The sequence below is a fragment of the Pelodiscus sinensis genome, chromosome 19 (genome assembly GCF_049634645.1).
Source record: "Pelodiscus sinensis isolate JC-2024 chromosome 19, ASM4963464v1, whole genome shotgun sequence".
Lineage (NCBI taxonomy): Eukaryota > Metazoa > Chordata > Testudines > Trionychidae > Pelodiscus > Pelodiscus sinensis.
In genome coordinates this window covers 2278313-2415647 of record NC_134729.1, presented here as the reverse complement: position 1 = coordinate 2415647, position 137335 = coordinate 2278313, and the positions used below count along the sequence as shown (strand labels likewise).

General features: G+C 57.0%; 5 protein-coding genes across 16 annotated transcripts; 1 reads left to right on the top strand and 4 right to left on the bottom strand.

The window, feature by feature from the left end:
* Window positions 1–4395: 4395 nt before the first annotated feature.
* CYP27B1 (cytochrome P450 family 27 subfamily B member 1) lies at window positions 4396–12655 on the bottom strand. The gene is made up of 9 exons (XM_075901726.1): window positions 12418–12655; window positions 9688–9878; window positions 8262–8458; window positions 7937–8137; window positions 6998–7161; window positions 6450–6616; window positions 6159–6240; window positions 5767–5964; window positions 4396–5280 (listed from the first exon to the last, which is right to left on the bottom strand). Exons 1-9 carry the CDS (start codon window positions 12619–12621, stop codon window positions 5167–5169), a joined length of 1518 nt encoding a protein of 505 aa, XP_075757841.1. The 5' UTR covers window positions 12622–12655; the 3' UTR covers window positions 4396–5166.
* A 6730-nt stretch (window positions 12656–19385) lies between these two features.
* Window positions 19386–25217, bottom strand: METTL1 (methyltransferase 1, tRNA methylguanosine). Of its 2 annotated transcripts, XM_075901724.1 has the most exons (6): window positions 25021–25215; window positions 23944–24110; window positions 22749–22933; window positions 21775–21888; window positions 20543–20644; window positions 19386–19816 (listed from the first exon to the last, which is right to left on the bottom strand). In XM_075901724.1, the coding sequence occupies exons 1-6, from the start codon at window positions 25098–25100 to the stop codon at window positions 19652–19654; spliced, it is 813 nt and encodes a 270-aa protein (XP_075757839.1). In that variant the 5' UTR covers window positions 25101–25215; the 3' UTR covers window positions 19386–19651. The 2 variants fall into 2 exon arrangements, with proteins under 2 accessions (XP_075757839.1, XP_075757840.1); XM_075901725.1 differs by lacking the exon at window positions 20543–20644 and having other exon boundaries at window positions 25021–25217.
* An 11134-nt stretch (window positions 25218–36351) lies between these two features.
* Window positions 36352–47019, top strand: EEF1AKMT3 (EEF1A lysine methyltransferase 3). Of its 3 annotated transcripts, none has more exons than XM_075901723.1 (6): window positions 36359–36607; window positions 40948–41100; window positions 43913–44041; window positions 44456–44578; window positions 45331–45415; window positions 46390–47019. In XM_075901723.1, exons 1-6 carry the CDS (start codon window positions 36374–36376, stop codon window positions 46830–46832), a joined length of 1167 nt encoding a protein of 388 aa, XP_075757838.1. In that variant the 5' UTR covers window positions 36359–36373; the 3' UTR covers window positions 46833–47019. The 3 variants fall into 3 exon arrangements, with proteins under 3 accessions (XP_075757837.1, XP_075757838.1, XP_075757836.1); XM_075901721.1 differs by lacking the exon at window positions 36359–36607 and adding an exon at window positions 40325–40480; XM_075901722.1 differs by lacking the exons at window positions 40948–41100; window positions 43913–44041; window positions 44456–44578; window positions 45331–45415; window positions 46390–47019 and adding exons at window positions 37238–37349; window positions 38759–39651 and having other exon boundaries at window positions 36352–36607.
* A 1827-nt stretch (window positions 47020–48846) lies between these two features.
* Window positions 48847–63024, bottom strand: LOC102444793 (advillin). 2 transcript variants are annotated; one of them, XM_075901720.1, is made up of 20 exons: window positions 62779–63024; window positions 60890–60969; window positions 60178–60252; window positions 59333–59529; window positions 58965–59073; window positions 58007–58117; window positions 57523–57728; window positions 57121–57199; window positions 56520–56618; window positions 56246–56399; window positions 55973–56073; window positions 54834–54971; window positions 54567–54725; window positions 53788–53967; window positions 53554–53699; window positions 53334–53478; window positions 52639–52827; window positions 50851–50919; window positions 49985–50116; window positions 48847–49620 (listed from the first exon to the last, which is right to left on the bottom strand). In XM_075901720.1, exons 2-20 carry the CDS (start codon window positions 60953–60955, stop codon window positions 49507–49509), a joined length of 2469 nt encoding a protein of 822 aa, XP_075757835.1. In that variant the 5' UTR covers window positions 60956–60969; window positions 62779–63024; the 3' UTR covers window positions 48847–49506. The 2 variants fall into 2 exon arrangements, with proteins under 2 accessions (XP_075757835.1, XP_075757834.1); XM_075901719.1 differs by lacking the exon at window positions 62779–63024 and adding an exon at window positions 62180–62344.
* Window positions 63025–66845: 3821 nt separating this feature from the next.
* On the bottom strand, window positions 66846–136953 carry CTDSP2 (CTD small phosphatase 2). 8 transcript variants are annotated; one of them, XM_075901716.1, is made up of 11 exons: window positions 136680–136953; window positions 112068–112205; window positions 111290–111459; window positions 95338–95535; window positions 73314–73462; window positions 72206–72244; window positions 71425–71526; window positions 70352–70408; window positions 69794–69886; window positions 69389–69574; window positions 66846–68272 (listed from the first exon to the last, which is right to left on the bottom strand). In XM_075901716.1, the coding sequence occupies exons 4-11, from the start codon at window positions 95348–95350 to the stop codon at window positions 68147–68149; spliced, it is 765 nt and encodes a 254-aa protein (XP_075757831.1). In that variant the 5' UTR covers window positions 95351–95535; window positions 111290–111459; window positions 112068–112205; window positions 136680–136953; the 3' UTR covers window positions 66846–68146. The 8 variants fall into 8 exon arrangements, with proteins under 8 accessions (XP_075757831.1, XP_075757832.1, XP_075757833.1 ...); XM_075901717.1 differs by lacking the exon at window positions 112068–112205; XM_075901718.1 differs by lacking the exons at window positions 112068–112205; window positions 136680–136953 and having other exon boundaries at window positions 111290–111570.
* Window positions 136954–137335: the final 382 nt, after the last annotated feature.

The following is a 137335-nucleotide window of genomic DNA, read 5'->3' as shown; positions in this document are numbered from 1 at the left end:
AAGGGGGACGGGGCCTTTCTCCACTAGGGGGTGCTGCTGGGGCCTGCGATATGGGGCCCTCTGGGAGGAGGGGGGTGTTGCTAGGTCTGATCCAGCTGTCGGTTGGCCCTGGGGCGCTTAGGGCCTTTCCCTCCCCTCTGGGCCAGGTTGTGGAGCTGGCTGGCTTGTGGGGAGGGCTTAGTCTGACTTGTCGGGGCACCTTGAAACCCCCACAGCCCCTTCCCCCCCCCCTTGCCCTGCACTGGGATGGCTGCTGAAGCCGCAGCGCCATCTAGTGGCCATGGGTGGAACTTCCCCTCCAGGCCCTGTTATGATGGGCTGCTAGCCGAGGGGTGGGAGCAGGGTGGGTGGAGGGATTAAGGCCCCACCCTTGGGTGCTTGCCATTCACCAGGGTTAGTCTGGAAGCTCAGGGCGGCACCTGGGGAGCTCGGCCCTCAAAGGCACCGGCCCCGACCTCACGCTTGGCAATTACAGCCCACCCCCTGTCGCCAAGGGGGGCTCCCGTCTCTGCACCCAGCACCCTGCAAGGGGGCTCAGCAAGCGGAGGGAGCAGCCAAGGGCCCCTGCACGCCCATGGTCTGTGTCTGTCACTCAATAGCCAGGACCCAGGCCCAGCATGGTCTCTGGCTTCGCAGCGGGGGAGGGTGTAGGGCTGCCCCCCACACTGCCACAGTCACGGGGCCTTTCCCCACCCGGGGGGCTGGCTCTGGTCTGGCCCCAGGGCAAGGGAGCAGCAGGGGGGAGGAATTTCTCTTCTATGGGGCGCTGGTTTCAATCTGGACCCAGGCAGGGAACTGGCTAGCAGGGGGAGGGGCAGTAAGGGCGGCTGCTGCCAAGGGACCCTGGCCTGATCGCGGCCCCAGCGGGGAGCCAAGTCCACCCGCTTCGCCTCGCACGGCTGGGCCGGCGTCACGGGGGCCCTACTGGGCCCGGGCCCTGCCCATGAGCGTGCCCTGGCCGGTCCAGAGTCCCAAGCATTGACGTCGGTCGTGTCCCCCCAGGGCGGCGTTCGCAGGGGCCCCACTCGGGCGGAAGAGCAGCCCAGGGTGCATGAATGTTTTACCAGGAAAAACATCCCTGCCGGGCCTGTGGGGGGCTTGCGGCAGGGCCTGGCGTACGCACACAAGCGCCGCCGTGTCGTGTGTGGTGCATAAAGCCGCGGGCTCCAGGAGTCATGTGACGGGGGCGGGAATCTACCCACCTTGCTGCTGGGCCGAGCAGGCGGGACGGGTGCTTGTGGCACACCTGGTGCGACGGGTTAATTAGCCTCGTTAGGGTTCAAGGGGCCCTGTTGTGGGGGGGGGGGGGGTTACGCCGCTGCCCCCCTGTGGCTGGCAGAGGGCAGTGCTTGTGAGCGAGGCCACATGGGGCCAGGGAACCCCCCCCGCCCCATTCCGGACCCTCCAGTGGGGGGGGGGTTAGGGTGAGAGCCAGGGTGACAGTGCAGCACACTCAGCAGGCTTGGCCTCCTACTCAGGCGCAATGGGCAGGCCTGGCCGGGCAGGGCCGGAGCTCCGGGCTGACAGCCGGGTTGGCATGGAGGAGCGGCCGCAGGGCTGTGGGAGCCCGGGGCTGGCTCCGATAGTCTTGCTCTAGGGGGGAGCTCACCAAGCTGAGCGAGGGGGCTGTGGCTGGGGGGGGGGGGGTGCTCAGGGCCTGGCTAGGGGGCTGCACTGAGAGATTAGGCAGCTGGTGGGGGCTCTGCTGCCGTCATCGCCCTGGGATAAAACCTGCCCCTGCTGCTCCCAGGGGGTCGAGCCAAGAACCCGGCTGCCTGGGAGGTGCCTGCGCCTGGCTCCTTAATGCCAGGCCCCCCCGGGATGGGGCAGAAAGCGCCGCGTCACAAACCCAGCTGAGCTCCGCCGTTCCTGGCCCTGTGCTGAGGGGGCCCATGGAGCCTGACCCCCGCGGGGCTGCGGCCCGAGGGCTCCCAGCCAAGACCTGTCCTTCCCGAGCTGCCCACGCAAGGGGCCCTGTAGGGAACAGCGGGCAGGCGCCAGCCGGGGGTCCCAGCTCGCTGAGCCGGCTCCTGGCAGTGCCCAGGGACCTGCCCCCGCCCTCCTGGGACACACAGGGCAGCTGGGCCCTTCTTTTGCCTGCAGCTGAAATTGCCTCTCTGCTGGCTCACCCCTCTGCAATGGGAGGGGGCCCAGCTGCGCGGGACCTGGCTGCATCCCCTCAGCCTCAGCAGAGCCCAGGGCCCTGGCCTGCCCACCCTGGAGCGGGGCAGGGCTGGGCCCCCGTAGCCATGGGAATCAATGGGGTCACACCAGGGGGCACGCTGGCCCGGAGAACGGCTCCTTCCCCACTGCCCCCGCCCCCCGCAGTGGTGGGTGCCCAATCACACCTGCCCGGGCGCTCTGTTTGGTCAGGTGGCTTCTCCCTGCACGGCAGAGCTGGGCGCCCACCTGCTGAGGGCACCCCAGGGAGGTGGGCCGGCTGCCAAGGGACAGGGTGCGCGGCGGCTGGCCCCTGGGGCAAAGGCATGGGCATGGACGGAGCCCAGGGTGTAGGACTTAGGGGCTGGCAACAGGGAGGCGTTGAGACCAGCCCTTCCTCCAGGACAGATACACTGGAGGAGCTGCCCAGCCCCACTGGCTGGGGAGGCCACACACGCCCAGGACTGCCTGACCTGTGCTGCCCCCCCACCCCTGCATTATGTGTGAGCAGCCTGGCTTCTGCACCACCTCCCCCAGGGCACCGGGCCGAGGGGCTGCCCTGGCTCTGATGCTGCATGGTTGTTGAGTGCCGAGACGATCTGGGGGGAAGAGGAGCCACGCCCAGGGGTCCTGCACTGGAGCGCCGCCCAGGGCTGGTCCAGCCTGGAGGGTTTCTTCACTCTCGCACGCTGCTGGCAGGCTGGCACGAGGCTGGGTGACGCCATGTGCCGCGGTGCAGAGCAGCTAAGGAATGGCGCGGCCCCTTGTAGGCACACCTCCCCCCTCCCGGGCACAGCACAGGAACAGCGGCGCCCGGATGCCACGTGGCACGCCCCCCGTTGGTGCTGGCCTCGCCCTGCCAGCAGCCGTGTTGCACGCCAGCCTCGTGCACCAGACTCAGTGCCCCAGCTGCCAACACGCCCGTGTGCCTGCACTGTGCCCAGCCTGCGCGCTGCACCCCTCCCACTCCGCACAGCCCATGGAGGGTGGGTGGGGAGAAAGTTAGCACCTGACTTGGCGGGGGGGGGGGTTGCAGAGAGAGCCCCTCTGGGCTGGGCAGGACTGGTTGAAGGGGGGGGTGACTTGCAGTGAACCCCTCCCCCGCCACCATGTGCCCCCCAGTCCACCCCTCCCTCCCACCAGCTTTCAGCCAGGGGCAGGAACTGCCCCACTGGGCGAGTTATTCCAGAACCGTCCACTAGGGGGAGGCGTCTTGCCCTTCCTGCGAGCCAGCCCGCCCCCTGGAGCCTTGGAGGCTGAGGCCTGACCCTGCCTCGCCCTCCCTCAATCTGGCAGGAGTGTCTTTGCTGCTCAGAGCTGGTCACTGCACTGCGGCCAGGGCCAGGATCCAGGGGCCCTTCCTTCCTGCACGCCTCCAAAGGCTTGGCGGCCTCTCTGGGAGAGGGGCCCGAGGTGGTGGGGCCTGGGCAGCGTGGCCGAAGCGGGTGCTCCTTTTACATGCCCACTTTGGGCGAAGGGGGACGCACCGGCCCTGGAGGCAGCCCCGCAGCACTGGGGTCCAGCTGCAGCGGCTTGCTTGGGGCCTGACCCTTCACTGGATGGAAGGCGTCTTGAGTGTGTCTCTCCCCCAGGGAGCAAACCGGCACCATCCATCACCCAAGACGGGCACGGGGAAAAGAGAGGCAGCATGAGCCAGAGAGCAGGGCACTGGAATGGCAGTCGATTACCAAGTCTACTCCCCCCTTCCCTCCATCTGTGCCTCGTTTCCCCCTCCTGTGCCTCAGTTTCCCCTCCTCCTCACGGTACCTGCAGCACCTGGCATAAGGGGGCCTGGCACAGCGTGTAGTTAACCTGTGGAACTCCTTGCCAGAGGAGGCTGTGAAGGCTAGGACTATAACAGAGTTTAAAGAGAAGCTGGATAATTTCATGGAGGTTAGGTCCATAAAAGGCTATTAGCCAGGGGATAGAAATGGTGTCCCTGGCCTCTGTTTGTCAGAGGCTGGAGAGGGATGGCAGGAGACAAATCGCTTGATCATTGTCTTCGGTCCACCCTCTTTGGAGCACTTGGTGCTGGCCACTATTGGGAGACAGGATACTAGGCTAGAAGGACCTTTGGTCTGACCCAGTACGGCCGTTCGTATGGCTCCGATGTGGTCCCAGCTGGGAACGCGAAGCGTTACTTTATCGTTTCGCCATGCACATACGTCAGTTTCAGTGTCGTTTACCTGTAATCCACCTCTCCCACCCACACCTGCACCAAACTCAGACTGTGGGTTTTTTTTTTATAAAAAAGTCATATTTATTGACAAGGAATAATATTAATAAATAACCATTAAATATCAAAGCACCAGCACCGGCTGCAGCCAGACTGCCCTATGCCTGACGGCAGGCGAGGGGCATTCATGCTGCCGCCCTAGATACCAGCCGCCTCGCGGCCAGCGTGGGAAAAGCCCCAACGCTCCGTGCCCCGAGCAAGAGCAATAAGTTACAGGCAATAAATACAAGTCCACGTGTTCAAGGAACAACAACCCTGAGCTCATCTGGGCACACTCCTCAGCTCGTTGCAGGACCCCGCGGGGAAGAGGCGATGCTCCGTGGGGGCAGACCCGAGTCAGCCTCCGAGCCACCCGTGGGATCCAGGTTTGCTCCCGCTGTGCCCACTGCTGCTGGCGTGCCCGGGACGGAGTCCTGCCGCCGCCCTGGGCGCTCGGACTGGGAGCGGGGCAGTTTGGCTCAGCGCTCTGAAGGGCCGCGGCCAGTTGGGCTGAGCCGTGCGCGTTGCAGTGCCCGATGCTGCCTGCAGGGGGCGCTGCCTCTGGGAAAGTCACTCCCATCACGGGAAGGCCAAGTCCAGGGTGCGGGACAGTCCAGGTGGGGGCAGGGCCCCAGGGCCCCCCCGATTCGTGACACGGCTCTCTGCCCGTGCTCCGTGGCATGGCACCTCCTTCCCTTGGCTTCGATCCGGGGCCAGCCCGCTCGGACGCGGCCAGTCACCCCGTGGGGGGCTCAGCCGCCTCCAGCACCGGAGGCTCCTCTCTGCTGGCATTAGCGGCTCAGGAATTGCAGGTTGATGTCCGTCTCGGGCACCAGCAGGGTGCGGGTCATGGGCCTGACCGGGCCCCCCTCCGGCTCCGGCTTCACCTCAAAGTGCATCAGGATCTGCAAGGGGAGGGGAGGGTAGGTTAGCACCAGCTGGGCCCAGGCTGTGGGCCCTGATAGGAGGGGAGTGGAGCATGCAGAGGGCGTGGTAGGAGTGCACGGGGTTGGGGGGCTATGGGGCTGGTACCGATGCCATGATGCAGGGATCAATGGGGCTGGTACCGATGCTGAGATGCAGGGATCTATGGGGCTGGTACCGATGCTGAGATGCAGGGATCTATGGGGCTGGTACCGATGCTGAGGTGCAGGGATCTATGGGGCTGGTACCGATGCTGAGGTGCAGGGATCTATGGGGCAGGCGCTAATGCAGGGGAAGGCCGTAGGCACACAGAGGGGGAGGGGGCTATAGGGCTGGTACTAATGTGGGGGGGGGCCATTGGTCCGATACCAATGCAATGGGGGGGGGGGCGCCGTTGAACCAGAATCAGCCCCCCCATCCCTGGAAGCCCCGTGTTGCCCCCAGACCCCCCGGCTGGCGACACTTACCCGGGACAGCGCCAGGTGCAGCTCCAGTTCAGCGATGCGCCGGCCGATGCAGCTGCGCTTGCCCGCGCCGAAGGGCACGGAGGCGTAGGCATGGTGCCCGGCGCCCTTCTGCAGCCAGCGCTCCGGCCAGAAGGCGTCCGGCTCGGGGAAGCAGCGGGCGTCCCGGGAGGTGGCGTAGTGGCACAGCGTGATCAGGGTCTGGGGGGGGGGGGGCAGAGAGAAAGGCTGGGGAGTGAGTCGTGCCACACGAGCGGGGCGGGGGGAGACACCCCCTCGCCGGAGAAATCCCCTCGCCTACCAAGCTGCCCCCCCCACCGCTGGGGAGACGCCTCCTTTCCATCCCAGCCCACCCCCTCCTCACCCCGTTAGCCAGGCAGAGGTCGGCCGCTCACCTTCCTGGGGATGAGGTACTCGCCCACTTGGATGTCTCGGTCCGAGATGACGCGGGCGTTGCCGGGGATCACGGGGTACAGCCTGCCGGGGGAGAAGGGGGCAGTGGTGAGTCACAGAAGTCATCGAGCTCCGCCCCCAGCCGGGTGGCTCCGTCCCCTTCCGGGGGGACGCTGGACAGTGGCTGTTAGCCTCCCAGCTGAACTCCAGGGGAACGGATGAACCCCAAGATCCCAGCCCCCCCGGCTCCCAGCAGATGCCCCCCTGTCCCGCCACGGCCCAGCCACACTCACCTCAGCACTTCCTTCACCACCGCCTTCAGCAGCGGCATCTGGGCCACGTCCGCGGCCGACGGGACGGCCCCGCCTTTCATCACCCCGGTGATTTCCTCGTGCAGAGCCGCCTGCACCCGGGGGTGCCGGGACAGCTCGTACAGGCTCCAGGACAGCGTGCTGGAAATCTGCAAGAGCGGAGGAGCGAGGGAGGGGTAAGCAAGAGGCTGGAGGGGCGCTGAAGGGGAACGGGGCGGCCCCATCTGTGACCCAGCCCGCGTTCCTTGTGAGGGTGGCGTAGCCGCCTGGGAGCAAGTCAGATGCTCCTGGCTGATCAGCAGAGCGCCCTCAGCTAGCAGGATGGTGCACATCCCTTGGTGCACCAAACAAAATTGATTCTGCACACAAACGGTACCCATTAGAGGTAACGTTAAAACCAGCCATCCTCTGGGTGCCGGAACCCCTTCCATGCAGCCTCCACCCCGGTTCCATTAAGGATTCAATCCCTGAGGAGCACGGCTGATAAGGAGAAGCTCTCGCAGCAGCCCCGGCACTGTCGTGGTGCTCACCGTGTCCACCCCAGCCAGCAGCAGCTCGGTCACGTTGCCGTAGATGGATTTCATGGACAGCTTCTCCTGGGCGAGGTAGTAAGTGAGGTATTTGCCGTCCACCGTCTCCCCCCGCGAGACTTTCTCGGCCACCTCCGCCATCCGCTTGTCGATGTGGCCCTTGGCTGGAAGAGACAGGACCCAGCTCAGCCCCACTGCCTGGGCTCCAGAGCCCCCCACTGCTTTCCCACGGGACCAGCTCTTCCCTTCCTCACGGGAACCCAAGGGCTTTCGGTGCCTGGAGCCCATCAAAATTCAGTGGCAGGCCTCTCATTCCCAGAGGCGCCTCTGCAAGTCCCCCCGTGAAACCGCAGGCCTCTCATTCCCAGAGGCGCCTCTGCAAGTCCCCCCATGAAACCGCAGGCCTCTCATTCCCAGAGGCGCCTCTGCAAGTCCCCCCGTGAAACCGCAGGCCTCTCATTCCCAGAGGCGCCTCTGCAAGTCCCCCACGTGAAACCGCAGGCCTCTCATTCCCAGAGGCGCCTCTGCAAGTCCCCCACGTGAAACCGCAGGCCTCTCATTCCCAGAGGCGCCTCTGCAAGACCCCCCATGAAACCGCAGGCCTCTCATTCCCAGAGGCGCCTCTGCAAGACCCCCCATGAAACCGCAGGCCTCTCATTCCCAGAGGCGCCTCTGCAAGACCCCCCATGAAACCGCAGGCCTCTCATTCCCAGAGGCGCCTCTGCAAGTCCGGGTGAAACCGCGGTTTGAGGGTTGCCGCAGGAATCCTGCTTTCATTCCTATTCAACACCCTGACCGACACCGGAGCCCCCCCGCCAGGATCGGGGCCGTGCGAGCCACTGCCCGGATCCCTGCCCCCTGGCAAATCGCTGCCGTTGCCGTGGGGAGCTGGGCCCGGCCCCCCCCAGCCGCCCGCGCCGCCAACCCCGGGGCGCTCACCGAAGGCGAACATGTCGTCCCAGGACTCGCAGAAGATCCTCCAGGGCGTGGGGAAGAGGCGGTGGAGGAACTTCGGCATGGCCATGGTGAGCAGGGTCATGGCGAACATGCGGTTGATGGAGCGGATGAAGTTCTCCGTCTCCTTGGGGAGCTCCGGCTCCAGGCAGCCGATGCGGGACTCGAAGAGCACCGAGGAGATGCCTACGGGACGGAGCCCGGCGAGAGTCAGAGACACACGCTCCCAGGGGGGGGGGGGCTTGGAGGCAGACCCCTCTCCGCACAGAGGGTGCCCCTCCCTTCCCAGCCGCCCCGCCCCGCCACGCACCTTCCAGGCCGAACTTGTAGAACTCGCCCGCCACGTCCTTCACCACCTGCTGCTCGTGGCGGCTCCGCTGGTCCTGCAGCCTGCGGATGAGGTCGCTGACCACGCTGTTCAGGGTCCCCGTGTACGACTCCACCTCCTTAGGCTTCAGCATGTGTTTGCCCAGGATGCTGCGGATCTTCTGCCATTCCTCTCCTTCCCTGCAAGGGCACGCGAGACCCGGTTACCCCTCCAGGGAGACAGGCTGCAAGCCCCGGGTGTGGGGAGCCAGGCAGGGCAGGATCTGGGGGAGCCCTGCACAGAACCTGCCTCCAGGCCAGCCCTCGAGTCCCAGCCAGCCACGGAAGCTGCCCTCAGGCATAGCTTTCCCAGGAGACTCTGGCACCCAAAGAGTTCCCATGCCACCTCTGGGCCAACGTTCCCTCTAATTTTTTCTACCCATGTGCAGAATAATTTTTTCATGTGCACCAAGGCATGTGCAGATGTGCACCACCCACATAAACACATGCTGCTGGCTGCTACCAGCTGTGCAACTGTCCCGGGTGGCCACGCACTCAGCTTACAAGGAACCCTGCTCTGGGCTAATCTATGCTACTGGTGGTGCCCAACCTCTCCCGTGCCGACACCTCACCCCCGCCTTGCTGCAGGAGGCGCAGATGGGGAGGGGTTAAGCTCACTCCAATGGGGTGCATCAAGCCAGCACCAAGCCCACCGGCAGGGGCTCAGGCGTGCTGGGAACGCAGCTCCCAGCTAGCCCCCAGGCCTGCACGCCTCTGCCGGTTACTCACACCGGGCGCCTGAGTCACCCCGCTGATTCAGACACGTCAGGGCCCTCTCGCCCGACTCATGCCTCCGGCTGGCCTTGCGCAAAACCTTAGCACATGAGCAACATGCTTCCGGACCAGGACTTGCTGGGTCCCGCCAAGACAGCACCAGCCCGTGCCGATGAGCCGCGGGGATCGGGGAACCGGATCCCTCTTGGCACTGAACCACAGAGGGAAGAGTCGGGCAGTGTGCCAGGAGCACCCCACAAGGAGGGAAGACCCCACAATCTCCCCATTTTGGGCCTCGGCTCTTTCTTAGCTCCTTTCCACACTGGTAAGAAAAATCTCGGCTTTTCTGCTCAATGCCGCTTTGTTCGGTTCCTGTACCCCCCCCCCCCCCCCCGGCCTTGTCGGGCATCTGCTACTTCTCTGGATGGCCCCGATCCTGGCGTGGGGCTCCCCCAGAACCCAGAGACTACGATTCGCAGAGTCTGGTGACAGTCAACGGCGTTTGCGCCCCTGACCCCCTTGGGCACAGCCTCAGCCCGAAACGCCCGTGCGTTTGCAGCGGATCGTCCGTAGCCTGCGGAGCCCAGCGGGTGCTAGAGATGTCTGGCAGCCTCCCCACCCAGCGTGGCGCTCGCCTAGGAGAGCAGCCGACTTACGCGGTGAGCAGCCCGAACGCGTGGCCGCGGCACACCCGGTAGTCCTTCCAGGAGGACAGGTCGGAGCGGATGGGGTGTTTGCCCTCCTGCCTCAGCACCTGCTCGATCAGGCTGGGTTCCGCGACGTGAACGGTCAGGATCGGCCCAAAGCTGGCTTTCCACACCGGCCCGTACTTGGCTTTTCCTTCCATCTAGGAGAGGAGACAATTCGTCAATGCCCAGAAACTCGGGACGTGCTAGAAAAGCTGCTCCAGGAGGCCAGCAACATCCCCCCCGTCTCATTTCTCTGGACCCCAAGGAGTTGGCTCCTTGGCTGGGCTTTCGCCACCAGCTGCCTGGAACTGACCAGGAGACAACGATGCATTATAGGAATCCAGCCCCCTGACAGCCGCAACCTACACACGGCTCCATCCACCAGTCCTGCTAGCCTGCGGCAGCGACAAATCGCAACTGATCAATGAAATTCAAACTCCACCGAGCTCCCCGCTAAGGATCTCCGCAGCCAGCAGCAGCCCCTCCTGGAGCTTTCAGGCACCGGAGCCTTCCAGGACCATCTGGGCAGGCGTGCTCAGAAATCGAGCACAGAGAAACCGGTCCGGGATCTGTTGGCCAGACTCAGCCTGCAGGGGCTTGGTTACTCAGCGCTCTCCTTCCCCTGTAGCCTCTGTTACTAGACCCTGCCAGGGATTCACTCCTCGCGGCCCGCAGGAGAGAGCGAGAAAGTCGAGAGGGATTTGGCTAATCCAAATCCTCGTTTACTTGGAACGTAATTAGGGCTGGATGCAGTCATGTCATCGAGGCTATTCAGGGCTCCACTCAGGCAGGGGAGTGCATGACACGAGGTCAGAAAAATAACCCACTTCCCACACACACAGTTTCTATTGCTGTCAAGCTTCCTCGTGCCACGCACCGCAAGACGGCTTGGCAAACCGGGAGGGGCAGTGATGCCAGCGCCTTTAAATATGTGGATTTGCCTCTCAAGGCAGCTGGACTATCTGCTTAAGTGATGCTCCACTGAAGCCAGTTGTGCTCTGTTCTAAACCTCAGCTTTCCGCTGGTAAATTTCACTTCCAGGCTGAAGCCTTACATGAGTTTTTCTGCTCGACCCACTCCCAGTCCTTTTCAGGTTCTGAGCCAGGGCGAAAGGAAGACTAAATATAAATATACCCAGGCATGAAAAGAAACGGGTGTTGTTTGCTATGGCACACGGATAACTCCATGCTTTCCTGGGGGCCATTTGGCACCTGGCTCATCCCCAGAGAGGAAAAGTCATCGAGCGAAGTTTGAAAGTGGTTAAAAGTTAGCCACAGCGGGGATCCGATGCCCGCTACTTTTTAAACCCCGTAGCAAGCTGCATGAGGGTTTACCGCGCTACACAAGCCGATGTGCAGTTGAAAGAGGTGAAATCCTAGCAACCATTTGCTTGGTCAATTCAAAGGTGATTCCCATAGCAGGGCTTTTTCCCAAGTTAGGGCAACTTTATGAATGACTCCCACCAATTTCTACAGGGATTTTATTCAGACACTCTGGGGCCAGACAGAACACCTGGAGTCATTTCCCGCATTTTTCTTTTCTTTCCTTTTGTATAAAAAGGAGCGAAATTAAAAAAAAAAATCCTCCGTCAACCCGGAGAACGGAACACACGCATGGGTCTAATGGATCTCAGCGTTAGCCCTGCCACACTGCTTCCCTGTGGGTCTTTCCAAAAGCACGGAAAATAAAGTGTGCAGAACGCATGCGCCCAAACGAGCAAAACGAGATCCAGTTCTCTCCTTGATCTAGCAAAGCCCTCATTAAAGAGTGCGATTCATTTATGCTGCAAATGCATTTCACTGTTTCCCACCCCCCATAGGAGTTCTGGGGCCTCCTAAACACGTTTTTGGTTAGAAAAACGTATTTACAAAACCTTAGAAGGCTTTAGTTGCAGACCAACACAGCTGCCGCTCTGAGACTTATTAAGCATTGGGTAGAATGAGACTAACCAGTGAATGCGTTGATTACAAATATATCAGATCATGAACTTTCAGGGGTAACATCCACTTCATCATCATTTACCCACGAAAGCTCATGATCCTAGCTATGTAGCTGGTAGTCTCTCCGGTGCCACAGAACTACTCCTGGGTTTTGAAGTTACAGACTAACACAGCGACCCCTCTGTGTCTTCGATTACAGTTAACCTACCTGATACCCACAGAGTTTTGCAAGCCTCTTTGGACACATATGGTGTCCTTAGTTGATGTACCCCCCGTATACCTATTTGTTCCTCCCATGGAAACAACATAGACAAGTAACCAAAAACACAATTGTACATATTTATGGGGGCGGCCACCTTTGACTGCCCTGCCTTTCGAATGTTCAGGCTGGGATTTATAAACAGGGCTTGAATGGCACTGGGTTTTGAGCCTCGGGCACTGCATCCACTTAGTCGAAACTCCTAGTTAGAACCTTTCATTAATTATTATTATTATTATTAAATATCCAGCAGTTTCTATTGTTGCAATGATGGGAAATTCTCCAGTGCGAGTGGGGAGACTTTAGGTCCCTTGGACAACCTGGTCCTCGATCCTAACCGCTATGTGACAATGTTGGCTAAAGACAGGAGCTACTTTTAAGGCGCAGAAGTTCCCCCAAGGGGACTCCATCCAGCAGCGGACACTAAGCAGCCTGGTGTGGAGGGGAGGCATGGTGCACCCAGCAGCAGGGGAGTAGCCAAAGAGGCAAGCTTCTTACCTGGAGCTCGTGCAGCCGGGCCAGCCCCCGTTTGCAGAAGAGGTCCCGGAAGAAGCTCAGGGCGCTGGGTCCTGGCATGTCCTCCAGGGTCTTGTGGGTCTTGATGACTCTCACGGGCGCCTTGAAGCCCAGCTCGGCCAGGATCTCCGGGAAGGCCCTGGAGAGCAGGGAGGCCCGGCTGGCCAGCTTGAGGGTCTGAGGCATCCTGGCTGGGAAGGAGGCTGGCAGGAGAAGGTGAGGAGCAGATGAAGTCCTGCAGCATCTTCCTAGGCTTATTTATAAGGGGACCGGCACATGGAGCCAGGGAGGCCACGCCCCCCTGGAGCCTCTTTGCCAAGCCCCGCCCTCCCGTAGTGCGTCAGACTTTTTACATAGAAGCCCAGGCTGCCCAATCAGAACGCGAGGTGGGCTCCGCTCTTTTTTGGCGGGGGAGGGGGAATCGAAGCAAGTCCTCTGCTGCCACGTGGGTTTCCAGCCGAAGGGGCAGAAGTATCTGGAGGGGAGGGGGAAGATGGGCTAAGGGGTGGTAAGGGAGGGCAGGGAGGGGCACTTGGGGGGGCAGAGAGGGACACCTGGGGGGCAGAGAGGGGCACTTGGGAGGGGCAGAGAGGGGCACTTGGGGGGGCAGAGAGGGACACCTGGGGGGCAGAGAGGGGCACTTGGGAGGGGCAGAGAGGGACACCTGGGGGGCAGAGAGGGGCACTTGGGAGGGGCAGAGAGGGACACCTGGGGGCAGAGAGGGGCACTTGGGAGGGGCAGAGAGGGACACCTGGGGGGCAGAGAGGGACACCTGGGGGGCAGAGAGGGGCACTTGGGAGGGGCAGAGAGGGACACCTGGGGGGCAGAGAGGGACACCTGTGGGGCAGAGGGGCACTTGGGGGGCAGAGAGGGACACCTGTGGGGCAGAGGGGCACTTGGGGGGCAGAGAAGGACACCTGGGGGGCAAAGAGGGGCACTTGGGAGGGGCAGAGAGGAGCACCTGGGGGGCAGAGAGGGACATGTGGCAGTAATAGGTACATTAAGGAGTGCTCTGGACAACTGGGGGAAGGCGATGGGCACCCAGCGTGGGGAAGGAGGTGGGTCTAGCGAGGGAAGGGGCAGAGATGGGCGTGGGGGGGGAACTGGGCACCAGAGTGCATCTCCATAGCCCCCCCTTGCAGCCGGGCCCCGGGCTCTTCCCACGCGCCCTATCCCCTAGGCTACGCGGGTCCCATCCCGACCCGGGGGAAGCGGGACTCGAACCGTCCCCTACCAGTGAGAGAAAGTTGCGACAGGCGCACGTTGCTCAGGGGGGTGGACTCGGCCGAGGAATTCTGGGGCAGGGTCTGGCCCGTCGGGCCTTGGACGCTGGGCAGGGCGGAATGAAAGCAGCCCCGCGAGCGGATGACGCACAAAGCTGCGTGTGCCGGGGGCGCCGCAGGGCAGGGGGTTAGGAGGCCGATTCATTCACTTTGGTTCAGTGACTGGCGGGGGGGGGGGGGGAGACAGCTTTCATAACAGGGCAGAGGGAAACACCCCCCCCCGGGCTCAGAGCAGTGAACCGAGCACATGAATGAGCTCAAAGCACTGAGAGGACGGGGAGTGAGTTACCTTTGTTACAGTTGTGCAGCTCCACTCGCTCCCAGCTCCCCGGGGAGGGGCGAGATCGGCGGCTCCTCCAGCCGAGAGCCCGCAAGAAAAGTGGGTACAAAACCCACTTTGTACCCACTGCAAGGGGAATTCATTCACAATGCAAGGGGAATTCATTCACATCTGCTCCCACCGCACGTCCCGCCGAGGCCAGCCAGGTGTGTGAACAGCCGTGCAAGCGCACGTGCGTGTGTGCGCACGCACGCACGTGTGTGTGCACTCACACTTTCCCGAGATGCACCTTGCCAGCAGGCCTGCTCCGCAGGCTGGACACTCGGGGGCAGAACGCATCTTTTCGGTCTGTCTGGGGTACAGCGCCTGACACAATGCAATTCTGGTTCATGAATGAGGCGCGGGTGGGGGCGGAAGTCAGTCACGCAGTGCGGGAACGGGCCCAGCCGTCTCAGGACACCACGGTGGCTTATGGAGGACAGCCCGTCGGAGAATGGGTGGTCTTGGCCCCTTGGTTGTTCTGTGCCAGCGGACAAATCGAGATTTCGCCCTGGCTCCAGCTGTCTCTCCCTACGGCTACCAAAATCAGAGGGGGTGTCGCCCACGCGGAGGACTTGTAACCATGGTAGAGCCCTGGGGGGTTGGAGATCTGGAGGGGCATTTGCAACCCCAGCCTGGGTCAGGCCCGCATAACGAGCATGCCCGTGAACAGAGGCAGGGGGCCAGATTCAGTCGCCCACTTGGCGGGAGTTCGGTTGTCATCCTCCGGCCTGCGCTGGTGTGAGAGCAGAGTCCGGCTCCGAACGGGATCTCGAGGAGAACCCAGTGCAGCTGGACCTTGTCCGAGGGGTGCAGCTGCGCATCACCCAGGGCAGATCGTGGGCCCTGCCACGCTCGGAGGCCCTGACAGGCGCTCGCCGGCTGTGCCCTCTCCCCGCCGTGCGGCGCACAGCGGAAGCCGGACACTGCGGCAACCGCAGCGCATTCTAGAACGCTCGCCGCAGCTGGGAGCCTGGCTCGGCTGAGGACTCACATCTGGCGTGGGATGGGACCGGACAGCCAGGCTGGAATGACGGCCGAGGTGGCGTAATCCTGGGATCAGGCGCTCAGCTCATGCCGGAAAAGAAAAATCAGGTTTTTAGCCCTGGAGCCAGAGGAAAACCCACAAATCTCATCCTAGAGCGACGGGCGTCTGCCTGAGAAATCGGTTTCCCACTCGGAACGTTCCACCGGCAAACCACCTCCCTGCCACGGGAGAGCGAGGCTGGCGGGAGAATCCTTCCATCCGCCTAGCGCTGCCTGCACAGGGGCCTGCCTTACGTTAACCGAGAGGGTGTGAATCTTTCACGCCCCTGCGGGACCTGGGAACGCCTCCCTCGTGTTCTAGCATGGCCCAGGCCCCACAAACAGGTATCGGCTGCCTGCCCGAGCCTGAAACAAGAGTCCGAGAAGCACAAGTGGCTCCACTCGATACTGAACGCCACGGTCATAAAGAGGGGGAGAGTCACAGCTTGGGAGGGGGGCTGCAGGGGCTCCCCCGCCCCCCAAAGGATGCAGCAAGGACCTAGAGCACTTTAATTTGACCCCGAGAGCCGGTCCCTGGCCCGAGGCAATTGGGCCCAAAGCCACGCCTGCCAGAAGGCCAGTAAACGTCACTCCTGGGGCGCGGGGAAAGAGTCAAGAATGGAAGTTACTGGCGAACAGCCAGCGAGAGGGGGACGCGCGTTGCTTTGGGACCAGGGCAGCGAGCAGCCAACCCCAGCGCTGTGGACACCGAGGGAAACCCCCACCGAGTGAGGAGCCAACCCCCTGGGGCCAGATTCTCCTCTGGGGCTGACATCTCCATCGGGGCAGCGTGGGGCGCAGGGCTTGTCCGCCCAGGAACACACTACGGTGCATTCAAGCCACCCCTCGCCTCACTGGAGTTCCAGGGAGACACGGCTAAACCCAGGGCTGGCCCTACCATGAGGCAAACTGAGGCCAGACTGGGGGGGCGGCGGGAGGTAGAGGGCCACGAGGACCCAGAGTGTAGAAAACTGTGTCTGCTGCTGGTGCCGGTGTCGGTAGCGGAGAAGTCCCGAGGGGAGTGGAACGGGACGGAGGCAGAACTGAGACTTTTCAAAGTTCTGGCCCAAGCGACGGGGTGTCCTTTGAGCTCCCCACCTCAGCTGCCAAAACGCTGTGGGCCGGTCCTGGCGAAACCAGAGCGAGGCGACCCCGACTCCCCTTTCGCACGGGGGTGAGAGCTGCCGAGCGGCAGCGGAGAACGTGGTTACAGGCTGCGTCTCTGCGCCGGGCCTGGCCCATCTCCTCTCAGGCTGCATTCCCCACCTCTGCGCCGCTCCCGCCATCTCCCCCAGAGAGTGTTTCTCCCAGCTGGGCCCACGCCAGCGCCTGCCTTCCGTTAACCTTCCTGGTTGCCTGCTGCCAGCACAGCCCCAGAGAACAGCAGACCCGCCAGACGGGGTCAGACCAACGGCCCACCCAGCCCAACGTACGGTTCGCCCATAGCGGCCAACGCCAGGTGTCCCCGAGGGTGTGAACAGAACAGGGAATCCTCATGCCGACCTCCCAGCTTCTGACAAATAAGCTAGGCCACCATTCCCATCCATCCTGGCTAATAAGTATTGATGGACCTCACCTCCATGAACCTATCTAGCTCTTTTTTGAACCCTGTTAAAGTCTTAGTCTTCACAACATCCTCCGGCGAGGAGTTCCACAGGTTGACAGTGCGCTGCCTGAAGAAAACCTTCCTTTGGTTTGTTTTAAACCTGCTGCCTATTTGTTTCGTATGGCGACCCCCCCCTAGTTCTTCTGTGACGGGAACATGAAAATAACCTTTCCTTAGTCACTTTCTCCACACTAGTCATGATTTTATAGACCTCAACCATATCCCCCCTTCTTCGACTCTTTTCTGAGCTAAAAAGTCCCAGTCTTTGTAATCTCTCCTCACGTGGCAGCCGGTCCAAACCCCTCAATACTCTTGTTGCCCTTTTCCAATGCCAAGACCTTTTTGGAGAGGAGGCAACTCCATCTGCCAGCAGCGTTCCAGATGTGGGCACACCCTGGATTTATACCGGGGCAATAAGATATTCTCTGTCCCTTTCATAAGGATCGCGAAGGCAGGAATCTGCCCCTTAGCACCGCAACACACCCCTTGGCGTCTGCCTCAGTAAGGCGGCTGATGCTGGGGAGGGTGCCCGAGGGCGTGGCCCACAGGGACAGCTTTGGGGAGCCCCAGGCCAGGCACCACCAACACGGCACCAACTCTGCCTTTCACCCCCTTGGCAGCTAATCCCCCCCCGCTCAGCAGAGCCAAGTGGGCCCCAGTGCTTCCCCCACAGGGTTAGCCGGGAGCAAGACGGCTGTGTTGCTCGTCCCCCGCCGATCCAGCCCTGCCCCATGAGAGCAGCCGGGTAGGAGTGGCCGCTCACATGCCGGAAGCTCCGGTGTTGGTGCGGCCCCAGGTGGAGCGGAAGGGCCCACGAGGCGGCGTTCAGCCCCACACTTGGCCTCCCCGGCTGGGAAGAGCCGCTCCCATAGGCCGTGACTCTGGCGAAACCCTCAGGATAATCCATCGCACGTGCGCGGCAGACTGGTCCCAGCTGGCCAGGCTGCTGAGGGGGCTGAGGGCGGATGGGGGGGGCCAACCCCTCCCCTCGGCTGGGCGCCACAGCGCGAGGCCGAGGGGAAACTGCAGCCGTGACTCAGGCGTGGGGCAGATGGGGCTGGCGGCCTCCCCCACTCGCCAAACACTTCATGCCGATTCCCAGTCAGCCCCACAGAAGCGGGAGGGGGGGAATTTCCAGCCCATGTCCCCTCCCCCTACAATCCGGGGGAGGGGACTGTCTGGAAAAGGGCGGGTCCAGCCCCCTCGGGAGGGCAGTTCCCCGTCTGCAGGGCCGGGCTCCCACCGCTTCCCAGCCGGGGCCTGGGGTGCACGGCCGGGGATTGCACAGCGTCTCCTACACTCTGGGGAGATGCTGGCAACCCCCCAGCCTGCACCAGCGAGCGCCCTCCTCCCTCGGCCCCACGCTGCAAGCAGGAAGCCGGGGGGGCCCATCCTCAGCTGGAGGGGGGGGGAGGACCAGCCTGTGGCCAGACCGGCCCCTCTGTCAGAGCCCACCAAGGCAGCTCCGGGGGATGCTGCTCCCCCCTTCCAGGAGGCCGGGACCGCACGGGAGGAGGAACGCGCCTTCGCCTGCCTGTCTGGGATTCTGGATCCATCAGGCTGCTTGTTGGAAGGCGCCTGCTGGGAAATTCCTGGCACCGGCCCCAACCTTCACAGCCAGCTCCTGGGGAATTACCCAGCTTGCAAGACAGGAAGCCACGCTCAGCTGTGGAATTCACCCCCCGAGGGAGCGCGCGCCCCGCGGCGGGACACCGACCTGCCAGCCCACGCTGGGCTCAGGCCTGGCACCCAGGGCGGACACTGGGCCATGCAGCAGGGACCCTGCCTGCAGCAGGCACCCACGGCAGGGAGGAAGCACCCAGAGGATCCCCGCTATGGGAGCTGGATTGTCACAGGGTTTAATGGCTCGGCGAAGGAGGTGAATTCAACCCCCCGCAGGCCACGTCAGCCCTGCACTGGGGTCACCTCCCCAGGATCCCTCTGCAGTAGCAGGACTTCCCCTGCCACCAGCAAGGACAAACCTGGGGGGAAGGGTTCCCTGGGGAGCAGCTCCTCCCCCCCCAGGGACGTCCCGCTTGCTGGAAGTGTGTCGCTTTACCCTCCGGTGAGCCTGGACCCATCAGACCTGCCCGGGCATGTGGGACCGTTTGAGAACCCCCGGAGTGTGGAAACTGAGGCAGGGCCCGGTGAGGTCAGGTCTCGTTGCAGGCTCAGCAGAGCCGAGACGCCCCTCGCACGTGTCGGCCCCGGGCTGGGTGCTGCACCCACAGACAGGCCTTGCCCCCCAGAACCGGCTCCCAGCAAGAGGAGGCTCAAAAGGGCTTCTCCTTCGCTGGGGCAGTTGGCAGAGGTAGGATCCCCCCATGGGGCAAGCTAGTGTCTCCCCCTCCCCTAGCAGGGAGCATCATCGCGCAGGCAATCGCCCCCCCGTTCCCGGCAGAGCTCAGGGGGCACCGCAGGGCGCCACCAGGCCCTCCCCCGGCCGGAGATCGAAGGCGGCCAGGCACCGTCAGCCCTTGGCTGGGGCCCGCCGGCAGGGGCTGGAGAGAGGCCCGGTGCCCAGGCCGTGCGGCAGACACAGGCCTGGCTGGGCACAGGCACATCCGGGCGGCTGGCAAGGCCGGGCCGAGCCCCAGGGCCGCTGCCGAGGCAGGGTGGGCGCCCGGCCTGACACCCCGAGGGCCCAGGCGGGAACGAGGCCCACGCCAGGGTACCAGGCAGGCGCGCCGCAGCCCCCCGCGAGACCAGGCAGGCCTGTGAGTTCACGTTTTATTCCGCACGCGAGCGGGAGTGGAGGCTGCCGCCCTGAGAATTCCCCACAGTCCCCCCCCTCGGCACAGCCAGGCAGGCTCAGCGGCGGCAGCGACAGCTCCTGGCAGCGGCAGGCAACGCTGGGGCGCTTCTGACTGGGAGAGGCGCTGCCCTCGCCGCAGGCCCCACGCCAGGCGACCAGCCCGGCTCCTGCAAGCGAAGGGAAGAGGCTTCCCTGGAACGCAGCACGCCGCGGTCCGTGGCCGTCCGTCATGTGTCCGCAGCCGCCGGCTGCTGCTCTGGGCCCGGCGCTCCCTGCAGGGTGTGGTCCGCGCAGCGCCGGAAGACGGCAGGAAATGTCTTCCCGCCGTTGCGTTGGACTTTCTTCCCCTCCTCTGTGCAGGTCCCCAGGCGCCCCAGGATGGGGTCACTGGCCTGTGGGGAGAAAGGGCGGTTACTGCCTGTGCCACCCCCTTGTGCGGGGGCGGGACTCCCTCAGCCTGGTTTATCTCCCACTCAATGGGCACACGGTGCGGCCGTTTCCATCACACGCGGCCCGAGAGCCCCGCGGAGAGATTAGACCCAAGGAGGCATCAACGGGCGTGAGCCAACGGCCACTAGCCACAGAGCTCCGACAGTCCATCCTCTGCCGAGAGGCCAACGGTCCCGCTGAGGTTTTCGGAACGTGCGGAATCAACTGTGTTCCATGCACCAACACATCTGCCAAGGCGCACCACCTGTAGAAACCCACGCTGCCGGCGACAGGCGCCTGGCTTATCCGCTGGGTGGCGTTCGACGCGCTCGCGCGCAGCCGCCCAATTGCTCAGCTTACGGGGACCGCGGCAGAGCCCAGCCGGACGGCCGCAGGGGGTTCTGGCTGGGGCCCGAAACCGAGCAAACTCGCCCCTCCCCCCAGTTCCCGCACTGCCCTGCAATACGCCGCCAGCGTGGGCCCGTGCAAAGAGAGAAGAGGTTGTGGTGCGGGACCAGGTTTCACTTTCCAGCTTTGTGTGAGCTTCTTGTAAAGCCCGGGTCCGGGGAAGAAACGCAGGCGGACTGAGTCAGCCCAGGGTGGGTGCAGGGGCCCTGCACGGCATAAACCTTCCCCTTTCCGGGCTCCTGCCCCTCCCCGGGCCTGGAAGCTGCCTCCCTCCCTCTTACCAAGTCCTCCACGGGCACCTGGACGAAGAGCGGGTGTTCGCTGAAGTGCCCAACCATCCACTCGTGCACCTCGGCCACGTCGGTGATGGTGTAAATCAAGCCCTGCACGAGACGCCCTCCCATCAGTGCGAGGATCCCAGGGGATCAGCACCCCCCGCAGGGCCGCTGGAGTGTCAGGACCCCTCCGCTGGCTTGGGGGGGGTGAGACGCCTCACTCCGGGCAGGCAGCAGTAAGACCCCAGAGGGCAAATGTTAACGAGGATTTTAACATCCCTGCCTTGGAGACACAGGGTTGGGGGAGAGGAAACGCTCCGCTCCTACAGAAACATGGGGGGAGGGGGCCGGGGATCTTCGCTCACAGCTGCTTGGGGACGGCTCCCAAAGGAAGGTGCCAACTCTAATTTGCCCGGCCAATTATGCTTCCTGAATAATTCATGAGGCTGCTTCCTCACCCCACCCCCAGCAATCAGCAGAAGAGCTGCCTTTGCCAGGCCCTCGCCCCCCGCCCCCCGCCCCCCAGAGTGGTCGAGTTTTTTTTTTTTGGGGGGGGGGGGGGGGGAGGGAGACAAAACGCATTCCAGGAAGTTTCCTCCCGCGGCATCACCTGCAATGAACACACGCCCTTTGGTTCCTGGAGGACTCCAGGGCCCGTCCTGGAGAGCTGGCAACCACAGCCCTACCCTGGGGGGGCTCACGTTAGCGGATTTGCCGGTGACTCATGGAACTCTCGCCCCCACGCGAGCGGCCGGTTATGAGCCCAAGGTGACGGCACAGGAAGGAGCCGCCGGGTTGCCCAAGGCAGCTCAGTCATGAGCGGACAGGTGGGAACGGCGGAGGGCAGGCGCCAGGCGGGCTCTGCCAACAGGAAGCCAGGAAGCCGCCTCTGCGGGAAGCGGGGCAAAGGGTCACCCCTCCGTGCTGCGCCCCACGGCTCCTGGGCAGCTCACTCCCTGCTGGGACGGATGGACCTACAGCGTCCGTTGGCGGAGGACAGACTCTTCCTGCTTCTGAGCCCTAGGAAATTAACGCTGGAGCAACCCAGAGCTCTGCCACCAGCATGTTGCAGGAAACCGGGGCCTTTAACGGGCCCCGGCTGGTTGATTAGGACCTTAGGGGGAGGGAGGGGCTAAGCTTCTTCGGGGGGAGGCTCTCTCCCCAGCCTGAGGGGCTCCTCCTACCCTGAGGCCCCATGCAAACCTCGGCGCCCCGGCCGGCGACCGATCCCCACTCACCCCGACGCGGAGGACGTAGGCGTATTCGGCCAGCAGCGTTGGACTGATGATTCGCCACTTGTGCTTGGTCTTCTTAAAGTGCGGGTCCGGGAAGAGGAAGAACATCTTGGTCAGCTGCAAACAGAGGGAACGGGGAGTCAGGCACGGACCTGAATCGGGAGGGCAAAGAGGCTGGGAAGGTGGAGGGGGAAGGGAGACAGGGACAGCTCCAAGTCACCACCACCAGCCCCCTCCTTGCCCCATGGATATCACCAGGGCTCGCCAAGCGGCGGCAAGCCCTACTCGCCAGCCGTGCGGCTTCGCGCCGTTCTGCGTCGGCTCTTCCGGGTTGTAATCTACTCACATTATTTGTCGAGCCCTGGATATCACCATTGGCTCAGGACGCAATCTCCGGCTGACCTGCCAATGTGCTCTCTCGTGTTTTCCTTCCGTGTGTGGAATAAATTTTGTTCTGTGCACTGATGCATGCACAGATGTGCACCACCAATCACAACACAGGCTGCCAGGTGTGAGAAGCTGGGGGCACTCCGCTCATCAGCTAGGTGGTGCCTGAATCTCTCCTCGGCGGCCACTCAAGCGCTCAGCTTCCAGGGAACTCTGCTGCCAGTTATTAGCCCACCTGCTGACGGCCTCCCCTCCCCTGGGACAGTTAACCCAGATCAGCTTCCGCACCCAGTCCTTCCCCAAGCTGGAGAGGCGCCACTGCAGTTACGGCAGCAGCCCTCTGCCAGCAGCAACGAGTCCAGGCCCAGCGGCCCCAGCCTGGCCTGATGAGCATCTGTGATGCGGTGGGCCTGTCTAGGCTGGAGCAGCCCCTGGCCAGGGGCATCCCGGTTAAGTGGTGAAACAGGATTTTCTATCCCTAGTGGGGAGCGAGGGCTGTGTGCTCCCCAAGAGTGACGAGGATGAAAGCCGGAGGTTCCGCGGCCGCCTGGGACATCAGTGGCGGAGCCCTAAGGCCGCTGGCACCTCACCTGCCCCTTGCGGAAGAAGTTGGGCAGGTGCTTCATGGCATTGCTGCGGATACAGGCGATGTTCTGGTACTGCCCGGGGTGGGAGGCTCTCAGAGCTTGGATCCGGTCGCGGACGTAATCCGAGACCTTCACGCGGATCTCCAGGCCCAGCATCAAGGTGTTGGGGAAGAGGGGAGACAGCTCGACTGCAGGAAGGAGAGAGGGAATCAACAAGTGGTCTGAAGAGCAAGGCCCAGAGAGCTGCTCCCCGGAGACAAATCAGCTGCCTCTCACACCGGGAACTGGGGTATCCGGAGGGTCATTCCCGCTTGCCCAGGGAGGGGAAATGGCAGCAGCCTGGGCTGAACACACCATCCTACCAGGATTGCAACCCTGGCTCATCGCCACATGTTCAATGCAACAAGAGCAGCAGAGTTATGGGCACAGCTGCTTCTGCCCCACATAATCTATGGGGGGGGAGGGAGACAGCCCAGTTCTCCCTGAGCCACACGGCCAACAATGCCCCACGGAGCCTGGGCTGTGCACCAAACAGATCAAGGGGCTAGTTCCACTAGTGAGTCAGCAGTAGGCCTCAGCGAAGCTCCTCGCCACGTGTTTTAGAAAAGCTTGGAAAAGAGGAGACGAAGGAAGGATAGGCTAAAGGCATATAAAATCATGCCTGGTATGGAGAAAGTAAACAAGGGAAAGTTATTTACTTGTTCCCCTAAGAACCAGGGGTCCCCAAATGAAATGAATAGGCAGCAAGTTTAAAACAAACCAAAAGGAAACTTTTCTTCACACGGCCAACCTGCGGAACTCCTCGCTGGAGGGTGTTGTGAAGACCAGGATTTTAACAGGGTTCAGAAAAGAACTAAAATTCATGGAGGTTAGGTCCATCAATACTGATCAGCAAGGATGGGCAGAGATGGTGTCCCTAGCCTCTGTTTGTCAGAGGCTGGAAATGGATGACGGAGGGATCACTGCATGATTCCTTGCTCTGTTCACATGGCTGTCAGCAGACAGGCAAACAAGCTGAGATGCTCACTGGATTCACAGCATGAAGTTGGGCACGATCCTGAATCTGGAAGGCTACGGGGCTTCCCGCAGTGAACCCGCACCCTGCTCAGGGCCGTCCCTCCCAAGCAACCTCAACCACACCTGCCCACCTAGAACTTGCTGCAGCCAAACCGACGGAAAAGCACGATCGGGAATTTACCCAACAAGCCCCCGTAACCGCAGCCAATATCCGCGAACTCGACGTGGTCTGTGGGCTTCGCTCTTTCCTCGCAGTCCTTTGGGTCATCGTGACGGTCATCTTTGTTCAAGGGGGGGAAGAACTCCGGGAAGTATTCGGCCCAGTTCATTTCCTCGGGCTTTGTGGGGCTACAGGGAGAGAGGCAGGGACAGAGCTGGATGAAGAGAGAAGCTGGCAACGCACCAGTGTATTGCTATTGTTTTAGTGGACCGCTCCGTCAGTCAAAAGAAAATCTCACAGCGTCTCACGTCCGTGACAGGCAAAAAACACTGGCACAGACTTGCAGTGCACAGGCCTAGTCTCAGAACCTTTAAAACACACGCGAGGCTAGACACCGCTTCAGTTCCACCTGCGAGGCGAGCATCCCTGCCTTGCGGACGCAGATTTATAGTGTCAGCTGGCAGGGTCTTGTACAAACCCAGGTGGGCTGCATCTCTTGCTGTCTGGCAAACGCTTCAGGCATCCCGAAGAGGCCTGGAGCCATCGCTTCGGTCACATTGAGTATTTACTTTGGCCCATTTGGGAGGGGAGAGAATGATTCGATTTGCTGTGGGGAGAGGGGCTCCTTGGATTAGGGATGTGAATGGGCACCCCAAGCATGGCAGGAGATGGGAACAGAAGATGCCCCCCCCCCCCCCCCTGCTTGGGAAGGCCAGCTCCAGCTGTGGAACCCCCCCCCCACACACACACACACGTAATTCCGCTTCATTGGTAACTGGTTAAATCTAAGGTTTAATTGGTTAACGAGGATTTTAACATCCCTGCCTTGGAGACACAGGGTTGGGGGAGAGGGGGGGGGCTGCTCTCCAGGCTCAGGGGCACTCCCCCAGGGATGGGGCATCAGGAGGACTCGGGACTCTTCCCACTCACCCCCCCCCAAGCGGAGGGGAGTTGAGATTAGGGCCCCCCAGGTGCAGTGAACTGGAGATCGGGGACCCCACGGGGAGGGGGGCCGGGGGAAAGGGGCTCAGGAGGTCTGGGGGGGTCCCAGGGAGGAGGCCCGGGGGGGTCCCAGGGAGGAGCCCCCCCCCCACTCACTAGCGCAGCGTGTGGTCCGCCAGGGGGTTGGAGTGAGCCCGCTGCCGGTAAAAGCGCTTCTGGGGCGGAGTCCCCGCCATGGCGCCCGCGGGACCCCGCGCCGGGCCGGGCCGCCACCCACGTGGAGCCCCCGCGGGGCAGCGGCAGCAGCTGGAGTCGCGGGAAAGTGACGTCACAGAGAGGCGGCGGCATCAGCGCGCGCCCGCTTTAAAGGGCCCGCCGCGAATTCTCCCCGCCCCCTGTCCGGCCCCGCCCCCTGACTCCCAGGCCCGCCCCCTGAGCCCCCAAGCTCCACCCACTGACCCCCAACACAAACCCATTGTCCTTCCCCGCCCCCCTCCCCGCCCCCCTCGTCCGCCCCTCCCCGCCCTACTGCCCCCACCCCGCCCCCCTCACCCGCCCCTCCCCGCCCTACTGCCCCCTCCCCGCCCCCCTCGCCCGCCCCTCCCCGCCCTACTGCCCCCTCCCCGCCCCCCTCGCCCGCCCCTCCCCGCCCTGCTGCCCCCTCCCCGCCCCCCTCGCCCGCCCCTCCCCGCCCTGCTGCCCCCACCCCGCCCCCCTCGTCCGCCCCTCCCCGCCCTGCTGCCCCCTCCCCGCCTCCCTCGTCCGCCCCTCCCCGCCCTGCTGCCCCCTCCCCGCCTCCCTCGTCCGCCCCTCCCCGCCCTACTGCCCCCTCCCCGCATCCCTCATCCGCCCCTCCCCGCCCTACTGCCCCCACCCCGCTCCCCTCACCCGCCCCTCCCCGCCCTGCTGCCCCCTCCCCGCCCCCCTCGTCCGCCCCACTGCCCCCTCCCCGCCCCCCTCGTCCGCCCCTCCCCGCCCTACTGCCCCCTCCCCGCCCCCCTCGTCCGCCCCTCCCCGTTCTACTGCCCCCTACCCGCTCCCCTCGTCCGCCCCTCCCCGTCCTACTGCCCCCCCGCCCCCCTCGTCCGCCCCTCCCCGTCCTACTGCCCCCTACCCGCTCCCCTCGTCCGCCCCTCCCCGTCCTACTGCCCCCCCGCCCCCCTCGTCCGCCCCTCCCCATCCTACTGCCCCCTCCCCGCCCCCTCGTCCGCCCCTCCCCGTCCTACTGCCCCCTCCCCGCCCCCCTCGTCCGCCCCTCCCCGTCCTACTGCCCCCTCTCCGCCCCCCTCGTCCGCCCCTCCCCGTCCTACTGCCCCCCCGCCCCCCTCGTCCGCCCCTCCCCGCCCTACTGCCCCCTCCCCGCCCCCCTCGTCCGCCCCTCCCCGCCCTACTGCCCCCTCCCCGCCCCCCTCGTCCGCCCCTCCCCGCCCTACTGCCCCCTCCCCGCCCCCCTCGTCCGCCCCTCCCCGTCCTACTGCCCCCCCGCCCCCCTCGTCCGCCCCTCCCCGTCCTACTGCCCCCTCTCCGCCCCCCTCGTCCGCCCCTCCCCGTCCTACTGCCCCCACCCCGCTCCCCTCGTCCGCCCCTCCCCGTCCTACTGCCCCCTCCCCGCCCCCCTCGTCCGCCCCTCCCCGTCCTACTGACTTGATGAATCACATGTTCTTTTCTTTCGCATTGGAGCACCTGGCACGGGCCACTGATGGCAGACAGGACACTGGGCTAAGTGGACCATTGGTCTGACCCAGTGTGACTGATCTTATGTCTTGATGACTTCCACCCCCCACTGAACCCAAATTCCTGGATCCCCCAATCTCCATCCTACCAACCCCTGACTTCCACCCCCAGCAACCCTCTGAACCCAAATCCATTGGCACCCCCATTCTCGTTGATCCCTAAGCTCCTCTTGCTGACCCCTGAAATCCACTGAGCACCTCCCCCATCCCCACAATCCCCTGGAGGCACCCCACACACGAACTGTCCAGTGGGAGAATTTTACTGCAACCCCAATGAGGGCAGAGCTGCTGGGAGTCTGGGGGTTCCGGGGTTGCAGCTGTTGCCCTACGGATCTTAACTACACACATGTAGGTTGTTTCTTACCCTAGCCCATTTCTTGGCCGCAGCTTCTCCAGAGCCAGCAATGGAGGAAACTGGAGATTAAAGAGAGTACGTGTGTTTTTAGCATTATGTCATCTGCCCCATCTGGCTACCGCTGGTGAAGCTGCCGTGTGTAGGGGTGAATCACAGCTACAGAGATTGTTCATGCAGACAATGAGAGCATGAGCTTCATTACAGATGGGGTCTGAGGATGAGCAGGTCTGGGGTGTGGCAGCCAGCCCACCAGGCCATGAGGGATGGGGCCGGAGATGCACAATCAGAGTAAAAGAGGAAGAGATGGAATGAAAGGAACACTCCCCCTCCACTCTTCACACCCGTACATCTATCTTCCCACTGGCCGACACGGGGTGTGGCTAGGATGTTCCTGGAAACCAATCCAGAGGGGGAATTTGGGGGTAGAAGACAGCGGTGAGTCATGCACCTTGGGCCTTTGGCTGTTCACATCATTTCTAATGAAGAAGCAATTAGCAACATGCATAAAGATGATGAGGAAACGGGGGAGCGGGAGTGGATTTTGCAAAGGACAAAGGCTGCCTGGTTTTAAGAGTCTTTCCTGCCTTGCCTTGGTCAGGAGCCCTCACCGCGCTTCACAACGAAGGCATCAAAACCTCACAGCGAGGGATGTCAAATATCAGTTAGTTGAACAGTCACGTAACCGCATGAATTTTTACTGGTTAGTCCCCAGGGGCCAGTTTAAAAGCCGGCTCCCCATGTGGACCAGCTGCCTGTCATAGAACCATAGAGCTAGAAGAGACCTCAGGAGTCATCAAGTCCAGCCCCCCTGCCCTAGGCAGGACCAATCCCAACTAAATCAACCCGGCCAGGGCTTTGTCAAGCCGAGACTTAAACACCTCTAGGGATGGAGATTCCACCCCCTCCCTAGTGAACCCATCCCAGCGCTTCCCCACCTGCCTAGGGAAATAATTTTTCCTAATATCCAACCTAGACCTCCCCCACTGTAACTTGAGCCCATTGCTCCTCGTTCTGCCGTCTGTCCCCTCTCTCCATCCTCTCTGGAACCCCCCTTCAGGGAGTTGCAGGCTGCTCTCAAATCCCCCCTCACTCCTCTCTTCTACAGACTAAGCAAACCCAAATCCCTCAGCCTCTCTTTGTGGGTCATGTGCTCCAGCCCCCTCATCAGTTTGGTTGCCCCCCACTGGACCCTCTCCAATGCGTCCACATCCTTTCTGTAGTGCGAGGCCCAAAACTGGACACAGTATTCCAGATGTGACCTAACCAGTGCTGAATAAAGGGGAATAATCATTTCCCTAGCTCTGCTGGCGATGCTCCTCCTAATGCCCCCTAATATTCCATTCGCTTTCCTGGCTACAAGGGCACCCTGCTGACTCATATCTAGCTTCTCATCCACTGTCTTCCCCAGGTCTTTTTCTGCTGAACTGCTGCTTAGCCAGTCGGTCCCCAGCCTGTAACAATGTTTGGGATTCTTCCGTCCCAAGGGCAGGACTTTACTCTTGTCCTTGTTGAACCTCATCAGATTTCCCTTGGCCCAGTCTTCCAATCTGTCTAGGTCACTCTGGATCCTATCCCTGCCCTCCAGTATCTACCTCTCCCCCAAGTGTCATTCGCAAATTTGCTGGGGGTGCAATCCATCCCCTCCTCCAGGTCATTAATAAAGATGTTCCACAAAACCGGCCCTACAACCAATCCTTGGGGCACTTCGCTAGAAACCGACTGCCAACCTGACATTGAGCCGTTGATCACTACCCATTGGGCCTGACAGTCTAGCTAGCTTTCTATCTATCTTACCGTCCCTTTATCCAATCCATATTCCCTTAACTTGCTGGCAAGAATATTGTGGGAGATGGTATTAAAAGCTTTGCTAAAGTCAAGGTCTATCACATCCACTGACTTTCCCATATCCACAGAGCCTCATCATAGAAGCTAATTAGATTGGTCATGCATGACTTGCCCTTGGTGAATCCATGTTGACTATTCCTGATCACTTCCAAGTGCTTCAAAATGGATTCCTTGAGGATCTCCTCCATGATTTTTCCGGGGACTGAGGTAAGACTGACTGGTCTGTAGTTCCCTGGATTGTCCTTCTTCCCTTTTTAAAAAATGGGCGCTACATTTGCCTTTTCCCAATCCTCTGGGATCTCTCCCGATCTCCACGAGTTTTCAAAGCTAATGGCCAAAGGCTCTGCAATGACATTTGCCAACTCCCTCAGTATCCTCGGATGCATTACATCCGGCCCCATGGATTTGTGTATGTTTAGCTTTTCTAAATAGTTCCTAACCTGTTCTTTCTCCGAGGGCTGCCCACCTCCTTTCCATACTGCATCGCCTAGTGCAGTGTTTCTCAACCTTTTATTATAAAGTACCTCCTTTAAAAAAATATTATCCGTATCCCCAGTACCTACAGTTTTCACACACAGACAATTGTTTTCTACCATTGCAACATATTTGTTTAAACAACTTAATTGTAGCTGAGCAGGCGGTGAAATTTTGGGGTGTCAAAAGTACAAAAATAATAAAGCACGGTAAAACTTAAAACAAAAATTCAGTTTTCTCCACATTTCTGTTGTGTTGACATACCCCCCAGATTTTTCTCAAGAGCCCCTAAGGGTACTCGTACCACTGGGAGAGAAACGCTGGTCTAGTGCATTTGTCTGGAAGTTGACCTTGTCCGTGAAGACAGAGGCAAAGAACGCATTGAGTACTTCAGCTTTTCCCACATCATCTGTCACTAGGTTACCTCCCTCATCCAGTAAGGGCCCCACACCCTCTCTCTGATCCCCCTCTTCTTGCTAACATGCCTGTTAAATCTTTCTTGTTATCCTTCACATCCCTTGCTAGCTGAAATTCCAATTGCGCTTTCGCCTTCCTGATAACTCCCCTGCATTCTCGAACAATGTATTTATATTCCTCCCTAGTCATCCGTCCGCGTTTCCACTTTTTGTAAACTTCCTGGTAAAAAATTTACTGGCCAGAGTGGGGGGAGGGAAATGTGTGTAGTCTATAGCATGAACTTATAAGCTTTTGCTTGTCAGTTAATCGGCTACACTATTACACCCCTACTCACAGCATCCCCTGGCAAAAGTGAGGCCCAGAGATGGGAGTTCACACAGCAAGAAAGAGGCAGGGCCAGCAATGGACCAGGACAACACTGCCAGAGAACTGATTGATTGGCTTCGTCACTGGGGCCCATCCGAGATGTGCCCATAGACCCAACGGGCATTCTCTCAAGCCCCCTGAACTGCCCGCCTCTGGCAATGCGGTGTCCTCGTCTGTGGGTGCCCCCACTGAAAAGCTGCACCCGCATCCTGCAGCGTGGACTGGAACACACCAGCCCTGTGGATCACTGCGGCGTGGTAGTCACAGGCGGGAATGTTTCGCTCTCACTATGAACAATGCAGCTGCACCCTACAGACGGGCCACATGCTGCTGAGCGTTGCCCCGTGAGTCAGAGGGCCGCGGATACACCCTGCTGCTCTGGCTCGCAGCTCTAACGGGAATCCAGGCCGGGGGAAAGCGCCGTGGTCTGGGTGCTTTGGACACGGCCCTTTCCACAGCTGGCATTGAATGAAATGCTCCTGCTGGCTCAATCCAGGGCGATTCCCCAGGACTTCGGAACCTTCCCAGGGAGAATTCAGCCTTGCTGAAAACCTGGCTCGTTGAGTGCAAAGGAAGGATGTTAAATATGGGTTACTTGATAGTCGAGTAATCTCATGACATTTATCGGTTAGTCGACCATTCCATGGTCCCTGAGGGCGGGGCTGGCAGCCGCTGGATCAGAGGCAGCAGCGTGGGGTGCCAGGCGGGAGCTGGTCCGCGAGATCAGCCACTTTAAAAACCAGCTCCCCCCACGGAGCAGCTGCCTGTCGCCTTGTGCTGCTACCTCTGATAAAGAGGCAGCAGCACAGGGTGGCAGCAACCCCTATCTGGAGGGGGGGGGGGTCTAAGCTCTTGGACCCAATGTAAGTTGGAACTGAACGGGGCTTCCTGTCTGCCCGGCTCTCTTTAAATGCAGAGCCGCAGCAGAGGTAGGTCACAAGCCAGGACTGAGCCAGGCTGCCGGCCAGCCTGCTAAAAACATCCTGGCAGGGAGAGGGGGGAAGAGAGGAATCCGTGTAGTCTATAGCATTAACCTAAACGCTTTTGCTTATCGGTTCATCGGTTAATTGACTCCACTACCGCCCTAGCGCAAAGATGATATTTTTGGCCCCTGAAGCAGGGAACGTGTGGGACGGGGCAGCTCTGGCGCTAGTCTCTCGAAGCCGCCCCCCTCCCCAAAAGGATTTCGGAGTCTCGTGATTGACAGCAGCGACAAGCGAGCATTTGGCGGGCTAGGTCAAGGTCTGCAGTGGAGATAAGAGCTGAGGACACAACTCTCATACTTCCGTGGCGCACCGACGGGGCCAGGAAGGAATTTTGCATGGGTGGCCAGGTGTCTTGGCATGCGTGGTCCCTTTCCCCCTGTGGTGGCAAGTCGTACGCATGGTTAGAGTCGGGACACTGAACTAGACAGGCTGATCTCGTGCTCCTCTCTCTGCGGTGAAGTCCCAGCACCGGAACAGACAGGTGTCGGAGAGCAGGTTACAATTGTCACCCCCACCATCTTCCCAGCTCTCATCTCCCCTCTCTGCTGACTCAGGGCTGCTCCAGCCTGGCGGGAAGAAACAATTCTGCTTTCCCGCGGACCTGTGGGGGCTCCCTCTGCCCCCCCCCCCGGGCCCGCTCCCTGTGCAGCTTTCAAGACAAAGGGGCCCGGTTTACAGCAGCCAGGCTTGTGGCTCGGGGTGGTGACCATACAAATGTAGCTGTGGCTAAGGGAGAAATCCGGGTGCTGTACCAAACTGGAATCCCAGCCTCTCGCCCAAGCCTTCCTTTGCCACGGGACCCACAGGATCCCAGGCTGGATTTTGCGGTGGCTCCGCATCTGTCTTGCGAGCCCTCTGCTGGCCCCAGACGGGAAGTTTCTTCCTCCCGCTGGACGTGGCCCAAGGCCGTTTGCCGGAGCTCGTGGCGTTTCCTGGAAGGAGAAAGGTCCCCTCAGCATTCGAGGAGTCCTGACGTCGCCACAGGAACAGGAACAGGAACCCACCCGCCGTGGGCTTGTGCAACCGCCCTTGCGGTGGGAATGATGCGCTCCTCCGGCCGCTTCACGGCAAGGGAGCTGACTCACGGGGCAGGCCGTGCCAAGCCGAGGAAGCCGTGCAGCTGTGGCCGGTCCTCCGACGCTGGGCTTCCGCGCACAGAAAGGCATCCGGGGGTGAGGGCCACGGTCCCGTGGCAGAGGCATGGCCTCTGTGGGAAATGCGCCTTGCGCAAGGCCAGTGGTAGCGGATGCCTCCAGAGAAACCCGTGGCGGTGAGGCACGGAGTGCTCATCAGATCCAGCAAATCCGGGAAGGCAGGCCCTGCCCCCACCCTCCCTCCCACTAAAAGCTGAATCATGGTGTGAAAGTGGCAACTTCCTGCCAGCATCCTTGAACCTGTGGGACACGAACCCCTGGCCGGGACCTGGCGTCTGGGGCTCTGGAAGTGTGGGGGAGCTTCCTCCTTGAGAGTCCCCCTATCACAAGTCTCTAGCCCATCCCGTTGGAACACGGCAGGTGAGGAGACGGTCTCTTAGCATGTCCCACAATGCACCTGGCTTCTTCCAGCATCTCCTGCTCTGCCAGATCCGGGCGTCCCTTGGGCAGACAGCAAAATTCCCAGGACAACCGTGGGGGGGAGCCCCACTGCACAGGGGGCCCACGGGGAGCTGAAATGAGGTTGCTAAAGCAGCTGGGACAGCTCTGGCTGACAAGGAAGGGAATCTAGTCCCTTGAGCCGGGGGGTCTGATGGGCTTTGGAGAATCCCCAGGGAACGTTAGGAAACTTGTCCCTGTGTAACCCCAGCGCCAGCAGGGAGTCGGCAGCTCTGGGTTCCCCGTCACGCAGGTTTCTCCGGGGCCCCATGGTTGTGACACCGGCTTGCCACCTGCCCTAGCCACGGAGGAGTTAATAGCCAAAAGCGCTGCTACGGAGCGTGCCGGTGACCCATGGCTCTGACGCACTTCGGGGCCAGCGTGTGAGGAGCCTGGCTCCTCCGACGTGAACTAAACAGGACATAGTTAACGAGTAACGGGTCCTGGCTCAGCCGGCAGTGCTGAGCGGGCCAAGAGGCTGCAGGTGAGCGAACACGGTGGTGGCTGGGGTCTCTCCAGTGACGTCTTGATGTGTTTGCAAGCTAGCCAAACCAGGACTGGGATGCGTGTTCGGGCTCCACTCTGACCTGACGCCTGAGCTGGAAATCTCAGCCAGAACGCACGAGCAAGGGCGCTTGTCGGGCCAAGACCCTCGTCCCAGCTCCAAGGCCAAAGTCTGCTGCCCTTGCGGAGTGTCTGCGCTCTTGAATCTCAGAAGAAGCCAGCAGCAGGCAAACCGCACCGACATCCCCCACTCTGCGGGAGGGCAGCGAAACATAATCCTCCCTGTCTCCTTTGCAGACAGAAGCGTTATGGGAGCAACAGCATGGCCTTGGAGGACACATCCCCATTCCAGACAAACCCTTTCCTGGTCTCGCTGGACACCCGGATTTCTCCGGCAGGTGGTCACCCCCGTCCCATGCTTGGTATTGCATGTAAAAACTTCTGGCTTAACATTGCTGGGAAACCACGGACACTTCGCCAGGTGACATCAAAAGCAAAGTATAAGACACATCCCGCCCACTCAATTAGCCTCATTAGCACCAGCACTACAATTGTTGGGCGCCTTTTTTCCACCCCCCCTCCTGTCTTTTTCTGTTATAAATTGTGAGGGTCCCCCCCCCCAAGGGATGTTAAATATCCATTCATTCAATAGTTGATTAACCTCATGAATTTGTACCGGCTACTCGACTATTCTGTAGTCCCTGGGGGTGGGACCAGCAGCCAGTGTGCTCTGGCCACACTCCCAAGGATCCCCCTGTCACTCCGTGCTGTTGCCTCTGTATCAGGCAGCAGCGTGGGGTGCCAGGCGGGAGCTGGTCCGCGAGGGAAGCCAGTTTAAAAATCAGCTTTCTCGCAGACCAGCTGCCTGTCGCCCTGTGCTGCTGCCTCTGATACAGAGGCAGCAATGCAGTGTGGCAGCAACCCCTGCTGGGGGGGCGTTTAAGCTCTCACCCCCAGCATGAGCCAGAACTGAGCCGTGCTACCTGCCCTCTTGGCCCCCAATACACTTTAAGGGTACGTCTAGACTACATGCCTCTGGCGACAGAGGCATGTAGATTAGGCTACCCGGCATAGGAAAATGAAGCGGCGATTTAAATAATCGCCGCTTCATTTACATTTAAATGGCTGCCGTGCTGAGCCGATCAGCTGTTTGTCGGCTCAGCGCGGCAGTCTGGACGCTCCATGGTCAACATCAAAGGCATTTGTCGACCTCTCTGGTATGTCTCGTGGGATGAGGTTTACCGGGGCGGTCGACAAATACCTTTGATGTCGACCGCGGAGCGTCCAGACTGCCGCGCTGAGCCGACAAACAGCTGATCGGCTCAGCGCGGCAGCCATTTAAATTTACATGAAGCGGCGATTATTTAAATCGCCGCTTCATTTTCCTATGCCGGGTAGCCTAATCTACATGCCTCTGTCGCCAGAGGCATGTAGACTACACGTACCCTAATGCAGAGCTGCAGCGGGGATAAGTCCCGGGCCTGGTGCAGCCAGGACTGAGCTGGGCTGCTGGCCAGTCTGCTAAACAATTTACTTGGTATGGGGTGAGGGAATGCGAGTAGTCTATAGCATTAACCAATATGCTTTTCCTTATCGGTTAATACACTATTACAACCTAGTCCCCTCTTTTCTCCCCACTCCACTCATCTGAGGAAGTGCGTTTACCCACGTAAGCTCACAATACTATCAATATCTACTTGTTAGTCTATAAGGTGCCACCGGACGACTCGTTTTTAAAGTTACAGACACACATGTGACCTCCCCCTCTGAGACTTTTTTCCACATGTGTGAGCTGGCAGTAGTGTTAGAAAGAAGTGCTGGCCTGTGGATAAGGGATCTGAGAGATCCTCGCTCTGCCAATCACTGTGAGATTTAAAACATGGCAAAAAATCAGCTTTCCTCTCCCTTTTTCCTCTGTTTCCTCTGCCGGAGAAAGGTAGGACGGTCTGGTGCATTGGGCAGTAGAGGGGCGTCAGTAGGTCAGACCCCATATGTTGAAGGGGACTTTTCAAAGGGATGGTCGCCCCATTTCTTACACAAGCATCTTGTCCCCCGCAAACTGAACCTCAGAGGCCAATCTGAGTTCTCACGCCGCTCACCTAACTGCGGGTGCAGCGTGGCCGACTCTTGCCATGTGATCGTGAGTCTTGTGAGGCTCGGTGTTGGTCCGGAAGTTCCAGCTGCTGGACTCAAGATAAATTCAGCTGCCTGGGGTGGGGGGAAGAGAGAGGCCTCCCCAAAATGAACAAGTTTCCAGGCCTTTTGCCTGCAGAGGTTGGACCTGGAGGGAACGCAAAAGCCACCGCTGCTAAAACCCAACGTTTAAAACCATTCTCATGACGTTCAAAGCCATGCCAGGTTTTTTACGGAGCGGACCGTGGGGGCTGGGCTGGCTTCGGCTTTCTGAATGCTCAGGGCTGACTGTGCGGCCGATAGAAATCAGTCGGTAAGGGCAGTGGGGAATGAAGCCAATTCTTGTCCTAGAATCATAGAGCTGGAAGAGACCTCAGAAGGTCATCAAGTCCAGCCTCCTGCTCTAGGCAGGACCAATCCCAACTAAATCAACCCGGCGAGGGCTTTGTCAAGCCGAGACTTAAACACCTCTAGGGATGGAGACTCCACTACTTCCCTAGGGAACCCATCCCAGTGCTTCACCAGTCTCCTAGTGAAATAGTTTTTCCTAATATCCAACCTGGACCTCTCCCACCACAACTTGAGACCATTGCTCCTTGTTCTGCCATCTGTCACCACTGAGAACAGCCTCTCTCCAGCCTCTTTGGAACCTCCTTTCAGGAAATTGAAGGCTGCTCTCAACTCCCCCCTCACTCTTCTCTTCTGCAGACTAAACAGACCCAAGTCCCTCAGCCTCTCCTCGTAGGTCATGCGCTCCAGTCCCCGAATCAAACCCTTGTCTGGGTTTGTCCCGCCCCTGGTGCGCGGGGGGGCTCTGCTCTGAGACTGTCCCTCCTTAATAATAACAATACTGACTAACAAATGGATCCACAGCCCGCAGGGGCCCTCCCCTCTTAGCTCCCCGGCTGCCTGCGAGGTGCAATGGATCCCTGGCCCTGCCACTGGCTTGGATGCTGTAGTGAGGACTGGGAATCGCCCATCATGCACCACTCACCTGTCCCAGGTGAGCAGGGCTAGGCTCCGCCCCCTGGGCCGCCGTCCTCCAATGGGAGCCGCGGAACGGCCCCGCTTATCCAATCGGCGGGCGGGGGCGCCTTCTGCAAGATGGCTGCTCCCAGGCAGCCGCCTTTCTGCCACGTGGAGCGGGGCGGGGCGGGCGCCGGCCGGGAGCCGCCGGGAGCCGGCCCCGAGGGGCTGGAAGCCGTGTTCCCCCGGGAGCTCGGGCTCTTCGCCGACGCCTTCCCCGAGGAGACGCGCTACGGCTTCTGCGGCCACGTGCTGACCATCGCCCAGCACCACGGGGCCCGGCTGGGGGTGGCGGCGCCCGTCTGGGAGGCGGTGAGGGGGCGGGCTGGGGGGCAGGGGAGGGATGGGGCGGGAGGTGAGAAGGATCTGGGGGGAGCTGAGGTCCTGGGGCAAAGGGGGGAGACAAGGGGGAGTAACATTAGGCTGTCTAGCAAAGCGGGGGGGGGGGTGCGAGAATGTGGGGAGTGGGCTGGAAACCCCCAGCTGCGGAGATGGGGCACCCCAGAGACCATGGTGCAGGGGCTGGTGGCTCAGCAGATCATGTGTGATCCGGACACCCTGGTGCTCCATGATGAGCGGCCGGTGGCTCAGCTAAAGTGGGGGCTCTCTGCATAGGGCCCTGCCCTTGGGAACCTGCCTCCTCTTAATTGTTTCCCCAGTCACAAAATTCCTATTCTCCAGCTGCAAACCCCTCCCTCCATTTTAGGCGCTTCCAGGGAAGATCAGTCCCCATCTAGTTCAGAGTCCCAGCTTTGTCCATGGCCAGTACATCAGAGGCAGGGGCAAGACGCCCTGTCACAGGTTGCTGCGGATATAACCAACCTCTAGAGGAAGTTTCTCCCTAAAGTGCCTCTCTTTCCCTTATGCTTTTGCTCTCCTGCCCTGTGTCTCCCTGGCTGGCCTTGCTCTCCATCTGGATCTCTGTTCTCCCCTCTGCCGAAGGCTCTGACTCTGTGTAAATATTTTGAGGAGCAGAAACTCAGCTTCTGGGGCAAGACGGTGATTGAGCTGGGCGCCGGGACGGGCATCGTGGGTATCCTTGCCACCCTGCTGGGTATGTAAGTTGCTGGCCCGTGGAGCTGACACATTGTGTGGAGGAGAGGGATGCGAGGGAGGGGGGTGATGGCAGAGCGATGCATCTGGTCTGTGGCATTTCTCAACTCCCGATCAAGAGAAGCCTATCAAGGTTTTGTAGCTGACCTGCTGGCAATGGCTCACAGGCGTGCCCAGTTTGGGTCATCTAAAGACCGCATCAGCAACTTAGTGGAAGCCCAAGGGCAGTGTCTGCTTTTACATTGCCCCCTATTTAGTACAGGTTAAACCTCTAAAATCCAGGACTCTGGCCCACCAACATCCGTGGTCCAGCAGGACCACAAATAGTGCTGGATTTTTTGCACACACACAAAAAAAGCAAGCATGATTCTGGGATGCATTAACAGGAGTGTTGTGAGCAAGGCATGAGAAGTCGTTCTTCCGCTCTACTCTGCACTGATTAGGCCTCAGTTGGAGTATTGCATCCAGTTCTGGGTGCCACATTTCAAGAAAGATGCAGAGAAATTGGAGGGAAGGCTGAAGGAATTGGGCTTATTTAGTTTGGAAAAGAGAAGACCGAGAGGGGACATGATTGCAGTTTTCAGGTGTCTAAAAGGGTATCGGGGGGGGGGGGGGGGGGGGGGAGGGGAATTGTTCTCCTTGGCCTCTGATGATAGGGCAAGAAGCAATGGGCTTAAACTGCAGCAAGGGAGGTTTAGGTTGGACATAAGGAAAAACGTTCTCCCATTCAGGGTGGTTAAGCACTGGAATAAATTGCCTAGGGAGGTTGTAGAATCTCCAGCACTGGAGATATTTAAGAGCAGGTTAGACAGACACCTGTCAGGGGTGATCTAGACGGTGCTTGGTCCTGCCATGAGGGCAGGGGACTAGACTTGATGATCTCTCAAGGTCCCTTCCAGTTCTAGTATTATATGATTAGAGGGTCCCAGCTGACCAGATTCATGGGCTGAGCCCCCAACGGGGAGTGTAGCCCTGGTTGCAGTGGGTCAACGTAAATGGAGAGCACAGCTGGGGCTGGAGGCGGCGGGGCCTGGCGCTCCCAGTGCAGTGGGGAGCACAGCCCCATCCCCAGGTGGGAGCACAGTCCTAACAGGGCTGGGGGTAACGTGGGAGTGGGACTGACAACCAGCAGGGAAGCCTTGACCTCCCCATATCCGGCAATCTCCAAGGTTCAGGACTGCCCAGGTTCTGAGCATGCCGGACCAAGGAGGTCCTACCTGTACAGCCTGTACCTCTGCATTAGCCAGGATGTATAGACAGGCTGGAGATGAGACAAATGGATCTATTGCATGGTAATGGATCCAGGGGGCTGCAGAAAATCATGTAACATCCTGATGATGCATCCTAGGAGAGCTGGATTTTCCTGCTAAGCAACACCGACACCTTCTGGGTTGCTCTTGTCTTTTCCAGGAGGAGATGTAACACTCACAGATCTCCCACTGGCTTTGAAGCAGATACAGGAGAACGTCCGTAGGAATGTGCCTGCAGAGCATTTAGCTCGGGCCAGAGTTTGTGCTCTGACATGGGGTTTGAACCACGAGGAGTTCCTGCGGGACTACGACTTCATCCTGGGTGCAGACATCGTCTACCTGAAAGACACGTACCCCATGCTCATCAGGACTCTCCGGCACCTGTGTGGCCCGCATTCAACCATCTACCTGTCTTCCAAAATGCGTCAGGAGCACAGCACGGCTGTGTTCTATGATGGGCTGCTCCCAGAGCACTTCACCTCAGAACTGGCCTATAGAGATGAAACTGAGAACATTAACATATATAGAGTCACCAGCAAGCAGAATAGCTGAAGTTGGGGCAGACCTTTCACCCATGGACACAACGTGGCCTTTGGTTTTTCCCAACTGAGAGCTGCACCCATGCTACAATCTGAGTGAGCCACCAGCAGCCAAAATGTCGCACACGGGGAGGATGCATTTGGACAGGATTCTTCCTTTCAGCCAGCAATACGCAGCCAAGATGGTAGCAACCACCCCACCCCAAATCTGAGAAGAGATGCTGGATTCCAGACCTAGATACAGAGGGAGACAGAGTTTCTGGCTATCCTTGGAAGTTCTAAAAACAAAGATCTTTAAGAGGATGGCTACATTTTGAGCCCATCCCTGGGACTCTGGCCTTCCAAACCAAAAGGCTTTCTGCCCTTGAAGGAGGCCAAGTGACTTGAAGCAACCGCCAACAGCATTAAATGTCTCTTAAGAGACACCACAGTGCCTTATTTCTGTCATTTGGCTACATATACATATATATTTGATAACTTTCCTATTTGAATTAAAGGTGGATTTCATGTGTCATTCCTCCTTGAGAATTGTGGTAAGGGGGGGGGGGAGTTAAAATCAAACTGACTAGAAAACCTATTTGTACACCCACACTGTTTTGCTAGGCTCTGAAACCCAAGGCTACGTCTACATGGCACAGCTATTTCTGAGATAGCTACCCTGAATCATCACAAGCAACTGGTCATTTGGAAATATTGTTTGGAAATAAGGGGCGTGCTATTTCGCCATCCCGGTGAATCTCGCAGCACGAGGGATCAGGGATGGCTGGAAATAGCACGTAATTTCGAAATGTGGGGCGGTGTAGACATGCCCGATTTGCACTGTGCAACGTGTGTATCTGGTTTGGACCCCCCTCCCCAGGCTGGAGAAATTCTCATTGGGCAAGTGGGGGGGGGGGGCAGACTGGGGTCCCTTTGCCCCACCAGAGTGGCACAGCAAGGTGAGGGGCTGCACTGAAGAGCAAGTCCTCCAGTTTCCCGGCATGCTCAGGGAGAGCCCTCCTGGCTGCAAGGGAACTGCTGTTCACAGGCTAGACAGGGACAGCCAATGAAACGTCTCGTTCCTTCCCCCGCCTCCCTGCCATTGGCTGCTGCTGCCGCCGCCGTCATCAGTCGCCGCGACCGGCCAATCGGCTCCGCGAGGGCGTCAGGGCGCGCGGAGGGAGGCGGGGGCGGAGCCTCCTGCGCACGCGCCTCGGGCGGCGCGGCTTGCCTCTCCCCGCCCCTATAGGCTGCGCGCGGCGTGACGTCTAAGGTGCGCGCCGCGGCGGCCGGCCCCGGCAGGCAGCGGGATGCAGAGGGCGGTGCTGAGGGGCCCCCTGCGCGGGGGGGCCCGGCCGTGGCCGGTGAGGGGGGGGCGCCCCCCCAGGAGCTGACCTGAGCCCCTCCCTTCTATCCCAGCCCCCGGGGGGGGGGGGCAGGATGTCTGGGACCCCCCCCGGGCTTCCGCCCTCCCGAGCCTGGGGGGGGCCCTTTCCCCGTGGGGGGGGCTCTTTCCCCGTGGGGCGCGGAGCCCCGCCCCCCCGCCGCGCCTGCGCACAAACCCTCAGTGGGGGGGAGGAGCGTGGGGCTCTGGGAACATTGGGGGGGGGGGTCAGGAAGGGGGGGCACTAGGTTAGTGCTGAGATAATGGGTCTGGACAGAACAGCCCCCCCCCCCCTGCTGGTTACCCTGGTAAGGATGCTAGTAACGGGGCATCCTTATGGGGCTACTGGTTGGCCCTTTACAGCCCTAGATCCTTGCCCCTTTAGCACGTCGTGGGCCTCCCGTGTGCGACTTCAACTTTATCCTCTCTCCCCCCCCCCCCGCATAGGTCGTTTCCCAGCAGCTGGTTTGTCTCTTTCACGCTGGCCTCCGCGCCTTGGCGGCGGATAAGGAGCTGCTGGTGACGCTAAGGAAGAAAACCGGTTATTCCTTCCTGAATTGCAAGAAAGCCTTAGAGAAGTTCAGGGGCAACCCCAAGCAGGTGAGAGCTACTGGAATGTCACCCTGACGGTGGAGTGAATTTCAGTGGGGGTTTGGGTGCCGAATGCCTGTGGGCTCCTTTCAAAACGTCAGCGTGAATGAGTTGAGATTGGAGCTCCTTCTCTTAGGAAGAAGGGACTGCATTCAGGTGTAGAAAACAAAAGGAAGGATATAGTTAAAACTGAATGGTTTATCTTACCTCCGTCCATATTAACGGAGATGGGGCATAGATACCAAGGCAATAGGTCTAATTATGTATCATAGTAATTATGTTGAGTGTTCTCCTAGCCTAGAGGAACTGATCATCAGAGGCTTAATTTTTAAAAAGGGCTGGATGGTGTTATGATCTCTATAGCTGTGCATGCTGACACTGAAAGACGCATGGGAGATTTGACTTCTTGCTTTCGAGGCATAAGTAGCTCAGCAGCAGCAGGTCAGAAAGAAAACATCTCTTGTACATACAAGATAATGTACAATGCTTGGAAATCCACCCTAGCCCCATTGCTAAACTCTTCCATGTCATCTTCACCCCCAAGAACATCACATTTAACCACAAACATTTTGTCCAAACAGGGTAACTGTGTAGCTCCCCATGATCCTTCATGGACCACGTTAAGGAAAAAATTCTGAAACAATGCAACATAGTTTTTTGCCTGACGTATTTCAATGATATTTTCATTCTTTGGGTAAAAGATCTAAATTCCCTCAATTTCCTCAACCACCACCCATCCGTGAAAGTCTCTTTAGAACATCCTCACACCGACATCAGCTTCCTGGACACAATGAGCTTCAACATTGGAACCCTACGAACAAGAAGCCATTGATTACCACACTTAACTCCAGCAATCGAAAGCAATCCAGAGACACCAAAAAATCTGTTAATTACAGCCAGGCATTCAGCTACCCTGGAATTTGCTCCAAAGAGCAAGTCTGGGATATACACATACTTAGTTGTCTTTGCTAACAAGGAGGCTACGTCTAGACTGGCATGATTTTCCGGAAATGCTTTTAACGGAAAAGTTTTCCGTTAAAAGCATTTTCGGAAAAGAGCGTCTAGGTTGGCACAGATGCTTTTCCGCAAAAGCACTTTTTGCGGAAAAGCGTCCGTGCCAATCTAGACGCACTTTTCCGCAAAAAAGCACCGATCGCCATTTTCACGACCGGGGTTCTTTTGCGAAAAACAAATCTGAGCTGTCTACACTGGCCCTTTTGCGCAAAAGGACTTTTGCCCGAACGGGAGCAGCATAGTATTTCCGCTTAAAACACTGATTTCTTACAGTAGGAAGTCAGTGCTTTTGCAGAAATTCAAGCGGCCAGTGTAGACAGCTGGCAAGTTTTTCTGGAAAAGCGGCTGATTTTCTGGAAAAACTGGCCAGTCTAGACACAGCCGGACACTCTGCCGGCAACGTAGATCATTTGCCACCCAAATACCTGCGAGAACCTATGTCCATACAAGAAAAAGAAACCCACTGGCCACACACCCGTAGTTGTCGCCTACCGCCCCACACCGGACCCCTAAAAAGTATAATCAAACAAATATCACCCATACATGATGAAGACCACATCTTGAGAGAAATTTCCTGATCTCTGCCTTCTGGCCTTCAGACAACTCCAACCTCGCAAAACTCATAATCAGAAGCAGGCTTCCCACAGATCAGGATGCACCAGCTCAAAGCAGCACCAGCCTTGCCAGAGCAGATGTGAAACTTGTAGACACATCTCTACTGCTACAAGGATCAAGGATCAACTCCCCCAACATACCTTTCAAGTTTCATAGGTCCTAGCCTGCTGCAACATGTGCTGTACCTCAGCCAGTGCATCAAATATCCCACTAGCAATTATATGGGTGAAAGCAATTACTCAGCTCTTGAATGAACTCGCCCGGAAAAATGGTGAAAGACAAAAGCGCCATAGCACCTGTGGGTGAATACGTTTCAAAGCAATCATAGCCAGTCCCCAAGTTGCGAACGGTCGACTTACGACCGTTCGCAGTTACAACCAAAACTGTCGTAAATGGCGGACCCCGAGTTACGAATGCGATCCGCGCTTACGAACAGTGTGGTCGCGTGTAACTCTGTGGGGTCTGACTTACAAACAAACCGAGTTATGACCAATTGCTTGGTCCGTAACCGGTTCGTAAGTTGGAGAGAGGCTGTATTCCATATCTGATCTTTCATTGCTGTCCTCAAGAGCAAACTGCGCAACACCTTCAAAAGACAAGACTGGGAACTTAAGTTCATAACTCTGCTTGCAACCCAAAGCCGTGGACTTAGCAGGAAAGCGTGTTTTGTGGGTCATTACAACAATTTGTAACACACCTCACTGCTGGCTACCCCTCAATTGCCCACCTCAAATTCTTGACGCATACGAATCTAACCCCCGGTTATTCCATTTCAAGTGACCACATCCAACATGCATGACTCCTGCATAACAATCTATCCCAACTTGTATTTAGCTCAAACGCTCTGCTTTCTTCCCCAGACCGAAAGAGCAGCTCTGTGTGGCTCAAGAGTTTGTACCTTTCATCAACAAAAACTGGCCCAATAAAATATACTACTTTGCCTATCTTGTCTTTCCTATTCTGGGACCAGTGTGGCTCCAGCAGCCCTACAGATCGTCATCCCAAATGTGGCTGCACCGCATGGTCGGTCAGTGTCATTATGTTGGTGTCAGTTTCTTGGGTTTTTTGGAACCTTGTTGGGATATGATCTGACCGTTGTGGTCTTTCCCATGAGGTTGCTGTTTCCCACTGAGTGTTACAAAACTTAGGTGAGGCTTTTATTTGGCTCATCTTCATGGTTTTGTCTTCAAAGGCAGAAGCCTGGCTGCACGAGCAGGCCCAGAAGGAGGGATGGAGCAAAGCTTCCAAACTGCAAGACAGGAAGACAAAAGAGGGCCTTATTGGGCTGCTGCAGGAGGGGAACACAGCGGTGATGGTGGAGGTAAACTCCTCTGTGTGCCTGTGTGAGATGCTTTCGCTTGGCTCGTGGGAGGGAGGGATTTGTATTAACCTACTAGCTTCCTGATCCCTTGAGCCGGCCTGTGTGCTTATGTTCAAACTTGCAGCTGGGAGTTGAAACTATCACAGACAAATTTGTCTAGTCAAATCATGGCCCGTGTGATATAGATGACAGGAAATGGATTCCTTTTAACAGCAGAAAGGGGAACAAACCCTAAAGGGAATAGTCCTAGCCACAGGCTTTTCCTGTTCTGAAAAACTGGGGGGGCTAATTTTTGTCTTGTCGAGTTGCTGACATCCCTGGCGACAGCTCTGACTGGCATAACGCCCATCCTAAAAGCGGCAGGGCAGGTCTCAGACCACGACTTCGGAACAATCCGCTGTTTCTCTGCACCAGGTGAACTGTGAGACCGACTTTGTGGCCCGAAATGTCAAGTTTCAACAGTTGGTTCAACAAGCAGCAACTGGGACAATGTTCCACCATCAAGGTGTTAAGAACCAGCTAACCACGTATGTCAAGGTGAGAGAGACCTGTCTAAGGTACTTATAAGCCTCCTGCATCTGCCCCCCTCTATCTTTTATAGGTGCTTTCCCTCCCATAATGTCATGGAACCCCAGACATGTTGGCCTTTTCTATGCACCATGGCCAATATAGCTATTCCAGCAGCGCCCCCTAGTGGAGACGCACCATAAGCTGACAAAAGCACTTTAGTAGCACAGTTGTGTATTTACGCCGGTGGCTTTGATGTTACAACTGTGTTGTCTAGGCGGTGTGTTCTCCCCCCCCCACGTTCACCCTTAACCAACGTAGCCATGTCAGCAAAAGTTTGAACGTCGCCTGAGGACTAGTGTACACTAGAAAATTACAACAAATGGCCTGGTAGCACTTTATAGACTAACAAAACATGTAGATGGGATCATGATCTTTTGTGGGCACAGCCCATTTCTTCAGACGACTGGAGTTAAGAGTAGGGGATTTGAAAACTCGAAATAAATAGGAGAAGGGAAAGCGGGGAGGTGGGAGGGCGGGGGGAGAGAATGATGCTCTGTCTCCCACCCCTCTTCCTGTTTTTTCTTTAAATATCTGGCGAATGGGTGCTAAATCTAAGCAGATAAAGATCAAAGTCAATAGATAGATTGCTATCTATTAACTCTGGCTGTGCTGTGTGGGGCCACGCCGAGTGCGGCATCTATCGGAGGTGACCAGTGGGGGCTGGCACGCTTCTCGACTCCTGTGGCTTGCGGCATTATCGCTTCTCTTGTCTCTTTCAGCATTTCCTGAAGGCAGCGGAGCTTTCTCAGCTCCGGACGGGGCCTGCTGGATCTCTGCTCAGTGACCAGCTAGCTCTAGCTATAGGTGAGTGTCTGGTACCGGATGCTGGTTAGAAGATAGAAATTGGGAGGGGAGGGGGATTGTGTGGCTTCCACCAGCCTTGAGTTGGGCTGACTGAGAAACTCCTTTCTCTGGGAAGATTCCAGCTGTCATCTCGCGTCCTGAGGGCATAAGTCGTGTCTGTTTCCAGCCTCAAGGAAACTGCTTGTGCCGGGGGCTTAACTTGGGGACCATGAAATCTGAGTTCCGTGCACTGCCCTGTAACCCCCGCAGGGACGCGGCGCTGGTACTTCGGTGAAGTATTTCACAGGGCATTTTCTGATGCCGGGCATCCTCTTAGCAGTGCAGCATGTTGTAGGGATGGCAGTGGTCAACTGGTAAGCATCACCCTTAGTGAGTGATGCTTACTGGATATGGTTAACCAGGGGCCCGGCCTGGTGCGGCATCCCACCAAACTGCGGGGGTGGGGGGGGACTGCAGCCTGGCCAGAGAAGCCTCTGTCCATGGTGACAGGGATGGGGTGGGGCAGATCCAGCGGGAGCAGCCCTCAACTCACCTCCATGTAAGCGGTTAACTGAGTAAGCCCAACGTTTAACCCAGGGGTTCTCAAAGTTTGTGATACCGCGACCCCCCTCGAAGTTGCTCATGACCCCCTGGGGGTTGGGACCTACCGTTTGAGAAACGTGGGTTTAACCGGACAACTGATTAAACTGGATTTTGCAGCCACTTAACGTTTTCACTAAGCAGGGAGCTAACCAGGCTGTTTTACGGGGAGGGGTTTTCTGTTCCACATCGGGGCGGGGTTCGACTGCCATGGGGCCAGGTCTACGGCCTGTATTGAGACAACTCTCCACCCTTACAGTCCTCGAGCAGCAAAATTGCCAAGGAAACTGACATCTGATGGGTGGGGGGAGGGGCCGAGTGCCACGGCGAACGCGACGCCTGCTCTGGATCTTCGAAGGGAAATAAGACCCGTCCTTGTTTTGGCTTTTTTAAAGGCAAACTAGGCGAGAACATGGCTCTAAAGCGGGCTGCCTGGGTGGCCGTGCCAGCGAATTACTACATCGGCTCTTACGTCCACGGGGCGCTGCCAGTGGATAATCCCGCCCTCGCTAACATGGCGCTTGGCAAATACGGCGCCTTAGTGATTTGCCAAGCGTCGGAGCAGAGCGCCAAGTCCAACCTCGCCGATCTGGGCCGGAGGCTGGGCCAGCACGTTGTAGGGATGGCCCCTCTCTCGGTGGGATCTCTGGAGGACGAGCCCGGCGGAGACACGGAGACCAAAATGCTCGCCCAGCCTTTCCTGCTGGACCCCAGCGTCACCCTGGGCCAGTACGTGCAGCCCCAGGGCGTGGCGGTGGTGGACTTTGTGCGCTTCGAGTGCGGCGAGGACACAGAGGTACCAGAAGTGGAGCTGATGCAGCAGCGGGAAGGGCACTAAACTCCCGGCTGCGGCCGTGGGCTGGGTGTTTCGCATACTGGATCAATGTGGAAATAATGAGGAGTCGGGATCAGCGGTGAATTAATTGCTCACGTGCTGGACATTTAACACAGGGGCCTCGTTTGTGCAGAGCATTAAAAGACTGGTCGCTGTGTGGTACTATGCAGCCTCTGGCCCCGAGCAACCAGCTCCCATCTGTGGGCGTTTTGTGTAACGTGGGTCGGCCTGTTTGCTTCGAGGGCAGGGGCAGGGCTGAGCTGGGTGTGGGGCGACGAGCCGAGCGCCGTGCGCAGCCAGCTGTGATCGACACGCTGTGGGGCAGGGGAGAGACCCTCGCGCATTCAGACGTGTAGAGCAGGGTGGGCAAAATATGGCCCGGGGGCTGGTTCCAGAACGTCAAGTGTTTTCCTCCCCCTCGCCAGGACTTCCTGAGCTGGGGCTGGAGGAAAAGGCCCCATAGCTCCGTGGAGCACTCAGGTGGCCTCAGCCACGCTGCTCTTGGAAGTGCCACGGCGGGAGGCTGTTGGCAAATGTGTCCGCGTGCAGCCTGTGGGGCGAGGGGGCAGCAGGTCTCAGTGGGCTGTTCCGGCCCCCCCATTCCATCGCATAGCTCCCATTGGCCAGAAACCAGCCAATAGGAGCTGCAGGGGCAGTACTTGCCGGCCTGGGCAGCGCACAGAGGCCCACAGCCTCTGGCAGCTTGGAGCAGTGTGGGGCCAGCGTGGCAGGCAGGCAGCGTGAGCGCCCCCTGGTGCTGCAGGCCGGCAGCTGCCTGTGTACGCACCTCCTGGCCAGGGCCAGAGCCTGCACCTCAGCGCCAACTCCGTCCCAGACTCCATGCCCCTCCTGTGCCCCACTCTTCTACCCAGAGCCCCCTCCAGCACCCAAACTCCAGCCCAGACCCCTCCTGCAGCCAAGCTCCGGCCCAGACCCCTCCTGCAGCCAAGCTCCGGCCCAGACCCCACGCTTCCTCCATTAATGTAACAAAAGTTGGGCCCGTGATCACTGACCAAGGTTCTTGGAGTGGCTCCCCCCGAAAAAGTTACCGCCCCACGAGGGATGTACAATCCCATTTAATGGGTTAACCGATTAAAGGGGGAGGCTGGCGGCAGGTTCTGCCATCCCCACATGGGGCTGCCGGCTCCTGGCCTCCTGCTCCTGGGCACTGGTTCACCGTTACCCACTAGGCACCCCCGGTACAGTTCACATCCCTACTGCCCACCCCAATTTAGGCTGCTGTCTCTTTGCTGACCCCACACTCTGCTGCTCTGAAGCTACTCCCACAAGCCCAGGCTAGGCCTTCCTCCCATCTCCTCCCTGGCAATACCCGTGTAGGGCAGCACTGTGGCTTCCCTCCCCTACTAGACCCACCCGAGCCCGCTAGGCCCTGGCCCTTGGCTAGCTCCCTGGAGCGGCTTTCATTTTGCTCCAGCACCATCAGCAGTGACCGCTTGGTTTGGCCCAGGGTGGGCGGCTCCAGTGTGGGATAAAGGGGCCATGATCCACGTGTGGCAGAATTTCTCTGCTCGGGTAGCTCTGTGCTACAGCAGGAGCCAGGCCCGAGGCTGCATTTTGAGACCCTGCTGCCTCCAGTCCAGAGGAGTCAGCTCTGGGACTGTCTGCCAGCGGTGACACTGGGGAGCTTGCGGCCTCATTCCAGGACACAGGAGACTCGATTAACTGCCTGGCCAGGCCTGCCGATTGGAGGGCAGCTGCCCCAGGGCCTGGAAATTCGGGAGTGGCAACCGGAGCCCTGGGCCCTTTAAATTGCTGCTGCAGCATCAGGCTCCTCCTTCCGCCTGAGGCCCCGCCCCTTCTGGGAGAGCGGTGCAGCCCCCCCACCATGCCCAGGGACCTGGCGAGACTCCGTGTCCACAAGTGGAGAGACGGCACTGAGGAAATGGGGGTGAAGAGCCACGTGGAAGGGCCAAGGGCAGGAGGGAATTAAACCCCAGTTAATCACACACATCTGCACCCCAGCTTGTTCGGTCTCCAGCATTAAAGGCACAGCCTCTGGGGCATACGCTGCATCTTTATTTTTCAAAATGACTCTGGCAAGGCGGCTACAGGCAGGCAAAAGACTTGCTAGAGCTGCCGCTCGGCCCCTAGCATCTGCTGCAGGGCCTGGGGTGCTCGGGAGAGGACGTTACCGACCCGGAGGGCCCGGTCGGTACAGCTAGTGATCCTCCGTACACTGTACCCGCCACGCGTCCCTCATTCGGGAACACCCGTGGTGCGGTGCTGCCCGCCAGCTGGGGGAACGGCTGTGCAGCAACGCACTCTGCCAGAGGCTTTCCCCACGGCTCCCATGGCATCGGGGTGGTGCCAGGAAGCAGCGGGGGATACCTGCCCCCCCGCATGCCCTTCCTGGCCCAGCAATCTCTTTAATCCGGCAAACCCAGGGTTGCCAGATTAAAGAGGTTCAAGTGTATTTTGGTGTCCAGCCTCCTGCACTGGGCTAGCCGGGGGAAGCTGCAGTGCCACCTGTGTCCCAACAGCCCTAGGAAGTGGCCAGCGCCGTGTGCCTAAAGCTAAAATATCAGCTGTTTGAATATACTTGCGAGAATAAAAATCCGCCCAACCCCTCGTGGCCTCTTGCTTCTGGCTGTACCACACTGAGGAAGTGGGGCTTGGTCCAGTCTCCGCCTCCGGGCTGGGCACACCATCCGCTTCATTAGAAGAGCCCTTTTTCCTTCTTCAGGTTGATCTGTTTCCAGCCAGGAAGAGCAGCAAATTCTTCCCTCTCGATTCCAAACACGGCCACAAAGTCCCGCGGGGAGAGGTAATTCTGGGAAAGGAGAAGCCACGGTGAGCAGATTAGCAGAGGCAGGACGGGGGCGGGGAGCGCAGTAGCCTGGGGGGAACCGGGGAGTGGGTGCTGCCCGCTCGGATGGGAGCCGGGCTGCCTTTCTGCCCAGCCGAGGGGGCTCTGGGACAGGACTCGGCGGAGAGCTGAGTGGCTGCCGCCTACCCACTAAGAGGAGACGGAAGGTTTCAACTAAGTCAGTTGAAACCTTCGAAGCAGGCCCAGCAGGCAGCAAGAACCAGGGTTGGTTCTCAAAGGGGCTTGGGTGCTTATTGAAATCAGTAGGAGTTGGGGGGCTAAACCCCGGGAGGATCGGGGCCCAAAAACCTGGTCCCTCCGAACTCACCTCTTTCTTGGCGGGGTCTACGTCTCCCGGCAGTTCATCCTTCTGGCTCGTTAGCACGTCCAGAGGGTAGGTCTGCGCGGCGGCGCCGCTCTGGGCCCCGGGGCTTGGAGTGAGCGCCGTCCCCTTCAGATCCTGGGCAGCACGGGGAGGAGAAACGGCCAGGGCCTGTCTCACACGTTTGTGAGCCCAGAGACGCCTGCCTCTCTCTGCCCTGAGCCTTGGCTCCTACGTCAACAAGGGGAGCCCACGAGAGAGCCCGGGGAGTTTATAGTGCTGGGATCCCACATTCAGCCTCCCTGCAGAGTCCCTTGAGGTCTGTCTAGATACGAGACCCCATGGGCTGTGCTTGGAACTGGGCCGCGTCAAACGGCTGCAGCGCTCGCCCCCAGAGGTGGCTGCATTTCTCCGGCAGGTGAACACGTCCCTACGTGGGCCCTGGACCAGGTGCGGTGGGCTCCCTCTGGCTGGAAGGTGCCAGGAGGCGGTTGGTTCAGCGCTCTGAGCCCAGGAGCAGGGCCCGGCACGTGGGGGTGGAGTGGTAGCAGCTTGGAGGTGATTCACGGGGGCGGCCGGGGCTCAGTGCGTTAGCTGCACGGCCCGAGGGCTCGACTGAGAAAGGCAGGAGAGAGCCGGTGGGCAGCGTGGGGGCGTTGAGAGCCAGGCTGTGGGCAGACTCCTGTGCAGAGGGGCACAGAGTTCAGGGAGTAGCCGCATGCGCGATGCCACCGACCCGGCAGGGGCCGCGTCCCACCCTGGGGCAGGCGTGTGCTCAGTTTGCTTCCTGGGCAGCGTCCCCATCTTTGGCCAACTGAGCTGAGTCCCATCCGGTGCCAGCCGCCTCGTCTCCTCCCGCCCCGGCAACTCACGCCTGTGATCCTGACAACGGCACACGCGTCTCCCAGCTCCTCCTTCAGTTGCTCGTAAGTCTTCCCTTCCTGCAAGGACACACAAAGCTGAGAACCGCACGGCTCCCCCGTAGCCAGGTCCAAAACGGTAACACGCCAACCTGTAGCGGCGTGGATCGAAACGCACCAAGGAATTTCCCTGACCAATCACAGAGCGAGGCTGCAGAACTGGAATTTAGCTACACCGTTACCCTGGGCTTAAAGCCATCCCTGGCGCACTACAAAGCCAATTTCCCCTGCCTTTAATATCCGCATTTCCACGTCCAAAGCTATGAATGGGACACACCCAGCCCGCCTAAGTAGCCTCATTAACACAGGTCCTACAATAGACAGGAAGGTCTTCTGCCATTATCTAGCTCTCCTGGTTTCTGTTACTGCCGCTCCGCTTCATCTGAGGAAGTGGGTTTTGCCCACGGAAGCGCATGGTTCTGTACAGTTTGGTGAGGGTCTAAGGCAGTGGGCCTCAACCTTTTGGGGCGCCTGGGGCTCAAGATTGGCTCGGGCTGGCCCTGGTCACTAGGCGGGCACATAAATGCCCCGGTGGGTGCCATGGCGCCCGCGGGCACCACGTTGGGGACCACTGGTCTAAGGTGCCCCAGGCCCACTAGTTCCACTAGCCAGGGCCTAGCAACAGCAGGGCAGGCGGTGTCTTGCCCCAGTGAGGGGGAGGTGCCCCAAGGGGGTGCAGCCCGGCCCCGCCATTACCAGCGCCCCTCCCGCCAGGCAGCAGGCGGACGCGACTTGAGGAGAGAGGCTTGTCAGCTGGACGCCCAAGCCAGAAGGGACCACCGTGATCCTCTCATCTGCCCTGGGCCACAGGCCAAGATCCGCCTCCCCAATAATTCCTACAGCAGATCCCGCCTCCACTGGCCGTTTTCACGGCCGCCTGGGAGACCCCATCGCATCCAGGGGGTTCCAGCGCTCAAGTACCCTCAGCCCAGTCGCACGGTGTCTGGCTTCAGCGCCCAGCCAGTGGCGGGTGTTAGATCGGGCGGCTCTTGCCCCTTGTTAAATATTTGTCCCCGCCGTGGGGGCCGTATAGGCCAATCCACCCCCCGTCTTCTCGTTACGAGGGAGCCCTTCGCGTCTGGCAGGTTTTTCTAGCCCTTGGCTCGTTCTCCCGGCCCGTCTCTGCTTTCTCACCGTCCTTCTCGAGCTGTTGGCGCCGCAAGGGGACGGGGGCTTCCCGCAGCGGCCGCTCCAGGCGGGAACAAAACCGCCCTGCTCCGCCGTGAGATGCGGCTGATGACGCAGGCCGGGATCACGGTCGAGCTTTTGCCCAGGGCCTCCTGCTGGGAGCTCTCGGGCAGCGGCTCGTCCCCTCCCGCCCCACCTTTCCCCAAGTTGCTGCCCCCCAGGGTAGCGGCCGCCCTTTGCTCCTGGGTGTTTGTGTGGGGCGGTGTTAAAGCACAACCTGTTTGCTCGCCCCCGGGGCTGCTGGGGAACCAGTGACCAGTTCTCGGGACTAGCCTCGACTTTCTCCTCCCCGCGTGAAATTCTCCGGCGTTCCCACGCAAGCGCGAGGAGAGCCGACGTGGGGGGGTTGAGTACAGAGGCCAGCCCCAGAGCCGCCAGGCCCCCCAGCGGCCAGGGAGTCAGCGGAGGGGGGGCAGGGGCGCCGTTGTGTGCCTAAGGATCTGTTTCGTTCGCCCCTCGAGGGCAGGAGGGGGAGCTGCGGCGGGACGGTGCTCTCACCCAGAGCGGCCGAGGGGCACGTCCCACCCGGCCCCCCCACGTGCTCAGACTCACGCTCCACTGGTGCGGGTCCCAGGCGCCGAACCACCCCGTGAAGTTGGGCGGCTCGAAGCCCTGCTTGACCACCAGGATGGGCGTGTCGGCGTCCCTCCCGCTGGGGTGGGTGCGGAGATAGTCCTGGGCCGTGGCCAGCGCGGCCGCCTTCTCCGCGGCGTTGGCGTCCCTCCCGAGCCACAAGAAGACCTGCAAGGGGAAACCGCTGGCTGGGGGCAAGGCGGAGCAGCCGGGAACGGGCCACCACCGAGCCCGTAGCACCGTGGCTAGGAGCCCAGCCTCCAGCCAGCGGCTCCTAGCTCCAGCCCGCCAGGCACGGACACAGCTCAGCCCAGGATGGGTGAATTTGGGGCCCAGCGAACAAGAGAAGCGCCTGGCACTGTGGGACCAAGAGCAACGCAGAGTTCTGCAGGGGCAGCCTCTCGATCCAGACCCACAGCCCCCCCTTATCCAGTCCACCCCGAGCTCCACCCGCCCCCCAACCCCCCGCTAGCCCAACACCACGGTCATTCGCCAGGCATCTGGCTCCACCAGGACCCCTCAGCCCTGAGCTGTAGCCCCCGCCCCCCACGGCTGTCCCACGTCCGGGCCACGCACGCTGCCCCCGCTGACGTGGCGTGAATTAACCCCCCCCCCCAAGGTTTTCCCGGCGGCTCGTGTCCGGCCACGGGCTGGCGTTGGCTCTGCGGGCGCACCTGGTCCCAGGTGTCCAGCAGCATCACGTCGCTCTCGCTCAAGTCCTCCTGGCCGAAGTCGGTCACCTCCGTCACCACAAAGCGCCCCGTCTTGTTGGCGCACTCGAAGAGCCGGGCCGGGTGATCGGGGGCCTCCTGCTGCAGCCTGTGGACACGCCGCGCCGTCAGCCAGCCTCGCCGCCGGCGCCCGCCGCCCCCTCCCCCCGCCTCGCCCGGGTACCTTTTGTCGCTGGCGTACGGGGCTTTGCCGCCGAGCACGTCCCAGAAGGCCGCCGGCTCCTGCCCCTCGGCTACGGGTTCCTGCGGGCCGCTGCACAGGGTGGCCGCCAGCTGCTTCGCCATTTCCCGCTCGTCCCCGCTGGAGCCCTGGCGGCCAAGGAGCAGAGCGGGCGTTGGCGGGCGGTGGCGGGGGAGGGACGCCCGCCGGGGTGGGCTCGCCCCCGCCCCCCCTTACCTTGCCGTACCACAGGTAGTGCTCCGCCGGGGTGCGGAGCAGGAAGACGTCGTTGGAGTTGAGCGAGGCGGCGCGCGCCGGGACCTCCACCGCCTTGGTGTTGTGCCGGGCCGTGCCGCGGATCTGGAAGAGCCTCGCGGGGGGCTCCGGGGCGCGGCCGCTTTTCCTGGAGGTCCCGCCCTAGAGGGAAGGGGGGGCGGCCCCCGGGCGGCTGAGCCGAGCCCCAGGGAGGCCCCCGAGAGAGCGGGGCTGGGTGGTGCCGGATGGGTGCAGACATGCATGGGCAGGCGTGGGGCGGGGGGAGAGCTGATGGGGGGATCCTCACGCTGCAGAGGGCTTGGGGGGCACGACAGCTGGGCCTGGCGCCGGCCAACCGGAGGGACGGGAAATACTCACGCGTGAAACACGCCAGCCCCTGCCCGGTTACTGCTCCTTTACCAGGCTGCTTTAACAAGGGGCTGGGGGAGGGGGGGAGGGAGACTCTGCCCCCCCAGAACTGAGGCACTGTGGTGTGGGGCTCAGGACGGCTATGTTCCACCCCCAGCTTTGCCACTGCCCTCTCGGGTGACCTTAGGCAAGTCCCTTACCCTGCTCTGTGCCTCAGTTTCCCCTCCCTCTCTTCGTCCATTTAGACAGCCCTTTCAAGGCTGCCTTTGGCTCAGTGTGTGCGCCGCCCCGGGCGCAACGAGGCCCTGACCGCGGCAGCTCGCTCTAGTTTGAACAGCACCGGCCCCAGCCCCGGCGCCTGGGAAATCCAAGCCAGCCCGGCCCCGCCGTACCTCGAAGACGACAAACTTCCCTTGGAAGATGGCCAGGAAGTGCCGCGGCTCCTTGCCCATGCTCACGCGCACCTGCACCGGCTCCCCTTGGAGCTGCCGGTCCAGCTCCACCGCCTGGGCCGCGGAGGCCGCCAGCTCGTCCTGCGTGGCGTGGCGCCCCTGGGCGGGCACAGAGCAGCCGGCTCAGAGCCGTGCCCCGGGGCGGGGGGGGGGAGCTGCTCTGGGGCCCCCCCGTAGGCGGGAGACGGGGGGTCGGGTCCTACCCACCTGCCAGATGTACAGGATGTAGCGGGGCCGGCCGCTCACGGCGTAGGTGTAAAGCACCAGGTAGCAGTCGCCGCCGTAGAAGCAGCCGTGGCTCTGGGGCGCCACCGGCGCCAGCTCCAGGTTCTCGATCCGCCAGACCTAGCGCCGCCGGGTGGGGGGAGGGGTGTTACCGTGGGAGTCGTGGCGCTGCGGCGCCGGCTCAGCCCGGGGTGAGGGCGGGCGTTGGACCTGGCCTTCAAAGCAGGACCCCTGCCCCCACCCAGACCCACAGCAGCGGGGGCTTTGCTCGTGTTCCCTCTAGGGCTGGAGGACAAGCAGGGGCACGACCCCCACCCCACCCCCAACCAGTAGGGGCACAGAACTTCTCTCGGGCCTGGGCAGGGGGCCAGCTCCTCTGGCGGGGGTGGGATAGGCCCGCTCCGAGGGTCATGGGGGTGAGTTTAAAACAACCCAAAGGAAGTTTTTCTGCACCCAGTGCACAGTCAACCTGTGGAACTCCTCGCCGGAGGATGTGGTGAAGACCAGGACTTTAACAGGGTTCACAAAAGAGCTAATTCATGGAGGTTGGGTCCATCAGTGGCTGTTAGCCAGGATGGGCGGGGATGGGGTCCCTGGCCTCTGTGTGTCTGGAAATGTGACAGGAGACGGATCCCATGAGGATTCCCGGTTCTGTTCACTCCCTCGGGCACCTGGCGCTGGCCGCTGTGGGCAGACAGGACGCTGGGCCAGATGGACCTTTGGTCGGACCCCGTGTGGCCGTTCTGATGTTGGGTGAGATCGAGCTGCCCCAGGCAGGGAGAGCCAAGTCCTCTGGCAAGAGGGGCCCGGAAGTGGCCCTCCAAAAGCAGCCACGTTTTTAGACCTGCGCACGCCCCTGCTCTGGGACCTGACCAGGGCGGGACAGACCGCTCAGGGACGTGAGCAACGCGGTGTCTTCTGTGTGCGCCGCGAGTCCCGACACCCAGGGACGCCCCCACTTGAGCACCCCATGGAGAGAGGGGCCCGGCGCCCCGATCCCAGCGGGGGAGGGGGCATTCCGCCTGCAGCCCCAGGTGCCGCCGAGCCCCCCGCGCGGCCAGGCACAGGGGGGAGGAGCGGGCCCGGCCGTCGTGCCGGGAGGGCGGCTCTCGGGCTCCTACCTCCACCTTCCCGTCGCCGTCATCCACCATCCGCTCCTGGGCGGCCAGCGCGGGCTGGACATGGAGCAGCCTGGCGTCGAACTTCTCCTGGCTGACCCTGGCTGCGGGAGGAAGCACCGGGCTTTGGGCCCCAACCTGGCGGGAGGCGGCCGGCGGCGTGTGGCCTCCAGCCTGGCGCCGTCTCCCCGCACCGCGGCAGGGGAGGGGGAGGAGAGCTCGGAAACCAGCCACCTTCCCCCCCCCCCGTCTCCCTGCCGCCAGGCCCCCCCGTACCCGTTTTGCCGATGCTGTGGGCTTTGCCCAGCCCCACCGTCTGCTCCCGGCCGGCCCACGACTGGAACAGCTGCTTGAACATGGCGGACTCGGCGCCGTCGTGCAGCGACTCCACGTTGGTGCTGGGGGGGTAGCCCTTCATGTGGATGAACTCCTACGGGGGGGGGGGGGAGCGGCAAGGCGCCCGTCAGCAGCATGGCCCTGCCCCTCCCCCCCGCTGTCACCTCAGGCCCCAAACTCCCCCCCCTCCCCCCGCCCGCCCCCTCGGGCCTACCAGAGCCTTGGCCATGGCCGTTTGCTTCTCCGCCTTGGTAGCCCCCTTCCCCTTCCAGACGTAGATCTTGGTCCCGCTGTGGTCCAGGATGTAGCAGTCCTGGGGAGGAAAAGCCGCGCTTGCTGATTGGCCGGGGTGGGGGGTGGGGGGGCTGCCTTGTCCTGTAAGGGGCAGAGGCGGGTCTGGGCGGGGGGTATTACTGGGCAGAGGGATCCAATCGGGGGCAGCAGGAAAGGGGGAGCTTGCTGCACACCCCAGGCCGGTTTGGGGGTGCCCTGGCTGCACCCCAGTGCACGGAACCATCCAGCCGCCGGGTTGAAAGGGGTTGGCAGACGGGCTGGGCCGTCCCTTCCGCCGCGTCTCCTGTGGCCAGTGCCAGCCGCGGCAGAGGGCAGCGTGGGAAGCCAGCCGACACGGGGCAGCCAGCAGAGCCCTCGGGGACCCCAGACGCCGGCTCCAGCCCCGGGGGGAGACAGGGCAGAGCCCGCGTGGCAGGGCGCTGGCTGAAACGGGGGGACGGGAGCGACCCCCCCAGGGTGGGTTTCAAACCGCCCACGGAGAACGTCCTGCCGATGCCCCGGAGCCCCCGTCTCGCGCTCACGTCGTGGCTCAGCATGTCCTGCACCAGCGGCCGCGCGGCCTCTTCCAGCACCTGCATTTTGCCTCCGGAGTCCGAGACGCTGGAGAAAGGAGGGCGGGTTGATTCCCAGCGGGGCTGGGTGGGTCGGGGCCGATGGGAACGTTCCCTGGGCTCCGAGGCCCCTTCCTCCTGCGCTCGGCCCGGCGGTGCCGCAGCCAAGCCAGGACACAGACTTGCTGGATTTGTGACGTCGCCGGGCGTACGAGGGGCCCCGTGCCCAGCAGAGGAAGATCCCAGGGACCCAAACCCACCGGGAGGGAAAGGCGGGGGGTGGGGCAGCAAGGGAGCAGGCGTCCGGCCAGGCAAACGCCCTCGCCCAGCGGGCCGGGGGAGGCTCCGTGCTCGCCCCTCGCCCCCGCTCACCGATACAGCAGGACGCTGGCCTTGTGGTGCTGGTCCACCGCCTCGTCCGGGGTGCTCGGCTTGATCCTCCGCGGCCTGTCCCCCAGCTCGCTCTCCAGCAGCGCCATCAGCTCCGGGCTGGCGCCCTCCTGGTCACCTTCCACCACCCCGATCTCTGCCCGCCCCCCGCGCTCCCGGTCCCGGATGTCCTTGGCCAGCAGCATGGCCTAGAGGAAACCCCCCCAAAAGAGCCATCGTTGGCGCCCCGCAGCGCACTGGGCAAACGCCTCCCCCCGCCCCGGAGACCCTGAGCTGTCTGAACCGCTGGGAAGGGGATGGGGATGGGGAAGGACCCTCCTACCCCCAGCCTGGGTCTCCGGAGAGAGGAGTGAGAACTGGCCTGGGGAAGGGGCTGCGGGGTCCTGGGTCCAGGCCAGATGCAGGGGGAGGGGGATTCTGCCCTGCAGCGGAGGGAGCAGGGGGGCAGCCTGGGTCCGGTTCCTACCTTCAGCCGCTCCCTGGTGTTGCTCTCGGGGCCGTTCCACTGGAGAATGGCTTTGCCCAGGTCCAGCAGGAACACGTCGCCCAGGTTGAAGCTCTCCCAGCTCAGCTCCACCTGCACCCGGGAGCCAAGAGGAGGCGCTGAGGATGCCAGTGCAGGATCGGGGGCAGGGGGCAGCCGCCAGGCTGGTAGGGGGGGGCAATGGGGCAGCCGCCAGGCTGGTAGGGGGGGTAATGGGGCAGCCGCCAGGCTGGTAGGGGGGCAGGGGGCAGCCGCCAGGCTGGTAGGGGGGCAATGGGGCAGCCGCCAGGCTGCGGATGCTGGGAGGGTGGAGGCAGGGACCAGGCCAGCGCCAAGGCAGCAGGGGCACCGGCCTCAGGGCAGGAAGAAATGGTACCGGGTGTGCCAGGAACAGACCCAAGGTCCATCCAGCCCAGAGTCCTGTGCAATGCCAGGTGCCCCAGAGGGAGGGAACCGATCCGGGAATTGGTGTGTGACCGACAGAGGTTATGCTCGGCATCCCTGCCCATCCCGGCTAATAGCAGCCATTGATGAACCCAACCTCCATGAATTTATCTAGTTCTTTCCCGAACCCTGTTAAAGTTCTGGTCTTCACAACATCCTCCGGCGAGGAGTTCCACAGGTTGACTGTGCGGTGCGTGAAGAAAAACGTCCTTTGGTTTGTTTTAAACCTGCTGCCTAATCATTTCCTTTGGTGACCCCTCGTTCTTATGTGATGGGAACACGTAAATAACTTCCCCTTCTTCGCTTTCTCCACACTGGTGACGATTTCATAGACCTCTCTCCGATCGCCCCTTCGTCTCCTCTTTTCTAAGCTGAAAAGTCCCTGTTTTCTTAAGCTCTCCTTTCGGGTTAGGGTTACAGGGTTCGGGTTAGTGCCTGGCGGGAGCCAGGTGGTGACCCAGGCCCGGGCCAGCTCAGCTGCGGGCCCCAGACTCACCTCGGTGGCTGTGACGGTCCGTTTGCCCTTGACGTGCAGCAGGCGTTTGACGTTGTAGACGTTGGTCTCCACGTGCGTCATCCCGGAGGCCACGCCGCCCTTCTTGTAGCTGGGTGAGAGGAGCGGGCGGCGGGTGAGCGGGGCAGGGACGGCGCCGGGCAGGAAGGGCGGACGTGCATGCGGACAACAGCCCCCTCCTCACCCCAACAAGCATGGCCCCGTCAGCCGTGCCCATGGCTCCTGGCACCGCTTGCCGGCTGATGCCCCCACGTGGGGGCAGGGACGCCCCCATGGGGTGGGCAGCCGGCGCCCCGTGGAGCAGAGGGTCAGACCCACTAGAGACCAGGGCCCCTCGGCCACCTACTCACATGACGCCCTGCTTGAAGTAGCCTCTGAAGAGGTCCGACTCGTGGCGCTGCACCTCCCGGTGCTGCACGGGGACCCCGCCCAGGTAGTCGTCCAGCTGGGTGGTGTAGATGGCGGCGCAGCCCTGTTCGTCCCGCGAGGAGCCCTCCCCGACCCAGTAATGGATGTCGTAGGCCACGCCGCTGCCCGAGCACCGGGTCTGCAGCAGGGACAGAGCCGGAGGAGTGAGCCCTGCCTCTGCCCCACCGCTCAGACCAGCATCCGGCCTGCCACGCCTGGATCCCTGCTCTGCACTGCATGGGGCAGGAGGGATTTCTCCCTGACACCTCGCCACCTGAACCCCCAGCCAGAGATCGGCTGGTCAGCGCCTGCCCCCAGACAGGAACAAACCCTCCGTGCTGAATCCTCACTCATGCCACGAATCCTAACCAGCCCCCAAATCATGTGGCAGGGAGTTCCGCAGACTAACAGACCGTCGCACAGGGCATTTCCTTTGGTCATCCTATTGCTGCAAAGCTACCTGCCCCTCCCTCTCCTCCCCTCCTTGCATGGCCTTTGGCCTTCTCCGCAGCTCTCCAGGGCAGAGGGAAGCAGAGGGAGGAAATGGGCCAGTCAGCCTGGCAAAGCAGCCCCCCCCGATCCTCTTGTGCACCCCACGCCTGTCAGGGTTCAAGCAGAGACCCAGGGCCCATCACTCCGATTCCAGTGCCGGTTCCTGGCACGAGTCCCAACCTGTCGGGATTTGGGAGCGTCACGGACTCTGCTTCGCTCGGATGCAGCCACAGGGGCCCCGCCCCACGCGGGAGCCGGCACGAGGTGGCAGGGGCCCCGGGCTGGGGCCACTCACCGAGAGCAGGACGTAGCAGTCGCCCTCGTAGAAACTGCCGTGGGATTTCGGAGGCACCAGCACCAAGTCCATTTTCTGGGAGGAGGCAGAAGTGCGCTGAGACTTGCCCCGGCACGAGCCAGGGGGCTCACAACAGCCCCCCGGGTGCCCCGCAAGCCGCTCCCCTGATGGTGCCTTGGGTGAAAGCACCGTCTCCAGCCCAGCTCTCCCTGGCCCGAGCCCAGGGGCTGCCAGCCGGGAGCCCTGGATGGATGCCTGGAGTCAGGAGCGAGCATTAGCCCCCGATTGGCAACAGGAAATCAAAGTCCGGTGCGGCTGCTTCTGGGGAGGGGCATGGCAGCTGTTTATAGGGGAACCCCCCCCTCCATGCACCACTGGCCGCAGCCACCTCTGGCTGTTTATGGAAGCCCTGTACGTCCATCGCTGGCTTGCAGCCACCTCTGGGGCGGGGCACGGCAGCAGCCCGCAATGCCAGCACCAGCATTCGGGCCTGGCAGCGAAGAGGAACCGTCCTTCCAGCAGGCGCCGCATGGAGACTTCAGGGGACGTTGAGCATAAAGCACCAGAGCTGGGATCAGCCCAGGGCACCGCCCCGTCCCGGGGAAAGGAAACGCCCGGGGCCCACCGGCAGCTTCAGCCAGTCCCAGCCCCCTTCCTCCTGCCCCAGGGTCCCAGCCCCCGGTGGGAGCCCGCCCGAGCCGCGCCCGCTCACCTCGACCCGCCAGATGAGGAGGCCGGGCATGTTGGTAACAGCCTTGAAGGCGCTGCTCAGAGCCATCGCGCCCTGCGGACCTGCCGGGCAAGAGACGAGGGTCGGCCCGGAGCAGCCCCCCCACGCCTGCCTGAGACCAGCCGCCCGCGGGGGGGGGGGGGGGCAGGCAAGGGCCGAAGGGGGCAGCCCGCCCCCAGGAGGCTGCGACATCATGCAACTTTGGGTGGGCGGGGGGGAGACCCCCCCAATCGCAGAGATAGAACCGGAGTGGCACCGTCAGCACGAGACAGCCCCCACCCCCGACTGCCTGGCCACGGGGATGCTCGTGGGTGCCCGTGCAGGGGACGGATCCAGGGCGAAGCAGCCGCCACCACCCAGGCAGGGACCCGCCCGCCCCAGGTGTCTTGGGCCACCGGGGTCTGCCCCACCATCTCCGGACCTCAGTCCTGCTGACGCCGCCCCCTCCCCCCCCCCCCCGGGATGCTACAAGCCAGTGCCTGGCGGTTGGGGCTCCCCCGTGGCACCAGCTCCTCCGGACCCCCCCCGCCACGTCTCCCCGAGTCACGTCAGCCAGGGCTCCGTGGCCCCTTTAAGGAGGGATTCCGCTTGCCAGCAAGCCGGGGCCTCCCTCCCCCGCCGCAGCAGATGGACCCGGTGGGGGCAGGAGGGACCCACCCAGCTGGTCCTTGCACCACCCAAAACAATCCGGCTGAACGGCGCACTCACACGGCACAGCCCCCCGCCCCCCGCCCGGCCTGGGTGGAGCCCAGGAGCCAGCAGCTTTCCAAGCCGTGGGCTGTCTCCCCACACCCTAGGCAGGGCCGGGAACCGCCGTGGGGCCAGGAACCGCCGTGGGGTGGGGGGGGGAAGGGCGCTGACCCACAGAAAAGTCAGTCGGGGGCTGCACACACGTGAGAAGCAAAGAACCAACCCCCTCCCTGGCTGAGACGCGCCCCACATGCGCCTCCCACCCCAGAGCTTGGGGGGGGGGTCCAGGCTAGTAGATGCTGGGTGCTCCAGTCCCATGGGGGGCAGCAGGGGGGCTGGAGCACCAGCGCGGGCTCCCCCATGCTGGGGGGAGCCCTGAGTCTTGGGGGCCGCATCCATCCCCCAGGCCTGAGGTTCCCCACCCCGGCCCTAGAGAAACCCCCCAGAGACCAGGATCCCAAGGCAGCGCCAGTGTCCTGGCTGGGCCGGGAGCATCTGGCCTCCCCGCCCTTTTCCGGGATGGGGGAGTTGCCCAGGCCACCCAGCAGGGCTCCGACCCACGGGCACCCTGCGGATACTCACAAGCCTCCCGGGGAATCTCTCCCCGCCTGGGCGTGGGCCCTGCTGTGTCCACGCTGCCTGTTGTGCTGCAGGGAGGGCCACGCCCGGCCTGCGGGCTCTGGAGGAGGGTGGCTCGGAGGGCTGGGCTCCCGGCAGCCCAAACTGGAACCGCTCCCCCCCCCCCCCGTTTTCAGGCATGGAAGCCAGATGGAGTAACCTGAGCCAGGGAGCCGGGCGGCCGCGGCAGGACACCCGCAGCTGGGTTTGATTAGCCGGGAATGTGCTGGTTTCGGGGCTGTTGGCAGAGACCGGGCGGCCCTTTCCTGCCATCGCATTGACCCTCTCCCATGCCCCGGCCCCCAGGCGGGCGTCTCCTACTGCTGAGCCCCCTGGGCGAACCGCCGGGACCGGACTGTCCCCCACCACGTGTCCCACCCGCTCACTGAGACTGACCAACTTGGCATGGAGCCCTCCGGCCATTCCTCACCCTCCCCTCCCGCCTGGTACCTCCAGCTGGCAGATCCTGGCTCATCCCTCCCACCACCGCACCCCCCCAGATCTGGGCTCCGCGCCAGCCCACGGCAGGTCTGGCCCCTACCGCCGCCCCGAGCTGGACTCACCTGAATTCCCTGCCCTGCCCAGCGAGCGGATGTCGAGGAGACCGCCTGGGCCAGCCACGGACGCACGCCCCAGTCCAGTGCCGCCTCACCCGGCGCGCCCGGCCCTGCACCTTAGATTTGCCTGAGTTTGCATCTCGGCCACCTGTCGGCGAGCTCGGCCACTGGGTGCCAGCCCGGGCGCCCGCGCGCCGTAGGCAAAGCAGAGGGAAAGCAGCTGTGGGTGCCTATTCAAAGCATAGGGGGCGGCAGGGTGTGTGTGTCTGTGTGTGGCTGTGTCTGTGTGTGTGGCTGTGTGTGGCTGTGTGTGTGGCTGTGTGTGTGTGTGGCTGTGTGTGTGTGTGTGTGTCTGTGTGCTGCAGGCACTGCCGGCCTCGCCTCCTTCCACGCCCATTTCCTATTGATTTTTCTAAAGTGCTGGGCTGATTAATAATTCAAGGGGGGGGGGGTCACGCATGCGAGCGCAGCCCCAGGCCGCAGAGCGGTGGAGGAGCTGATCCCCGAGCTGGGGGGGGGGAGCAATGGCTGGAGGGGGGAGTGAACCGCAGAGGTGGAATCAGCCAGCAGCCAGAGCGGGGCCCCGGGCGTCTCCCCCGACCTCCCCGCGGCCGCAGGGCTTGGATGCCCTTTGAAGGGGCAGCCGGCGCGTCGGGCCCAGCCGAACGAAGCGGCTTTCGCTGCCGGGGGCCACGCGGACCAGTCCTGCAGCGGCGGGTTATGGAGCAGCCTGGCCCGTGTGGCTGCCCGGAGCCGCCCTGCCCACCCCAATGCCAGCTCAGCGGCCCTGGGTTCAAGCCAGCGGCTACTTCCTGGCCCAGCTCAGGACGGCCCCTGGCTGCACGCAGGGGTGGGGAGGCGCAGGGCCTGGACCGAGCGCTAAGGCAGGTCTTGGGCTCCGGGATTTGCAGAGCGAGGGGGGCTCTGCGCGGAGTCCGGGGCAGGCGCGTGGGGTGTCTGAGGGGTTCTAGGCTGTGGGAGGGTGTTTGGATGAGGGGTGCTCGGGGGTAGGGCAGGGGGTTCTGACTGGGCCCTGCTGACCTCAGGTGGCCCCGGGGGGGGGTGCAGTAGGGCTAAGGCAGCCCCCCCCACTCCCAAGAGCAGCCAGCAAACTCCCTCCCAAGTCCTGTTGTGCCCCCACCCTGCTCTGAGATCGGATACAGGCGGGAGGGGGCGCCTGGACATCCGCCCTCGTCTCCCCGCCCTGCCCAGCAAGCAGGAGGCTCCCGGGGTGGGGGCAGCGCTAAGACAAGGGGCAGGAGATGCGCAGCAGTAGGGGGAGGGGCAGCCGAAGCGCCCGCGTTTGACAGATCTCCCGGGAGATCCCGATCGACTGGCGGGTGACCCCCCCCCAGCGGCAGCCGGGCCCGGGGTGCGGGATGGAGCCTCAGGAACTGCTCCCAGCACACGCCCTGCACCTCCCACCTGGCGCCACGATCCCATGGAGGGGGGAGGACGCTGCAGCCTCTGCCCGGGGCCCGGAACAGGGCAGCCCCCGCCTGCCAGGAGTCAGCAGCACCACCGGGCCTCCGGCAGGGACTTCTAGCTCCCCCCCCAGGGCCTCTGCCAGAGCCTTGGCCCCCGGCCACACCTCCCCACCGACGCCCCGTTTTCTCCTCCGTGGCGATAGCGTGGCCTACCAGGCGGCTCCATCCCGTGACCTAGGGGCTCTGGGTTCTCGTTCCTGGCTCAGCTGCTGTGAGCAAAACACACCCCTGCTTCATGCCTCAGTTTCCCCTGCTGCCCTTCATCTGCCTTGTATTTAGGTGGTCAGGCCCACACCCGGACGTAGGAGGGAGGGTCCAGAGAAGAGCCACAGGAAGGATGGACGGTCTAGAAGACACGACCGAGGGACTGAAAGAATCGGGTTTGTTTAGCTGGCGCAGGGACGACTGAGGGGACGTGAGAGCAGCTTTCATGGACCTAAAAGGGTGTGACAAGGAGCAGGGTAGCTGGGCCCGGGGTGGGGGATGGGCAATCATTTTTGATGGGGGAGGGGCCATGCCAAGGTTTTGGAAAGTGGCCGAGGGCTGCTCTCCCCTGTGATATTAACGGAGGGGGTGCAGGATCTGGGATGGAGGTTGGCATGTGGGATTGGGGCGCAGGACGGTGTGCGGGGTCTATGAGGGAGTTTGGGGGAAGGCAGTTGTGACCTGGGGGCAGGGGTTTGGGATGTGACCCGGGGCAACGGATTGGGGGGCAGGAGCTTGGGGGTGTGACCTGGGCAGGGGGCTAGGGCGCAGGGTCTGGGAGGGGGGCAGAGAGTTTGGGTTTGGTGGGGGGCAGTGGGGTGGGGGAGGGAGGGGCTGGGTGCCAGAGGCAGGCTCTGGCTGGGGGACTTACCTGGCTGACTCCCAGCCAGCAGCTTGGCAGGTTCTCAGGCAGCCTCTCCAGCTGCAGGGGGCCATGCGCGTGGTTAACAGCAGCCTGAGGAGGCAGCGCGTCGCGCCCTCCCATTGGCTAGAAACTGGTCAACGGGCGTGGTGGGGGGCAGCGCAGGAAGCTGTGAAACGAAAGGGCCGGGGGGGGGGGGGGGGCGGCCAAGCCGGGAGGCTGCCTGCGGCTCCCTGCTGCGTCCCCAGGCCGCGGATATTCTGCCTGGTCTCCACGGGGCGGGTCCTGCCGGGAGGGGACTCGATGGCCCCTCCCCGTTCTAGGGTGCCGTGACTGATCCGCCTGCAGCTCCCAGCCCTTGGCGCGGGCCCGCAGGGGGCACCGCCACGCCGCTCGCGCAGAGCCAGGGACCCGCGAGCCGGAATCGCCGCGGAGACGAAGATCCCAAACCCAGGAAGAGGCCGAGACGCTGGCGTCAGCTTCAAGTTTGGTTTTTTTCTCTTTCGAATAAGACAAAAGTGTAACAAACAAAAGGCAGTGACCGCGTCACCACGGCAACCCGTCCTTACGCCTGGGGGGGGCACGGCGTGCACAGACGCCCCCCTCCCGCCGCAAGAGCCCACCGCATAGGTGGGGCCTGAGCAGAGCTATGGGGCTGGCTCACCACAGCCCCACGGGAAAGGCAAACCGGAGGCAGCTGGTGAGCGTGTGCCTATGGCAGAGGTGCCCAGCTCCGAGGCTGCTTTTGGGGGGGGTTGCCGGCTGCTGGAATCCCCCGGCCTGGGGGCTGCGAGCCGGGCTCATGGCCTGGACACCGGGTGGGGGTCTCCTGCAGAGCCCATAACTGGGCAGAGGCCCGGTGGAGCCAGCAGCCGAGGGATCGTAGTGGGACTAGACCGGGTGCTGGGGGAGGTGCCCCGGGGGTGGGCAGTGACCCGTTGGAAATTTCCGAAACAGGAGTGTGGCAGCTCCCCCCGGATTCTTACCAGGGGAGAGAAGAAACCCAGGGACCGATTTCACAGCCGAAAAGGGGCATGTCAAGCCACCCCCGTCTGGGGACAGGCACCCGGGGAGCCTAGATTTCAACAGGGCAGTCACATTCCCAAGGAGGGAGGGAATTTGGGGGGCAGGGGGAGGAAACCTGGCTTTGTACAAGCTGGGGCTCCCCCCCCCCCATCTGTCCTGGTACTTCACGGCTCCCTCCCTCTACAATGTGCAGAGCAGGGGCCCCTCCGGGCACAGCCGGGCTGTAATTAAGATCTCCCCTAGAAGGGAGCTTGGCTAGTGAGGCCAGGGAGACAGGGGGTTGCATTGGCCCAGGTCTCCCGACCCCAAGTCTAGGCTGCCAGCCCAGCAGGCCTGGAAACAGCGTTCCCTAAAGGCCGGGGGAAGGGGGAGGGGGAGGCTGTCCCAGGATCCAGCCAGGCCGGGGCTCAGAGCGTTGGTCCCATGGTGCCCTCCTGGGTCTGGGGCTTGGCAGTGACCCCAGAGCGTCCCGGGACGGGCGGCGGGAGGGCAAGGCCTGGCAGGGGGCAGCCTGGGCCGGGCAGCAGCCGGCTCGGCTCCCCCCAGCTATTGCTCACGGTAAACAAGGCAGGCCCTAGACGGGCGCTAATGGCACTTGAGGCTGTAACAGCTCAGCACAGGCAGCCTGGCGGGAGCGCGTGCGCCAGGCCCCCATGCCGTAGGGCAGAGCGGCAGCCGGGGCCTCGGGCCGGGTTCCCTCGGCCGACCCCAAGGCGGGAGGCGTGGGCAGGGAAGGGCGGCGGGTGCCCACGCCCAGCGGCGGAGTGTCCAGCAGCCAGCGCTGACTCAAGCGGCCGCCGCCCTGCCACAAACTCCGTCCTGGCCGATGCCTGGGGAACTTGGGGGGCTCCCGCACGCTGGGGGTGCACCGGGGCATCGGCGCCGGGAGATCGGAGCGCGGCGCCGGCGCTGCAGGCCGGTACTCGGCGCAGGGGCCCTCTCGCCGGGCCGGCCAGGGGAGAGAGCTGGTGGCCAGAGACATGGGGAGCCGCCACAGCGCAGAGCGGCTGGAGGGGGCTGGTGCCAAAGTCTCGTCCCCTGTGGGGGTCAGCGCCAAGGGGCCTTTCCCAAAGTGGAGGGACCAGGGCAGCCGAAGGCCTCACCCAGCCCGGGGCCTTGTCCACTAGACCCCTGCGGAGCCCGACCCCTCTGGCACCCCACGGCGGGCATGGGCCGGGCGGTTGCCCCTCGGGCAGGCCGCTGGGTCGGGCTGGAGGGCAGCGGTAAGGCAGGGCTGCGCGCTGGCCCCCGTGCTGGGGGGGCGCTGCTGCGTGCTGCCGGAGCACGTGTCCAATGGGGCCGCCCCCCGCAGGGGCCGTGGAGTGGGGCTTTGGTTTCAAGTGACCCGTTCGTTCAGCAGCCAGCGGAGCCAAGTGGCTCGAGTCTCGGCACGCGGCAGCTCGGGGCGCCAGCAGCTGCTGGGTCGCGGGACCCAGCCGGGGCGGATCTGCGGAGACGGCTCCACGCGCCCCACCGGGCTGGGCGGAGCAGGCTGAGGGCCAAGGAGAGGGGGGCTAACCCCAGACAGGCCAGGCTCCAGCCCCGGAGGCCTCACCAGGCGTGTGTGTGTGTGTGTGTGTGTGTGGGGGGGGGGTTATGGGCACTGGCTCAGTGGCTCCACGTTGGGAGATGCTGGGAGGGGGAGATGGCAAAGGCGGGGCTCCGGCCCACCCCCGGCACCAGCAGTAAGACACAGGCTAGGAAGCCCCAGGGAAGATGCTGGCAGGCGGCACTGGGCACGGCGGGGGGCATGGCCCTGGCAGGAGGCAGCTACTCTCAGAGCAGCCCGTGGGGCAGTGAGGGGCTCTTGGGACGCCCCCCCACGGCAGCATCGTCCAGCCAGGCCTCCCTGCGGAATCCACTCCCAGCCCGGCCACCGGTCAAGTCAAGAGCCCTGTTTATGAGTCCAAGTGCGGGGGGGCCGCCCGGCCGGGCTGAGATCTCCGCCCTGCGGCCCGGGCGGCAGCGAAGGCACTGAGTGAAAGTCCCCTGCAGAAAGGGGCCGTCCGAGGCTCTAGGGCGCCCGCAGCTGGCCCAGGCTGGTGTAAACGTCCTCGGCGGCGCTCAGCTCCTCGAAGACGGGGATGAGGTTGAGCAGCTCCGTGTCCGCCATGTCGTCGAACCAGGACTGGACGGGCACCTGCGGGAGCCAGGAACGGGGAGGGGGGGGTCCCGTTATTGGATTCCACAGATCACCGCTGCACCCATGGGGGGGCTGCCCCAAAAGTCTGTCTAAAGGGGCCATGCGGGTGTCACAGGAAAGCTCGTGTTCTCCTGAGCCTGGCTGTGCCATTCACGTGCGTGTCGAATACCGGCATGCGGAGTTATCAACATGGACTCTGGGTTGATGGTGGGAAATTGTCCGTCTGCGGCAGAGCAATGGGCGAGGAATGTTCGTTCAATGTCTATGCTAATTAGCGAGGCTCCATGGATCACAGATCTCCAAGTGCCAGACACACCTGGAGGAATGTGTCTGGCTACCTGCAAGCATGTGAAAGGAGGACAGATCCCTGAACCATGGGACCTGCTCTGGCCAGGAAGATGTCAGGGGAGGAATAAAAGTGCTACGTGGCAATTTCCATCTGGTCTCGAGTTCAGCTCCTGATCCCAGATGCAGCCTTGCAGGGACCAACGAGCCGGGAAGAACCGTGGACCCGTCCCGACACAGGATGTAACCAGAGACTTTTAAGCCAGCAGTTTGGAACATCTCTGCTAAGAGCCTGCATCGAGAACTGGGGGATTCGGTGCATGTGATGGATTTTCCTTAACCTCCCTCTCAGCCTTTTCTTTCTTTTAGTAATAAACCTTTAGATGTTAGATTCTAGAGGGTTGGCTCAGCGTGATCTTTGGGTAAGATCCAGAGTGTAAATTGACCTGGGAACTGGCTGGTTTCTAGGGACCGGAAGAACCCGTTTGGGGGAGGTGAGATCGGGGTCTATAACCCCTCACCTGTGGGCAGGCCTGGGGCTGACTGGGGCACAGGGAGAGCTGGGATGTCTGAGGGGTTTTGCTCGTGAGGCTTCTGGCTGGCCAGGCTGGCAGCGGGAGCGCTCGGTGTGGCTGGTTTGTGGCCTGTTTGGGAAGGTCTCCGGTCTGGGGCTGCAAGGAGCCCCGCGTTTTGAGCAATTCGCCCTGAGCAGAAGCCCTCAGCTGTGCCTAGACCCGGCCCGGCCCATCACGGGGGGTCAGGGAGGGCCAGGCAGATCCTCCAAGGGCTCGGCCGTCGCCCCCGGGGATGGGAGAAGGGGGGGCTCACCGCGTTCTCCGGGTGGAAGATGTAGGAGGCCGGCGAGTTGTCCAGGATCAGCGTCTTGCGCAGGTCCCGACCCAGCCGGCTCAGGTCCTTGACGTAGCAGCCCTGGTGGAAGACGCAGGCCTCCCGGAAGAGCCGGGTGCGGAACACGCCGCACCGGTCCAGCAGGTCCGTCACCGGGTCGGCGTACTGCCGAGAGAGCGGGGTGCACTCAGAGCGGGACGGGGAGGGGGGCTTGGGCCCCTGCCATCCCCCCATGCCGGGGCCAGCAGGAGCAGCTGGGCTAGCTCAAAAGACCCTCCCCCCCGCTTTCACCTAGCTAGCAGTGCAGAGAACCCCTCCCCCACCACGCCCCCTGTGCCCGCTGCAGGCTGGCGGCGTGGGGAGCACCCCCATACCCCTCCTTACCTTGGCCAGGCTGGCAGTGAACAGGACACATTCAAACAGCTCCCCCATCCGCCTCAGGAACTCGTCCACAAAGGGCCTCTTGAGCACGTAGACCTGGGGAGGGGAGGGGGCGTCAGCAGGGGGCAGGAGAGATGCCCGGGGGTGGGGGGGGAGACAGCCCGCTGGGGGGTGGGGGCTGGCTCAGGCTCCCTGCATCCGCTGGCCTCCTACTCGTCTGGGGCTGGTTCTCAAGCAGACGGAACGTGGTCCCCAGCTGTCCGTCGGGCGCCAGCTCAAGGGGCCCCGGCTGCAGCCCCGTCCTCATCGCTGCTGCCAACAGGGGCCTTCAGCCGGGTCCCCGTCACCCCTCCTCTTCCCCAGCCCCGACGGCCCCTCTTCCTCCGGCGCCAGCGGCCGCCTCCCGAAACAAGTAACCAAGAATAGGCCGTGCTGCCTGGTAACAGCCTATCCTGGATTACTTGAACCGGGCTGTGGCCTTCCGCAGATCCTCCAGGGGCCCCGCTCCTGGGCCGGATCCAGATGGCCGCCCTGCCCTCTCCGTCAGAGGGCCCCGCTCACCTGGTGCATGGTCCCCTCTATCTCCACAGGCACGACGAAGTCCGCATTGTTGATGGGCTGTGGGGGGAAGGAAGCAAGGGGGCTGGGATTAGCACGAGAGGGAAGGGAAGCAGCGAGGGGTCCCCCAGCACCCCCGGGGGGCAGGCCCAGCCCGCGCCGGACTGGTGCGCGAGCTAAGGCAGCGGCTTTGGGCTGCAGATGACGAGGGGGCCTCTAAATACAAAAGAAAAACGTTTCTCGTTTTTAAGCAGCGCCGCCGTTTTAAAGACGACACAGTCTGCTCGCACCGGTCCCCATGCAAATCTACAACTGGAGGGTTTCTATCTCCATCGGCCCGTTGGTGAGATCCCGGTAAGGCTCTTCGACGGGACACAGCTTCTGACCTCAGAGTGTGTCACTGCAGGCCTGGGCCCAGCAGCCCCGGGCAGAGGGCTCCGAGACCCCCAGCTGGCCTGCACCTGAGCAGGGTGGTTGGGGGGAGCGTGTCCCTCAAAGGAAGCAGGGTCCGGGCGAGTAAGAGGGGGAGGGCCCGACCACCAGCTCCTGGGGTGATGGGGGGCCGAGTTCAGGTCTGCGGCCCAGCTGCAAATGAGCTGCCAGAATTGGGGGCATGGGCGGTGGGTGAAGGTGGGGCTGGGGGAGGCAAGCCCCCAATCCCACCCCCACCCCGCCCCTTCTGCCCAGGCCGCACCCCCAGCGTCACGGGGAGGCGGGGTGGGGCGTGGCCCCTGCGCTGGGGGAGGGTGGAAGGCACCTGGCTCCAGTAGGCGTTCTGGGGGCGGGGCCAGGCTGGCAGTCCGGAAAGGCAACGCCTCCCCCTGCCTAGCGCACCCGCCCCTGGTTTGGTGAAAACGGGCGTGAGCCCCCTACACACCAGCTGCTCCGCTGCTCAGCCGCAGGTGCTCAGGGGAGTCCCACCCCCCGGCTGTCCGAGCCCTTTTCCAGCCCCAGACACGCCCCCAGTTGGGAGGGGTCATGAGAGCTGGATGAAGCATTTTCCTGCCCCTACCCCCTCTCTTCCCATCAGCAGCCGCCCTCTGCCCACCCTCCCCCGAGCAAACATGCGGGGGCACCTTAAAGGAGCTGTGCACCAGCGTCTCGTCCAGGTCGATCACCACGCAGATCCTGCCCTGGTCCTGCTGGGTCACCTCGGGGAGCAGGCATGTCCCGGGGATCTGCAAGGGGAGAGACAGCCCCATGCTGGAGAAGGCTGCACGGGGCTTGGGCATCCGACAGCCACTGGGGGCCAGCAGGGAGAGGCGGCCCACCCGGTGATCGGGGGTGGGGTACCTCCGCAGGACCCCGAGAGCGCGCCGGATTTACTGGCCGCCTCTAGGAAAACTTCTCCAAGCTGGCCCAGGCTGCATTCCCAGAGGGAGACCTTGCCACAGGCTGCACGGGCCGGGGCACGGAACGGCCAGGCTGGGTCAGACCCACGGTCTAGCCTGGCGGTTTGCAGACCGGTTTTCTCATGACCCCGTGGAAGGCAATTGTGGATGCGCGACCCAACAGAATGGGCCTGGAGTGTCCCTGGCAGTCAGAGGCTTCCGGACACCCAGAGCACGGGGCTTGCGTTCCTGCCCCTCCTGGCTCACAGCAGATGTTCAGGGACGCGTGGGGAACTGGCCCAGCCTTTGAAGCCTTGAGCGGCTCCGCTTTCCCAGGGAAGGCGGCTGACTCTGGGCTGTAGCCCACGCCAGCACAAAGCCCACTGGACCCCCACGGATACCAGGGGGGTTTGGCTTGGGTCCTGTTCCCGCAGGAGAGGAAGGGATATTTTCTCGGGGGATCGGAACTGGGAATCTTAGCCCCCCCTCCCACCCCCTCAATCCATGGCAGCTCCTTTGCACACACCTGGTAGAACTGGTACTGAAGACACTGCAGCAGGTCCGACTGGAGCGGGAACGAAGAGGAGAAACCTAGGAATTAGGGTGGGAGCCAGCAGCAGCCGAGACAGCGCGGCCCCGAGCGCGCTGCACAGACTAACCCCCACCCCTCGGCCCTGATCCGGGCACGGACCTCCCCTCGGCTCTGTGCCCTGGGTGCCCAGCAATTCTCAGCTGCGAGAAGGGGAGCGAAATCGCTCAGGAACAATCGAAGGCGGCTGAGTCTCAGCCCACGCGCCAGGTCAGCGGGAGAACGTGGGGCGTACGACAGAGCAGGGAAGGGCAGGGGGGTCCGGGTGTGACAAACACCTCCCCGCTTCCCCATGGGCATACAGCAGCGCTTTGCAAACTTCTTTTTCTCATGACCCAGCTGAAGGAAATTGTTGATGCCACGACCTGACAGAACATGTCCGGCGTGCGGGCTGCAGGACGGGGCGTTGGGGTGCAGGACGGAGCGTTGGGGTGCAGGACGGAGCGTTGGGGTGCAGGAGGGGATGCTGGCTTTGTGGGGGCAGCAGGTTCCCAGCCAGTGGGAGCGCAGAGCGCGTGCTCGGGGCAGGACGCGGAGCCCTGTGCACTCACCCCCCTCCCCAGAAGCCGAGCCTGCTGCAGCTGCTTCTGGGGCGCAGCCTGCAGGGCCAGCACAGGCAGGGAGCTGCCTCAGCCTACCCCCCAAACTGCTCACCTGATCCCCCCTGCAGCCACGTGACCCAGGGCCCGACATTCCCCCAGCCCTGGGTCATGCCCCGTCGTTTGGAAACCCCCAACCTACAGTGACTCGTTTACGGAGAGGGGACCCGATGCAGCCTCCCGGAGGAACATCCCCACCCCAGCTGGTGGGGGTCCCCGCACGCCCGCTCTGTGAGTTTTGGGGGAAGATCGGTGCCGTTTTGCGGGGGAGGGGGGCTATACCTAGATCAGGCTCCATCCAATCACATCTGGAGTAAGAACCAGCAACGGACTCCTGGGCTCCCTGCAATCGGTGGCGAAGCAGGTTCGTTCTTGAGAGACAGGCCCGCGGGGGAAACCCACCGGTGTCTAGCCAGCCCCCTCCCCGAGCCCTGCCGCCCCCTCACCTTGGCGATGGTGCTGGCCTCCTCCTTGCGCAGCACACGCTCCCCTCCGCAGACCGACTGCCCGACATTCTGTGCGCGGAGGCAACAGAAAAGCGCCTTGAAAATGTTCCGGCCGCGCGGTTTCTTGGGAGAAGACCTGGACGCCAAGCCTGGAGCGAGGGAGAGAGCCAGAGCCAGGTGTGAGCGGGAGGGTCCCCCGCAAAGCCAGGGCCACAATCGATCTCTCGATATTGCAGGATCTGGGGAGAAAGATCCGGTCTGTTCCCAGCCTGGGGGGCAGCTTAGCACCAGGTCTACCCACGACAGTCACACAGCAGAAAGCAAAGGATTGTGGGAAATTCCTTCAAGGATGGAGAGGATTCAGCCCTCACTCCTCACACATCCAGCTGCCGTCCCACCCACCGCGTGCCCTTCCCAAGTAGCCCACCCCACCCAACGCCCGTCAGGCTGCGACCCCGGGCCCAGGGCTGCAATGCTGAGCAGCGGCCAGGAGGTGGCGCTGCAGACCCGCGCGGGCCCAGCATCTTGGCAGTGCGGTGCTGTCCGGAGCTGGGAAGGGCGGGGAGGGTGTGAAGCGGGAATGGGGGGGGGGGGACGTGCCAGGCCAGTGCAGCCAGTGAGATAAACAGCCCCGGCTCAGAGTCAATGGGGAAGCAGCCACAGCGCACACAGGGCGCGTTTCTCGGCCTCCTCGCTGACCAACAGCCAAGTGATCGGCACTGGCTGGAGGCAACAGATGCTGCAGCCCCCGGCGGGGGGGTTGGGGAGGGGGAATCCAGCCATTCCTGCAGAACACACACTCCACAAGGTTTTCCCCCAAGAAACCAGACAGCTGTTTGCAGGGCAGCGAGGCCCAGCTCTGAGCCGGGCGAGGGGGGAGCAGGAGGGAGACAGCAGCATCTCCAGGCCACTGTGCCCTCCCAAAGAGACTAAAAGCAAAAGGCCCAAGCCCCAGGGTAGAGCAGGCATAGGGGTCAGTACGCTCCCTCCGGCAGGACCGGTCTACAGAGAGCCACAGGCTGCGCCTGGGAGCGGCTCCTTCGCCTGGCTCCGGCAGCTGCATCGCTACACCCCAACCCTGGGCCCGTAATTCCACCGCCCCTCCCCAGTTGTTATTCTGCACCCAGGCTTTCCTCCCCTCCAGCGTGTGAGCTCTGCCACTGACTCCTCACGTAGCCTCAGGCAAGTCCCTTCATCTCTCCTGCAATTAGGATCTTTTTCAGGGGGGCTGAACGCGCCACATCTCTGTGCTCCCAGCACACACCGGGGGGGGGGGGGGGGGCTCGCCTGGCTGGCTTCCTCCCCGCTGCATCCTGGAGAGAACCGGGGAGAGGAGCCTGGGGCCGGCAGTGAGCCCAGCCCACCGATAACCCGTGTCTAGTCCCCAGCCCGCTCCGATAACAGCCGCAGCTTTTCCTCCGTCGCCAGCACCGCACCCGGACAGAGGTGGCTACATGGCACTAATGGCCCAGTGGTGTTCGGGGACGGCTCCCTTCCCCAGTCCTGGCCCCGCACCAAGGCACCGGTCTCAGGCCCAGGATGCAGAAGGGGGCGCCTGGCCAGCTCCTGAGAGTCCATCAAACCTGCCCTGTGGAGCAAGGGCAAACGCTCCCCTTGTGCCAGCCAGCCCCCATTTACAGATGCCCCCCGAGGGGCTGGGCTCATTCCCGACCCCTTGCAAGGGCCATGCCAGCTGGGAGGGGGGGCTGGGACCTTTGGCCGACACACAGGGAGCCCAGCCAATGGGACCGGTTAATGATAAACCTGCTATTTGCTTTGCTGATAATCCCCTGCCGGGCTGGGGAGGCGCTGAGGGGGCAGGCAGCAGCCAGCGGGATGCAAGGTGCAAACTGGCAGGCACCCTGGGGTAGCTTTCAAGGGTGGAACGAAACAGCCCCCCCTCACGCACACCCAGCAGCACCCCAAAAACACACACGCCCAGCAGCACCCCAAAAACACACCCAGCAATGCCCCACACTCACCCAGCAGCAGCACCCCACATCCCCCCACAAACACTCACCCAGGGCCCCCCACACACGCCCGCCCAGGGCCTTTCCCTCACTAAGCGCAATTTCAAACGCCAGCTGCATTTCCTCTTTCTCCCTGGTCCGAGCCTCTTAACAAGCGGCTCTGAACATTTTCTCCTGAAAACCCTTCGTTCCGGGCCCAGACGCGTCGCCCGTCTCCTCTGCTGAGCCGAGCCCCGGCACGAAGGCGGCTCCTTGGCTCCCTTTCCCTCCGGCACCAGCTGCAGAGGCGCAGCCAGCAACCAAGAACCCGAGGCCGTGCGCAAACGCAAGTCTCCCCGGAGCAGACAGTCCCGGCCCCATGCCTGCGTTCGCAACCCCCCAAACGCCAGGCACATGTCCCTGGAGGGTGAAGGGGAGAATTCTTGGGAACAGAGGATTCGCCACCATAGCAGCCCGTGGGCCTAACGTGTCCAGCAGCGGCTGGTCCTAAGGGACGTGAGAACCCCCGATGCACCCGCTCCACGCTTAACAGTCACGGCAGGGAAATCGGATCACCTCTAGAGCACAGCAGAACGTAGCAAAGAGCCACCGCCCTGCAGCAGGAGAACCCCATAGCGTGTCCACACAAGACAATTGCTCCGGATTAAGGCGGGTGGGAATCTAAGGCAGTCTCACCTCCCCAGGCAGGCACCTGGGGTCTCATTCGGCAGGACATGCCCCATGTAGACCAACCTTTAAAACCCCTCTAAACGGCTCCAGCGTCCTGGGGACCTTTCCGACCACCCTGGGACCCAGTCGGTTATTTCTCTTCTCCCGCCAATAGTGCCAGACCCGCAGCGCCACCCTCGCCTGGGGGAACCTTTCCAGGTTGGGGGTTTCTATTCTCACACTGGGTCAAGGGGAGGGGGCCGCCTAGCTGATACAGCCGCTGCTCAAGGCGCCTCCTCCGCTCTCCAAGCCTCGGACTGGATGCAGCGTTATAAAGCCAGCCTGCCTGGCATCCAACACCTCGTGGCCATAAAAAACGAAGTATGGGACACTTCCAGCCCACTCAATGGGCCTCATTAGCACCGGTCCTTCAATAGACAGGGGCCCTCCCCCTTCTTTTTCCTGTTAGAAATTCTGGGTTCCTTATTTCCCGCCCAGCGCAGCTGGGGAAGTGGGTTTTGCCCACGCAGGCTCAAGCGCCTACATCTGTTGTTGTTAGTCTCTAAGGCTACGTCTAGACTGCAGGCTTTTCCAGAAGAGCGCGTCCACACTGCCAAAGTGCATCCAAAAAGCAATCTGCTTCTTCGAAAGAGAGCGTCCGCCCTGAATGGAGGCTCGCTCGCGTGGAAGCTGCGATTGCTACGAGCAGAGGGGCTGCCAGGGCACCTGGGCTTTTCCCTCTTCCCCATCCACGCGCAGCTTTTGCTGAAAGAGCTCTCCACAAAAAGGCTTCTTCCTTGTAGAATGAGGTTCGCCAATGTTGGAAAAGCCCCCTCTGCTCTTTCGATTTTTTCCCGAAACAACGGGATTGCAGTGTGGACGTAACTCCGGGGTTGTTGGGAACACGGCCGTTTTTCCGACAGAACGCTGGAGCGTAGACATACCCTAAGGTGCCACAGGATCACTCCTTGTTTCCCGAGCTTTATGCTCACCTTGAAGCCTAACCTAAGCCCATCCTGGTCTCAAGGCGCCAGCGCCGGGTTTCCCTCCACGTACCCTCGCTTGCCAGGAGCAGTTACAGCTCAGCCGGCTGCGGTGGTGGGGGCAGACCCTGGCGACGGAGAATCCGGTGCAGCCCACGCCGGAAGCCATCTCCACACCTCCCGCCTGCAGAGCCAACCCGCCCAGCGATGGACACGGGCTGCCAGACTCTAGGCCAGGTCGTAGCCGCTGGGCTGGTGGCGGCGGAAGAGCCTGGACGGCAGGCGAGGTGCAATAGCGTTATTAGCAGGGGGGAGCTAGCACGCCTAGAGTCAGGTCCTGCCAACGGTGGCCATAGCAGGACCTCCCGAGAGGACAGCCCGGGGCTAAAGTCAACCACCCAGCTGCATTGTCTACGGCAGCATGAGCCGGAATTCAAGGGGGAGGACACGGGGAAGGCAGAAGAGGGTGGGAGAGGCCACTGGAGCCCGACAAGACTCCACGATGGAAGCAACCATTGGCCTTTGATTTGCTCGCCACGATTCTTGTGCCCAGGTGGGCTTGATACCCCAAGTGAGAAAGCCCCAAAGCGCCGCCAGGTGCAAATTCCTCCACACACGTCTCCTCCAACGCGGTGCATTCCAGCAGCAGGCAGGCGAATCTCATCCGGTCCCATGCTGGGAGAGGGGTCGGGCTGCCGGGGTGCCCCCGAGGGAGGTGTTTTTGAGGAATGCTTCATCCCAAAGCATTTTAGAAGGTTCCCGGGTCGGAAGAGACCACCAGGATCACCTAATCTGCAAAGCACAGGTCATAGGACGTGCCCCGCTTCCCTCCTGTTTGACCCGGAGCCCAATGGGCCAAGGATGGAGGATCCATTCCAGCCTCTGGTGAACTGTTCCAGTTTAAATTCCCGTCCCGGTTAAACGGGCGCTTACCATCCCGTTGGAGTCCGCGAGGCGTTTGTCGGCCAGACAGACGAGCCCAGGAGCAAATCCGTGCTCCCCCCCCCACCCCTCCCTTTGTCGACAGAAAGGGATGCAGCGCCCGGTGCCGTGAAGAGGAGAAAGCCACGCAGACAGGAGCGGGGGCGGCGGCGCCTCACAACCACGTTTCCGCCACGGGTCAGTCTCCAAGCTGACCGAGCTGCTGCTAATCCAGCCCCTTTGTCACAGGCTCGGCCAGGGACATGTGGCTCCCACGTGGAGGATCCAGAGCACTTCCAACATCCTAGGGTCTTGTCTGGCGAAACCACAGGACAAGTCGAACCGCTCTCGTCCGGCACTCCCTGGAACGGCACCATCCGTGGTCCAGCTCGATTCAAGTTCCTGGATGGCCACTTACGGGTGTGGCCAAGTTTCCCGCGGTCCCATAAAGTTTGTTTACAGCCCCCAGTCCCGGCTCTCAGTGTCATTTCGCTCTAACTTACCCCTCAATGTCGTCTCCCAGCCCAGCGAGCAGTGGCCGTGTTGGTAACACAGCTAGACAATATCGGCCTCCTGTGGTCCGGCAAATTCTCTGGTTCAGCCCCGGTCAGGTCCCGAGGGTGCCGGACTGCGGAGGTTCCACAATACCGTATTTCCTAGCGTATAGGCGGAGGCACGCCAACGTTCGGGGAGACGGCGATGAAGGTCAGTGCATGAGTCAGGCTCTCAAAATAGCCAAGGCTGAAGTCAAATACAGCCCCCCCCAGGAGGGAGAGACATGGAGCCAGAGGAAAAGGTGCAGGAGGGTTGGCACAAGGCAAGAGGTGGCGGCTGAGGCTTATAAAAAATGGAATCCAGACACCACTGGGGTCCCACTGTCAGACGCCCCACACCCGTCTGGGAGCTGGGACGGGCAGTGGGGACGGCACGATGGTTAGTCCTCCAGTCCCCCGCGAGCCTGGGGAGCACCAAAAGCAGCCTCCCTCGCACGTCCCCGATCACACCCCCTTGGCACCATGGTATCCACATCCCCGGAGGCAGGTGCCCACGGATTGGCAGGGCTCTGCTCACAGCCGCGCCAATGCCACTCGAGCTCCACCCCCAGGCCAAGGACACATCCGGCTCAAGGTTCCCCGCGTGGTTGGCCAGGGCGATGCGGCTGGGCAGGTCCCAGAGCTCCCTGCGGCGATGGCTGTGGCTGGACTCCGCGGCCCGTGGGACAGGCCAGGTGTCCTGGCCTCCTTCATGACCCACAGAGCAAGCGGCGGACGATCCAGCTGGCCGGTAGGAAATCCCGTCCGGGGAGCCGGAGGGCAGGACGCGGCCACGGCAGCTCTTGGTGGCTGTTGAGGCGCCTGCCCTGAGCGCTCTGGGTGCCAAGTGCAGCCACAATGGTTGGGGGGGGGGGGGGGATTGAAACGGTTTTGCAATTGGAGCTAGAGACACCCTGAGCAAGACGCCCCAGCGAGAACCGCAGCCCCGGTTTTTCTACAGCCCCCGTCAGCGAGTCCCGGTGCTCGTTCGCCCGCTTCACATTTTACTTTCCGGATTTTCCAGCCCAGGGCTGGCAGGTCCAGCCGGAAGCGGCAGAGGGTGGGGGGCTCCCGGGCTGCCCGCTCTGCCCCGCCATTTGGGGACCCCTCGCAGGGAGCAGGGTGGGGCGTCAACTCCGAGGTAGCTGCTCGCTCGGTTCCCGAGCCGAAGTGCTTTAGGGTGATGGGGGATGGGGCGCAGCCGCCGAGAGGGCCAGGCCCAGCCAAGACACACGCCTTGCTGGCAGCTGGGTTCCCCTCACGCACCATCACCCCGTCCTCGGGGGGAGGTGGGGGGGGACTTCAGTGTAGTCCCCTCATGCTGTCCCCGTAAGAAACCAGACACTCGTATGTCAGCCTCTGGGCAGCCCATTTTTGGCACAAGAGGACCGTGATTTACTGTCTATGAGGCACACGAGGGCACCCCGCTTTCTGGCCCCCCCCACATCCTGCTCCCCAGCCTGCCCGCACTTGGCTTTGCCAGACGCCTCTCACCGGCTGCGCGGCCAGGGACTGCCTAGGTACTAATGCAGCCAGCACCCATCCCAGGCTCAGGCCTCTCCGGTTACTGCCCCTCTGGGTTTCTAGCTGCCCCAGGGCAGGTGGGAATCTCAAATTCAGGGAAGCCCAATAAGCTTCTTCCACCCGTTTCCAGTCAGTGCGGACTGGGACCACAGATGGGAAATCGTCCCTTCCCAGCCCATCCTCAGAATGGGTGGGGGACCCCTCTGTGCACCCTGCAGCTGGGGCCAAGTTCAGCTGCAGCCCCTGATGCTGACGGGCTGAGTCCCCGCAGCAGCCCACTGGCCTGGCCCCGCTGCGAGCGCCGTGCCCCGAAGCGAATTCATCCACGAACCGGCGACTCGGCGCCCAAACCGCACTGAGTGTGGCCGCTGAGCGTCTCGGGGCTCCGGCCTGGGCCCCGTGCAGCAGGGCTGCTCGCTGGGAAGGGGCGAGCTTACAAAGTCGGGGGGGAGGAACTGTGGGGTCGTCTCCCTTCCGGGGGGGGGGGACAGGACGACTAGCTACCCACGCGTGGAATCCGAGTGGAAAGTCCCTCGCCCGGAGCCAGAGCCCCGAGTGGGACCCCCGCGACATGAATTATTCACACGCTCGAGAGCCCCGGCCTGGGAACGGGAGTGGGGGGTTAGGAAGAACAAGGCACCTTTCCCCTTGCACAGGTTTTGCAGCTCCCAAGATGGGGGGGCGGTTAGACAAGGGACCTTCCCCTTCCATCGCCTGCCCTCCCCACCCATGCAACCGGCTACAATCCCCTAGTGCTTTTTGCCCAGCGCCGTGACACAGACCCGGCTCCCTGGGGAGCGCCACCCCCTGGCCAGTTCAAGGCCACGTTTCCCACGCCCCGTGGCACCCCCAGGCCGGCCCGTCTCCCCGTGGACAGAGACAGAGCGGGTTGGCCACTCCAGAGCCATCCACGCCTTCAGAGCTCTTTCCCAGTCCCCAAAAGAGAATTCCACGGGCGGCTTTCCACCGGGCCGAGACGCCACCTCGGCCCGTCCACACGCCGGCGTGCTCCGTCCACACAGCCCACAGCGGCCTCCTGCCGGCCGCCTCCTCTCCCCGCACGGAAGCGGGAGAGCCGGGCGGCCTGGCGGAGGCTGCTCCTTTCTGGGGGCTGAGGGATCCCGTGTGTTCCCCAGCCAGGCTGGGAAGGGACATTTCAAAGGAGTGTGTGTTAAACATCCCTGGGGATGGGAAAGGTTACCTGGTTAACCGGGAAGCATCACCCGAAACGGGTAGTGCTCCCCAGTCCCAGTTAACTGGTTGGGGGCTAACCCACTTCGCTGGTTAACAGGTTAACTATTAGGTTGACCGGTTAACTAATTAACTGGGATTTTACGTCCCTGGTCTCCCCTGTTCCAGGAAGAACCTAACACTTGTCTCACCCCCTGCAGGGTGTCAGCAGGGCCCAGGGAGAACAGAGCGGTGCCATTTTAGCAGCACCCTGGCTGCCTGTCGGAGCGAAATATCCGACCTCCAGCAACCGCCAAGCAACAGCCCTGCAGGAGGAGGCCGGGCGCTGGAGGTACCGGGCATGGCTGCTTGTAAGTCTCTGAGCAAACACACTCGGATTCTCTCCAGACCCCCCAGGCAGGAAATGAGGCCCTGAAGCAATCTAGGGATTAGGACTAAAACTACGGGGGCTTTACTGCCCCATAGCGCTCTGGCGCAGGGATGTGAAAACACCCCCCCCCCCCAGCCCAGCTAGTGACAGCGCTAAATCACCAGTGTAAGCTAGGGATGCAAAATCCCCGTTAATCAGTTAAACGTTCGGTGAACCTAACACGTAACTGGCTCAAGGGGGATCCGAGCTGGGGATCACTCCAGCCCAGCTGGAGTAGCTCCCAACTTTCAGGGCAATCCCCCCTAAACCAAGCAGCCTCCAGTCTGTGGTAGGGGGGAGCTGCGCCACCCACACCGGTTCCTGGTTAACTTTTCACATCCCTGGTGTAAACCAGGCTACGGCACAGGGAGCCGCGCTGCCAACGCCGAGCGCTACTGCCTGGGGAGTGGTGCTTTACCTAGGCTGCGTCTACACTGTAGCCTTCTTGCGGAAAACCGTATGCAAATGAAGCTCGGCGTGGTCTATCGCCGTGCTTCATTTGCATAATTAACGAGCCACCGTTTGCGCGCAAGAGGGGGTTTCTATGCAAACAGGAGCCGTCGACGCTGCTCTTCTGTGCAAAAGCCTCTTGCGCAAAAACGGCGGCTCATTAATTATGCAAATGAAGCGTGGCGATAGTCCACGCCGAGCTTCATCTGCATAAGCTTTTCCGCAAGAAGGCTACAGTGTAGACGCAGCCTGAGTGCGCTGGGAGACCCCTCCGCCAGGCGCTGCCATGGCCCCGCTGCCGCGGCTGCTCGTTAAAGCGCGCAGCGTAGACAAAAACTCAGGCAGAGTCTGCCGGCAGTTCTACATGTTTTCAGGCCGGAGCCGCACTGCTCTTAGGATACGCTCGGGGTTTCCGGCAGCCGGCCTGGGAAACGACGGATTGGAGCCCGGAAACTTCCAAGCCCAGCGGAAACCGAGACAGACAAAGCTCAGAGGGGCTCCGATGGTTTGAACGCTGGCGGCAGTGAACCGCGCCTGCCGGCTGTTACACTACAGCGCCACACCCTACGCCGGCGACTGTGCTTCCGGAGAACGGCAGACCCCCAGGGCGGGGTTTCCTTTTTTAAAAAGGCCACCAGTCCCCGTGGCTCATTCATTCCCTGGAACGAATCGGGAGATCCAAAACAAGGCTCCCAGCCAAAACGCTCTCAGGAACCGGTGGATGCCAGAGCTTGGCATTCGCCCCAATCCGCCAACGCTCCCCTCTCACTTCAGCTGCCCCCCAAACACTGGAGCCCGGCCCACCAAAGCCCCGGTGAAGGGTCTGACGGGCAGCAGAGCACCGCTGAGCTGGAGCAGAGACCCGGGGCTGGAGGAAACGCCTTTCAGTCCCTGAAACGAAAGCCACTGGCATACGGGGAGTGGCCCGGCCACGCACGATGCCCCAGCTTCCGCCAGGACTCAGAGACGTTCCACCAGGCGATCCGGGCACCCGAGACGCCGGGGTTCAATTACCCACCACGCCCTGCCCCAGCTGAAACCTGCGGAGCAAGAGCCAGCAGGGAGGCAGGAATCTCCCGGATAAGTCTCCTCCGCCCACCAGCTAGTTCCAAGTCTGATTGTGGCTTCCCAGCACGTCCTTCCTGCGCAGGCGGCGGGGAGAAGGCCGGTGCGTGGGCGAGGTGGGTCCCTTCCATTAGGAGCCCAGACCAGCCAACGCTCCGGGTCTCCGTTGATCTCAGCCTGCGGGTCAGATATTACCTCCCACTCCTCTCCACCATGCAGCCTGCAAGCGGGGTTCAGGGGGTCTGCCATGCAGGGCTGCCAAGGGCTGGGGCCCAGGCAGAAAGCCGAAATCGGGGGCCCCAAGCCCCATGAACCCTGAGCAACTTAAGCTTCTTGAGGCTCCGTGTGGCCCTAGACCTCCGCCCGGCTTGCCGCCTCCTAACACTGCTCCTGGCTTTTATACGTGGAAAAAGTCGTGGCACCCACAGGCCTTTTTAGAGCCCGTTACAGGGACCTCTGGAAGGAAAAGGCTGAGAACCCCCAGCTCTCCAGGACCGGGACAGCCCCCTCCTCTGTCTCATCCTGTCCAGCCTCGCCTCAGGGCGGGCACGGGGAACCTTTTTGGGGTCAGGGGCCGCACAGAAGTGGAAAGCAAAACCAAACAAAAACCCACAGCAACCCCTCGCTGACATGCCCCCCGACTGAGACGGGCCCTCCGCACATTCCCCTCGCACACCAGAGCCGCCGGGGGGCCCAGCCGAAATCGGGGGCCCCAAGCCCCATGAACCCTGAGCAACTTAAGCTTCTTGAGGCTCCGTGTGGCCCTAGACCTCCGCCCGGCTTGCCGCCTCCTAACACTGCTCCTGGCTTTTATACGTGGAAAAAGTCGTGGCACCCACAGGCCTTTTTAGAGCCCGTTACAGGGACCTCTGGAAGGAAAAGGCTGAGAACCCCCAGCTCTCCAGGACCGGGACAGCCCCCTCCTCTGTCTCATCCTGTCCAGCCTCGCCTCAGGGCGGGCACGGGGAACCTTTTTGGGGTCAGGGGCCGCACAGAAGTGGAAAGCAAAACCAAACAAAAACCCACAGCAACCCCTCGCTGACATGCCCCCCGACTGAGACGGGCCCTCCGCACATTCCCCTCGCACACCAGAGCCGCCGGGGGGCCCAGCCTAGAAGACTTTGGGTGCTTCAACCCAGTGGTGGTGCGGCGGGGAGGAGGGGCTGGAGCACCAGCGTGGACTCCCCTGTGCTGGGGGAGAGCCCTGAGCCGCAGGGCTGGATCCAGGCAAGCCAGCGGCCAGAGGCAGCCCCCGGGCCTTAGTTTCCCCCTCTGCCTTAGGCAGATCACAAAACTAGTTCAAGGTGATTTGGAGAGACTCTGGTGACCCAGGGTGGCAACGATTGCTGGGTGTCAGCCGGGAAACGGGATGAGCCGGAACAGGCTCTTGTGCAGCCCTGACCTGAACCTCAGCCACAGGTCGGGAGAGGGAAGAGCTACAATGCAAATTCTCCTTCCTGACCGGCTGCGGAAGGAGACCTCACAAGTGTGAACTAGTATGTGGCTGAGAACAGCCTCCTGGCCAGGCCTTGGGGCACCTACCTCCCACCTGGAGAATCCCAACCTTCAGCCTCATCTGTGCCACTGCTCTTTACTGTGCTCAAGTCCTGAACACGGAGCTGGGAGCCAGGGTCTCCGGTGTTACAACCCCCATGGTAACACCAGGCAAATCACCTCTCTGGGAAACGGTCACAACCAATGGTCCCTCTAATTTTTTCCATCTATGTGCGGAATGCATTTTATCATATGCACCAAGGCATGCACAGATGTGTACCACCATCAGGAACACAGGCTGCTGGCTATGCACACTCTGCAATCAGCTGGGCATTTGAATCTCTCCTGGGAAGCCACCCAAGCGCTCAGCTTACAGGGAACACAGCTCACAACCACCGTGCGAGGAAGGCATGTGCACTAGTGCGCAGTGTGCATGTAAGTGCTACGGATTATTAAGTCTTCCAGAACAAACCAGCGACTCTTTCAACCAGAAACAAGCCCCCCAGCTCCACGCCCCAAGAGCACAGAGGCTTATCGACGTTAACTTTCTTTCCGAGTCATTTCCCATTGCTAACACTAGTACAAGGTCCTGAGGAGAGAAAGTAGCCCTGGTGTGGATAAGGCACGAGGTTCCTGTCTGTTGTGGGCCACTTGAGCCTGCCACTTCACACCTTTAGGGTGTGAGAGACGGCTCTGTGCCACGGAAAGTGTCTCTACACTAGCAGTCCCACCAACGGAGGCTGCAAGGCACCCGCCAGATGAGGCCAAAGGGACCCGTCCGCTGCCCATCCCAGTGACACACCAAGGTCTGGTTTCCCCCCACCAGTCTCACTGAGAGGGGGACGGGGGGGGGGGGTGTAGGAGGGGATCACTCATGTATTTAAGAGGAATAAAGGCGGCTGTGTTCTGCAGCCAGAGCACTATCACTGCACGTCCGCTGCGCCCCTCCCAAATGCACCGGACCCCCTGCTGCCTTGTGCCCCTCACAGCAGGGCCGCACCATTGACAGCGATGCAGGAAACCCCCACGTTATTTCTGGTTTGTAGAATCCTTACAGCGGGAGCGGTCGCTTCTCCCGTCTCTGTGCAGCGCCCGGCACGACAGGCCACTTCGTCTGCAACCTTGTCAAGTGCTACTCTGATATATACGGCAAAGGACTGTAACGCTCTAGCGCTAACAGCAACATCAGGAGCTCGTGCGACTGCACGTCCTCTGATCTGTGCCGTCAAGTGCCAGCCCCTCTGCCATGGATATTGGCCAAACCAGGCATTCTCTGCGCCAAAGGATAAATGGCCACAAATTAGACATCGGGAATGGCCACACACACAAACCTGTAGGGGACATTTTAACCTACGTGGACACTCAAGCATGGATTTAAAAGCAGCCGTTCTTCTCCAAAGGAATTTCAACAGCCAATTACAGAGAGAGACGGCAGAACTGGAATTCATCTACAAATCTGACCAACCCTGGGCTTGAACAAATACCTTAACTGCTTAATGCACTACGAAGCCAATTTCCCCTGCCTTTAACATCCACATTGTCACATCAAAAGCTCTGTTTGGGACACATCCAGCCTGCTTAATTGGCCTCATTAACACAGGTATTCCAATTAACAGAACTGCTTTTGCTGATTTATATCTATCGATCTACACATACATATCTATCGATATATCTTGGATTCTGTTATTTCCACTCCAGCTCATCTGACGAGGCGGGTTTTGCCCACGAACGCTCATGATCCTGACTATTTTTGCTGGTCTCTAAGGTGCCACAGGACCACTCCTTGTTAGTGCACTGCTGGTGTTGGAATTACTGCCCCGACATAGCTGCAGCAAGGCAATGCAAACTCCTGGTGCCATCCCCATTTATTCCGGGGGGTTCACACTGGCATGGCTCCATGGAAATCCCAGCACCAGTGAGAACACCAGAAGGGACCAATGTGATGCTCTCTTGTCTGAGCTTCCGGAGGACAAGGCCTAAGGGTGCGAGGATTCACAAGCCCTTGGGTTCTTATATGGCCTCGCTGCTGTGCCACACACGGTTCTCCTCACAATCCCCTGAGAGACACAGCAGTGCTGCAACGGGGACTCAGCAACACAACACTCAACAGCACAGCACCTAGCCTCTAGCAGCCCAGGAATCTGCCCCACAAGGCCTGAATCGGGCTCCCTAGACAATGAACGGGGAGGAACAGAACGGGCGCCATGCAAGGCCAGGATGGAAGGTGGGGAGCCACCTCAGCCAGCCAATGGGAGAGGCTAATGCCTGGGGGTGTGCTTTGCCTGCCTCCCACTCACCTGGGATGTGGGAGATCCAGGTTCAATCCCCCCTGCCCCGCGCCCCTGTGAAGAGAAGGGAGAGCGCTCCAAGCACTGAAACTATTCGGATGGGAAACTCCCTTCCGCTGTCTCCCACCTCCCAGGCGGGCGCCCTGACCGCCAGGCTAGCCCCATGACCAAGTGTCTAACCAAAGCAGAATAGCTTCCACAGGAGACACCAAGGCCTGGTCTACGCCCAAACCTGGTAGCGGCCTAGCTACCTTGCTCAGGGCTGTGAAACGTTTCGCTCCCTGCCCAAGGTGGTTCGGTCCATCAAACCCCCACTGCAACGGGGCCAAAGGAAGAATTCTCCCATCGACCCCGAGCTACCGCCTCTCGGATTCGCTGGAACACGCCCTGACGCCACAGGAACGGAACGTCCCAGCTGTGCCTCTGTTGCAGCCATGGGCGGCCTCACAGAGCCCCCCCCCCGTCCACAGAGGCCCCCCCCCCCGTCCACAGAGGCCCCCCCCCCGTCCACAGAGGCCCCCATCCGAATACCCCCCTGCGCAGCGATTAGCACACTCGCTGCTGAGATGGGCCATCCCCGTCCAAATCCCTTCTCCTGTCCACCGATTCCTCCTCCAGCTGGATACCAGCCGGGATCTGACCCCAGAGGCAGCTTCTCAGCCTGCCTACCACATCCAGCACGGTAGGCAGGTGAAGATGCCCACCCAGTTTGTTAATCACTCCGCCCTTTAGGCAGGACAGAAGCATCCAGGTGCCTAGAGGAAGACAGCGGTGCAACTTCATAGCACACAAGCACCACGGGAACGGTTCTCCGGAAAAGTTAGGTGCCCAGTGAGCTTAGGCACCGGCAGGGTTTAGCGGGAGTTGTGGGGATCCTGGTGGAGTCCAAACTGGGATATTAGGTGACTAAATCTGGCAGGTAGACACCTAAGGACCAGCGTTCCCTGCAAGCTGAGCACTTGGGCAGCCACCCAGGAGATTCAAATGCCACCCAGCTGATAAGTAGGTAGCATGTATATCTCCTGGTAGTGCACATCCACACTTGCCTTGGTGCGCATAACAAAATGTATTCTGCACACAGATGGAAAAATGAGAGGGAACATTGCTAACGACTTCTGTGGCTATTCCTTTACGTGACTTATTCTGGGTCACAAAGCAAGTCTATGGCAAAGACTGGGTGTCCCACGTCCACAGCTATCGTTCTAACCACTAGATAATCGTTCCTGATGTACATTTAGTCTTCGTGTTACCGGTGCTCCCAGCCCTGCCCACGCAAGTACAGCTAGAAACAAATGGAGGCAAGAAATATTTCCAAACTATTGATCGGGGGGGGGGGGGGGGGAACAAAACTGCAAGGAGCACGTTTTAGTATCAGATTCACAATCAGCAAGGTTCTTAGGCTTCTCTTTCAACAGATAAAATCAGAGGGGAAAGCTGTTTTGCGCGATTCAGGAAAGAGGAGTCAACTGGTGCAGCTTCCGAGCCATTCTTTTGTAAACAGACTGAAAGGGCCGGTTAAAATGCATCTTAAAATGGCCTCACGCACCCGTCAGTTACCTCCCCGAGCACTGCAATTTGCTGTGCATTTTTCAAAACACGATCACGTTGCTGTTTGATCAGACTCCAAAAATGGCTGTCACGGCCAGAAGCCCTGAGCCCCTGCAGCAATCAAAATCCAGCCCTGAGAATAACGCCACAGGGAAAAGCAACCCTGCCCAATCCCAGCCCTTAGGAAGGCCAACCACTCCAGAAAGGGGGTGGCGTCTGTGCACCTGGTATGGAGGATCAATGGCTCTGAGGGGAATGAGCCCTCAAAGGATATATGGAAGGAATACTTTCCTCCGTAAGGATCAGCTCTGGGGACATTTCAGAAGTAATCACTTGTTTGGGGGGGAGGGGGGACAGAGGAAATATCTGTTTGGGAAGTTCCTAGAAATGGGGGAGGGAGGGAAAGAAATGCGCGCGCACAGAGCCACAGTGCTGCTGACCGAGTAAAACCTCACAGTGCCCATATTTTGATTAACCCGCAAAGAAATATATTAGACAAGGAGGAAATACATTTTCTGACCGGGAAGCTACTGCACATTCAGAGCCCCAGCTGAAAGAGAAAGGAGACTCTACATACAGGGGAACTCCACGGGCATTCCCCCACTTACACATAAATCACAGCTTCTTAAGGAGAGAAAACCCCATTAACACTTTGCTGTTCTGTAAACATCCCAAAGGTAGCAGAAGCTGCTCCTACCAAGTCCATAAATCTCACCCACAAACAGCAGGAGAACCTTTTTAAAACGGGCCTCTATGTTTTCAAGAGCAAACATCGAGAAAACCTCGTCTGCAAAGATTCTAAACCTCTAAAAGTGAAAGGTTGTTTATTTTGTCAGACAATTAAGGGACCTAATACTATTTTCTTACTGGGATTAATTTAAAAGGGAAAGACAACAGGAGTGTCAAACTATCTTCAGTGCTGATCAGGAGAGGAGGGAATGGCGTCTAATAGACTCCCAGGAGCCAACTAACAAAAATACATATTGTCATTAGCTTTTGTGGGAAAAAGCCACTTCATTAGATGATGAGCTGGCGTAGAAACAACAGAACCCAAGTATTTATAAATCAATATTGATAATACTTGGTTTCTGTTATGTGTGTTCCAGCTCATCATCTGAAGAAGTGGGTTTTACGCACGAAAGCTCATGCTCCTATGTATATTTTTGGGAGCCTGTAAGGTGCCCCAGGACTTCTGTCTTGAAAGTTACATACTAACACAGCTCCCCTTCTGAGTGCCACTAACGTTCTGAAGATTCCACAACTTGTCCTTTGAAACCACGCTAATGAATTGCAGAGGGTAAACTCCACCAAAAGGAAAACAAACAAGCACAGAAGCAGAGAAACCTCAACTTTAGAGGCCCGTGCACTGCCAAAAGCCAATGTCACAAACCGTTCACATTGTTCCAATTACACAGATAATAGGGAATTCAGACACTGGCTAGGGAAACGTCTTTTTGAAGGGATCATTTGGGGTCCAGAAGAATCCAAAGGAAAAGCAGCACACAAAACCCCTAGGAGCTTGGTAAGTGTGTGTGGGGGGAAGGACCCCACCTTGTCTGCCCTCAACCCCAACTGTACCCAGCCATGCCAGCAAAGAAGGGATCCAAAGCTCCTTGCTTGCCCAGGCTCCCGTCTGCAAGTTAATCACTCTCCAAACACACACACACTTGTTCCACTTCCTTATAAAGATCAAGTTTTACTGGTAAAGATACTTCAGACTTATTCATCTCCTGGTTTGTGCCACCCACTGAGACAAAAGGAAAAAGAACACACAAGGTCTCCTCCAGCAAGGTACACCACCGACTTTCCGATACAGCCAACTTGTTTGTTCCGAGGGATTTTGCCACCCAAATTAGCACTTCTCTGGCAACTGCCATGTGTCTCCATTTCCCTGAAACATGGCAAGCCAGACTAGACGCTGGCACTCAATTAAACCTCTCTCTCTCAACCAGGGCACCCAAGGGGGTGGGGGTGCCAGGGAGAACAGCATCTTCAAGACACGTCTCTAGCTCTCTTGTAGATAGAGGTCTCCCAACAGCAAGAGGGATTGGTGGAAAACAGGCTCCCTTCACTCCGTAAAGGCAGGTCGCTGATTTCTAGCATCCCAGGGACAAAATGTACTGCACTTTTGCACAGCTCCATCAGTTTCAAAACACAGGGTGCACCCAACCCACGGGCATTGCTCATTTAGTCACCCTCCGAGGGTGGATGGGAAGGGTCGGCTCTTTTGGAAGAAAAAAAAAAAAAGACACCCAAGTGGTGAAGTGTCACAATTCAGAGCTGCCAGGGGCCCCGGTTGTGAGAAAACTGCCCTCTGCTGAGATGCCTGAAAAAGGGGAGCAGAGCGGCATTGGAAAGTGGGGCTCCAATTGTGGGTGCGGCGCATTTGCAGAGGGGGTATCTCTAAAGTTCTGGCCCCGCAAAGGAGTACCTCTGGCTTCCTCAAGAACACAGAGGAAGAACTGATGCCCCCCATTAACCCACACGCAACCCCAGGGCATTACAAAAAATGGGGGGGGGGGGGGGGACAATTCCATGTTCTGTTGCACACAAACAAACGCATCACCAGGGCAATCAGAAACACCCAATACACAATGAACTCATTATTCCTGCTCCTCTAGTCACAGCCTCGAAGTACAGTTTTGCCCAGCTGAGGGAGGGCTCTCAGCCTTCCAAAGATCTAGTCCCCCCCCTTAAAAACTCCTCCACCCCACGGGGTGTTATGACCTGCAGCGAAGCTGAAACTAGCGGCTAGTAAACCCCGAAGCAGACCGGGACCACCGAGCGACCCATCAAAGGCACATCCCCACTCGCTCGGTTTCCACTACAAAAGCCAGAGGATCAATTTTTAAATTGTTGTGTCCCCCCAACCCGCATGATGAAACCAAGCAGGGATCTGGATTCTGGGGAAGCCTGCAAAGTTAGCAGCAAAAGCAGGGGGCACCCCCTCCCCCCCAGCCTGTGAGCGCACCCACTTGTAGACAGGGTGAGCAGATAGCAAGCCTGGAAACACAAAACAAAACAAAAACCCAAAACATTTCTTATTGGTGGGGGAGGGTGCGGAATCGCTGCTTGTATAAAACAAAGCTCCTAATATCTGGGCGTCTGATCACCCTACTTGCAGGCAAGGCCAAGGCAGACCCAACAGCAGCTGGTGGGAAGCCATGTAGCTCCAACCTGGCTTGAGACGGTGGCATGTGGGGGAAAAAATATCGTTCCAAATGCAATAAAATCCAGGGCTGAGCAGAGAGGGGGTGGGCTCCGCAGACAGGGGGTGGGGGTGGGGTGGGAATGCATGGCAGCCCCTGGAATGCCTTCCTCTTCACATCGCTAGGATGTTTGTGAAAATTCCCCAAATCCCAGCCGCTCAGGACAGAAGAGGAAGGAGGGAAGCGAGTCGATCAGAGACACAAACAAGCCCACCCCAGCGAGGGAGAAAAGGCAGGAAGGAACTGGGGGGGGGGGGGGGGAATCGCAACGACATTTAAGGGTCAAGAGAGGCTTTGGCATCTGGGCTGAGTCGCCCCTTTAGCCAAAATTAAGGGGGTGGCGAAGAGCCCCGCAAAGCTGCAGCGATGGAAGAGCAAAGCCCCCCCTTGCCCCTCCCCAGATCGCTAACTAGAGCGGATCCCGAGCGTGGAAAGGTGAGAGAGACGCCCCCTCCCCAATGCACAGATCGGTACAGCCCCTTCGCCCCCGCCTTGCCTAGATCCGGAGTTGACTCCCCCCCGCACAGATTGGGGAGGTGGGGGTGAAAATAGGGGGGTGGGGAGAGAGATGCCTCCTGCCTCCTATTGCAAAGTTTCTAACTTTCTCTCCCTTACCTTGTTTTGCAAGCACCAGGGTTTCTTCCCTCTGCACTTGGGTGATGATAGAACCGCTTTCCATCTAACAATCCCACAGATCCAGGGGATCCTTTGGGCGGGAGGGGGTTGGGGGAGGGAAGAGGCCCAGGGGCGGGGGGTGCTGTGTGTAGGAGGTGTGGGGTGGTCCTCCGTGGCAGTGCCCTGGAGCACGCTGCATGCAAGCCGAGCAGCGGCTCCGGGGCTTCTCAGATCGGGTCCAACATGGAGAATCCGGGGCTGGAGCAAAAAAAAAAAAAAAAAAAAAAAAGCCAACCACACACACACACACACACACACACACACCAGAGGAAATGGGACACAGGCGCGGTTTCCAGGCTCCCCCTCCCTCTTCCAGATAAACAACCGGGCTCCCACGGCAGGCTGCGCCCGACCTGCGGAGCACACACCCCGGGCTAACCACGCTGCGTACAGGGTAGGGGGCGGCCGCTAGCCCGAGGCGGCGCACGCGGTGGGGAAGGAACGCGCCCCCCGTTACTTTGTTGCAACGTTCGAAGCTTTTGTTATTTTGTATCGGTCCAGCGGCGCTGCACGGCGAAGAGTGGGGAAGCCTTGAAACTGCTCCCGCGCTCGGATTGGCCACCGGGAAGTGGGCGTGGCTAGAACGCTTACTATGGGGTGTTTACCTAACAAACATTCCAGCTGCCCAGGGAGTGGGTTGGGGCGGACACGCCTCTCTCGCTGGGGGCTGTGTCCCCTTTCCCTCCAAGTGATCTGGGCAAGGCCAAGGGACTCCTCCCCCCTCCTGATTGTGCAAGAGAGAGACCCTGCCTGGTGAGCTGAAGGTGCAAGATTGTGTAGTGCACCCTTAGGGGAAAAAAGCTTTCTACAACACTTTGGCTAGTGGTCCCCCTCATCTCCAGGAAAGGACAGTGGTGGGGGGGTGCCTTCTCAAGCAACCTTAATTTGCCCCCCTTGTCCTTATGCATTAAGATCAGCGTTTCTAGTTTTCCATGGGAAAAAAACCCTTATTTAAAAATAAACCTAAAAATCTGTTTTTCCTCAATTAAAATGAACCCTTGAATTTCACTTACCCCAGTCACAACAGGGAGCCCCGCCTTAGGAGCCTCCATGCAGGTTAATAAGGGAAAGCTGGATCACAGAACCCTCATATAAAGAGGGTTCTGTGGTAGATGTTTTTATTTTTCCAGAAAGTATAAAAACTAAATATTCTCTGTAAAAGAAAATGTAGATTCAGTGCCCCCCCCCGCCCTGTAGCAAATAGATTTCTTGGATCCCTGTTACCACATAGACTTTCCCTCCTGTAAACTACCCCCCCCCCCCACACACACACACCAATCTCATTCAGAGTGCAGACAGACAGGCCTCATGGATTGAAATCTACAGAGCTGTATTCAGTGCAGGATTTAGTTGCTGACCAGCATCAGGAGCCACATGTACAATGAGAAGGATCAAAAAAAATATTCAGCAATGACCCCATCCGCTATGCATGGCATTAGGCAGGGAATGAATTGTATGATCACATAATTAAAGATGATCCCAATTATTCATGATTATATCATTGTGGAGCCTGCTGTATAAACACAGAACAAAAATATAAGATTGTACAACCTTAGTTCTGTCATTCCCTAACCTGGGTAAAATTTATTATTTTATATATATATATATATATATATATAGAGAGAGAGAGAGAGAGAGAGAGAGAGAGAGAGAGAGAGTGTGCATCCGTAAAGAACACAGGTGCCTTTTTCCTAGCTGTTAGCTCGAGCTAATTTGGATAAAATAGAGCAAGAATAGCCACACTCATATTAAATACAGAGGAGCAACCCTACAGAAACAATGGCATTGGGGAGCAGTTATTCTAGTGAGTAGGGTCTCAGCAACTCTCATCTCTATTCAATTATAATAAAGATGTAGCCGTGTTAGTCTGGTCTTGCTGAAACAAAAGACAGGACGATGCAGCACTTTAAATACTAACAAGATGGTTTATTAGGTGATGAGCTTTCGCGGGTCAGACCCACTTCCTCAGATCAGATTGTGGAAGAAAATTGGCATGACCATATTGTGGAAGAAAATTTGGTATATATCATGCCAATTTTCTTCCACAATTTGATCTGAGGAGGAGGAGGTCTGGCCCATGAAAACTCATCACCTAATAAACCATCTTGTTAGTCTATAAAGTGCTGCATAGTCCTGTCTTCTCTATTCAATTAGGCTGATTACAGAGCACCATGGCAAAATCTGCCTTGGGGGAGCACCTAGAACACTACCCCAGTGGTATCATGGAGCAATTTACTACAGGCTGTGGAAGATTCTCTATGACTGGCCATTTTAAAATCAAAATTGGATGCTTTATTCTAAAAGATTTACTCTGTGAGCTAGAGGGTTTCATTCATAGAAGGCCTATGGCCTGTGTTGGCAGGAAGTCAAACTAGGTGGTCACAAACAGCTCCCTCTGGCCTCATAAGCTATGAATCTATGTTTTAAAAGCCCCTCAGCCCCCTAAAAAGGGGGAAAAGAAAAAGACTGTTTTCACTTTCTCCAAGAGCACCACCTGTGATGTGTTACACACAATCCCTCAACTTCCTATACAGCAGTTGAATTCAAATCCTACTTATTGGATAAGTATTGCGTCTCTCCAGGATCCCGGGCCCAACCCAGCAGCCTCTAAATCAAGGGTAGGGAGCTTTGTTCATTTTCATCTGGCCCATGGGCCACCCAGGTTCAACTCACCCACTGAGGGAGGGTGGAGGCTCAAGGTGAGCCAGAGCTTGCAGCTACAGCCCCATGGGGGAGCACTGAGTCTTGGGGCTTCCTCTCCCACTCTCTGCAGGAGCTCAGGGCTTCTTGCCCCCAGGGTTGAAGCTAGGAGCCATGGTTTGCCCCGATGGAGGGAGTAACCCCGAGTTGCTGTCTCTCTCTTTGGGCCGGTGAAGTGAACCCATGTGGACCACCAATACAATTTTTATTGGGTCAATCCCCCGACACAGGAAAGGTTGCCCACCCTTGTTATAAATCTTTCCTGATTTCACAAAAACACGGATACAAGACCAGGCCATGAGACAACGTCGGGATACAATTAGTAAAGTCAGGACTCAGGAAAATAAAAGGGAGCCCCAGGCAGTGCTGAAAGAAGCAGCAAAGGGAGAGAAGACCAGGACTGTTTCAATCCTTACCATATATTAGCATTTCATGTCAATAAACCTCATCTGCAGCTACTCCTCCATCCTGCAGGGCTGGAGAGTTTTTCCCTGTTCAGGATAATAATCACACTGCCTGCTTCCTGGGAATTCGCTTGTCAAACAGCCGCGTTCTCTCTCTCTCTCTTGGTGGTGGCCCATATCTTGTTCACCTGGGTTGCCCAAATGAAAAGGCTGCAAGCAGAGGGAGGAGGGTGAGGGTCAGGAGGCAGATGCATCACAAAGGTGGAGGAGAGAACCTGGTTTTGGTAAAGCCTCGGCTGGCGTTCCATCATCTCCTAGCTGCTCCCTGAAATGAATGCTGGGGAAATCCGAGCTAGGCACAAACAGTGTGAACACTTTGGCAGAGCTGACTCTCTGAGTGATGCCCACACTAGGGATGTAAAATCCTGTTTAATTGGTTAACTGGTTAAACATCATGTTTAACCGGTTAACTGCTTAAATAGAGGTGGGTGGGGGCATGGTGGGGTGGGTCAGCTGGGTTAGAGAGTCCTCTGCCTTCATCAGAGCAGGTGGGCTAGTTCAGTCAGCCCTGACCACCAGTTAACCATAACCAGTTAATGGGTTAACCATTCACATCCCTAGTGCACAGAATGAAATGAGGCAGTAGGCCGGGAGAGACAGAGAAAGAGACAGTCGAGTGTCAGGGAGGCCCCAGTGACGATGTACTAACAAGCTACGTCCTACAAACCGGCTTGTCAGAATTCAGTGTTTCATATCTATAATTTCAAGGGATTTCCAGTTTAACCTCTCCCCTCCCCTGCAATGTTTCTCACTTGAAAGTTTCATAATTGCAGGGTGGGGGTTCAGACAGGGCAGGCCAGCCACCTATTTAATGCCATTGTTTGATTTCAAGACATTAAAGCTCCTTCATTGTTAAAAACACAACTTGTTACCACCACACGTCGAAATACACAAAGTAAATATCCTTAAATCAAACTCTAATAACTTCTCAAACAGCATTTTTCTTCCTTGCCTATCTGTCTTTCTCTGTTGTTATCAATGGAAATATATTTTTCTCAGTTTGTGTGTGGATGGTGAAGTTGATGTTTATCAACATTTACTGATAGAAATCTAGGTTTTCCGAGCCTACCTTTAAAATGGAAAGTAGAACTGAAATCAGCAGACAAAAGAATCTTTTGGGAACTCTGGAAGAGGCAGGCTGGCAAACCAGTTTATAAAGGGCTAGTAAGCTTTTGTTGCAATGTTTAAAAAAATCCCCTAAACCTGTTTAACTCATACATCGACCTGAACATAAATAAGCACTCTCTGTGATAAAAAATTTTGCTGCTGGTCCACATGGTCTGACTTTGCTGGGTTATAGGCTGACATCATCCCCCCAAATAAGGCTGGAGACATTTATGGATAAATTTAAAAGTAGCTGTTCCCTGTACTCAGAATCAACAGATCCTTCTGTGTAGAATTTTGCTAGGATTTCTAGTGTCAAACTCTGGAAAAAAACAGGGAAAAAAAAAACCCCAACACCACATCCCATGAAGAACAAACACATCTTTCGCTGAGGCCATTTGAAAACATCCTACTTCTCGGCAGAGCAGACATCTGAATCTAGTTTGCGGTGTTCCTAGCAGAAAAAGGTTTGGGAGTGGACATTTGCTGTGTGTGCAGGCAGTGGTGGGGAATACATGGAGGAAGACCAACTTCAAGGCTGTTGTTTTAGCTGTCCCAGGGTTGAAGTAGATTTATTTGTTCCTCTTTGTCTCTAATATACCAGTTATCAGAGAAAAATAAAATTTTGCCTTAAAGGAATTCTGAGTTGTTAACAAAAATGTCTCTGTCCTCTGTAATTTGGAGTCATCAACTATTATTTCATTTTAAAATGTATGGGCGGGAGGGAGAAAAGCGGGGATTTTCCATCCGAGTAGAGATGCTAAAAGTTGTGTTAAAGTAATTCCTCCTGGAAGGAATACCGAAGCATCACAAGGTCTCATCTGGAACTTTATCCATGGTCCTGTCTACTTCTGCCTTCCTTCAGGCCCCAGCCTCTCCTCCCAGCACTTTCTCCAAGTTGGTGTATGCAGGCCTAGCTGCTAAGGATACTTCTATCCATTTGGCCCCTCTGCTGTCCCTCCATTCCTTTCATTGGCCTTTTCTGCCAAATGCTCATCTTTCAAAGTACCCACAGTTGCTATAACTAGAAGGGATTTGAGTGACAGGGGGCTGAGTTAGCTCCCAAGCCTGCTAGGGATGCTAGTTAATCTTAAAGGGTGATGTTTACCACTTCTGGTTAACTAGTAGGGCTTTTACATCCCTAGAGCCCACACTGTTACGCCTCCCTTCTCTTCTCGTCCAGGGCCTCCTCTTCTCCGTGCTGTTTTCTCTTGGTCTGAGCTCTCCCAGGCTCTGTGTGGATCCCACCTGTGGGTCTCTTCCCAGCCCCTGGATGGGTGTTTTCTGACACTCACCCATACAAAGAACAATGTGTGGGTGGAAGCAGCCTCACAGTTTGGTCTGGTCCCATCTATCTTCACACCGAGGATATTCGGCAGGATCTCCCATTCTCTGGATCTCTGTCTTTAACCTGCCGCTGCTCTACAACTGGTTCTGTTTTCCTTTCTCTCTCTAGGATATTTTGTTCTGTCCCTTGTTTGTCCAAAGGCTGATTCTCATGCTGTGTTCCTGAGACTACATGGGAGTCTCTTTCTTCAGTGGCTAAATCGGTACAGGACTCAGAAATCAGTACAGGACTCAGTCATTAGCCCGTTTTACCTGTGTTTTCCCTTTCTTTTCTACCAACTCCATCTGGGATACTAGCCTTATTTTGAAATAATAATGCAAGTGTCTACACAGCCCTTCCATTATTTCAAAATAATTTTGGAATAACGGACGGCTTATTCCGAAATCTGTAACCCTCCTTCTACGAGGAATAACGCCTGTTCCGAAAGAGCTGTGTCGAAATAAGGCCCGTGTAGACGCTCCACTGCTGCTATTTCAAAATATTCCCTCCCCAGGGCCATTCTAAGTTATTCCTCCCCAGTGCTTCTACATTAGGGAAGCCTCGGACTCATTTTGAGGCTTCCCTGCAGTATAGTTGTGCTATTTCGAAATAAGCTATTTTGGAATAACTATTCTAGAACAGCTTATTTTGAAATAAGCGTGCAGTGTAGACGTACCCTGACTTACTTTCCTGGCTTGTGACTTATCTAGGTTCTCCTCTTTTTTTTTTGACACCCTCTTCCCCACACACACTCTAGCTAGTCCCACAGTTTCCTGGAATTTCCTCGTTCTCTCAAGGGGAGGGGTTTCCCGTCAATTTGGATGTGTGAAAGCCTTCGCCAACCCTGGTGTTCCCTGTAAGCTGCTCACTTGGGCAGCCACCCAGGAGCAATTCAAATGCCACCAAGATGATTAGCAGAGCACCGCAGGTGCCCACAGCCGGCAGCCTGTGTTTCTACTGATGGTGCACAGCTGCCCATGCCTTGGTGCACATAACAAAATTTATTCCACAAGCGGATGGAAAAAAAAAAAGAGGGAACATTGTGATGCTTTATCCCAGCCTAATCCTCTCTAAAGGGCCGCTTCAACATTCCACACCAACCAATTGTGGCCAAGGCTCCAGCATGTCATAGAGTGGTCTTGGTCCCCCGAGAGTCTTTTCCAGCCTTCGTCACTGACCACAGCCACTCCAGGGCTTCTTTACCACCAGTGAGCCGTAACCACCAGCCTTCTGAATCCGCCTGCCTTCCTACAGAAGGGGATGTCGCACAGCCTCACAGTGCTCCCAACTGTTAAGTAACCACCTGTTGTGATGAGGCCATGGCTGTCTGAGAGGGTGAGGGGCTGGAATAAATTGCCTGTAGGGATTGTGGAGTCCCCATTACTGGAGATATTTGAGAGCAGATTGGACAGACACCTGCCAGGGATGGTCTTGGTGCTTGGTCCTGCCGTGAGGGCAGGGGACTAGACGTGGTGATCTCTCAAGGTTCCTTCCTGTTTGAGGACTCTAGGATTCTCTGGCTGGTTGCTGCAAGATGAGGGAGGAACTTAATGCTGGGGGTGGGGGCGCGGTGGAATGGGCAGACCCCAAGGCCCTGGAGTATATGCCCAGAGATGCCACAGAGGTTCACGTCAGCGAATGGGGTATGAAGGAAGCAAGCACCAGGAACTTGAGAGGTTCACTGGTGCAACAGACCATAGGACAGGACGTAGCTAATAGTCCGGCCTGTAAAGCTGATCCCTGTGTGTGCCCAGAGTAAGGACAAGAATATTCTGTGAGGAGAGAGGTTATCTATTCCTCTGTATTTTCTGAGATAGTTGGGCCACTTGGCTTCAGCGTGGTGGGGACCTCTCTGATCCAGTCTTTGTGGCTTGCTAGGGTTTGAGTTCACTGGTGAGACAGTCACTGGTAGATTAACAGCTTCAATCTGAGCCCACAGTTCCCTGTTTTCGTTTGATTCGGTTCTTCCCATGCCCCGAGTGGAGACTCAGGAGAATTCATCTCCATACGTTAGAGCAGGCAATTAGACACACATGGGAGATTCCTCACACAAACAATACTTAATAAACATTGGATTGTAAACACATTCAGAAATGAATGGTAAATAGTGAGTGGGTAATTGCAGATGATAAATTAGGCTGAATTAATTACCCCATGGTGGCTCTTTCAGCTGCAGACCCGCACGTGAGCGGCAGCATTTGCGTTTCAGCAGCGTCCTCGCCCCCTCAGGGCCATGAGCGCAGAGAATGGACAAAAATAATGGAAACAGGACAGCCTGTTTGGAGGGGATGAAGATGAACTAGCCAACAAGTGGGATACAACAAGTGTGAAGTGGTATCCGGGGATATGGGTCGATTTGAAACACGTGGGTAACATCATGAAGGATGCCCACTTGCACATCAAATCACTGTTAATGGAGAGCTCAGTGTTTGCTATCCAAAGCAAGACGATAGCTGAATGGAGGTGGTCGTTTTATTTACATCTAAGTCCGTTCTCTCTGCCAATCCTTTCTCCTCTTGAAGGCCACCTGTGTCATTAGTAACATCGAGATGTTGGTTCAAGGAAATCCCAGATCCACGTTGTCCTCACCTGAACTGGCAGTGTTCCCTTTAATGTTTCTATCCATGTGCAGAATACATTTTGTTATGTGCACCATGGCATGTGCAGGTGTGCACCACCAATAGAAACACATGCTGCTGGGAAACATTGGTTCCCAGTGAGAAATTATTTGTCTTGTTGTAGGCCTGTTTCTAGAAAGCATATCACAAGCCAGCACCACCACAACGTGGCCCCTTCGTGGCTGTTTCAGCAGCAAAGCCAAGGATGAAATGTGTCGTAGAGAATAGTTCCTAGTAAAGGGTTCCCTCTGAGTTAGGGCTGATGCCTGAAGCATAGGTTGGGAAAGGTTATACATGGACCCGCCTCATGTTGTGCCTCTTCTGAGAACAAAGAGAGGAAGGTTTAAACTTCCAGCCCCATCAGGTTGGGACCAGCATTAACATCTCTTTAAAAACATAAAACACACCCCCAACCACAGATACAAAAAGAGAAGAACAATTCCCCTCTCATCTGATGTGTAAGTCAGAATGTAACCTCCCCAACTCCAGAAAGGCCCCAAATACGTTTTGATACAGACCCAAGAGCTGTGGGCAAGAAAGGGCCCATGTTTCCTTTTGGTTCAAGCAATCCCTGCCAGTGGCTGGCAAACTTGTGTGAGTATCAGGGGTACAAAATCTCAGAGGCTGTGTTAGTCTATAACTTTAAAAACAACAAGTGGTCCTATGGCACCTTAGGGACTAACAAAAATATATATAGTATCCTGAGCTTTTGTGGGCAAAACCCACTTCCTCAGCTGATGTCTGGAGAAATGGTCTGAGGTCAATAGGATGAAGTTTAATAGGGACAAATGCAAAGTGCTCCACTTAGGAAGGAACAATCAGTTTCACATATACAACATGGGAAGGAACTCTATGTATAGTGATCTAGGGGTCATAGTGGACCACAAGTGAAATAGGAGTCAACAGTGGGACACTGTCGCAAAAAAAGCAAACATGATTCTGGGATACATTAACAGGAGTGTTGTGAGCAAGACACGATAAAGTCATTCTTCTGCTCTACTCTGCGCTGATTGGGCCTCAGTTGGAGTATTGTGTCCAGTTCTGGGCACCGCATTTCAGGAAAGATGTGGAGAAACTGGAGAAGGTCCAGAGAAGAGCAACAAAAATGATGAAAGGTCTAGAAAACATGACCGATGAGGGAAGACTGAAAGAACTGGGTTTGTTTAGTTTAGAAAAGAGAAGACCGAGTGGGGACATGACAGTGGCTTTGAAGTAGCTAAAAGGGTGTCACAAGGGCTGTGTCCAGACTCAGGGGTTTTTTCGAAAAAAGTAGCCTTTTTTCGAAAAAACTTCACCTGCGTCTAGACTGCAGCCGCGTTCTTTTGAAATTAAATCGAAAGAATGCGGCTTTTCTTTCGACGGTGGTAAACCTAATTCCATGAGGAAGAACGCCTTCTTTCGAAAGTGCTCTTTCGAAAGAAGGCGTTCTTGAAAGCAAACAGGCTTTTTAGAAAGAGAGCATCCAGACTCACTGGGTGCTTTCTTTCAAAAAAGTGGCTTGCTTTTTCGAAATTCCGCGTGCAGTCTAGATGCTCTCTTTCGAAAGAGGCTTGCAGTCTAGACAAAGCCAAGGAGGATAAAGTTTGTTCTCTTTAACCTCTGAGGATAGGACAAGAAGCAATGGGCTTAAACTGCAGCAAGGGAGGTTCAGGTTGGACATTAGGAAAAACTTCCTAATTGTCAGGGTGGTTAAACACTGGAATAAATTGCCTAGGGAGGTTGTGGAATCTCCATCCCTGGAAATATTTAAGAGCAGGTTAGACAGACACCTGTCAGGGATGGTCTAGATGGTGCTTGGTCCTACCGTGAGGGTAAGGGATTGGACTATTTGACCTCTACAGGTCCCTTCCAGTACTAGTATTCTACAATTCTATGTGGGTTTTACCCAGGAAAACTCATGATTCTACATATTTTTGTGAGTCTCTACGCTGTCACAGGATGACTCGTCATTTATCAGGAATATAGTTTCTTGTTAATTGTCTGTCAACTTCACATATGGAAGGCGAGGGTTCTTATGATGAGGAGTGACAAATAGAGACTCCAGTCTTATCTCCCAGCGTCAGATGAAACAGCATTGTCCTTTTCTTTCTCCCTCGTGGTTAGACGGTACACTGGCCACTGAGATCAGGTCTTGGGGGCAGCCCACAGTTCCAAGCGTGAGGTTATCGCTGTGTGATTGTGAATACATCAACCCTCCTGCCCTGGCTCTCCTCTCCAAGGTGAAGGGGGAGCTCAGCACAGAGAGGAGCACAAAGAACATGGAAAGCCAGTGGTTTGGGAAGTAAAATAAACAGGCATCCCCACCAGCAGCCGTAGGCAGATAGCAGTACCCAGCACCTTCCAGCTGTTGTACCGTTCATCAGTCTCCATGGACAGAGACACCGAAGCAAAGTGACTTGTCCAAAGTCACCCAGCAGCAGAACCAGGAACAGAATCCAGGTCATGTGGTGCCTGCCCAGTGCAGTATCTGTTAGGTCACATTGCTTAAGAATGTCGCAACATCCATACTGGGTCAGACCCAGGCCCGCCGACAGGGGCAACTGCCCCGGGGCCTGGCTATTCAAAAGGGCCAGGGGCTTCTTCAGCCCTGGGCCCTTAAAATGGCCACCACAGCCCCACGCAGCATACTCCATGCGGCACTGAGGACCGGTTGCCTTGGCTCTACCCCTCCTGTCTGAGGCTCCGCCCCTTCCGGGAGCATGAAGCCAGGGTTGCTCTCACCCTAGCCCAGGGGTCTGGTGAGTCTGGCAGCTCTCCTGGGCAGACCAATGGTCCATCTAGCTCAGCATCTGATCTTCTGACAGTGGCCAGAGCCAGACCAATCAGAGAGTATGAACAAAGCATGGCAATTTAGAGCAATCCATCCCCAGTCGTCCACTCCAAGCTTCTGGCAGTTAGACGGGAATTTCCTGTAAGAAACATGTAATATAGCCTAATGCCATTCCGAGAGCACAAGAAAGCAGTAAAAAGGTGGATCCTTTTCAAGAAGGGAAAAGTTGATGGCTCTGATTTTTCAGCCGGCATGAACCTTTCATTAATTTGGATAACATTCCTACTGGGGAATAGCGGCCTTTTTCCAACTGAGGTTTACTGTTATTTTGACCTAGTTTTCCCCAAGCACTTATGCAGTATTGAGAGAAACTAGATCACATGTGATATGCCTACCTATATGTAATTTGTGTGCACATGTATAATATACACGTCAATAGGTCCAGAATACTCCAGCCTTCTTACTTCATGCTTTGAAATCTTTGCAGAGGAAGAATGGTCTGGTTTTGCACATGAGGACCGAAATACGTGATATATATTGGGTTTGCAAGCTCTTGTGTGCGTAGGTGCCGTATGCAGTGGGACCCTCGGACAATTCAGTCATTCTTTTCACAGCACACTCGACTCTCAGCGGCAGTTTCAGCTGATGTTAGAAGGGAGGGTGGCCTTGAAAAAGAAGCATCATGCTAGAATGTCTAGTCAGCCGAGAAAGTGCTTATATTGTCCTCACGCACCTTGATCTGAGTGACTTGTAGCATGAATGAGGATAATTATGTTTCCCATTTTCATGGAATCATAGAACACTAGCACTGGAAGGGTCCTGAAGAGGTCACCTTACGGCAAGACCAAGCACCATCTTCTACCATCCCTGGCAGATGTCTGTCCAACCTGCTCTTAAATATCTCCAGTGATGGAAATTCCACAACCTCCCTAGGCAACTTATTCCAGTGTTTAATCACCCAGGCAGAAAGTTTTTCCTAATGTCGAACCTAAACTTCCCTTGCTGCAATTTAAGCCCATTGCTTCTTGCCCTATTATCAGACATTAAGAAGAATAACTTTTCTCTCTCCTCCTTGTAACACTCTTTCAGGTACTTGAAAGCTGCGATCATGTCCCTTCTCAGTCTTCTCTTTTCCAAACTAAGCAAACTTAATTCTGTCAGCCTTCCCTCACAGGTCGGGTTTTCTAGACCTTTACTCATTTTCGTTGTATTTCTCCAATTTCTCCACATATTTCTTGGAATGTGGTGCCCAGAACTGTACACAGTACTCCAGCTGAGGAGTAATCAGCACAGAGTAGAAAGGAAGACTGACTTCTTGTGTCTTGCGCATAACCCTTCTGTTAATCATCTGTCTTGAATGGAAGCTCTTCGTGAGAGGGCCTCTCGCTTCATATGGGGCTTTACATGCTCATAGGAGTCTTTAGGGTGGGGGCTTCTGCATTAAGTGTCACTAGAAGGAGAATTTGCAAATACACGGAAACAAACCAGAATTCTCATACTGCTGGATTATCCAGCACATCAAAGGTCACCATGGTAAAATAACGAGCACAGATATGCAAAGTGACCATCCCAGGAAGGTAGAAACACGTGAGACTTCAACTTCTAGCTACAACAGGCAGACTCTGGCAAACTCCTTTGCATGTGCTGTGTGGGCCTGGCAGGGGATTTTCAAGGAGAATTGTTAGTAGATAAGGAAAGCCCTTTTACCTCAGAGGTACAACAGCAGCACTAAGTGGGTTAAGGGAGCGGCAGCTAGCAAGGTGGTGATCGGGACACTAACATCCTGTTGAGGTTTCTTCCTACGCTGACCAGCCTGAGTGTTCATAGAATCATGGAGTTGGAAGAGACCTCAGGAGGACATTGAGTCCAACCCCCATCAAGTCTTTCATGTGTGGAGTTTTTCATTTGTGTGTGGAATAATTTTTTTCTCTATGCACCATGGCAGGTGCACCACCAGTATAAACAAAAACTAGCTGTGGGCGCTCTGTTAATCAACTGGATGGCATTGGAATCTCTCCTGAGCATCCACACAAGCACTTAGGTTCCAGGGAACACTGGTGCCCAAGTAACTTAGGAGCTAACGCTTCACTGAAAATCAATGGACTTGTGTTCCTAAGGCCCTAAATCACTTCCCAGTGTGGTGTGTATAAGGAAGTGCAAAGGAGCCCTAAGAGACAAGCTCCAAAGCAGGAACACATCTTGAATTTTTAACCAATCACGAGACACCCGTTCTCTCACATCCCTCATTCCCCACTCCACACCCTTTCTCTTCTGGACGTGCAGGAATGACTGGTCAAACGCCGCAGCGAAACAAGCCAGGACTCCCTTGGGACATGAAGGGAGTGGCTGCTTTGCTAAACAAGAGTCGGCTCAGGTGGTTGGAATTCATGAAATACGTGAATGGACAGTCAGGAGGAAAAGAAACGAGGAGCTACAATTGCAGCTGACTCGACGTTGTTAGGACAGTTGAGTTTGGCAGGACCCAGAATGTGGCTGTGAGGTGAGCAGGCAGGAGTACAGGCTGCCCTTTCTACGCAGCCCCTGAAAAACTGGAATACGCCTACAGCTGTGGTCGCTTCATCTCAAAAAAGCTATCTTGGCACTGGAAAAGGTTCAGAAAAGGGCAACAAAAACGATGAGGGGTTTGGAGCAGGTGCCATATGAAGAGAGATTAAAAAGACGGGGACTCTTCAGCTTAGAAAAGAGGGAACCAAAGGGGATATGCTAGCTAGAGGTCTATCAAAACAGGACTGGTGTGGAGAAAGTGAATAAGGAAAAGTTATTTACTTTTTCCCATAATATAAGAACTAGGGGTCATCAAATGAAATGAATAGGTAGCTGGTTTAAAACAAACCAAAAGAAGTTTTTCTTCATGCAGCGCAGTCAACTTGTGGAACTCCTTGCCAGAGGATGCTCTGAAGACCAGGACTTTAACAGTTCAAAAAAGAACCAGATAAACTAAGGCTAGGTCTATCAATACTTATTAACCAGGATGGGTAGGAATAGTGTCCCTAACCTCTGTTTGTCAGAGGCTGGGAATGGGTAACAGGAGAGGGATCACTTGATGATTATCTCTTCTGTTCACACCCGCTGGGGCAGCTGGCATTGGTCACTGTTGGCAGACAGGATACTGGGCTAGATGGACCTTTGGTCTGGCTGTTCTGATGTGATGCTCTTATAAACATTGGCTTATTGTACGTTAGCAAGGTACAGGCTACCCTGCACATACCAGATTACTCTGTTGACCCTAAACACAGAGCTCGTGTGTCGTGTAACACTCTACACCAGCGCTTTGCAAACTTTTTTTCTCTCAAGACCCAGTTGAAGACAATTGCTGTTGCCAATGACCCAACGCAATTATAGCGTTTGACTAGAGTGCTGGGTCCGACGTGAGGTCAGGAATGAAGGGTTTGGGGTGCAGGAGGGGGCTCAGGGCGGGGGCAGGAAATTGAGGCGCTGGGTTGGGCATGGGCTCACCTCCAGCGACTCCCAGTCAGCAGAGCAGCCGGGATTCGAAATCTGCTTCCCACCTGCCTTGGCACCTCAGCCTGCGCTGGGCCCCAGAAGCAGCCAGCCACAGGTCTGAGTCTTAGGCAGAGGTGCGCCTGTGGCGCAGCGCACGGCTCCCATGCACAGGCACCGTTCTCCTAGAGCCAACTGGCTGGGAACCAGCCGCCTAGCTCCCAATAGCCAGGAACCAGCCAATGGGAGCTGGTGCTCCGGGGGAGGGCAGTGTGTGGAGCCCTGTGGCCCCCCCCCCGCCTAGGAGCTGGAACCGGTGCTGGCCACTTCTGGGGTACAGCGCGGTCAGGACGAGCAGGAAGCCAGCTCCCACTGGCTACCCTCCAGCTACATGACCCAGTCCTGGGGCGCGACCTGGACTTTGAAAACCGCTGCTCTACACCGTTCTCTGAAAGTTATAGAAACAGGCAGCGGGGTCGACAGCCACCGTAGGGCTGGGAGCAAGGGGGGGGGCAGTTCTGCACCCCTAGAAGGGGCGGGGCCAAGGGCAGTTAGCGCTGGCCCCCTCCCCAGCCCTTAAAGCCGCATGGAGTAGTGTTATAGTGCTCCTGCAGCAATTCAAAGGGGCCTGGGGTTCCGGCTGCCCTCCACCTCCTTCCCCCCCAGGTGGCAGGCTGGATATAGATAGAAATAACAGTGATTATGGCAGGCTGGACACATGTCAAAAGCCTCTATCCCCATTCTCTGCGTTTTCTTTCCAGTGTCTGCCAGTCCTCACTGGCACAAGTAGGGGTATTTAGGAGCTAAAGCCCTTTTTTTGTGGCGATCTCTCCTGCTTCCCCTGGCCAGGTTCGGAATCACTTGTTCTTGCTGCTGAGGCCTTCCCAATAATCTCCTTTACGCCTCCCAACGGAAGGGTTTTAAAATCCCCCAGTCATTTCAAGTGGGAAATCTGGAAGATGCCAGAGGGCTTGCACAATGCTGAATTGGGAAAGTGCTCAGGTCGTAGGAGTTTGAGGCTCATAGCTAGAGATGGGGGTAAAGGCATTTTACAACCAAATACATGACAACCAAAAACATACAGGGGAAGATTTCCTGAAAGGGATCCACAAAGAGGTGGCCAGATATGATAAGAGATAAGCCCAGAGAGACAAGCTGAGACATAACACAGGGAGACACTGGACAGGGATTTAGGAAAGTTGGTTTAGTTTTCCTGTCTCTGCCACAGACTTCCCATGTGACCACGGGCATGTCACTCCATGGACCTCACTTTCTCGTGTAAAAAGGGGGCAACGAGCCTTTTTCTGTCTGTCTGGTCTAGTTAGGCTGATTTTTTTCAGTGTAGTAATGGACTTTTACAATGTGTGTGTAGAATAGCCTCCCCCCTTCTTGATGAGTTGCTATTTTACTACAAATCACAAACTGTAGTAAGATCTGAGGCGGGAGAAGGGGGGAAGGAAACAGTTCTGAAACTTTTCCTCTACAATCGAATGTCAAATGGGAAATTATAGCTTGACTGTTATTTAGAGATAAGGGCAAACAGAAATAAATAGGAAAGGGAGGCAGAAATGACCTCAGATTCCCGTCCTCTCATTGGCTACATTTCTGGAATGTATGATAACCTTATACCATAAAGGTCATGTGACATCATACTCCAGGAGTCAGGAGTTAATTTAGCAGCAGACTCCAGGGTGTTCTCCTAAATAGGGAAGCGACAGGAGCAGATTGGGTTTCACCAAGCCCTGTGTTTATGGGTTACTTCGGCAAAGCAAAACAGGCCGATTTCACTTGCAGCCTCTCCAGCTGAGTTACTCGACTTTGCCAAGCCAGCCTGGTTGGGGGACTTCCCTTCTGTTATCAGTCACCATGGACCAGGGTTGGACAGTGAGTTTCAAAGGCCAACGAGAATACTATGAGCTCTCTGCTCAGTGGAATGCTTGTGGAGCCTGCATTTCCCCTCAGATAACCGTGCCAATGCTCGAAGACCCTGACCTGGAAGAGCAGCAGGACTTCTCTCTTGTGGGCTGGGGGACCTGGGGTTTCAATCATGGCTTTGATCACTGTTCCCTGTAAGCTGGGTGCTTGTGCGGCCGCTCAGGAAAAATTCCAATGCTGCCCAGTTGATTACCAGCACTCCCACAGCTTGGTTTTTGTTTATATGGGTAGTGCACATTAGCATATGCCTCAGTGCACATAGAAAAAATGTATTCCGCACATGGATGGAAAAGATTAGAGGGAATATTGGCTTTGATCCTCCTCAAACTGATGTCACCTCTTGAGGACTGAGGTCAGCTACTGCACCATGGGAGAAGCATTATTAGCTAAATGAATTAATATATAAGCACACAACTATTCTAATGCATTTTAAGTCTCGGCTTGACAAAGCTTTGGCCGGGGTGATTGAGTTGGGGTTGTCCCTGCTTCAGGCAGGGGGCTGGACTCGGCGACGCCTGAGGTCTTTGCCAGCCCTGGGATTCTAGGATTCCCTTTTCTGGGCTGTCCAATGCCACCTGCATTCTCTGTGGTTGTCTGTTTGATTACAGGCGCGTTGGAGGAGGGATTTTTGCTGTGTATGTGTTTTGCTCAGAGCCAAGTGTGCCTAATCAGTAAGCTGGTGCCTGAGCTTGTGCAAACAATCTGCATATCAATTATGCCTCCTGCCCTCACGGGGTTGACAATCTAACGCTCAAGATGAACCGGGTGGTGTGGACGCCTGAAATGCTCTGGATCAGTGATGAGCGACCTGAAGCCCATCGGGGTTCTACTGTGAGAAATTTTGTTTCCTGTTACCCACTGCTCAGATACTCCCCTGATCTGGGCTTGCTAGACCACAAAACGAACAAGCAGCCCTGTGGAGCCTTAGAGAGGAACGAATAAATAAATACAGACTCACGAGCTTTCGTGGGTAAAATCCACTTCATCAGATGAACGGGAACATTTGAACCTGCCTGGTCACTCAAGCCTGGATTTAAAAGCAACCCTTCTTCTACAAAGGAATTTCACTAACCAATTGGATGGTCTAGATCAGGGTTTCCCAACCTATAGGCCGGGAGCCCAATATGGGTTGCCATTACTTGGTGACCTTTTCGAAATGTGTCTCCCCAGGTGGCTTGGCCCTTCCCTCCTCCCCCCGTTTTTGAAATGCCTTCGGTCACCGAGTCTTCCTGAATTGTCAAAATGGGTCCCCATCTGGAAAAGGTTGGGAACCGTTGGTCTAGATGGTGCTGGGTCCTGTCATGAGGGCAGGGGACTGGACTTGATGACCTCTCAAGGTCCCTTCCAGTTCTAGTGTTCTAGGATTCCATGATTACAGAGAGAGAGACGGCAGAGACCACAGAACTGGAATTTGTCTACCAGGGGTTCCCAATCTGGGGTACACATACCCCCAGGGGATACGAGAAGCTTGTCAAGTGGGTACGGGGAATATTTGGTAAATAACTAGATTATCCTAATTGAAATATTCCAAAAGTAGTAGTGTGAGTGAAAAAAGTTGTGGATTCTAGAGTCTAGAATTTATTTCCTTTCATGTGGAATAGGGGGTATGGGCAGGTTTACTAAAAGCCAAGGAGGTACGGGGACCGAAAACGGTTGGGAACCCCTGATCTACACATTCAACACTGTTACCCTGAGCTTGAATAAAGACATTAATTAGTTGGTGCATTACAGAGCCAATGCCTCCTGCCTTTAACATCAACAGCTATGTATGGGACACACCTGGCCCACTTAATTAACACAGGTCCTCCAATTGACAGGTACTACTTCTGCTGGTATATATACCTGGGTGTGCTATTTCCACTCCAACTCCTCGGAGGAGGTGGGTTTTGCCCCCAAAGGCTCATGATTCGATATGTATTCGTGTCTCTCTAAGGTGACGCAGGACCACTGGCTGGGGTTGTGTTTCTAGCGAGCCCCTCAGTGCAGAAGCTGAGCAAAGGCTCCCGTTGCTTTGAGTGCCTTTCGCTCCCGGGCAGGGAGCAGCTGTGTGCCACTGACTCAAGCGCTGAGAGCTAGTCACAAGCCATCTCACCCACTCCATCCAATTGCCTCCTCAAGTCATGCCCAGGACCTCGCTTCAGCTGTTTTCACTTTTTTTTTTCTTATGATCCAGCTGAAGAAAATGACGGATGCCGCGACCCGAGTGCGGGCTCTGGAGTGGGGCAGAGGATGGAGCTTTGAGGTGCAGGAGGGGGCTCTGGCTTGGGGTGGGGGAAATCAGGGCTGGGGCAGGAGGCGCTTACCTTGAGCGGCTCCCGGTCAGCGGTGCGGGCGGGGAGGGCTAAGGCAGCTTCCTGCCTCTCCTGGCCCCGCAGACCATGCTGCCCCCAGTAGCAGCTGGCAGCAGGTTCCCAGCCAGTGGGAGTGTGGAGCTACTGCTCAGGGCAGGGGCAGTGCATGAAGCCCCATGTGCTTTCCCTGCCCCGCACCTAGGAGCCAGGCCTGTTGCCGGCCACTTCTGGGGTGCACGGTGCCAGGACAGGCAGGGAGCTGCCTTAGCGCCCCCACTGGTCACCTGATCCCGCTGCAGCAACGCGACCCAGGGCCCGACATTCCGCAACCCAGGGCCCGACATTCCGCAACCCAGTCCTGGGGTCACGATCCATCCTTGGAAAACCACTGCCTTACTTGGTCACCGCTGTAGATCGCAGAGTGCAGCTGGTCTCTGGCTTGCTGGCTGATTCTTGGGTCCCAACACACTGCAAGGGGTTGGACCCAGAAGCTAGCCCTATTCAAAGAGCTTGCCCATTAGAGTTTTTCTAGGGTCCTGTCCCGGCGTGCCCCAGCAATTCCTAGGACTGAAGCAGAGAGAACAAAGCTTTGAGCCTTAACGTTTCCTGAAGCTAGTCTGGCTGGGGCGAATCTAACATTTCACAAGCTGCTCGTCTCTCCCGTCATTCTGGTGGGCCAGCGTTAAGGAGAGAGCCGGAGCTGGGAGCGAGCAGCGTGGGGAGCCTAGTGAGCAGGCAGGCACACCACGAATTCTACGCGGCAAACTGCCCCTGTAATCAGCACAAAGCTATTTTCATTGGCACTGAGCTCTGCTGTTCAAAAAACACCCACACTCTGTAATCAAAACCCCTGGAAGTGAAGCAAGATTGTGGTTCACCAGTCACTGAAACCATCACAGATCGGGGGGGGGGGGGGGGGGGGGAGGGGGGGAGGGACATAGAGAGGGGAGAATCCCCTTCTCACATTGCAACCTACATTTCACATGTGATTCTGGTCATATCATCTGCTGCACCCTTACACGTCCCCAGCATTTGGGTCAGTAGAAATTACAGTTCTGCCTGTGTTCTTTACACGAACCTCCCAGTCCTAGCGCATGCGGTTTCCAAACTGCCCTTCCAACCGCCGCATGGACGACAAAATGAAAGCACCCAGAGAACTGGAAGTTTGCACTCACATTTCTAGTCTCAGCTGGCAGGTACCCTGGGTTTCCACGCAGAGGCGTGGCCTGGGAGGCGGGAATGCTAAATCCTAACCTCAGCCACTGATTTCCTGCATGGACTTAAAGTCACCATCCACGCCTTAGTGTCTCCATCTGTAAAATGGAGAGAAAAATCATCTATCTTGTGAGGTTTTCAAATGACCTTCTAGAGAATGCTTTGAGACCCTTGCAAGAAAAGGTGTAGGATTATTGTTATAAATCTACACTCCCTCCAACCAAGCCCCAGGCTTTCAAGACTAAAGATGCTCCCCAGTTTAGAATTTTTTTCATAGGAAGAAATCTGTTTTTTAGCTGCTATAGGTTCCTCCTCTCCCCCCGCCCCATGGCTCTCTTTCCAAAAGACATGAGTGTGGCAATTATCGTTTCTCTAGCATAGTTTAGAGCTGAATAAATATGCAGTTTAATCAATGACTAGAAAACAGCATTGAGAAACTGTTCCTAACCATGCGGACGTGGCAAGATCCACCGTTATATATATAGGCTATAAAAGAACAAAAATGATGAAAGGTCTAGAAGACATGAACTATGAGAGAAGATGGAAAGAATTGGGTTTATTTAGTTTGGAAAAGAGAAGACTGAGGGGGGACATGATAGCGATTTTCAAGTACCTAAAAGGGCGTTACAAGGAAGAGGGAGAAAAATTGTTCCCCTTGGCCTCTGAGGACAGGACAAGAAGCAATGGGCTTAAATTGCAGCAAGGGAGGGTTAAGTTGGACATTAGGAAAAACTTTCTACCTGTCTAATTTAAACACTGGAATAAATTGCCTAGGGGGGTTGTGGAATCTCCAACACTGGAGAGATTTAAGAGCAGATTGGCCAGACACCTGTCAGGGATGGTCTAGCTAGTTCTTGGTCCTGCCGTGAGGGCAGGGGACTGAACTGGATGACCTCTTGAGGTCCCTTCCCGTTCTAGTGTTCTATGATTCCACGGTAAATTTAGGGTTCCTTTCTGGCTCTGATATTCTTCCTCAGGTACACTAATGAGGCGCACACAGGGAATTCAGAGCCAGAGTGTAAAAGCCATGTTAATAAGAATGCGGAATTTCAGGGTAGTCTCATATGACAATAACGGTGCTTCTCTCCCCTGGCCTGTTTCTGGTTGTGGGGCTATCTGAGGAGGAGAGCTGGTAAGCCCTTTATCTTTGTTTGTTCTAGTTTGAATATAGATTATCCGGTCACACATTAAGGCTGTGTCTACACTGGCATGAATTTCCGGAACTGCTTAAAACGGAATACTATTCCGTTTTCAGTTTTTCCGGAAAAGGAGCATCTACATTGGCAGGCTGCTTTTCCGGAAAAGCCCCTTTTCCGGAAAAGCATCTGTGGCCAATGTAGACGCGCTTTTCCGGAAAAGAGCCCCGATCGCCATTTTCGCGATCGGGGCTTTTTTCCGGAAAAGACTACTGGGCTGTCTACACTGGCCCTTTTCCAAAACAGTGTTCCGGAATAAGGACTTATGCCCGAGCGGGAGCAGAATAGTTTTTCCGGAATAGCGGCTGATTTTGTACAGTAGAGCATCGTTGCTTTTCCGGAAATTCAAGGGCCAGTGTAGACAGCTCGCAGCTTATTCCGGAAAAGCGGCTGATTTTCCGGAATAAGTGGCCCAGTGTAGACACAGCCTAAGAGATTTCGCTGCGTCCCATCTTTACCCCAGTACAGCACAAAAAAAAAGTACCATTTGAGACAACCAGACTTTCCTCTTTTCCAAACTTGGATTCGTGGGGTCTGCGGAATAGGATGTGGGTTCAAGACAGGGTTGGCTTCAAGGAGTTGCACACCACTGGAATAGCCGGGGGTGTCGTGAGCAAGAGGGAAGCGGAATGCACAAAATCTGACCATGGTAGGCTGACCTGACGCCGGCATGTTCCATTTCACACTTCCAGGTGGCAGGAGTGATTCTAGTATGTTTCATACCTTGGATAGTGGGATGAGAACCCGAGTCAATCTGGTTAATCGCTCTGTTCTGATGGAGTCCCCTATACTTTGGATTTTATCCCATCAAATAATTACACTTCAAAAACCTTCTCAGTCTTTTGGCTCCGGTACGAAACCGCAAAGGGCCATGTGGGGCCTCTTCCTTAAAATCTGTCTGTAGAAAGATCACACTAGATGAGGGAGGCTGAGAGGAGACAGGCCCGCTTTGCGTAGGATTCAGAAATAAAGACATGAGCCCATGTTCAGAATCAGAGCGGTCTTTCAGCGATTTGGACTCTGCCTTTTGTTTCGAGTCTGTGAGTGGGGCTAAAGATTTTGGCAGCAGAACAGTCGTGTGCGCTGCACAAGGGTGGGGAGGCCAGCGGGGAAGGTGAGGGGGGGGGGGAGAAAGAAACAGCTGCTGTGAATTTTCCCTCTGCGAGGTGGGTTCACCAAAGGACTCGCTTGTTTGTGTGGCCTTGAAATCCAGCGTCATTGTTATGCAACGAGACTGCCAGGAGAATGGCTCCCCTGTTAATGGGATGGAGACTAAAGAAAGGTACCTTCGCAAGGCCCTTTGTGGGGTCCGATGCTTATGGTTTTCACGTGGGCTGGTCCCTCGCCGCCCTGACTCGGGATTGACTGATAAAAGGAACTCCTTCTTGAATTTGGAGAAGAGATTAGGGAGGCGAGTGCCAGCTCCACAAAAGGTAGCAGGGACCCAGAAGGAATTTGGGTTTGAAAAATGAGCCAGGCAGGAGAGACTCTGCATTGTATCTTTCCAGCTGCACTGGCAGTTTGAGTTTTTTCTACAGACTTAGAGGAAGCTAATTTAGCAATCAAGATTCCAAGTAGTTTACAAGGAATGGAGCCTCGCCCTTGTCATATGAGTCGCTAGACATTTGGGGCCAGATTCACCAATATTAGGGCAACTTTACGTGGCTCTATTGGCTTTGTGGATATTTTGTATCACTGGAGCAGGGTAAGTAGCCAGAGCATACCGGTGAATTTGGTCCCTAGCTTACAGTTGGACTCTGCCTCCTCTCAGCACACTCCTGTGTAAGGATTTTGTGACAGTTCCTGAAGAACAGGGAAAGAACAGCCATAGTGGGTCAGACCAAAGGTCTATCTAGCCCAGTATCCTGTCTGCCAATGGTGGCCAATACCAGATGCCCCAGAGGGAGGTCTATAAATTCATGACAGGTGTGGAAAAAGTGAATAAGGAAAAGTTATGTACTTATTCCTACAATATAAAAACTAGGGATCACCCAATGAAATGAATAGGCAACAGGTTTAAAATAAACAAAAGGACGTTTTTCTGCACTCAGCAGACTGTTCCCAAATGATGGATCCCACTTTTTCCTGTATCCCAGGGCAGGCAGATACAAACAGAAACAAGAGACGGGGGAATCCCCAGTTTTAATCTCATCCATCACATCCAATGTTACTGAACATTTTGGACACATGACCAGTGATTGAGTTTCCTGTCCTTAGATAAGCTCAATGTCTCACGTGGAAGCCACATAAGAAAGTGACTTGAGACTCGACTTGGACTTGACAATGACGACTTAAAGACAACACTGGCTAAAAGACAGAAAATAATGAAAATACAGTACAGGTTGAATCTCTCTAGTCCGGCACTCTTGGGATCTGATTGGCAGTGAACCGGAGAACTTGCCAGACCACAGGAGGTCAATTGCCTAGCAGCATTACTAACTCTTCCATTGCTTCCTGGGCTCTTAGAAGAAGTGGGTTTTGCCCACAAAAGCTCATGATACTATATTTTTTATATAGATAGATAGGATAGCCTCCAAGGATATGTCTACACTACAGGCTAAGGTCGAATCAAGATACACAAGTTGAACTGCGTTAATTGCGTAGCTGAAGTCAAAGAACCTTAACTCGATGTTTGGCGTTGTCCACACTGAAGGAAGCCCAAGGGAGAACGCTCTCCTTTCGGCTTCCCTTATTCCTTGTGGAAGCAGGACAACCAGCATCGACCAGAGCGCCCTTCTTAGATCAAATTAGCATGTCTTCACTAGACCCGCTCATTTGAACCCCGGAAGATCGACAGTGGCAGCTTCACTCTTCCTCTGGAGTGTAAATGCACCCTCAGATGCCACAGGACTACTCGTTGTTTTAAAAGTTGTTTGGGGCTCTTAGAGGTTACTTAGACCTAACAAATCGCACAGAACACAAAGGCCTTGTCTTCATTCCGCGGAAGATCAACACTAGTTTACACTCACTAAATCAAACTCAGAGGGTGCCCCCGCCGGCATTCAGTACTCCTGCTTTTGCGAGGAGAAAGGGAAGCTGATGGGAGCGTTTGCCTCCACTGTGGGAACGCCGCTAAGCTTGGTTTATGATAATCTGACTCCAGCTATGTATTTTACATAGATGGAGCTACGTACCTTAAGCCAACCTGCCGGGTCTAGTGCAGACCTGGCCTGAGAACCAGGACTGGGGACTGTAAACAAACTTTATGGGACTGTAGGAAACTTGGCCATGCCCAGGCTAAGTGACCATCTGGCAAACTCAAACCATGCCGGGCCATGGATGTTGCCAGACCAGAGAGAGTGCAGGACTAGAGAGTCCCAGGAAAACAAACAAACAAACCATGAAATATAGAACTCTCTGGTTTCTTTCCTTTTCACCTTCACTGTTTAGTTGGCTCCAGATATTAGAGAACAATATGAAGACTTAAGGCAGCAGGCTTCCCCCACAAATTGGTATTGACTTCTCTTAGGCCTGGTCTATGCTAAATAGTTATGTCAATGTAAGATGCCTTGCATCAACCTAGCCATGGAAATGTCTTCCCTTAGATCTGGCTCCCACCTACATAAGCACCTCTCTTCACTGATTTAGTAACACTACTTCCCCAAGAAGCGTAGAGTCATGGTCAATGTAATTAGGTTGACGCCGTGTCACTGTACACGCTGCCTTGCTTACGTCAGCTGTTACTGGCTTTCAAGAGTCATCCCGCAATGCCCCACACTGAGATTACATTCGATACAAGCGCTCCCGGTGAGTGTGCATACTGCCGGCAGTAGGAGCCAGCCGTGCACAGGCTGCGGCGTCTGGATGTCAACGTAAGTTAGGTCAACCCCCTTCATGGTGCAGGCAATGCCTTAGGCACCTTGATTCTACTATATTGAAAGTGAGCAGAGTCACTCTAAGTATGTAAAATCCCGATGAAGCAGTTAATCGGTTAGGGTATGTCTACACTACCACCCTAGTTCGAACTAGGGTGGTAGGTAATGTAGGCAACCGGAGTTGCAAATGAAGCCCGGGATTTGAATTTCCCGGGCTTCATTTGCATCTCGCCGGGCGCCGCCATTTTTAAATGTCCGCTAGTGCGGACTTCGTGCTGCGCGGCTACACGCGGCACGGACTAGGTAGTTCGAACTAGGCTTCCTATTCCGAACTACCGTTACTCCTCGTTTCGGTACCGAGTAACGGTAGTTCGGAATAGGAAGCCTAGTTCGAACTACCTAGTCCGTGCCGTGTGTAGCCGCGCGGCACGGAGTCCGCACTAGCGGACATTTAAAAATGGCGGCGCCCGGCGAGATGCAAATGAAGCCCGGGAAATTCAAATCCCGGGCTTCATTTGCAACTCCGGTTGCCTACATTACCACCCTAGTTCGAACTAGGGTGGTAGTGTAGACATACCCTAACATGTTATCCCGACTAAATGGGATCCACGGTGGGGAACTGTTCCAGCCTGGTGGAAGCAACAGGTGGGGGGCTGCTCCCAGGCAACAGGTTAACTGTTACCCGATAAGCATCACTTAGGGTATGTCTACAGTGCAGATTTTTTTCCAGAAAAATGGCCGTCCACACTGCTATTGCGTTCTTTCAACAGAAAGTCGAAAGAACGGAGGGGGTTTTCCGACAGCGGTAAACCTCTTTCTACGAGGAAGAAGTCTTGTTCTGAAAAAGCTTTTTCGGAAAAAGGCATGTGTGGACGGGGAAGAGGGGATTTTTTCGAAAGAAGAGGCCTCCAGGAAAAAGCACAGGTGCCCTGGTGGCCACTCTGTCCCCAGTAATCTCAGCTTAAATGCAAGAGAGCGTCCAATCAAATGTGGATGCTATCTTTAGAAAAAGCAGATTGTTTTTTCATTGCACTTTTGCTGTGCAGATGCGTTTTTTCGGAAAAAGAAAAGTTTTTCTGGAAGATCTCTTCCGGAAAAGCTTCTTCTGAAAGAAGCCTGCCGTCTAGACATAGCCTTAGTAAGGGCGATGCTTACCAGGTAGCCAGTTACCTGTTCACATCCCTAATTCACAGATGGTCTGAGCTCTGCACTTTCAGCAAACGTGTGCTTGAGATGAACCTTGGTAAGCCCAAGCTACTGAGGGCTGGCAGACCCCACACTGCATTCAAGCCGCTTCTCTGCACATTATCAGAACACTGAGGGATGGCTCTGTCCACACTTTGGAATCTGGAGTTTGTCCCACGCAAGAGAGAAGTTTCTGGTCTCACTTCAAGGGCTAGCGTTGCAAAATGCTTTCTGAAAGCGTAACAGACACAGGCGTGCGCAGTGCAAACTACTGCATGGGGAATTCTCAGGGGAGCATGAACTATTGCATTGTCCTTCTCCACATGAATGGATAGGGTCATTGGGAGCTATGGCTCCCATGGGAAGCCATTGTCTCCTGTGAATAAAAATGACCAAAGCCGAATAGAGCGTCGGGCCACCTTTCTTGCTTGCTCCTTTTGCCTGCCCCCGTCTCACTAGGGAGCCATTCAAAACTTTCTGGCTTGTATCCCAAAGGCATGGCCAGCTGTCCTCTTCAGGGAATGTGCAGGTCACGGCCGAACTCACGGGCTCTGGCAACCAACATAGGTCATGGCCTCTGGGGTCAAAGGTCTCTTCTGCATATTCAAGTGACAATTTACAAATTCTCTCTCTGTCTGCCATGGAAGCTGGAATCGCCCCTCACTGGGGTGGAAAAAGACCAAGATGTTGGAGAATTCTGACTCTGAGTGGTGACATCTCTCCACAAGCATCAGCAGACTAAGGGATGAGACTTAAGCAGCCACCCGATCGGGAGAAACTCAGTCCGTCCCCCACAACAGAGCCCATTGACAAGGATCTAAGAGGAGAAAAAATACTTTGTGGAACAGCCTGGGGAATTGTTCTCTTTCATCCTGAGGAGAAATTAGGAGCCGGAATCTTGCACCCCGAAGGCAGCGGTGGGCAACCTGTGACCCGAAAACCACATGCAGCCCATCGGGGTTCTATGTGGGGCCCATGAGACGTTGTGTTTACTGTTGCCCACGTGCAGGGTTTCGAGATTCCGTGGGTTTTCGTTGGTGTCGTTTTTTCCCTACTGATAATTCTAAAGTGACATGCACATAAAGCAAGGGCAGGCACAGTGAGGCGCGCACTGACTGCACACACCACTGAACGCCCTCTGCGTCCGGTCAAAGCGCAGCTACGGTTCCGTCGCCCCCACCCCCGCCTGATCTAGCCATACGAGTGCCGTGAGCAACACCGCCCTCTCCCGTCTTGGTGACGACAACCTTGCAGCCCCATGAGATGAAGGAGGGCCACTCATACAGCCCACTCACTAGCCTCGGTTGCCCCTTACTGCCTTAGGGCCACTTTGCCCTTGTATGCAGTAAAAAATTGCCTGAGACGGGCCAGAGCTTCTCATTTTTATAGTCACCAGCTGCCCTGTCCTTCCCCACTTGACACAAGGGGGAGAAGGAGGGTTGTTTGGAACGGGGGGAGGGGAGGCCTGGGGAAATGGCAGGAGAGGGTTTAGCGATGGAACTAAGGGATGGATCGAGTCTATCAACTGAATTTTAATAAACACATCACCCTATTATCCAGATGCCAGGTGCACAGATTAAAAGCCCCGATTTCCCCCAAGATCTCTGCCCCTGCATCACTGACCCAGCTTCCCTCCGCCGTTGGTTTTCATTTTGTCTCCAGAAAAGATGCTGATGAGCCTTCCACCTTGCAAGGAAAGGCCTGTGCAAAGGGGTGTATCTTGTAAAGCCCCCTCCGAGGGGTAGGGTTTTGGCTCACCTGGGTCTCCAACACAGAATGTCATGGCTCAGAGCCTGCCACTGAAAATGCTGGACTCAAGAAATTTATTCTGAGATTCATCAGCCACAGCCAGAGCTGTTGTGAGGTATAGAATCCTAGAATCCATGCAATCCTTGAGAGGTCATCAAGTCCCGTCTCCTGCCCTCATGGCAGGACTAAGTACCATCTAGAGATCATCCCTGACAGGTGTCTGTCTAACCTCCTCTTAAGTCTCGCCAACAATGGAGATTCCACAACCTCCCTAGGCAATTTATTCCAGTGTTTCACCACCTTGACAGGCAAGACGTTTTTCCTAATGTCCAACCTAAACTTCCCTTGTTGCAATTTAAGCCCATTGCTTCTTGTCCGAAAAATAGAGCCAGTGGTAGATCCAGGAATCCAACCCAACAGTCCCGGATAACCAGTAACCCACTTTAATCACTGGACCATGCTTTCTCTGACAACGAAGTAGTCTGTGCAATAGTCAGGTTTAGACTCACACTCTACCTCTTAGCTTGGCCCACAAATTGTGCAAGGCATTGAGGAGTGTTGCGTGTTGGTAAATGGGTGTGAGTCTGAGTTAGATGTTAGTCAGACCAGTTTAGATCACCCCCATCTTGGCACACAGAACATCTGCTGATAGGGAGAGGAATCCAAATGAGACGATACCACTTTATAACACTTGTTCCCATTTTGAGAAAACACCCTCAGTACTGCTATTCAGAAAATATTTCCGTCTCTTCCCCATTGACTTTTCTCTTATTTTTTTTTATTTTATATTCACCTGTCTGGTACAGATTTCAGCTACAAGGTCAGTGCTAAAAACTGACGTGTATTAGAATCATCCTCGGATACAAAACTGGACACACACCCATTCTGGCCACTTGACAGTCAAAAATATATAAAAACAACAAGTAGTCCTGTGACTTGAAAAAAAAATTTGAGACTTGAAAAAAAAAAAATTGTGTTAGTCTCTAAGGTGCCACAGGCCTACTTGTTGTTTTTAAACTTACAAACTAACAGGGTGACCCCACTGAGACCCATAAACCTATAGTAAGACATTTCACACACAGAGAAACCCAGCCCAACATTTGCACACGTACCCACAAAACACAAAATGAACACCCGGCAGCAACGTCTGCAGAAAATGCTCAATTAACTGCGTTTTTACTGTCGGTCATTAACAACTGAGTTGAAAGAATGTTAAATTCCATTGTTTAGGAGAAAAAATAATCTGGACAAAACCTTTGAACAATCATCTGATTTATTATTTAATGATTGGCGTTTTCCCTGTTCAGAAACCTTGCAAAGCAGGAATCCTGCGCACTTAAGAAGTTGTTTACGTTCAGTCTCTGTTTTGAATTCACTGCCCTTTTGTGGCCCTCACTATAACATCTGAGGTTATTTCCTATTGCTGTCACATTGGCTATGCATTCCTGGGAGTTGAGCAATATCTTCCCCCCATAGGCAGATGTTACGGAGTTATAGCAGACTGCTAAGTGTTATGGACATAGTTCATTGCGCAGGTCAAGATGGAAAAATACCATTACCCTACTCATTATAGCTGGAGCCTGAATGAATTTCATTGATTATTCTGAGTTACTGTCTACAGAAATCATAACTTTTTCTGAAGTCTCAAAATTGCTGCTAACAAGATCATACACATAAGCCTTTGTGTTGATATGGAAACTATCAGTAGGAGTTTAATGGCTTTTCATTATGTTGCTTTTTCGGCATTTCTGCCAGAGTAGATTTATACCAGAACCTGTGTGAAAATGGCCCAGTCCTAAAAAATGGGAAAGAACTTGCTGCAATTCCGGAATATATTGTGCTATATTGACTGGTCTTATATGGGTAGAAAAATGTAAAAGTAGAACACTGAAAGAAGCTCTTTTTATATTGGTCAGCAGGGGCAGATGGTGGGAAAGAAGGCATTAAACTAATTCTTTTAGGGCCATATGAAGAGTTTTAACTTTGGAATTCGAAACTGATCATACGTTTTGGTTCTGCCTGGGTGGCAGCAAGCCCATACTGTCCGGAATGATTTAAACTCAATAGTTGCCTCTTGAATCATTATCTAATTAGTGTCTATACCAGCCTCAGTTCTAATGTGGGTGTCAGACTATAGAATGAAGTATCCACTCACAGCACGCTCCGTCTACAAACAAGTTGTTTATTCCTTTTGCTCCGACTGCCAGTTTGGAGCAAATCTAGGATCTGTTCCAAGGCACAAAACATGAATTTGGAACTTAAGTGGGATCTTCACCAGTGAAAATGTAGCCCTAAAGCAGCACTTTTCAAACTACAGGTCATGACCCAGCTCTGGGCCGTGGAATGTCAGGCCTTGGGTCGTGTTGCTGCAGGGGATCCGGTGAGCAATGGGGGCGTTAAGGCAGCTCCCTGCCTGTCCTGGCACCGCAGACTGCGCTGCGCCCCAGAATAAGCTGGCAGTAGGCACAGCTCCTGTATGCTCTCTCCCTCCCCACCACCTAGGACTCCATGCACTGCCCCTGTCCCTAGCACTAGCTCCACACTCCCATGGGCTGGGAACCTGCTGCCGGCTGCTTCTGGGGTGCAGCATGGTCGGCGGGACAAGGAGAGGCAGGAAGCTGCCTTAGCCGCCTCCCCCCGTGCACTGCTGACTGGGAGCCGCTCAAGGTAAGAGCCTCCTGCCCCAGCCCGGACGCCCCAAAAGCCACTTATGCCCCAAAGCTCTCCTCCTCAGTCCCACCCCGGAGCCCATACTCTAGTCAAATTATGTTGGGCTGGGGACAGCAACAATTTTCTTCACATGGATCATGAGCAAAAAAAAATTGAAAACCCCTGTCCGAGAGCTAGCACTTGGATCTACATACTCTGAAGTGCAAGAATAGACTGAAGAGGACGCTGCGTGTTTTTCTGGTTTCAAACCAGGGTTTTCTCCGCTGAGAATAACTGGACATGGGCATGAGCAGAAGGCAAGAGTTCAAGTCCTTTGTCCTGCAGTTCCCATCTGCAGGATTGTAATGTGCCAATCTTCCCTTCTACTACTGCTCTGTCAAGGAACCTCTGTGAGGACTAGCTCCTTGCTCACTTCCTACATGACTGGAAATGGCAGCGAAATCTTCCTTCCTGAGCACCTATCAGGTTTCATAGGTTGTCTGCATTTACAAGCACATCCTGTGAGTTAGGTAACCATCTTCCTCCTTTTGCAGATGGTTAAACTGAGGCAAAAACTGGCTTAGCCAAGGCCACTGAGGCAAAAACATGCCAGGGCAGGATTAGAAAGGTAGTGTTTCTGAGTCCCAAGCCTAGGCTTAGCCCAAGTATGGCTCTCCCACCTTTGGGGCACATCGGCTTTGTACATATGATATTTCAGGCCAGCAGTTGCTTCACCCCTTTGTGACTCAAAGGCTGTAAAGGAACAGCTGGCTGGACCCACTTTTTCCTTCCAGTCTGGGGAACACCCAGATTCTGGAAGTGTGTTCATTATGCCTTTGGAAGTAGGGCAAGTGTAATGTAATGTAATGGAATGGCAACTGTAAAGCATGAGAACTCTTCTGGAATGCTTAACATTTAATTGCTTCACTGTGGTTTTGCTATGCGACGATCAGCATCAACAACTCCAAGTCCCTCTACTCTGCTTTTAGACCTGCTCCGCATTGTACGAAGGAGGCACCTTCTCCAGCCAAGAGACTGGCCCCTCCTGATTCTTAAGGAATCTGCTGGTCTTCTCTGGAGGAGGAGCATGATCGAAGAAACTAGTTGGGGACGTCTCAGGCGGGCCCATGGAGTGATTTTAAATATTGTCACCGTGGCTTAAGGAAATGAGATACAGAGTTCCCCACCCACGCTGCCTCTGGGGCTGCATCGGGAAAGTTGGACATCCCCACGCAGACAGCATGCCATGTGGAAATTGATCCTTTCCTTTTTCTGATGTTCTGAAGGCCAAGACTGTAACAGGGTTCAAAAAAGAGCTAGACAGACTTAGGAGGTTGGGTCCATCAATGGCTATTTGCCAGGATGGGTGGGAATGGTGTCCCCAGCCTCTGTTTCTCTGGAGGTGGGAGACAGAGGAGGCATCACGTGAGGATTCCTTGTTGTGTTCCCTCCCTCTGGGGCACCTGGCGTTGGCCACTGCGGGCAGACAGGACGCTGGGCTGGATGGACCTTTGGTCTGACCTAGTCCGGCCGTTCCTGTGTTGACGGTTTAATCCTTTTTTGCCACAGGGACTGTTGCCAACCACACTGGTCCATATAGAGTTGGTTGTGAGGGCTGCAGGGCGCACCACTCGCCGATAGTCTGGTGTCTCCTCCTGGCCGCCCTGGGGATTAACTCATCGGGCCGATGCCCGTTCCCATGCTTGCGTGCCATCCCTCGGTCTCTCTCTCTCGCTCTGTTCTGCGGCTCCTCTCACTCCAGGACCCGTGCCCACGTCCCCGTACATGTTCCTCTTCTGGGGGTGATGGAACACCTCTCCACAACTCCCAAATCCCTGTCTCCTCCTGGACTGGGCCACATCCCCAGTGGCTGGTAGGAGGACCCAGACCTGTCCCTCTATTGAGGCTCCACCTCAGGGGAAGCACAGGCAGCCGGAGTCCTGGGCCCTTTAAGTCCCCGCCAGAGCCCTGTGCAGTGCAGAGCTCTGCATGGCGTGTTCTGGATAGCACGGAGGTGGGGCATGGTCTGGGCAGTGCTGAGGGCTGGCTGCCCCTGCCCTGCCCCTTCTGCCTGAGGCCCTGCCCCTTCCAGCAGCAAGGAGCCATTCCCCCCTCCCCCCAATCTTTCCTTTCCCGCAAGCCGGATCTGGCCTGTGAGGCTAACGACCCCTCCCGCCTCACCACCACAGGAAGCTGGCACTGGCACTCCAACCTCGTGTGGGGGGTGGGATGGGCTGGAGCACCACTGCGGGCTCCCCACTGTGAGGAGGGGGTGAGCCCCGAGCCCACCAGCAAGACGGTTTCGGGCCACACTTTGAGAACCCCTTGGTGTATGGGCAAGCGTGGCCGATTTCGCTGTATGGTTCCAGCCCAAGCTGCACAGGCAGCTTGCACGACTCCCTGTTTCCAGCAGACCAAAGCCTGACTCTTGCCCGAGGTCTGCAAAGTGCACTGTGACGAAGAAAGCCAAGAGCGTCCCATCGATCGCCTCCTAAATCACTCTGCTATCAGAGGGCCGCTAGCGAGTGAGAGTGCTAATTGAGGCCCTGCTCTTGAAGTTAGCTCAGATTTGCAGGGTAAACTTCTGTATTTATTTCTTCTGATTGTCGAGATACAACTCTGGGGCCCCATCTGCAGCTCATTAGGCCATTTAGTAATTCAGCGGCCATTAAGTCCATAAAATACACTGCACAGAGCCATGGCCCTTTCCATTTAACCTTTTAATCGGCTAGTCCTTACTTGCATCAGGAACAGGAGGAAAGGAACATGCAATGACTAACATCCTTCTGCTTCCCCTAGTTACCTAACGTGGCCAGGGCTGGGGAATCCCGGTGTAACTGGTTAAAGCAGGCAAGAGAGAGCCTGTGCCAATCAGGGACAGGCTTGGAAGGAGCCAATCAGGACAGCTTGCTGGGGCAGTCCTGTATATAAGGAGCTGCCTAGCAGAGAGAGGCAGTTGGGGTCCTGACCAGGGCAAGTGCAGGATGGGTTCCCTCAGAGAAGGCACCTTTGATAGAGGCAGGGCTGGGCAGGTTCAAGGGAACTAGAGGCAAAGGCTCCAGCCTGATACCTGCCAAGCTGCTGGCCTAGACACAAGGGGCAAGGAGGTGCAGGGGTCACAGGGGAAGCAGCACAGGGAAGAGGAGGCAGAGGAGGGGAGTAGAGGACGCCAGGACAAGGCTGCTGCCAGAGGGTCCGGGGCCCAGAGTAGTGGGTGGGCCTGGGTTCCCCCTTTCCCCTTCCTCTCACCTTACCACCAAGGTGTGACCCATACAGACTGTGGCTTGCCCCGAGACAGAGGCTTGGAGGCCACAGCTGGCCACCGAGACAGTAAAAACGGGGGACAGCCAGTACAACCCCCAGAAGGGGGCAAGAGACCACTGTTGTGGGCACTGCTGGAGGGCAGTGTCCAGAAGAGGATGCCACGACCTGGAAGCCACACGGGTCCAGACATGAATGTAGAGCATGGTTAGGGGAGACACCAGCCAGGAAGAGGCACCTGGCTGAGGATTAAATGAATTCCCTGGATCAAACCCTGCTGAGGATCAAACTAATTTCCTGGCCTCAAGGAGATTAAAACAGACTCTGCAGGGGTTGTATATCCAGCCACAAAAGACATTTCTAATTTGAAAATGAAACAAATCATGTGCTAAAAATATTAGAAAGCTAGCACGCTTCCAATTCCTAGGACTGATCACTTCTTTTACTCTATTAACCTCGGATAATCATAACGAGTGGTCCTGTGGCACCTTAGGCTGTGTCTAAACTACACAGTTCTTCCGAAAAAAGATTAGCAAATTGCGAACTACAATTTGCATATCTTTCTCCGCTTCCTTTTTCGGAAGAGGCTTTTCCAGCATTAGGCCCATCTACACTGGGCCAAATGTTGGGAAAAAAACCCTTTTTTCAGATATCCGAGGGGTAGCCGTGTTAGTCTGAATCTGCAAAAGCGACGAGGAGTCCTGTGGCACCTTATAGACTAACTGAAGTGTAGGAGCATAAGCTTTCGTGGGCAAAGACCCACTTCGTCAGATGCATGTAGTGGAAATATCCAGATCAGCTGCTAGAAGTGGGCCTCATCCTCCTTGATTGGATCACCTCATCATCTCCAGCCTGATCCTGGCCTGTATATTTATTCCTGCCTCTGGATATTTCCACTACATGCATCTGACGAAGTGGGTCTTTGCCCACGAAAGCTTATGCTCCTACACTTCAGTTAGTCTATAAGGTGCCACAGGACTCCTCGTCCCTTTTTTCAGAACATCCCTTCTTCCTCGTAAAACAAGGTTTACAGGGATGCCGAAAAAACGTGTCTGCTCTTCTGAAAAAAAAAAAATTCAGAGCATAGTTCCTTGGATGCAGCAAGTTCTTCCCAGATACCAGAGGTATCTCAGAAAAAACTCTGCAGACTAGACGTACCCTTGGAGACTAACCAGAATATTTAGCATCATGAGCATTTGTGAGCAAAACCCACTTCCTCAGATAAACTAGAGTGGAAATAACAGAAACCTAGAGATATGTATAACAGCAGAAGTACTTTTCACTTGTAGAACCCGTGTTAATGAGGCTAATGAAGAGGGCTGGATGTGTCCCATTCATAGCTTTTGATGTGGAAATGCAGAAGTTAATGGTAGGAGAAACTAGCTTTGTAATGTGCCAGCCAGTTAATGTTTTTGTTTAAGCCCAGGGTAATGGTGTTGAACAGGACCAGCTTTAGGAAGTACAGGGCTCAATTTGAACCATTTTGACAAAAAAAACCCCAAAACAACAACAACAACAAAAACCACACTCACAAAGAAACAAATCACAGCCCTTTTAAATCCCCAGCTCCAGGGCAGAGTCCCATCTTCCAGCCAGGGGCCGACTCCCCCTCTCGCGACGCACAGAAGCCACCATGCTCCTCCTCTGGGGCCGACGCCTCTTCCCTCAGCGCACCCAGCACCCTTCCGGGTTTAGGGTGTGGGGCCCTCTGGCTTAAGGGGGCAGAGCCCTTTTAGGCACGGGGCCTGATTCCGGGGAATTGGGCGAATCGACCTAAAGCCGGCCCTGGTGTTGAATCTGCAGGTAAATTCCCGTTCTGCAGACTCTCTCTAACTGGGTGATGAAATTCCTTTTGTTTGGTGGTTTCTGTTATTTCCACTCCTGTTCATCTGAGGAAGTGGGTTTTGTTCACGAAAGCTCACGATAGCCTCTAAGGTGCCACAGGACCACCCACATTGTTTTCAAAGTTAGAAGCTAACACAGCGACCTCTTGGACTTTTTTACTCCGATGATCACGTTTAGAATAACAGACTGACAGTTATAAGTGGACGTAACAAGAGAAATGTGTAGAGACTTTTCTAGTCTGCAGCATCTTAATGTATTTTCCTGGCATGTTAAAAATACTTAGCATTGCATCTTAGACTATCTGGCACCACAGTCTGCAAAGCAGGATTGTATAATGGAATTTATTGGCTCTACACTTTGTGAAACCCCACCTTTTCATTATTGGCTTATCTAAAACAGTGACGGCATTCCTTCAAAAGAAAATGTCACCTGTCCTTCTCCCCTTTAGTTTGGTCTCAATGGATGCTCCCTCCCAGGTTGATTAGCAGCCTCACAATCTTGTGACAGGGGAGGGATCACAAATTACGATTACCTGTTTTGATCCCGCCCTCTGGGACGTCTAGTATTGGCCATTGTCGGCAGACAGGACGCTGGGCTAGATGGACCGTTGGTCTGACTCAGTGTGGCCGCTCTTACGTTGGGAGATACACACTCATACAGGGTGCACAGCCCTACAGGATAACCTGCCACAATTCCACAAAAGCAAGTAATGGAAAACACAAAACAATGTAAGATTCTCAAAGCCTTCCCGGAAGGATCTCCGTGCATAAAATCAAGGGTGTTACCCATGTGTAACACCTATAGGACAACAATTTATGTCTAAAGTCTGCTGACAGGGTAAGCTTCAGGTCAGAAAAAGTATTATACGGCATATTATGAGTGTTTCCTTCTATTTCACCTGCTTTTAGTATATGTTAAAATAGCATACTATCTACTGTAAGAATCAACTTTACATGCAAGTTTAAGGGAAAAACAAGGTAACCTAGACACTTAGATTATTGAAGTAAATGTGTGTTACATCCCTCAATCAGGCGGATATTTTCATTGTACAAACACTGAATAAGAGAAACTCCCCTGCTCCCAATATATTCAAAATCTACATAGATTTACACCCTTCTCGCCCAGATTCAGTAACCGATATGGCTCATGAATAACCACTATTCTGTAAAAACGACGAGTGGTCCTATAGCAGCACCTTAGAGACTAACAAAAAATATAGAGAGAATCATGAGTTTTAGTGAGCAAAACCCACTTCCTCAGATGAATTGGAATGGAATAACAGAAATCAAGAGATTTATATAAAACAGCGGAAGTACTTTTCAATTGTAGGACACATGTTAATGAGGACAATTAAGCGGGCTGGATGTGTCCCATATGTAGCTTTTGATGTGGAAATGCAGATGTTAATGGCAGGAGAAATTGGCTTTGTAGTGCACCAACCAATTAATGTCTTTGTTTAAGTCCAGGGTAACGGTGTCAAATCTGTAGATAAATTCCAGTTCTGCAGACTCGCTCAGTAATTGGTCAGTGAAATTCCTTTGTAGAAGAGTGGCTATTTTCAAATCCATGCTTGAGTGACCAATCAACATGTAAAGGAGCAAGCTGGAGTCCTCATTTTCAAATGCATTGTCAGCTAAGCTCAGACTCAAGAATCTTTCCTGTTGGTGATGTAGGACGTAGGAAGAGCACAGCTTGATTTTCCGAGACGACGCTGATCTTGTGCTGCCAGCTGGAAGATTTTGATTTATAAATGACACAGCCTACTTATCTGGAAATCACTGAGGGGGAAAGATATGGAAGAGCGGCATGTCATTTTTACAGTCCCTTCTGTAAGCTTGGCAGCAAGAGCCATAAAACTCAACCACAAACATAAAGTGTCTGCACTTTAGGAAAATAAGGCAACAAAAATGATGAGGGGTTTGGAACGGTAGCCATATGAAGAGAGAATAAAAAGACTGGGACTTTTCATCTTAGAAAAGAGGAGACAGGATAGAATAGAGGTCTCTAAAGTCATGATGGGTGTGGAGAAAGTGAATAAGAAAAATTATTTATTTGTTCCCATAACATAAGAACTAGAGGTCACTAAATGAAATGAATAGGTAGCAGGTTTAAAACCTAACACCTTGCTCCAGCCAGGGTCATGCATGGTTTCCATTTCAGCAGGAGGCTAACACCTTGAATTCATTAATCCAGTGGTTCTCAAAGTGTGGTCCATGGACCGCCAGTGGTTTGTGACTGTCTTGCAGGTCGGCTGATGCTCCGGGCCCCCTCCCTCCACTGCAGCGGAGGGTGGAGACTGGCGGGCTGAATCCGGCTTGCGGGGTAAGGAAGTGGCTCTGCACACTGCCGCTTCCCCTCCCCCCAACTCGGAAAACCATTTGCTGGGAGGCTTTCCCCACTGCTCCCACTGGCCGGAATCACAGCCAATGGGAGCCATGGGGGGTGGTGCTTGAGAATGGTGGGAGGCATGGAGCCAGGTAAGTGCCCCCCCATGCCCAGACCCCACAGCCCAATCACACTCCCGCGTTCCCCCCTCTGGCTGACATGCCACACCCCCTCCACGCTCCTGCACCCTCCTTCCCAGACCCACCTCCCATCCTCAGTCCGTTCCTGCACCTTCCCCTCCCAGACTCCCCCCATCCTCAGCCCTATCTCCTGGCCACACCCCGTATCCCCACCCTCTTCTGCACCCACTTTATCATCATGGGTGTTGATGGTTGGCGTTCCGCAGAAAGGTCTAGGTTGAGCAGGGTGGGCCGAGGGCCAAAAAGTTTGAGCATCACTGATCTAGACTGGCCCTGCACTGCATCTGCTAGCCCAGCCCTTCAAAGTCCACCATCCACACCTATGTAGGATCTCTTCCTGCCCTTTAAGATCACTTCCGTTTAACCCTTAAGTCTCTGATCCTTGGGTCCCATTCCTCTCCCTTCCCAACGTAATAAACATGCAATATAACCTCTCTCTCTCTCATAGACCAGGATATTGCAGATTAGCTCACATGTCCATGAAAGTCCATAGGCTCCCCTCGTATTGCTTCTTTTCCCTTCCCGGGAACGCCCGAATTCCTTGTCACTCCAGAGCAGTTACAGAGAACATAGCCTAGTCTGTAATAAAGTGGCCATGGCCGCGTACATTAAAGAATAATGAAACGCAGTGATACTTCAGGCCTGGCAGTCCTATTTCTGGCAGGCTCCGAATGAATGTGCTAGGCTTTTGTGCTGCAGCTGCTATTACGAAGCTTCGGCGTCTTTCTAAATACATGAATAGAGCTTCCAGCTCTTCAGCCCGCATCACTGGGGCTATTTATCCGGCTTTTGCTTTCCCTGAACTTTTTATTTTGGAATTTTAGAGTCTTTAGAGTAAGGCGAGCGGCTGCGAGTGCAATGCATACCAAATACCTTTTAGGAAGAGACGAGGGGCTAAGTTCAGATATTCCACTTGAGTTCTGGGCCCCTGGAGAACTCTCAAATTGGCACGTAAATGTGAGTGTTCACATGCAAAGTCCCATTTCAGTTGAAAAGCCCCCCCTTCCCTCAGCACGTGCTTCCTCTCTACCTCCCCAACTGTCTCTCTAGAGTCAGGACTGAGGCTTAGGGACCATGGAGTCCTAGCTGGTGTAAAGCAGCACAGGACCACAGATTTCAATGGAGTTTGGACAGTCTGCACTAGCTGCTCCAGAAATCCACTGTACCATGTGTATTTGGAAAACAGTTCTGAAGCCAGTCCAGAGTGAACAGCCAACATGGGCTCTGTCTACACTGGGGAGGTTTGGCGACAAGAGTGAGGCTGACATGCAAAAATCTTCAAAAGTGAAAACCAGTCAAACCAGTTTTCCTGCCTCCCGTTGTTGACATTTCACAGCCACCTCCCCTGTTGACAAATACAGCAAAGCATTGTGGGTAAGCACCCCACAGGGCAGTGTTGTAGGAAGGCAGAGCTGATCCCATCTCTCCTGCCCTCCCCCTCAGCAGCAGCCTGCCTGCCGCTGGGTTCCTAGCCGGGCAGAACAGGAGCAGTCCAATGATTTGCTCTTTGTTTGTTCCCCACACGGAGCAGCTCACTCAGCTGTCAGACACTTCCTGGAGCTTTGAAAGGGAAGGGGTGTATGGCTGCAGGGCAGCAGAGATCATACAACACTGAGCAGAGCCATCAAGGCAGGCAATGTAGGATACTGGCGGAAGCCAGTCTTCTCTACAAAACAAACAGCAGAGTCTACCCTGGCTCTTTGTTGACAATAAAGGGAGAGGAAACAACAAAAGTTTCTCTCGGGGTGGAAGTTTTTGGGTGCCAAAACTGGGTGTGTTTCCCAACAAAGATTGCATTGTAGTGTAAACACTTTCACTGTTTTGTCACCGAAAGGCAGTTTTCGGTGACAAAATGTGCCAATGTACACAAGGCCATAGACAAACAACACACATTATGCACAAAGCCACAGGCAGGACCCATCAGAGGCTGTCGTGTTGCAGCAGGTCTGGAATGCACTATGAAACATTTCACCATTTTGCAAAGAGGTGTGGATAAAAGCAGGGCCTTGCGCCATTACAGAACTGTACATTGGCCCATTGCATTAGGGGTGTGTGACTGGTTGGATCACAGATATCCCCTTGAGACTGCCCCCGGCGTGCTGATTGTGACACTGACCCTCTGGGACATCCCACCCTCTGGGACATCCCACCACCCTGTCCTGTTGGACCAGAAGCTCTGGTCTCCCCTGGCAAAGGCACAGAGTTGGGGTAACAGTCTCCCAGCAGAACAACACAGATGCAGATGACAGCTCTGAGAAGGTTCAACTGTAGCAGTGATTCTCGGCCCCCGCCCCATTCAATGAAGACCAGGGTTGCCAGATGGTTTAACCAAAAACACCAAACACCTCCCCCAGCAAAAAAAAATTCTGTTGAGGGGCGGAAAAAAGGGGGGGAGAGACCAAAGTTTGTGAGAAAAAAAATCAGCATGGCCCCTTTAAGAGGAGACTTTTTTTGCCGGCAGCCATCTTGTTTTTCTGTTCCAGCCACAAGACAAGCCCCTGTGGAATGACAGGAGGCCCATTTGCTGAGTGTGTCATAGGGTTGCCAGGTGTCCAGTATTTTCGCCTCCTGGCAGGGAAAACACCCCAGAAAATACCAGATATTTTAGGTGTCTGGTATTTTCTGAATTTTTTTTACTGGACAGGAGGTGAAAATACCGGACTGTCCGGGTCAATACTGGACACCTGGCAACCCTAATGCAGACCTTTCCGTGGACCACCAGCCAACCACCTGTGATGACAAAATGGGTGTAGGAGAGGGCAGTGGTTTAGGGTCCAGCCAGGAGGCAGGGTGCAGAAGTGGGCTGAGGGTGGGAGGGTTCTGGGAAGGAGGGTGCAGGAATACAGAGGGAGTGTGGGGTGTTGACCAGAAGGGGATGTGGGAGGGTGATGCGGGTGCAGGATTGGGGCATGAGGAGGGGGCATACCTGGCTCCATGCCTCCCACCACTTGCAGGTACCACCTCCCGCTGCTCCCATTGGCTGGGATTCTGGCCAATGGGAGCAGCAGGGAAAGCCTACAAACAAGCAGTTTCTTGTGCTTCCATTCCCCTACCTGGGGGAGAGGAACTGGCTGAGCATAGAGCCACTTCCTTACCCTGCAAGTCAGATCCAGCCTGTGAGTCTCTGCCCCCCCCCCCCCCAACACACACACAGTGGGAAGCTGGTACTAGCACTTTCATCCTCATGTGGAGGGGGAGGGCCCTGGAGCACCAGCACAGGCTCCCCATGGCAGGAGGTGGCAAGCCCCGAGCCTGCGGCCCCTCTGTCTGACATTCACAGACCACACTTTGAGAACCATTGAACTATAGGGACTTGACAGCACCCAGGAACACAGCCCCAAATAGTTCTAGAACCCCAAACAAATCCATTCTACTCTGCATGAAAGTCTTACACCAAGAAAGCTCCTGGAGATGTTCACTCTCATTATCAATGAAAGAGAAATATGCACTGTTGTTGCTCCCCCTCCCAAGTAACAATTATTTACACTGGGGCTTGATAACAAGTAGGATTTAGGTGATCGCAAGTGGAAACAGACAGATCAAAGCAAGTTACTAATCTAGAATAAACAAAACAGGCCAGCTCAGCGTCATACACTAAGAGAGATGGTTACAGATCGTATTTCTCACCCTAGTCCTTATTTCAGGTAACATCCTTCAAGTCTGAGCTGATCTTTTCTCTGACCTGGGTCTAACAGCTCCTTCTGTGTCCTCTTAGGGAGGGGAGGCAGTTTTCAAAAGGCAGCTGCAGATGATTGTTGATTGCTTCCCATCCCTTAAATAGAATTTCCCTGGGAGCCAGCAACTACTAGGACCCCACAAGGCAGGCTGCCATCAGGTTAAAAAATACTGGCATTTAAACCTGTATCCGATTAAATTGTTATCAGTTACATGGATAGTATTTTTAACCCTTTTTATATCCCTAGTCCAGAGAATTTCAACTTCTCATTAACATCCCAGGAGAGCAATACTTTATATTTATCCTGGGCTTTGCTCTGTGTCTAATATTTCATAGAGCCATAAGATTGGAAGACACCTTGAGAAGTCATCTAGTCCAGTCCACTGCACTCAAGGCAAGACTAAGTATTATGTAGACCATCCCTGACAGGTGTTTTTCTAACTCGCTCTTAAAAATTTCCAATAATGGAGATTCCACAACCTCCCTAGGCAATTTATTCCAGTGCTCAACCACCCTGATGGGAAGTTTTTCCTAATGCTCAACTTAAATCTCCCTTGCTGCAATTTAAGCCCATTGCTTCTTGTCCTGTCCTCAGAAGTTAAGGAGAACAATTCTTCTCCCTCTTCCTTGTAACAACCTTTTATGTACTTGAAGATGGTTATCATGTCCCCTCCTAATCCTCTCTTTTCCAGACTAAGCAAATCCAATTTTTTCAATCTTCCCTCATCGGTCATGTCATGTTTTCTAGGGCTTTAATCATGTTTGTTGCTCTTCTCTGGACTTTCTCCAATTTGTCCACATCTTCCCTGAGAATCTGCCCCTGCCTTGTGTCTCTCTACTTCTAGAAATGGCAACACTTCCCGATGCAAATATTTAATAAAGAAAGTCAAGAAACCCAGAGCTAAAATATACGCTCAGCTACACTGAAGTTCCCACTGAAGCCAATCGGACACAAAAATAGAGACAGGTAAATGATTGTGTGGAGCTTGCAGGACTTGATTCAAAGAGCAGATTTGGAATCTCTTTCAAATCCCCAATACTTTGCATTTTTGGCAAAGAACCTCAGAACATGTAAGCCTGAAGAACGGGTGTGGAATCTCCATCCCTGGAGGTATTTAAGAGCAGGTTAGACGGACATCTATCAGGGATGGTCTAGCCTGTGCTTAGTCCTGAGGGCGGGGGACTGGACTCGATGACCTCTTGAGGTCCCTTCCAGTTCTCGTGTTCTATGATTCTATAACAGCTTCCTTTCTTCAAGCTGAAACTTTGCTTTACCAATGACTCATTATTATATTTATACCTTCTCAGAGAACATTTAAAGTTGTGTTCTGTCATCTCCTTGTCTTTTGGCTTCCCCTCAGCAGACTGTAAGGAACTGTATTTATCCCCAGGGGTGGATGATACTAACAGAATCCCGCTCTACAAAGCTGGTGTCCATTTAAGCCTTATCAGGCGCCTGTATACATTTATTCACATGCAGCTATTGCTTCAACAGGTCTTAAGGAAAGTATCCGCACCGTAACTTGTTTTGAAGTGGTTCCAATAGCCGATGACCAATGTTTCCGCTCATCTTTTCCATCCACGTGTGGAATAAATTTTATGTGCCAAGTCATGTGCATCACCAGTGAACACACAAATCCAGCTGTGGGTGCTCTGCTAGTCTGCCGGGCAGCACTGGAATCTCTCCTGAGTGGCTGCACAAGCACCCCGCTTACAGGGAACACTGCCAATGGCATGTCTACTACAGATGGCGCAGCTGATGAGGGCTAACAGCATCAGTTATCTTTTGCAAAAGTAATTGCTGGAAAAGCAGAGCCATGATGCTGGGAAGACTGGTGAGATCTTGTGTTCCAGTTACCACCATCCTCGCCCTCTTCCTTCCCCACCCAATTACAGCCTGCTCCATCAGTTGCATTTGACCCTGTTGAATGCTGGAAGCTGTGCGGACAAGGGCTATGTTTTAGGCTCTGTCTATACTGGCAGATGGAAAGTGCCAGGAGTTAGTGCTGCTCACAGAGCACTGCAGCACTGCTGTTGTGCTGTTGTGTGTCCACTCTGTGCTCTTGGGGACGCAGGGGGAGCATACCCCGTGAGCAGCTCTTGCAATGCCCCCTAGAGCAGTGCATTGCGGGAAGAGTTTGCAGTGCCCCATGGAGCAGGCAGTGTCACTGGATGCAGGTTTCCCGATCCCAGTGCTCCATGGTCATCCTGCTCCATTGACAGCTGCTTTTCTACTGAAGTGCAGGGGAGAGGGAGAGTGTGACAGGAAGAGTGTATGTGTGTGTGTGCACGCGCATGCAGGGCGGGCGCGGGGGAAGACAGTGTGTTTGGGTCATCGGCAGGAAACAACCTCTCCGGGCCACTGGGCTGCTATGTACTGCCATTCCAGTCCCCCCCCGCCTGGGCGGCTGGGCAGCATAGGCAGTTTTGGGAAGGCATTCCCTTCCCTTGCCTGCATTACCCACCGCCCATGCTAAGGGAGTGGGTGCATGGGGGACCTCACCTTAGCGCCTCACCTGACCTGTACTTATGCATAGCCTCTGCTCACACCCAACTTTGCAGACCCCCACAAGGACTTGGAGGATGGAGGCGTTCGCGTTCCCGCAGCCCAGACTCAAACTGGGACCGTGGTATGGAGCAGATTTATGAAGTCATTGAGAAGGCAGCTTACCCTGGCTTGAGCTGACAGAAGCTGGACTAGGCTAGTCTCCTCTGGAAGTCATCTCCCACGGGCCTTGCGTTCAGCTGGGAGTCACACACCTCTAGCAGAACAGGACGGCGCGGTGTTTAACTGGCCTTTCTTGGGAATCCCCTCCCGGGCTGAGTCCGTCCGTGTTGTGCTGAGTTCTGTCAACATGCTGGTAAGAATTCCATGTCGCTTGTCTCAGCTGGGAGTCGCCCTCTGCAGATCTTACACAGTAATGGAGAAAGTCCTTATTAAAAAGCAATTATTGTCAGTAATCGCAAAGGAAAAACCCCTTAAGCTTGAGACAATGTCTAGCATGGCCGTTTCAATCCTGAGCTAGTGCTGAAATCCCTAACTCTAAACTTGTAGATTCATCATTGTAAAAGTCCCAAGGAATAGTGATAAACATCACCCCCTAGCTCTCAGAGAGGAGGTTGTCTACCATAAATCACAAAGTGATTTATGAAGTGAGGTCAGTGGCATTATCCCCATTTTACAGCTGGGAAACTGAGGCACACAAAGGGGGAGAGGGAATGACTCGCTCAAGGTGACCCAGCAGGACAGTGGCAGAGACAGGAGTAGCACAGTTTGCTTGAGTTCCAGTAAGTCCTCTCTCTGCTAGACCACACTGATGAAGTTCT

Bases quoted from the DNA above. Each gene is read 5' to 3' on its own strand.
- CYP27B1 (XM_075901726.1), bottom strand. From the start codon at position 12,621: ATGCCTCAGACCCTCAAGCTGGCCAGCCGGGCCTCCCTGCTCTCCAGG. The intron at 8,138-8,261 runs GTGCGTGGCGGG...TCCGTCCCGTAG, and splicing joins CTACAAGTTCGGCCTGGAAG to GCATCTCCTCGGTGCTCTTC. The intron at 7,162-7,936 runs GTGAGCGCCCCG...TGTCTCTTCCAG, and splicing joins GGACGACATGTTCGCCTTCG to CCAAGGGCCACATCGACAAG.
- LOC102444793 (XM_075901720.1), bottom strand. From the start codon at position 60,955: ATGGCTCTGAGCAGCGCCTTCAAGGCTGTTACCAACATGCCCGGCCTC. The intron at 58,118-58,964 runs GTGAGTCTGGGG...TCCCGGGTGCAG, and splicing joins GGACCGTCACAGCCACCGAG to GTGGAGCTGAGCTGGGAGAG. The intron at 53,479-53,553 runs GTACCCGGGCGA...GCGTGTCCACAG, and splicing joins CCGTACGCCAGCGACAAAAG to GCTGCAGCAGGAGGCCCCCG.
- CTDSP2 (XM_075901711.1), bottom strand. From the start codon at position 91,534: ATGCCACCGTCTCAAGCCAGGTTGGAGCTACATGGCTTCCCACCAGCT. The intron at 73,553-91,455 runs GTAGGGTGATCA...CTTTCTCCCCAG, and splicing joins TGCCTTGGCCTTGCCTGCAA to ATCCTGCAATATCGAGAGAT. The intron at 71,527-72,205 runs GTGTGTGCAAAG...CTCCCCTTGCAG, and splicing joins TTCAGTACCAGTTCTACCAG to ATCCCCGGGACATGCCTGCT.
- METTL1 (XM_075901724.1), bottom strand. From the start codon at position 25,100: ATGGCGGGGACTCCGCCCCAGAAGCGCTTTTACCGGCAGCGGGCTCAC. The intron at 22,934-23,943 runs GTAAATTCCCGA...TCCTTCCTGCAG, and splicing joins CGGTTACGGGGGCTTGTTGG to TCGAGCTGTCTCCCCTCTTC. The intron at 19,817-20,542 runs GTAAGAGGGAGG...TTCTCCCCACAG, and splicing joins AGGTGCCCGTGGAGGACTTG to GCCAGTGACCCCATCCTGGG.
- EEF1AKMT3 (XM_075901723.1), top strand. From the start codon at position 36,374: ATGGCTGCTCCCAGGCAGCCGCCTTTCTGCCACGTGGAGCGGGGCGGG. The intron at 44,042-44,455 runs GTAAACTCCTCT...TCTCTGCACCAG, and splicing joins ACACAGCGGTGATGGTGGAG to GTGAACTGTGAGACCGACTT. The intron at 45,416-46,389 runs GTGAGTGTCTGG...GCTTTTTTAAAG, and splicing joins CCAGCTAGCTCTAGCTATAG to GCAAACTAGGCGAGAACATG.